The 144,179-nt window shown below is 31.6% G+C and overlaps 13 protein-coding genes, 1 long non-coding RNA gene and 3 other non-coding genes across 25 annotated transcripts; 10 read left to right on the top strand and 7 right to left on the bottom strand.

The window, feature by feature from the left end:
* Positions 1–24,170: 24,170 nt before the first annotated feature.
* Positions 24,171–27,409, top strand: LOC131615650 (scarecrow-like transcription factor PAT1). Of its 3 annotated transcripts, XM_058886793.1 has the most exons (3): positions 24,290–24,308; positions 24,651–24,709; positions 25,296–27,409. In XM_058886793.1, the coding sequence occupies exon 3, from the start codon at positions 25,379–25,381 to the stop codon at positions 27,008–27,010; it is 1,632 nt and encodes a 543-aa protein (XP_058742776.1). In that variant the 5' UTR covers positions 24,290–24,308; positions 24,651–24,709; positions 25,296–25,378; the 3' UTR covers positions 27,011–27,409. The 3 variants fall into 3 exon arrangements, with proteins under 3 accessions (XP_058742775.1, XP_058742776.1, XP_058742777.1); XM_058886792.1 differs by lacking the exon at positions 24,651–24,709 and having other exon boundaries at positions 24,171–24,308; XM_058886794.1 differs by lacking the exons at positions 24,290–24,308; positions 24,651–24,709 and adding an exon at positions 24,355–24,535.
* Positions 27,410–32,769: 5,360 nt separating this feature from the next.
* LOC131615649 (WRKY transcription factor 1-like) lies at positions 32,770–37,341 on the bottom strand. The gene is made up of 5 exons (XM_058886791.1): positions 37,085–37,341; positions 34,411–35,000; positions 34,227–34,326; positions 33,974–34,132; positions 32,770–33,878 (listed from the first exon to the last, which is right to left on the bottom strand). Exons 2-5 carry the CDS (start codon positions 34,958–34,960, stop codon positions 33,395–33,397), a joined length of 1,293 nt encoding a protein of 430 aa, XP_058742774.1. The 5' UTR covers positions 34,961–35,000; positions 37,085–37,341; the 3' UTR covers positions 32,770–33,394.
* A 5,942-nt stretch (positions 37,342–43,283) lies between these two features.
* LOC131615648 (uncharacterized) lies at positions 43,284–45,154 on the top strand. The gene has a single exon (XM_058886790.1). The coding sequence runs from the start codon at positions 43,444–43,446 to the stop codon at positions 44,944–44,946; it is 1,503 nt and encodes a 500-aa protein (XP_058742773.1). The 5' UTR covers positions 43,284–43,443; the 3' UTR covers positions 44,947–45,154.
* A 3,358-nt stretch (positions 45,155–48,512) lies between these two features.
* Positions 48,513–51,467, top strand: LOC131615647 (probable serine/threonine-protein kinase WNK11). The gene is made up of 3 exons (XM_058886789.1): positions 48,513–48,708; positions 48,816–49,340; positions 50,627–51,467. The coding sequence occupies exons 2-3, from the start codon at positions 48,846–48,848 to the stop codon at positions 51,017–51,019; spliced, it is 888 nt and encodes a 295-aa protein (XP_058742772.1). The 5' UTR covers positions 48,513–48,708; positions 48,816–48,845; the 3' UTR covers positions 51,020–51,467.
* A 5,793-nt stretch (positions 51,468–57,260) lies between these two features.
* Positions 57,261–57,341, bottom strand: TRNAL-AAG (transfer RNA leucine (anticodon AAG)). The gene has a single exon. It is a non-coding gene; the product is annotated as a tRNA-Leu (tRNA).
* An 8,013-nt stretch (positions 57,342–65,354) lies between these two features.
* LOC131619617 (uncharacterized) lies at positions 65,355–65,669 on the bottom strand. The gene has a single exon (XM_058890695.1). It carries the CDS (start codon positions 65,667–65,669, stop codon positions 65,355–65,357), a length of 315 nt encoding a protein of 104 aa, XP_058746678.1.
* An 8,447-nt stretch (positions 65,670–74,116) lies between these two features.
* Positions 74,117–78,484, top strand: LOC131615646 (heterogeneous nuclear ribonucleoprotein 1). Its single transcript, XM_058886788.1, has 5 exons — positions 74,117–74,392; positions 74,488–74,615; positions 74,857–75,083; positions 76,439–77,639; positions 77,944–78,484. Exons 3-5 carry the CDS (start codon positions 74,862–74,864, stop codon positions 77,955–77,957), a joined length of 1,437 nt encoding a protein of 478 aa, XP_058742771.1. The 5' UTR covers positions 74,117–74,392; positions 74,488–74,615; positions 74,857–74,861; the 3' UTR covers positions 77,958–78,484.
* A 7,439-nt stretch (positions 78,485–85,923) lies between these two features.
* Positions 85,924–87,291, top strand: LOC131617739 (F-box/kelch-repeat protein At3g06240-like). Its single transcript, XM_058888994.1, has one exon. The coding sequence runs from the start codon at positions 85,924–85,926 to the stop codon at positions 87,211–87,213; it is 1,290 nt and encodes a 429-aa protein (XP_058744977.1). The 3' UTR covers positions 87,214–87,291.
* A 1,421-nt stretch (positions 87,292–88,712) lies between these two features.
* On the bottom strand, positions 88,713–92,982 carry LOC131615645 (uncharacterized WD repeat-containing protein C17D11.16). 3 transcript variants are annotated; one of them, XR_009287899.1, is made up of 17 exons: positions 92,768–92,982; positions 92,514–92,686; positions 92,360–92,430; positions 92,178–92,276; positions 91,623–91,746; positions 91,411–91,469; positions 91,241–91,312; positions 90,657–90,727; positions 90,430–90,526; positions 90,224–90,298; positions 89,928–90,026; positions 89,586–89,729; positions 89,471–89,500; positions 89,319–89,381; positions 89,148–89,225; positions 88,872–89,059; positions 88,713–88,792 (listed from the first exon to the last, which is right to left on the bottom strand). XR_009287899.1 is itself a non-coding variant. In XM_058886786.1 (16 exons), the coding sequence occupies exons 1-16, from the start codon at positions 92,875–92,877 to the stop codon at positions 88,979–88,981; spliced, it is 1,446 nt and encodes a 481-aa protein (XP_058742769.1). In that variant the 5' UTR covers positions 92,878–92,982; the 3' UTR covers positions 88,713–88,978. The 3 variants fall into 3 exon arrangements, 2 of the variants coding, with proteins under 2 accessions (XP_058742769.1, XP_058742770.1); XM_058886786.1 differs by having other exon boundaries at positions 88,713–89,059; XM_058886787.1 differs by having other exon boundaries at positions 88,713–89,059; positions 92,774–92,982.
* Positions 92,983–94,950: 1,968 nt separating this feature from the next.
* Positions 94,951–100,394, top strand: LOC131615643 (nuclear pore complex protein NUP96). 2 transcript variants are annotated; one of them, XM_058886782.1, is made up of 6 exons: positions 94,951–95,103; positions 95,373–97,962; positions 98,861–98,984; positions 99,415–99,563; positions 99,720–99,817; positions 99,898–100,394. In XM_058886782.1, the coding sequence occupies exons 2-6, from the start codon at positions 95,455–95,457 to the stop codon at positions 100,091–100,093; spliced, it is 3,075 nt and encodes a 1,024-aa protein (XP_058742765.1). In that variant the 5' UTR covers positions 94,951–95,103; positions 95,373–95,454; the 3' UTR covers positions 100,094–100,394. The 2 variants fall into 2 exon arrangements, with proteins under 2 accessions (XP_058742765.1, XP_058742766.1); XM_058886783.1 differs by having other exon boundaries at positions 95,065–95,184.
* A 474-nt stretch (positions 100,395–100,868) lies between these two features.
* LOC131615644 (NAD(P)H-dependent 6'-deoxychalcone synthase) lies at positions 100,869–102,367 on the bottom strand. The gene is made up of 3 exons (XM_058886784.1): positions 101,961–102,367; positions 101,626–101,869; positions 100,869–101,539 (listed from the first exon to the last, which is right to left on the bottom strand). The coding sequence occupies exons 1-3, from the start codon at positions 102,278–102,280 to the stop codon at positions 101,159–101,161; spliced, it is 945 nt and encodes a 314-aa protein (XP_058742767.1). The 5' UTR covers positions 102,281–102,367; the 3' UTR covers positions 100,869–101,158.
* Positions 102,368–104,143: 1,776 nt separating this feature from the next.
* On the top strand, positions 104,144–106,858 carry LOC131615641 (uncharacterized). 4 transcript variants are annotated; one of them, XR_009287897.1, is made up of 5 exons: positions 104,144–104,350; positions 104,459–104,557; positions 105,319–105,393; positions 106,051–106,123; positions 106,582–106,858. It is a non-coding gene; the product is annotated as an uncharacterized LOC131615641 (long non-coding RNA). The 4 variants fall into 4 exon arrangements; XR_009287895.1 differs by having other exon boundaries at positions 106,015–106,123; XR_009287896.1 differs by having other exon boundaries at positions 106,015–106,123; positions 106,577–106,858.
* A 9,405-nt stretch (positions 106,859–116,263) lies between these two features.
* On the top strand, positions 116,264–116,347 carry TRNAM-CAU (transfer RNA methionine (anticodon CAU)). Its single transcript is given in 2 exon segments — positions 116,264–116,301; positions 116,312–116,347. It is a non-coding gene; the product is annotated as a tRNA-Met (tRNA).
* Positions 116,348–122,277: 5,930 nt separating this feature from the next.
* Positions 122,278–122,361, top strand: TRNAM-CAU (transfer RNA methionine (anticodon CAU)). The gene is given in 2 exon segments: positions 122,278–122,315; positions 122,326–122,361. It is a non-coding gene; the product is annotated as a tRNA-Met (tRNA).
* Positions 122,362–122,782: 421 nt separating this feature from the next.
* Positions 122,783–124,385, top strand: LOC131619616 (NADPH-dependent alpha-keto amide reductase-like). Its single transcript, XM_058890694.1, has 4 exons — positions 122,783–123,043; positions 123,410–123,543; positions 123,637–123,880; positions 124,247–124,385. The coding sequence occupies exons 1-4, from the start codon at positions 122,783–122,785 to the stop codon at positions 124,367–124,369; spliced, it is 762 nt and encodes a 253-aa protein (XP_058746677.1). The 3' UTR covers positions 124,370–124,385.
* LOC131615640 (uncharacterized) lies at positions 124,065–125,270 on the bottom strand. The gene is made up of 4 exons (XM_058886781.1): positions 124,989–125,270; positions 124,834–124,915; positions 124,591–124,749; positions 124,065–124,497 (listed from the first exon to the last, which is right to left on the bottom strand). Exons 1-4 carry the CDS (start codon positions 125,166–125,168, stop codon positions 124,433–124,435), a joined length of 486 nt encoding a protein of 161 aa, XP_058742764.1. The 5' UTR covers positions 125,169–125,270; the 3' UTR covers positions 124,065–124,432.
* A 1,617-nt stretch (positions 125,271–126,887) lies between these two features.
* LOC131615639 (uncharacterized) lies at positions 126,888–128,152 on the bottom strand. The gene is made up of 2 exons (XM_058886780.1): positions 128,019–128,152; positions 126,888–127,672 (listed from the first exon to the last, which is right to left on the bottom strand). Exons 1-2 carry the CDS (start codon positions 128,031–128,033, stop codon positions 127,157–127,159), a joined length of 531 nt encoding a protein of 176 aa, XP_058742763.1. The 5' UTR covers positions 128,034–128,152; the 3' UTR covers positions 126,888–127,156.
* Positions 128,153–144,179: the final 16,027 nt, after the last annotated feature.

Here is a 144,179-nt window from a genome sequence, read left to right as displayed (position 1 = left end):
TCAAAACTGCTTTAAGCGAGACGGTTTATCAACTTTGGAATTATAGGAATAATGTTAGTTTTGGAGGTATATACAATAACACACACATAGAAAGGAAAATTTTGGACAGTATAGTATATAGAAGTTGGACTCATAAAAAGATTAGAGAGTATATTGCTAGACTTTTGATATCTTAGTGGGGTGGGTTGTTTGGTTGTATCCTCGTGATCGACTTGTATTCATTGTTTTTTGTTTTAATCAAATATGATTATTAAAAAAGATATTTATATATTTTAATGCACTCTCATCGTCGAAATTAGAGATTATCGGAAATTATCAAAGAATTCTCGTGCAAGATCCTTATTGAAGATGCCAACTACTTGGTATCGTGAAAGGATATGTAACACGCACTCTCATCGTCGAAATTAGAGATTATCGGAAATTATCAAAGAATTCTCGTGCAAGATCCTTATTGAAGATGCCAACTACTTGGTATCGTGAAAGGATATGTAACACATGAACTTGACTATGAGTAACTTTCTAATGTACAAAATGAATATATATCTAAAAATAAAAAAATGTTTATATATTTTAATGCACTCTCATCCTCGAAATTAGAGATTATAAAAAATTATCAAAAATTTCTCGTACAAGACTCTTATTGAAGATGTCAGGTATTTAGTTCGTGAAAGGACATGTAACACACGAACTTGACCATATAGATAATTTTCTAATGCACAAACTGAATATACATCTCATTTAGTGTATTGATTTTCAACAGAATTTTTGAAAAAAATACATAATGTTTAAATTATTATAAAATAGATTAGTATGTCTTATAGTTCAAAAAAATATTTTTAAATCTATATATGTTACTCATATACAACATTAGAGCAGCTCCAACGGTTGATTTTTTATATGGTTCCCCAGTTGGAAAATTAAAATGTGAGTTTTTTTTCACCGGAGTTTTTCAACATGGCGATGTCATTGCATCTTTAATCCATCTGAAGCAACATACATAACCCAATTATTTATTTATGTACAATGCTTCGTAAAGAGGAGGATCCCTCCCACACCACACAATTGAAAAGAAAAGAATAATGCAAAATATTGGCCAACGGAATCTGTTTAATTCATTAAATATTTTCTAAATGCATACATCTACTATCTACTATCTATCTACTATCTACTATCTATCTACTATTATCTATTCATTAATAATAGATTGACCAAATTGTCTAAATTACCCTTTCACCAAAATTTATTTGCACTAATAAAAGGTCATTTTTGTAACTAACAAATTAAGTATTCACTCTTTCAACTTTATTGAATGGATGCCCCAAGTGTTGGCTTTTCATTGGCCCGAATTAAATAACATTCTCCCTACAACTTTATTGCATGAATGATGACATCACATGTAAGCCATGGATGATGGAAGTTATATTTAAATTTCTTTTACATTTCATTTTCCCACACTTTCTTACTTTCATTTTAATTTTTCTTAATTTATTTATTATCACAAAAAATATTAATAATCTATTTTTAAATTTTAATCTTACTAAAAATTTCAAATTTCTTTCGCATTTCATTTTTCCATACTTTCATTTTAATTTTTCAACATTGATCTACTATCGCAAAAAATATTAATAATCGATCATTTAATTATTATTCCCAAAAATATTTAATTATTTCACGGGCCACTATAAACTCAATATTTAATTTTTTTTAATCGATCATTACACATTTTCTCTATCTTAATTAAAATTTCAAATTTCTCTCACATTTTTTCACAATTTATTTATTTATTATCTCACGGGTCACTATCAACATAATGTCTATTTTATTTTAATCAATCATTGTCTTTATTTGAGAGATAATATCTTTATTTTTATTTTTTTTCCATCTCAAGATTTTTTATCATTATTTAATACAATTAAATTTCCATGATTATTGTTTATTTTACATTTGTTTTTAAATATATTTTATATCGCATCAAATTATTTTTTTATTTCACGGATCATTATCAACATAGTAGCTATTTTATTTTAATCAACAATTATTATTAATTGAGAGATAATTTTTATTTTTAAATGTTAATATTTCATTTTTATTATCTCCATCTTATAGTATTTTTTATATGATTATTTAATATAATTGAATTTATATGATCATTTTTCATTTATAATTAAACCATAGTGATCTATATCATTTTCTTTTAATTGTTGTTGGACCGTCAATTATTAAATTACCTGACCCAATTTTGCTATTGTATTCCTAACCTATCTTAAACATTTTTTTGTGGATCATTGTTTTCTATATAATTATTGTTAAATTTACAATTAAGTAAATTATTTCATATTTTTCATTTATATTTAAAATTTTACATTTGCATTTGTTAAAATTTTATTTTTTCTCCAACTCACATGTCCTTTTTTATATGATTCTTTATTACACACAAAATTAGCACATGAATAAGATAATAATGTTTAATCTTAAGGGCCAATTTCAATACAATGCCTATTTTATTTTAAACAATAATGACTTTTATTTGAAAACTAAAGTATTTATTTTCAAATTTCAAAACGATTCCTATGGATATTAGGTTTTCAAAGAATTGGGAGTATAACAGAGCAATCAATAAAACTCTAACTCTATTCAAATAAAACAATTCCTTTTAATTATGCATATTGCTTATAATTTCTTTTATTTATATTATTCATATCATTACAAAAATACTACACCAGAAAAAAAATCACCCGTGCGGAAGCACGGGTCTCTGACTAGTTTAAATTTTAGTAATATTGAGTACACGGCTACTCGTGTTCAATTAACAATTGCGCTAATAAAGTACGGAGGAGTTCCGGATGTTCCAAGAATTCATAAAGTGATATGTTGAATTGAATTAAATTGAAGTAAAAATAATTAAATCGTTATATCTGTAAATCAAATTATATTACACAAGTTATTTTAAAATAGAAGAGAATTAAAATTGAAAATCAAAAATATTAAAAATAAATTTTAATATTTTTAAAAAAGTAAAAAATATAATTTAATGGTCCTGTTCTTTATAAATGGTTTTGTTTGGGAAATTTTTCAGTTTGTTACAATTCAAAATTTTAAAACAATATATCAAATTAATAATTGGATCCGGTTCAGTTATGGATAAATTAAAGGGAAATGCTAACAAGTGCTCCAGGGGCACTCTTTAATAACTTTAAAAAGTAAGTTTTTCTTGGAAATATGCGTAATTAATGCATCGAAAATTGAAATTGTGAACTTTTGAAAGAATATTTTCTTTATTTAGAATGCTTAAAGAGTGCCCCTGGGGCACTCGTTAGCATGACCCTAAATTAAAATATTTCGGTTCAATTCAAATGAATTTTTACTATGGTTCGATTTGGTTCAGTTTTCTTCTTAAAACGACGCATAGATTATTGTAACCATTTATCTGAATAAACTAGTACTTTTTGTGTGGGGATATTTTGGAACAAATTAATTCTAAACTATATTTATTCGGGGTGCTATTAGTGCACCAATTTACCAAGTCCTAACTATGTTTTTAAATAATGGAGTTGTTATTAAGATCTTTTTAAGCTTTAAGTCATTATTGTTAGTTCGTGAGACACTATTAGTGAATGGAGAAATAAAGATTAAGGAAATAAAGATTATATTATTAATTTAAATTATTTTAAACTAATTTACAAACTAGTCTATTTATATACCACTAAATTGTACACTAAGTAGACTAACAGACCCTAATCGAGCTTGAGCTTAGGTTACACAATTTGGATTAAGTCTAATATCTCAACATACATTCCATAATCCAAATTGTCGAACATACTCTAAAATAGTCAATCTGGACTATTCCTAATTTCTTTCTCAAATTCAGGAATCAATCGATCTTCAATCGTTTGGTGAAAATGTCGGCCAACTGTACTTCACTTAAGCTATGTCTTACTTCAAGTTCCCCGCGATTTACCTTATCTCTTAGAAAGTGAAATCTAGCTTCAATATGCTAATTTCTTCCATGCATAACTGGATTTTTGCCAGATTTAAGGCCGACTAGTTGTCGATTTACAACAGAAGAGCTTTCTTCACTTCGACCTTTAATTCTTCAAGTACCGATCTAATCCAAATTGCTTGACATACAACATATGATCCTACTATATATTCAATTTCACAAAATGATAATGCCACCACATGTTGCTTTTTAGAGCACCATAAGATTGGGGCACCAAATATTTGAAAGAAATATCTAGTCGTGCTTCTTTAGTCTTCCTTATCTCCACACCAATAGCATCAGAAAAACAAGTAATTGTTGCTTCTTTGCTTTCAAAGTCTCTTCGAAATAGAATTTCATAGTTCATAAATCCTTTTAAGTATCTCGAAAATTTTCTTGCAGCCTTCATGTGCGACACCCTTGGTTCACTCATGTATCTGCTCATTAATTCGATTGTAAAACCTATATCAGGTCGACTGTTGTACATATACCTTAGAGATCCCACAGTTTGCTTGACAAAGTTACATCAACTTTGTTTTCCTCTCCATGCTTCTTGAACTTCACATTTTGTTAGACAGTTGAGGATGCATGATCCGAATCATCCATTTTGAATCTCTTGAGTATCTCTTTGATATACTTTCTTTGATGTAGCACCATACCTTGCTTCGATATTTAAATTTCATTCCTAGGAAATAAGACAATTTTCCCAGATCGGACATTTCAAATTCCCTCTTCATCAGCTCTTTGAATTTTGACAAGTTCTCTAATTTATTTCCAGTTACCATCAAGTCATCAACATACAAGCAGATGATTGTTATATATTGTGCTCCAACTGAACATAGACACCATACTCAGACTTGCATTTAAAAATCCTAACTCGACTATGTATGAGTCGGTGTTCTTGTTCCAAGCCTAAGGTGCTTGCTTGAGGCCATAGAGCGCTTTGTGCAACTTATATACTTTAATCACTTCCTTCATAATCACAAACCTTGGAGGTTGTGTGACATAGACCTCTTCATCCAAATGACCATTCAGAAATGTTGACTTCACATCTAGGTGAAATGTCTAAAAACCCTGGTTGCATGTCAATGCTACCACTAGTCAGACAATCTCAAATCATGCTACTCTTTGAATAAAATCTCGAGCTGCTAATCTTGTTTTCTGTCTTGATGTTGACCCATCAACATTGTGTTTCAACTTGAACACACACTTTACTTCGATAACTTTTGTATATGGTGGAAATGTGACTAACTCCCATGTGTTATTTATTTCAATTGTCTACAACTCTTCGGCCATAGCAGATTTCCATTGTTTAATCTTCAAAGCCTCATTATAGTTGATTGGTTCAACACCTGCAAGTAAAGAAAAAGGAATTAATTATCCATCTGGTGTGTCTTCATCATCACCAACCACTTTATAGTCATGAAGTCTTGCTGAAAGAACTCTATTTCTTCCTCGAAATCATAACTCATCAATGGCTTGTTAACTGCATCACCAGAATTAAAATCCAGGACATAATTTTCATTAATCACAATGTCTTGACTTATCACAATTTTTCATTGATTAGATTGAATAACCTGTGTGCATCAATTTTATGATATCATACTAGAATCATAAGTTCACTCTTATCATCAAGTTTCCTTCTTTTTGCATCAGGAACATGCTTGTAGTACCTAAAACCAAACGACTTCAGATGACTCAATGATGGTTGTTTTCCACTCCACACTTCTTCAGGAACCCTGTTCTTCAATTTCTTGGTAGGGCACCTGTTCAGGATATAAATTGCAATCGAAACAACTTCACCCCATTAAGATTTTGGAAAATTCTTCTATTTTAGCATATATTTCGCTGCATCCAATATGATTATGTTTCTTTTTTCTGTATTTCTATTATGTTGAGGCGTATAGGGAGTACTTACCTCATGATCGACACCATTTTCTGCATAGAAATTTTCAAACATATTGAATGTGTATTCGACACCTCCATCTTTTCACAAAACTTTGATCTTCTTCTCACTCTGGTTTTTGACAAGTATCTTGAATCTCTTAAAGATTTCAAATACTTCGTCTTTTCTTTTGATGACATAGATCCACAACTTTTGACTAAACTTATTGACAAACGAAACAAAATATTTATTTCCATTAATGGTATGCTCTTCGAATGGACCACATACATCTGAATTGACCACTTCGAGTATATAGGATGATCTTATTGGCATAATCAAAATGAAGGAATTTTTGGATTTCTTTTCGAATAAACAACCTTCACATATTTTGTCCTGAATCTCAAGACTTGGGATACCAATGACCATATGTTGAGTAATCAGTTGATTGAGTGATCAAAATTTTAAATGTATAAACCTCAAATTCCATAACAAACTATCCTTGTGGTCAACAATAATTTTTAGACATTGTACTTCAGTCGAACTGATCATAGTCTTAAACATTTTATTCTTCGACATGGAAGATTTTAAGACCAAATTGTTCTGGATGTCCAATAATTTTAAAGCTCCATATTTCATGACAAATTAGAAGCCTTATTCGACCAGTTATCCAACATTTAACAAGATGCACTTCATTCCAGGTACATAAAGTACACCTTTGATCATGGCAGTCCCTTCATTATTCATTTGAAAAACTATGTTGTCAGTACCTTATTCTTGCAACGAACTATTATCTCTAACTTTTACCTTGCCTTTCTTCGACTCGTCGAAATCTGCCAACCACACCTTTTAACCATTCATATGATTCGAGCATCCAAATTTGAGGAACCAGATCTTGAATTCGACATGTTTATCTGCAATTGTAGCCATAATGACCATACCTTTATAATAATCTAAATCTTTGTGTGCAAGGTTTTCTCAATCGTCCTTGTCTGTCGATCCCTTGTATTTCCTATACTAACAATACTTGCCCAAGTGACCCCAATTTTCATAATTGTAGTGCTGCACACCTTTTTTTATCTTCGTTGTCCTTTTGATAGTTCCGTCCTTCTCTTTTCGAGGATTCAAAAGCCTTGTCATCGACCTGATACTTATGAAGGTTCAACCAAGACTTCTTGCCCCAAGTCTTGTCGACTTTGCCTTTAAATTTGTTGGAACCACGAGTTTTTTCAATGATTGATCCTATAAAGCTTGTATCGAATCTTGGAATCATTTCCTTTTGATAATCCTAATATCACGCGCTTCCACCAAACCAACCAAATCTTCCAGTGTCAGGGTTTCAAGTTAATTGGATTCTTAAATATTTATAATAACATGATCAAAGTGAAAGTCCAATGTATGCATTACCTTCTCAACTATTATGTAATCAGTTAGGGTTTCACTACAAACCTTCATGAGATGGACGCACTTCTGCATCTTTGACACATACTCTGTAATCGTTTCGTCTTCACCCATTGACAATAATTCATAATGTTTGCGCAAGGTCTACAACTAGACAAACTTGACTTTCACACCTCCTTCATAATACTTTACAAGAATATCTCATGCCTCCTTCACTAATTCAACAAGAGAGATCATGTGGAAGTTTGATGCATCGACTTTTGTTTGAATGTAATATGCAGCCTTGCAATATTTCTTTATGGATTTGTTGTGAGTGGTCTTCTGTGTGTCGGTTGCATCTGCAGCCGGTGAATAAACGCCATTAGTAGCCACTTCTAGGGTTTCATGAAATCCAAACAAAGATTGCATATGTTTTTTCCATCGAATTTAATTCTTACCGTCAAGAGTTATAAGAGAATTCAAAATTTTGTTTGTACGTTTCATCTTCACAGATATTGATTGACAACAACCCAAGATCCCAGAAATACAATATATGAAGTGCGATTCTTGAAAAACACAATAAAAAATCTAATCGGAATAGTTTCATATAGCTCTCTTTTGTGTAAAATTCAAAATTAACATGTTATTTCTAACTATCAACTTTGATCCACTACCTAAATAGCCAATATAAAATTTAGGGTTTGTGAGGCTATTTGTTATTAGGGCCTTCTTAAAAGCGTGTAAAACGACCTACCAAGTAGGGTTCAAAATTTATTAAGACTAAATTATGGTTAAAAAAGTTTTATAAAATTAAGGTCTCTATTTATTTTTTTCATAGTTAGATTGTGACTAATTTACGCATGATCTTTATAAACTTGAGACAACTTTGTTTGTTATCATAGAAGGACCTTTAAATAGACTAGTTGGTTTTATCGTCTCCACGTAAATTAGTGCAAGGGAAAGAATATCGTTTCAATAGTCCATGTATTTCAGGGTTTGGTTTAGAATGATTTATAAGTGTAAAGTGCAGAAATTAACAATATGAACAAGTAAATAATGCATTCTTTAGAAAGGAGATAACTCATTAGAATTGGATTTCATCTACATGTCAAATACATAAACATATTGATCAGATGTACTCAACTTAAATCACACTTCAATATCATCCTGTATCCCCCATAACACAGATTATGTCTAGCTCGGCATTGAGAGAACAACCGTATTATCTAATCGGCGATGTCTCACGCAACTAAACAACGCGGAGCATTAAAAATAGACACCCAATGTGAATATTATATCTAAATATATTCCTAGAGTTTAGAACCTAATATATGTTCATCTTAATTCTGGTTTTGAACTATATAGGTCTATAACAACTCAAATCCTAACATAAAGCAATCAAACAAGGATAACATCGATAAAAATTTGTAAAAGAGGTTTTATACAATACCATGATAAATACAATCAAAGTAAACTAGCATAAAATCCACAAAAAAGAAGAATACAAATAGAAGAGATAATAATAACAAGCACCCATGTTGATGTCACAAGCATTGATGCAAATCCGACTCCAGATCATTAAGATGTATCATCCAATATTGTTTCCTAAGCCTCTAATCTCTAAGAATTGGTATGATGGAGTTGGGAGTATAATTCCTAAGCCTATAATCTCTAAGAATTGGTATGATGGAGTTGGGAGTTAAAATCCACTAAATCATAACATAAAAAATTATGTAAAAATTAATTTATAGTATTTCAAATTCGTATACCACACTTAACCCGCTCACAGGGCGATTTGCCTGCGACCTGCGACCTGCTTGTGTCAAAAAAATCAGTTCTTGTTTTCACCATAAAATGTATTCAATCTTTTACGTACTAAAGTCTAGAATTTAAACCTTTGTACATACCGATACAATTAAGGTAGCTAAATCTATTCAATTGTCCACCTCTCTACCCTTGTTTGTGTCACATGCCTTAGCAACTTGCAAACTTAGTAAACTATAGACATTCTATAAAGTTGGATGATTCAAAAACATAAAAAGGCTAAGGTTATCATCCCAATATTAGGTTGTAACTTTAACACATGCAAACTCTTTCATAACATATACATATACACACTCCCCAATTTGCATTTGCCGCGTGAGGAGCAAGTAAAATGTTCCAAACTAAGATGAGGCACATGTGGTAAAAGGGACCCATATGTTGGGGAAAATGCAAAACATAACATGTAGTTGAACAATTGCAATGTATAAAAGTAGCAACTTTGGTAATTGATTATAGGAATAGGACAAATTTTGAGATAGAAAGGACAGAACATTGCATGTAATCTTTCTCCCAAAAGCACTTACATGGGCGGTGCTATCATGGAGGAAACTACACAAAAGTCAAGCTCTCATAATATATGTCTTTTGCATTTTTAATTTTTTTTATATACATTGCCGTCAATAAAGATATTCTTATTCAATGCGCATGGAACATTAATTATTGAATATATTTTTTATTTTATTTTTTTAAGTATTGGTTAATTATTTTTTTAATTAATCTAAAGTTTATATAAAATAAAAGATAAACGGTATATAAGAAATATATTGTAAAAGAGGAATAATTGTTGTATTATAATGTTGTATTTTTATTTCATGTGACTTGCATTATATATATACATGATTTCATGAGGTATACACAAATAGTATAAACTAAAAATAAATACATCGAAAGTCTAACCTATATTTTGTCTATAATAAAAATGTATTAATATAATTGATAATAATTTTCATATAAAAAATAGGAGTGGAAATAGGTTGAGTTAGACTTTGTCACGTCTGAGTTTGACCTGCAAATTTTTTTCAAAGCTTAAGTCTAGTATGTGGCCTATCATAGACTTATTTTTAGGCTTGAGTCTGACCTTTTTGAATACTTGTTTGGTCTACATAAAAATCTATTTTATTTAAATATTTATAAACAAGCAATTTAGCTAATATTTAAATAGAGTAACAAATTAAAAGATCAACAAGACTAAATTGCTTATTTGCATTGACTTATTTAAATTTATCTATTAACATGAGTTTTGTGATACTATTTGTTTGAAAAAACTTATAAAAACAACTGATGATATTGTTCATAATTTTTTTTACTTAATTTTCATAATTTCTTCAAAACGACTAATTTTGATTTTTGTATTTTAATCTATTGTCTAACATCAATTACATGTTTTGTCTAAATTACCCTTTCTATTCAAAATTATTACATTACTAAAAGGAATTATAAGTAAATAACAAATGTCTCAATTAAAACTATTCTTCATATCACATTATCTTACAAGTGTTATTTACTTATTGATCTCATTGATCAACTTTTTCCCCCAACAAACACATTCTCTCTCTTAATTAAAATTTTAAATTTCTCTCACATTTATTTTCCTGTTATTTTCATTTTAATTGTTTTCTCTATATATTTTATATGGATCCTTTTTTTTTATATGGTTATTTATACAATTAAATTTATATGATTATTGTTCATTTATAATTAAGTCAACTCATTTCAAATTTACATGTGTTTAAATACATTTTATACAATACCAAATAAATGTACGCGTGCGGAAGCACGGGTATCTTCCTAGTTTAAAGTATAAATATAATATAATAATAATATCAAAATATTCATATTTATTTAAATAGTTCAGTCTAATAGACTTAAAAAGTTTTATTTATGGCTTATGGTATAACCTTTTTAGTTAAACAGACTTATAAAAAAATATGTCTTTTCTATTCAAAAAATTCTAACCTAACATAAGTCTGTGCAGGTTAGACCATAGATCTTTGTTAATTGGTCTAACCTATTTCCACCTCTAATAAAGTGACACAATTATTAATATACTACTTATTATTATTATTATTATTATTATTATTATTATTATTATTATTATTATTATTATTATTATTATTAAAATTTAATATTCAATTAAACCAACTAATATAAAGGACTAATTCATTGTTCATTAGATGTATTGAAAACATTTATATTTAATTTTCTATGTGTTAGAAACATTAAAATGAAAAGTTATTATATTTTTTATATTTATTTTTTTACAATAAATTATTTATTTCTAATAATTTAATATTTTTAGTGGACAAAGTTTAAATTCTAGACACGTGTGACATTGGACCAAGTTTAAGACTAGTCTCACATAGCAGCTGCATGAAAGTGTCTTATATGTTGTGTGTGAATTGTGAAACATTGAGTACTTCAATGGGTTCATATTTATTTTTGGAGTTAGGGATAGGGGACACATATCTATTAAGAAGGCCTACATTATTCTCTCTTTAAGGTGTGCAATTTACAAGACCTTTCGTTTATGCTACAAAAAGAATGCTTGGGGACAACCTTTTGCTCTTTGATAAAGATTTTTCCAAATGTCTACCATTTCTCCTCGTTTTGATAAGATTGTGGAGTGGAGTTCGATTAATAATTAAAGTTGGGAATATAGGGAGGTGAGATATATGATTTGTTTTGGGCCGCTAAGAGGTCCGATAAAGAAAAAAAGTCAAAAGAGAATTTCTTTCCTCACCCTATATTTTCTTAGGGGTCTCAGGTGTAATTTTTTATGTGTCTTTGTAATTCGGAGATACATCTGAACGCACACATTTTATTTTTTTAGAGGTTTTTTTGAATATGCATCTTCAATTTTTTTTTTTAAATCAGAAGTGTTTCGAATATGAATTTCCGGATAAATCTACATTTTTAATTTTGGACTTTTCAGATATATATCTCCGAATTAGATTATATAAAATAATTCACGGCAGAATCACCCTCATTCTGCTATTTTCAAAACATACAACCTTAAACCTCAAACACCCAAAAATTCCTAAATATACAACTTCAAACTTCATTTCCATAAATTTCCACAAATATTACTCCATTCATTGCAACTCCTTACAACTCATTGCAACATCTTTCAACAAATTTTAGCAAATTTTTACACATTGAGTAAGATTTAAAAAAAAATCTTTTTTATTTGCATGTATAAATTTTTATAACAAGGTGTTTAGGATCATTTATAGTTTGCAGGTATTGTATAATGTTGGTTGTTTGAGGTTTAAATTGTGTAAAAATAACTTTTTTGGGTGAATGTGGTTGAAGTTCCAAAAATGAAGGTCGCGTGTATTTTCGGAAGTGCATATCCTAAAACACCTGAGGAAATTCAGAAATGCATCTCCGAAATAATGACTGAGTAGTTTTTTTTTTCAAACCTCACTTGTTCTTTTCATTATTCTTTTTTCAAGAAAAATGTCTGACAACCCAAACAAAATTAGACTTGACATGTGTTTACCGTAATAATTGGTAAATAATCTCTGATCTCCAACAAAATGGTTTACTCACAAGATCAACCAGTGAATCCTAGGACATGTGCTTTTGTGTTTAGAATATGTTCTTTGGAGTTAAGAACACTTTGACAATGTTCATTGTCTTGGATATTGTTTGTTTAATATAAGTTAACTTAAAGTAACTTTGCATAATTTGTAAAGAAATGCAGTGATTGTAAAGAAATGCATTGAAAGCAATTGAAAGTAAATGGCAAGATGAGGTACATGTTCTGGCACCCGTGCATGTTACCCCAACTTACTCTGTAGGGCCATATGACACCTCTTTCTTGATATACTACTTCGATCATGTCGTCCGACATGTTTCCCGTGGAGAAGTATATTTTTATTACACTTTTTAATTACAGTTTTACTTTTATTATTACACTTTTTGTACCTCCATCTTGATATTAATTTTTATTTTACAGGAGCGGTTGGTACTAAAATCCGTGAACCACGCTCGTAAAATATTCACTCTCCATCGTCCTACTGCGAATTGGTTTAGGGATGCCATTATTATATTCGGACTTTCAGGACTTTGTTATTCCGGTTATAACACCATTAGACACAGAATGCAGGGGGCATTCATAGAGAGATGACACAAGGAGACGTCGTCTTTCCACTTTAGTTTGTTTACTAAAATGGAAAGGATCATTCAACATTACAATTTAAAGGAATGAAAGAAAACCTTTTGTTTACACTTTTTAAGCCTATATTAGAAATGTGACCTAGTCTTAGGTGTCAAAGGTTAGAAGAATTTTGTACAAAAGAATGATAAGCATGATTGTGAGATGTGAATCGAGTATATAGAGGCCTCTGTGAAGCTTAGTTGTACCAATCATCACCTAGGAATGATTTTGCAGAATTTTGCATGAGTCATCAGTGAAGTGAACAATACAATCATTGTGTTGAAAAAGTTTAGCAGTAGAGAGTAAATTGACATGAAAACTAGGAATATGTAGAACATTATGAAGGGTCAAGGCTGAAGATATGGCTACACAACCAGAAATCAAAACAGTGACATGTGAACTATTTGGCAAGCTAACATGAATAGGGACAATGGTTTTATATGATAAAAAAAACTAGTTAAATCAAAGGCTATATGGTTAGCGGCACCTGTGTCAAGAATCCATAAATGAGAGTTATTACCAGGTTCATTATGAGAATGAGAATTCAAGACAAAAGGAGAGGTAGATATGGAATTGGCTTTAGGGTTGGTCTTGGACTGTTGAAGTAGTTCCATAATGTTTTGATATTGCACTTGAGTAAATCCAAGCAAGGATTGTGATGAATTTTACTAAAAAGATTCTTGACCTGTTTCAACAGAAGCAACAGATTGTGAATGTGAAGCTGAAGTTGTGGATTTACTTTTACCTCTAAAACCCGGTGGATATCCATGTTTGAGGAAATATGTTTCAATAGTGTGATTTGTTCTGCCGTAATGTGTACACACACAATTTTTTCCCATTGCTCCACCATATCCATTAGTTTTTCCTTTGAAGTAATTGTTGCCAAGTTTGCCATGATTGTTGCTTGAAGATGAATTGAGATGAAAAGTTGTTGAATCTTCAATATTGGTGCTATTAGGAATAACAGAATGTGAGCTATTCAACTCTCTTTCTTGTTGAACAACAAGATAAAATGCCTTGTTAATATCTCATAAAGGGCTCATCATCATAATTTGGGACTTGGATTGAGCAAATTTCTCATTCAACCCTTTGAGAAACTGTATAACATAGTCTTGCTCTCGATATTTTTGAATGGATGCAAGAGTGCCACTTGAACAAGGTATGGCACAAGAACAAGAAGTTATAGGTCGATAAGCTTCTAATTCATCCTACATAACCTTCATCTATGTAAAGTAGTTTGATACATCAAGATTACCTTGGCGAAATTTGTACAAATCTTTCTAAGTATCAGAGATACAAAATATGTCACCATGTGAAAATCGAATTTGCAGGTTTCTCCATACATCAATTGCGCTATCAATCCATAGAACTGATCTTGCAATGGATTCATAAATCGAACGATGAAGCCAAGCTAATACCATAATGTTGCAGCAAATTCATGGGGCATAAAGAACATCGGAAACATAAGGTTTCGGGAGAGTGCCATCTATAAACCTTTCTTTGTTATTTGAAATCAATGTAATATGCATATGCATAAATCTCGGCCAGGTGTGATAATTTTTATCAAGAAGAAGCGTGACAAGAACAAAGGATGAATTTTCATTCAGATGTAGATAATAAGGATTCAATGAATTTGTGGAGAAATTTGCGAAGCTCTAGAAAGCCATCAATGGAGGAATAGAAAGAAAGGATGATTGCGAAAATAAGAAATAAGAAAGTGAACAAACCGTAGAAAAAGAAGGAATGAAAAACGCAATCAAGAGAATTGGAGCAAATGATGGCTACAAGAACTATTGAAGCTCTGATACCATGTTAATAGTGACCAATTCACCATGAAAATCCATGAAAAAGATGAAGATTGAAGAAAAATCTAGTTGAGAGTTTGTTAGAAAATAGTTAAGAGTAACTAATTATCATTATATATATATATATATATATATATATATATATATATATATATATATATATATATATATATATATATATATATATATATGAGGAGGGATCAAATTACACCCGAAGAGTTACACCATAAGTTACACTCGTTCAATAACCACATCTCGAATTAATATTTTTTAAATTCGACCGTTCGATTGAAACATAATATCATGTAGATCATATCTATAAAATTTGAGTTTAATCTATAATGATTTACTATATCATCAAGATATCCAAAGATTAACGTCAAAATGAGCTTTCATATAACGTTAATTTTGATGTAATTCAATGACATAGCAAATCATTATAGATTAAGCTCAAACTTTATAGGTATGATCTATATGATATTATGTTTCAATCCAACGGTTAAATTTAAAAAATATTAATTCGAGATGTAGTTTTTGAACGAGTGTAACTCGTGGTGTAACTCTTCGGGTGTAATTTGATCCCTCCTATATATATATATATATATATATATATATATATATATATATATATATATATATATATATATATATATATATATATATATATATATATATATATATATATATATATATATATATATATATATATATATATATATATATATATATATATATATATATATATATATATATATATATATATATATATATATATATATATATATATATATATATATATATATATGAACTAGATAAGATAAGCTAGTGTGTGGTAAGCTAAGTTGTGGCACTATACAAAAGATAAAGCTAATATACATCGAATATACTCAATTAAGTATAAAGCTAAAATGTCTATCTATGCTAACAGTTCTGTTTTTTTTTTTTTTTTTTGGCTTTTGCACTCTAGTTCTCAGGGGTAAGGGGCCCTAATAATTCAGAGTTTGTGCCGAAATGTATAGGCACTCTGGTCAAGTATTGTACCAACTTAGGAATTAAATCTGATATTCCTCAAATTACGTCCTTAGCAGAAATTCCTTAACCATTGAAACCCAAAAGTGCTTGGTTTACTATCACTTCCACTTTGTCAATTCAATATATTACCGACAAGAGACTTGCTAAACAAAATTAATGACATAACATTAATATTTAATATTCAATGAATGAAGAGTCCAAGCAATCAAAGATGGTGAAAATGGATTATGTCACTTTCATCTTAATTACATGTCGTTCTCCTGTCCAACAAGAACCCATATACATCCATGGATGCAAATTATAAAATATAGTAGCTTATCTTCATTTGATGTAGAAGCTTAAAATAAAAGCACAACATGGCATATAATACATCTTTTCTTTATTCCAAAATCTTAGGCAAAATCGCTTATGCACACAAGAATAACCACAAAACTCCAAAAATAGTAAATATGTAGGCCATGATGTATCCTCACTTTGGAGAGACAAAGTATTATTAATATTCTTTTTTTCTTTTCCTTTTTATAGTTTAATTATTTGGCACATTTGATTCCACCAATATTTTGAAGGGTAAACCTAGTTGAAAAATCACATCAAATGACAATAACATGCTTTACAAAGAAACTTCATCATTTATAAGAATGCACGTATAACGATTTAACACTTGGCTTCTCATAATTACAATATTTCATGATTTTCTAGAGAAAATAATTTGTATTTTTTTGTGCCGTTGGTGTTTTCAATATTTCATTCTTAAAAGAACTTGATCTATCAATCTTATGAGCATGCGCATAAAGTGAGTGGACAAAAATAAATAATAGTGGTAAAATGTTAAGGGGACAAAAAATCAGTGGTGAGTAGCTTTTTTTTGTCTTTTATATATTTTTCTTATAAAATCAATAATTTATTTTAAATGTGTTATGAAATAATTTGAATTCAAGGTTTATGAAGAACAAAGTACATTATTTAATTTATTGAGTCATGGCTTTCAAAAAGTTGATACATTTTTCCTACATCCTTATCTTAAAGTCAAGTTATTCATATTATTCTAGTGTGTATTATTAGATCCATCCATGAATACAATACATCGTATAAAAAAAATTACCTTCACGTTGCATTAAAAGTATTATATTGTAAAGGTGCATGGTTTCTCTTCATATAAAATGCCCAACTAGTTACATTTGTATTACCAATGTTCCAAATTCAGATCCACCATCCTACTTTTCTTTTAGCCATATATGTAAGTGCTCACGATTTTGATTTGCTAAAAGAATTTAATATAATTGTTAAATTTTCATATTTGTTTAATTTTTTTTAGTCATATTTAACATAATGTTTAATTTTTTTAATTATATCTAAAACATCATTTATGAATGGTTGTGATACACCGATGATGTAAAATATTTTATATTAATAGTGCATACCAATTAATCTCTTAGTAAAAATATTTATCTTTAAATTAAATTTTGTGAGTGTTATTGATAAATTATCATTTGTCTGATGACGAAGAGTATATCTAAATATATTTTGACGATTAAGTTAATGATGTCATTAATTATGAGGTTTATGATTTTAAAATATTGTGTATTTGAATTTGATTCACATACCTTTTTTTGTGGGGTTTAAGAATTTTGATGTCTTATATATACTTAAGTTATTTTGGAGTACTATTCTATGTATCATGTTTTCTTTTCTATTTAATAGTTGATATTTTAATGAGGTGTATGTATCAGGTATCCTTTTTTTACTATTGTATTGACATTCACCTTAGTTTCATTTCTTGAGTTCTGAAGCATTTGTGATAGTTTTTTAGAGTCGTGCATATTGTTTTGATAACTCTTTGGGAGGAGGTTTCCTAGCCAATGAGAGTCTTTAATCTTCCATTTTTCCAACATATGGCTCGAGGGAGAGATGAGTCTCTTCTAGCCAACCATTTATCTTGTCGGAGGATAATCAAGAAGAGATGTTCCCTTACCAAAGATGGTCTACTCGTGGGCTCTATACATCTTTATCCCTCATTATTTTGTGATTCGTAAAGTACCGCTTTGTTGATTTTTTTGGGCAAACTATACCTCAGAGAGTTATGACAAATGAAGTAGAATCTTATTGTATTTCCATAAATATGAGATATAGACTTGTGTCAAACTATGTTCCCTTTTTGGGTCGTATCTTAGAGATTTCCCTATAAGTGTTATATGATTTGGCTATCTTAAGTCCATTTTTTCTATAGAAGTAAATGGGAAAACTTTATCGAAATAATCAAGGAAAGCCCATTAATAATTGTATTCAAAATGCTTCAAAACATTTTAACTAAATGGGATATCAATAAATAGTTATTGGATTTTTTATGTGGATGGATGTCTTCAAAATTCTCTTCTTTTTTTTTTTTATTTTCAAATCTTGTGTCTTTATCTTCACTTTATGGAGTATTTTCCCCTTGGATTCTTGCCTTTCCACCTAAATATTCTTTTTTTATTCAATGCTTTTTCGCGACTTCTTGATTTGTCTAACTCCTTTTTATTCTCTCACAGACACCTGTCAAATTCATGTCCAAGTTCTTGGGGAAGGGGATGCTTTATGCTCATGGGTCGGCCTTGATATTTTGCGGCCTTACCTTTATAGAACTTCAATGAAGAAATGAAACATGATTTGTGTGTTTCAAAATTGAACTTGGTGATGGTCACCTCGTCTTTACATGTATGATACTTCTTCTTCAAATGGATTGTTGAGGACACTGCCCCTAGAGCGGTTAATGCGTGGCATCCTATAATTCAGTTGTAAATAAACTTTAATTTAATTAGCAAGAATCGAGTCTTTATTATATTTATAGCCTTACTTTTTCCAAACATTTTTAATTGTTTAACATAACCTGAAGATCTGGTTGTTTATAGATTAAAATCTTGAAGGTCGCACTTGTTGTAAGATGTCAAGTCAATTGTTAGGCGTCGAACAAATTTGAATATATGATATCATAAGAGTTCCCCTATTTGACTAAGACTGGAAAGTTGTGGTTCAACTTTCCATTAATTATCTTTTTATCAAAGAATGACAACGAGGGCAGTCTCTTAGGACTTGGACCATACTTTCATGTTGGATTCATCATCTCTCTCAACTTCCTCTTTATTAAAAGGCAGGAGGCTTGTTCATAATTGGGGATCCCCGACACCACTTTTGTGGCCCTCCATTGTATCCAATTTCTCTAGTCTTCCCTTAAAGGGGCATTACTAAGAAAAATTCTCCCATGATTGGAAAGTCCCCCCCCCCCCACACACACACACACACATGTTTATGATGATAGGGAAATCCTTCCATTGAGAGAACACCCCCCATAATGTCATATGTCACATGCATATATTTATCCTCTGTGTTTTTTTTTATGATTTCTCCTCCTAGCATGTGCACATTCATATCTTCTTTTGGGAGGATGAAACTTGGCTCTAAGCTTGTGCTTCTTTGTTTTGATCTTGTCATGCTATGCGAACCTTGACAACTTATCCTTTTGAATTATATCATCGATCAAATCTTTCAACTAGATACAATCTTTAGTCTTGTGGAAACAACAATATTTTAATTTGTTTAGGCTTCTCTGCTCCCAAACCTTATTTGGAAACTCAACCTCTTATTCATTGAAATTGGTAATGGCACACTCTTGAAGGATACATTTCTTGGAAGTGTTCAAGGGAGTATATTATTTGTACTTAGATGGAGGCACCCTGTACCTTCCCTGATTGATCAGACCTCTTACTATTTTATTTGTGTCAGCCATGTCTGTGTCACCATAAATAGCCTTACTTTCCTTCATCATCTCTTCATATTGGATATATGTCTTTTCTTGACCGATCCTTCCTATTTACAATAATTTTGGATGCTTCTTGGATGTAGTGACGGGTTGTGAAACATTTACACTGTTCACTCTATGAATTGATAGATCCAAATTTTCACCTTTATACCATGTCATCAGCTATTTCTTTAGCATGAAGACAAATAACTTGCACTAGTCAGTTCCTTCGTTTCTCAAAATCTATGGACGACACTCACAATTTTAACACTTTAAAGGACTTATTATCTATCGTGCATGGTTTATACTTAAATTTTCATAATATTACCAATGGTTCAAACCTCCAAATCTTTTACAACATTTAAAAAAAATATATTAGTTTGATTTGGATCCAAAACTCCCACCTTTTTTCCTTTAAAATTGGAACACATGTCTCATTTGATTGAAGGTGTAAATATTTAAAAAATATCATGACATAATCTTCAAGGAGTTAGAGGCTATTTTAGTACATTGTTTGGCACCATCAAAACCCAATTAACAAAATGCATGGTTGAAACATAATTATCACGGATTATTAAACTTCACTTAACTAATTACCTTTTTGATGTAAGTAGAAAAGGGAATGATGAAAGATAGCCTCTAAGAATGCGCACTCTTCAATGATGTGTAGTAGTAATAATTATCTTAACACTTTAAAGATTCTAAGATGATAGTTTAGAGATAAGTTCAATGGATTATTAAATAGAAGAATCAGAACACTTTGATGCATATTTTTGAAATAATATTATAATTAATAAGCCAAATTGAAAGGTATTAAAGTGCATGTTAGGTGAAGTGTAAGGCACTACTTGTTGGTCCCTTGCCTTTATTGCAAGGTTCTCTCTTCTATTTCTTCTATGCTATGACTCAACCGTGTGGGTCATTATCTTATAATATAATATAAGATATGATAGTGATTAAATAAATTAAGAAAAATTGGAAATTAAAACATGCTTATTGAATTACCAAACAGACCTTAGCTTTTGCTTCCTCATTATAATTAAACATTATCAATTTAATAAGGGCTGTATAATAATTTTAAAATTGTAGTTGTTGAATTTAATTGAAAGATAAATATTTAAGAATTTTGAAATATTTAAATTAAATGAAAAAAAGAGTAATTCTTGAAATTTTAAACACAAATAAAGTTTGTACTTTTTTGTGTTGATGATGTCTTTAGCCACTAAATTGATATGAAAGTTGTTAAGTCATCAATGTAGGAGTAGTGCTTAATTAACACTAATCAACAATTTCGGTAGTAGTTATCATGTACATTGTTAGTTATGAATCAATGATATCTAAGTAGATTTTTCATTGGCTGATGAGCATAGAGAAAATACGAAAGAAAGAAAAAAATTATTTATAAAATTTTGTGGATAAAATCGGTCACACGTATAAGAAAAATGTAGTTTATCGGATATCTCTAAATAATAAATAAATATTTTATTTTGTTAATATTTTTTAAAGAAAATATTAAATAAAAAAGAAAAAATTATTATATAAATAGTAAAAATGATAGTTAGATATGTTTAATTTATCATTTAAAAATTTTAAGATACAAATAAGAAGTAAATTTTATTCAGTGTCATATATAATAAATAAAATGCATTGACTAATTTATTTGCATATATATTTTTCTCTTAGAAAATATGATATATGTTTAATTTAAAGAAATATAATGTATAAAATATTCTTTCATTCAAATAAAAGAAGTTAAGAGATAATATTAACATTGGAAAATGCACGAATGAACAGTATTGAGTTACTTCCTAACTAAAATTTTCTTCAATTCCTTTTGTTAGCACTCTTAATAACAAACATGATTCCATGAAATTTAATTCGAAAGAAAGTGCAAATCTCAATCTTAAATAAGAAAGCTCCAAAAAAAAGATTTAAATCTTGATTAAATATACCACCACAAGTTAATATTTTAGTTTTTTTTTTTTAAGTTCCATTGGTTTCCATTTGGTCGAATTAGGACTAAAAAACATCAATTAATTTATATGATTATAAATATGGAAGATGATTGATATTTAATATCAAAATATTTAATAATTATAAATTGTAAATTGAAAAATACATCTATCCCTTAACATAACAGAACTTCTTAAGAAATAGATAGAATATGGACCAATAATTTTTTTTAAATGTATATTTATCAAGATAGAAGAATTTTTTTTTGTATAATTATTAAATAATAATAATGTTATCTTTTAAGTAAATTTAATATTCAAAAATATTTGCATATATATCAAACACCATTAAACATCTATTTAACAGATATGTGATGTGATATTAAAAAGATAAATATTATTTTTATCACATAGTGAATAATTATTTATTGTAAATATTCATTGTCATTTTTAATATCAAATAAGCTTTATAATAAAAAAAATTAAAAAATTAAAAAATTAATTTTTTTTATAAATAATATAACTAATAATTAGTATTTGCCTCTTATAAAAAAAAGTGAATGACATAATAAATAAATAAATAAATAGTATAAAATTTCTCAAAAATTTCTCATCCAATCCCATGGATCTCTTACACACTACAGGAATTTCTATTTTTTCCCTCGGCTTCCGTAGATGCATCTACAGAATCGTAATAAACTAGTGTATATGGGGAGAAAATACATATAAAATCAGTTCAGCGATTTTTCTGTAGATGCATCTACGGAAAGGTTTTAGCGCCACATTCTTCCATAGATGCATCTACGGAAGTGTCTGATATAGTTTGAACCAGCATGATCACTCCCTCCATTCTTTTATTTCTTCAAACACCACATACTCCACACCCTAAAAACCCTACTTCATCAATACTTTATATCACTCCAAGACTCAAACTTTTTGATACAACAATTCAAAGGGAATCGAAAAGTCAAGATTAAAGCCTCCAATAGATTTAGCCGGCGATAGCTCTTTTAATGTATTTATGTAGTTTCAAAGTGTAATATATGCACTCTATAACATTACAATATAATCGTTTTTTGTCAAGTCTTACTTTATGTCTTTATGTGTTTATACATTTTGTTCATTTACAATCTACTGCTAGCTACTGTATTGCCTCTGCTGAAGAAAAAAAAACAGCGAAACTTCCGTAGATGCATATATGGAAGGTGCTAATTTGAAAAATTATGGGTGTTTACCGTATATGCATCCACGGAAGGTGTTAATTTGAAAAATTATGGCTATTTACCGTAGATGCATCTACGAAAAGGGGGATTTTAAAACTCTTCCGTGGATATATCTACAAAACGTTCTGTAACAGAGATTGTGTGGTCCATACTCCAAAGACTTATATAAATTTGGGGTTTCTAGATTTGCATTACACACAAACACAAAAAAGTCTCGCATTAGGCCGAATGGATGTCACCGAACATCAATGAAACGTTCTGATCCTGAACTGGAACCACATAAGGGGAGGGCATGACATTTTCTCTCCCGTCAATCCCCCCGTGCCGGTGAAGTTTTGGAATATCCATTCCTTCGACCAACTCAAGAGGATTATCATTCTTGTTTAGAGATGGAGTACGAACCCGGAGAAGAAATCAAAAGGATCCAGAGGCTTAGAACAAGTACCTCGTTTGCGATCGGAAAAACGGAACGTTGGTGGATTGAAGTTAAATGGGACATTGATTGCATTCAAATGATGCATGGATTAGATGACATTGTTTTAACCGCTGTAATTTCTTAGATCTATTAGTTTTCTAAATTTTCTGTTTGAAATTTCGTTGTAATATCGATTAATCAATGAATCAATGCAATGAGTAATTTATGGTTCAAAATACTTCTGTTCTTATCTGCTGCTTTTGTTGTTGTCTTCTTCCGTAGATGGATCCGCGTAATGCTTCCGTAGGTGCATCTACGGAACAAAATAAATGTAAACAAAAAAAAGAATACTTTCGAAAATCCATCTACGAAAACACGAGGGCAAAATTGTCATTTTAATGGTGCGCCTAATTGTTATGGGATGGGGGAAGAATTTTTTTTTCTAACAAAAGTATTTTGGTGGTAAAAATAGACTAATCAAGACTGTAAGAAAAAAGATTTCTAAAGTAAAAGTCAAATTTCTAATAAATAGAAGAAAGGCCACGTGTGATTATTTCTAATACACATTATATTAGATAGTGATGCATCCTATTTTATGGTTGAATAATGTATTGAATTATAGATATATCAATATCATAAAGGGATATATTTGACCAGACAAACTTCAGACAAGGCTATTTCCGTCATTACAAAAATAAACCAAAATTGTCAGTTAGCATAAACATGAATTTAACACAACACTTTCCAATGGTTGTTGTGTAGTTTCTATATCAATATAAGGGTCATTTCTCGTTCATTTTTCTATATTCAACTTCATCATAAGACCCTTCTCTTGCATTCTTCTACTTCACTCCTCTGGTTTTCATTCCTCAATAACAAGTAAGAAATTGGTTTCATTTCTCAAAAACTTTAAAGCCATATACATATTTTTCTTGTAAAGTTTGGTTTTTTATTTGTTCTTCTTTGGATTTAAATTGTTTTTCCAAATGGGCTTGTGATGTTATGTTTGTTAAGCTCATAGTTTTTTTGCATTTTTTGTGTATGCCTATGATCTGTTTGTTGAAAGTTTGCTATGAAGTTATGAATATCTTTGGGCTATATAAGAGGTGATTTAATTAACCATGTTGTTGGTTAAGAATTTCTTCTGATCTGTATTTTATATACATCTTATTTATCATCATAATTGGTGAAATAATTGATTGAGGAATTTTCTATATGCAGGTGTGAATTCCCAAGTTGATTGAAACACTTAATTTCATTAAATGAAATCTAGATAAAGGGTCATTTTTACATTTTTGTCTGTCTTATCTTTTGAATTTTGTCTATTCTTCTTCCTTTCTAAATTTTCATATCCCTCTCTTTGTTTAATTAATGTAATTTCTATATAATTTTCTCTGTAGCACAAAATGTGCCTGTGACTCTATGAATCTGACCCTTCTGATTATGTTTAATTTATTGATTTCTTAAAATTATTAACGACTTTTCAGTGTTGGTGTTGTGTTTGTGTCTGTGCTTGATAGAAAATTTTCATTTTTTATTTGGTCAAGAAAAATCAGTGATATGTTGAAGGAGTCTTTCCTTTTGTGCAGGTTCTTGGAAATTTTCATTAATTGATTCAACTTGTTTCTTTATTCTTTTTTTCATAAAAAAAGTAAACATGGAGAATTCAATGTTTGACTTGACATTTGATTTCAATTTAAAGGAAAAAGTTGATTAATTGTCAACTGCACAGTGAATCTACAAGTGTGCTTAATTTCTTCAAGACTTAAAAAAAATATATTCTTTTTTATATGCATCTTATGATGATGTATGATGCATGAAATTGTTGGTTAATGTTACCAATGATTCTGTGATTCTTTTATGCAGAAAATATCAAATCTGTGCCGAAGAATGAAGTTGTAGAGATTATAGTTGAGACGCTGGTAAGATTCTTAGTTATTGATTCTACGATGCAGGCATCGGAGCGGCATAGAAGTATGAGTATGTACTATCAGCCATTGCAGCAAATTGAGTCCTATTGCTTGCCGCAGTATCGAAATCTAAATCATCAGCTATACAACAATGATGGAGGCAATGGAACTCACTTCTCAGCTCCAAATTCTTCTGACTTTTACTGCACGTTGGAGTCGTCTTCTGCAGCTGGAAGTTTTGCGGTTTACAACTCTCCTTCGACTGTTAGTTTCTCGACTAATGATAGTCCTATGTCGCAGCAAGATTGTCAGACGTGTCCACAAGATCGTTATCACTCCCCCGATGATACCTATGACTCGCCGATGAGTGGATCCTGCGTAACCGAAGATTTAAGTAGCTTCAAGCACAAGCTAAGAGAATTGGAAAATGTGATGTTTGGTCCTGACTCTGATAATCTTGATAGTTACGACAGCGCCATCAGCAACGGAACTGGTTTTGTTTCACTTGAAATGGACAGTTGGAGACAAACAATGGTAGCGATTTCGAGTAAAAATCTAAAGCACATCCTTACTGCATGCGCAAAAGCTATTGCAGAAAATGATTTGCTAATGGCACAATGGTTGATGGACGAATTACGGCAGATGGTTTCCGTTTCTGGCGAACCGATTCAAAGATTGGGAGCATACATGTTGGAAGGACTCATTGCACGATTGTCTGCGTCCGGGAGTTCAATCTACAAATCTCTAAGATGTAAAGAACCGGAAAGTACCGAACTTCTCTCTTACATGAACATACTTTATGAGGTTTGCCCTTACTTCAAATTTGGATACATGTCTGCAAATGGAGCCATAGCAGAAGCCATGAAAAATGAAGTAAGGGTTCATATAATCGATTTCCAAATTGCTCAAGGAAGCCAATGGATTTCGTTGATTCAAGCTTTTGCAGCTAGGCCCGGTGGGCCGCCGCACATCCGCATTACAGGTATCGATGATTCGACATCAGCTTATGCACGTGGAGGTGGACTACATATAGTTGAAAAGAGATTATCAAAGCTTGCTCAGCATTTCAAGGTGCCATTTCAATTTCATGCTGCAGCTATCTCAGGTTGCGATGTCCAACTACATAACCTCGGAGTTCGGCCGGGGGAAGCTCTGGCAGTAAATTTTGCATTCATGCTACATCACATGCCAGACGAGAGTGTCAGCACTCAGAATCATCGAGACAGGCTCTTAAGATTGGTTAAGAGCCTATCACCGAAAGTCGTGACGCTTGTTGAGCAAGAATCTAACACAAACACTGCTGCATTCTTTCCGCGTTTTCTCGAAACTATGGACTATTACACAGCAATGTTCGAGTCAATAGACGTGACTCTTCCGAGAGAACATAAAGAGAGGATCAATGTTGAGCAGCATTGTTTGGCAAGAGACTTAGTTAACATCATAGCTTGTGAAGGGGTCGAGAGAGTGGAACGACACGAGTTGCTTGGGAAGTGGAGGTCGAGATTCGCAATGGCTGGTTTCACTCCTTACCCTTTGAGTTCTTTGGTGAATGGTACCATAAAGAAATTGCTTGAGAACTATAGTGATAGATATAGACTTGAAGAGAGAGACGGAGCTTTATATCTTGGTTGGATGAATAGAGATTTGGTTGCTTCTTGTGCTTGGAAATGAGAGCCGGGAATAATATAACTCCTGAAAATTCGACGGATTTGGATTTGCTGCAGTCAACAATTCAGCTTATCGGTGGCAGTTGAATCAAGATCAAATTATCCAAATTTCAAAATCTATATTTTGGTTTTCTAAAATCATAATATACATTGGAATTTGGACTGTTAGATCTCATTCAACGGCCACCTACATGCCAACTGTGAAGATTGCTAAATGCAGCAAATCCAAATCCAAGTTTCAGAGGGAGAATGAAGCAGAACATGTGCTTGTTCTTGTTCTGTTCCATTACTATGTATGAGTTAATACCACATTTAATCCAATCTAATTGTCTGTGTTTCAAAGGTTTTTATGGAAAATGTAGCTAGCATTTTTCTTTATCTGCAATATTAAGCTCTTATATCATGATCTTTTCTCAGAGAATAATAGTTTCATTTTGCATTGTATCAAGTTATTTTGCATGCATACAAATTGGATTTAAATAGGGTACAACTTGACTAGAGTCTGAGAAAAGTCTCTGTATAATTGTTTCTTGCAAAGCACTCACCAGTTTTCTCTCTACATATCTTGCACCATCAATTTTCATACATACAAATTTTCAGAGTTCTCCCAAGTTATTGGATACCTGAATAAGTTAGCCGCAATTTAATCATGCAAAACAACTATCCTATTTTTAAACATAATAAATATTTTATAAGGTCTTATTTAATTATGTTTAACCGCGATAAATTTTAGACATTAAGATAGTCTATCTTACATGCCGTCAATCTAAATTTATAAAAGAGCACTTACTCTTTATTATGACTATTATAAACAAAAAGAATTGACTTTAAATAACAAAAGTAAATCATTTTTAAAAAAATTTCAGTTACTATTTAATGCTGATATTTTTAATATATATTTATTTATTTAAAAGTTTTAATCTGGATAGTTGATTTATTAAATATCACTAAAAATATTTCAATAAAGTTAACTTATATTTTTCCATAAAATTAAAAAACTTAACTAACTTTGTTAATCAGTATAAAATTAAATTTTTTGTTTATTATAGTGACAGAGAAGAGTGTAATACTAATGTGTATAAAATATGATATTTTGGAGGCATAAAATATGGACATTACTTTAGTTTCTTAATGTAAAAAGTCAAATATTTCTAGATTTTAGAGATGCATCTTCGATTCAAATGCATTTATATTATACGCTTTCAACGCTTTTCTGAGTGAGTCATTTCTTCTTATCCTAAAAATATCTAAAGATATTAAGGTTAATCGGGAGGTGCATCTCCGTAATAATATTTTTATTTTAAAATTCAATGAGTTTTGCAGAGATGTATTTCTAAAATACACTATTTTAGCTTAAACCACAAACCAATAATCATTAGAATATCTTTCGTCGATCTTGTAATTGTCGCATCAACTTCAATTGGACCATTTGTTTCGTAATGGTGAAATGTATTTCTCATAACCCTTAAATCTTCATTTATCTTCGGCTCAAACTTGTTGAATTAAATCTTCCCTTCATTGTCAATCGCAGGTGAATGGTACTTGAGCTTACAACTCTTTGATTGTCTGATTATTGTAGGTGATTCTATAGTATGGATTTCATATCTACAAAAGAGGTGTACTCTGTGACCCTATTTCAAGTGAGAGTTTCACGTCGTTAAAATAGACAAATGCGACATGTCAATATATGTTGATTATGGTGTAGTGTGTTTTTGTAAACAATAGAGATGGGAGACCTCATATTTATACAAGTTTTTTATCGTTATAGACCTTAGAATCAGTATCTTGTCTATGAGGATATTTCGCGTATGCATACAGTGGTACATTTTCGAAATACCCCATATTTGGTAGTTTTTGCAGTTAAAATGAAGCTACACCATAAGTGAATCTTCATACTCATCCCACTAACCCCATTGTTCATACAGAACCTGTTTTAAGCAGGGACAAACTTGTTAATAGGCTGAAACATAATTTTTTTCTCAAAATTAACCCTAATTGTTATATAATTAATGTTGAATATAACTTACACATGTATCAAATGGTGTCAACAATACATACAAAAACCGAGTTACGATCTAAATAGTAAATACATAGTTCGGTAAAAACTAAAAAGCATCAAAATAGTTATCATCACCTAAATCTATTTCTATGGGTGGTGTCACCTTTGACTTTTCCTTATTTGATTCTCTTTAAATTTCGCTCAACTTGGCGAACTCTTCCATCCTTTCCACAAAGTGATTCGGCCAAGTTTCAGTCTCTTTTGATTTGTGGAATGTGTCATCCACTCTAGTGATGTATTTGGTATATAACACCCCAGTTTCAAACAAACTTGAACAAAATATTATGATTTCAAAATCCACTCAATACACATGATTCATCTGAATGGACATTAAGGTGGTTTACTCTGAAGTGGAAAAAAATATTTTTGAGAAACTCTACCTTGTCAGATAATACACACCATATTTTAAGCACTTGCTTTAAGATGAACTATTTCAGATAAGCGAGTCCATTTTTTCATTGGTGCCAGACCACTCACACAAGGAACAAGAGCATCGCGAATTGCTTCAACATTTTCTTTTTTTCTATATAGTGATGTGTATGATTTCCTATGCGCCTTCAGAACTTGAAAAAGTTGTTGGAGGACTTTTGTGTGGTTCTCCTTTCCTTTACCGAGCAAACCCGAAACAACTCAAAAATTGCAGTTGTCGTTACTTTTAACATCTACAATTCGCTCAATGTATTTTTGCATACAAAGCAACATCTCTTCAATATGAATGATTTTTGGTAACGATGGTGACGGAGATGGTTTACTAATGCAGCTACCTTTAAACAATTTTTTAAGATTTAGGAGTTGGAGAATCCGGAAAATGTGAGTCAACATGTTCAAAGTAAGAAGGAGTCGGCTTTGTAGAATTGTCACTCTTGGTCAATTTGAACTTTTTAAGGGAACCCTTCGTTTTACCTAGTTTCGAGGGTGGTTTCAAATATATTGTTTCTTGATAGGCGATCTTCTTTAACTGCTCTTTAGTATACAATTTCATGTTGTCATCAGCTTTCATAAATCTCTCGAAGATCACTTTCCATTTGGTCATAATAGATGTATTTGATTTATCATCCTTCATCATACCATCATCATCAAACCACAACCTTTTTCTAGTGAGTGTAAATTTCATTAATATGTATCGATGTAGCAACCATCATTTTCTTTGCAATTAAACAAGCACATGGAAGACAAAACGTCTTACTAACTGTACAACCACACTTTGAACCATTTAATCGTGTTTTTTCTGCTCCCATGGCTTCGTGATAAATAAAATTCAATCCCTCTCGAGAGATGTTACCAACCAAATATGAATAAAAGATGTTGTATTTGAACAGTGTTCTAATGAAGTAATACTCTGACCAAAAGATGTTTGTATCTCATTATGTTGATTTCAGATAATTTGGTTCATGGAATTCTAACCTCTACAAAAATCACCTTTACTACCACATCAGATTTGACCATTTTTTCATCTTCGTTCTTAATTTGTTTGGTCCCTATTGGAGTTTTAAGTTTGTTTCTCAAATTTTTGATTATACAATACATACAAAGTAACGCATAGGATGGTGGGGTAATCAGAAATGTTGCGGCCTTCTCGATAGAGAGCAATATTTTAAAGGATTGAGAACACTTCCAAATCATCTTTCTGGACAAGTATTTTCTTAATATTCTAAATATTCTAAAGATTTAGGAACTCCAACTCATTCTAATATTCTAATTGATTTTAGTTGGAGAGCAATATTTCTATTAATTTTGTCCTCCAACTCATTTAAGTTGTTCTCTATCTTTATCTTTTATTAGTATTGTACAACTAAATCAATGTTCAAGGATTCCGGTTGCTCTTTATTTTATTTATTATCTTAACAAAATATTCTTAAATTTTTCAAATTACAAAATCAAAATATCTTAATAAAAATAAATGAATAATATATTATTTTTGCAAAAAAAATTATTATAAAGTGTAGTTTCAAATACACTTAAAATCCATTTATAAAATTCAAACAACAGAAATTGGTATGCAATAATTAAATAAAACATATTCAAACTTATATTACCTTTTAAATTAAATTTATTTTTAATTAAAATTAATTATATCATTGAATCAATACATGCGAACAAAACTTGACATGATGGACATGATAACATCAATAGTTGTAGCATAAGTAAAGAATTGAATTCATTAGGAAAACCACAACACTTTCCTAAAAAGTTTATGCACATTTATTCTTAGAATGATTGGGATGAGACACTATTAACACTCTTTCTTACCTCCAGGGTAAAGGTCTAGAGTGTGAATCTAAATAGTGGGTGACATAATAGCAGAGTAGTCCAACGGTTCTTAAATCAAATTTTAGTATCATCTTAAAATGTGTGAATCTGGCATAATTCGACCCTACAAAATCACTTGTATGGTGAGAATATTTTCTCCTTTTAAAAGCACGTGGAACTCTTCATAGTTATTGATCAACAATATATATAATATTTAGAAGGATCTTCTCTAGTTTGCAAGTCTCATTTTCTTCTTTTCCATTTTTTATTACTTTTACTTTTGTAGTAGAAGACAAGGCACCAAAATAAAACAAAAACAATAGTGAATAAATGTATGCCTAGCACCTTCAAAACTGGATTAATTGACTTAATCTCTGACCTAAAAACTAATTAAAATTGTCGATTTATTCAACCTCATTTAGTTTGTAGTTTGTCAAAACCATATTAAACTAGAATTGTTCGCTTTTTCCTTACCATTTTTTATAAAAAAAATATATTTATTTATTAGTCATCCAATTTAACTATGATTCAACCAATTGAACCATGATCCTAAATTTCCACTGATCCGGTCTCTCTGATCCTAAGTCCTAAATCTAAAGATCAAACTAGATTTGTTATATATATTTTTAAATATGTATCTATTAGTCATCCAATTTAACTATGATTCAACTAATTGAACTATGGTCCTAAAATTTCACCAGTCTTATTTCTCTAAGCCTAAAATCCTAAATCTAAAAGCCTATTCAAAAGGTGTGTGATCATCACCGTCAAATCATAATTATTAAACCTCTCTGATTTCTCTAAAATGCCTATTCTATATATCTTAAATCTAATACTCCATGATTATCGTTTCAAAATACTCGACGACATTACCACCTCTATGATCGCTCTAGAATGTCTATTCACTAAATTTTAAATCTAAAACTCCATTATTATCATTTCAAAAGATGTGACGTCATTACCACCTCTATGATCTCTCTAAAATGTCTATTCAATAAACCTTAAATCTAAGACTTCATCATTATCATTTCAAATGGCGTGACGTCAATACCACCTTTATGATCTCTTTAGAGTGTCTATTCACTAAATCTTAAATCTAAAATTACTTTATTATTATTTCGAAAGATGCGTTGTCATCACCGTTATTCATAATTGTTGCAACTCTGCATCATGTTATCTTCATTATTTATTTCTTCTTATTTGTTTCTTCTTGGTTTATGATGGAGGTGGCCAAAAAGCAATCGATTGTGGCCGAAACCGTCTAAGATCAAACAAATCAAAAAGAAATAAATAAGTAATCTTGCATAATCATTCTACAATACACGATTCGTCATACGATTCAGACCATTATAAGAGAGTTAAATAGCAGAATCGTAAGATCAAGATTTAAATCTTGACGGCATAACTATTGTTCAATAATTTTTTAAAACCATAGGCATAGGTTGACACCAAAGAGACCTAACAATCATTTTTATTAATGAAAAGGATAAAAGAACAAATAATCTGGGGGGACATAAACCTGCCCAGAAAACCCTAAAAAGAAAAACAAATAAGCTGAGCGACATAAACCTAAACTTAAAAAGAAGACATAAATCTAACCTAGAAAAGAACAATAATTTGGGAAAACAAAACCCGATTTGGGGAAAAAACAAAACCCGACTTATTGAAGAACAAAAGACCTTAAAAAACTTAAACTTGACCTAAAAAAGCACAAATATCCTAAGGGACATAAACCCGGTCCAAAAAAGATCAATAATCTAGGGACATAAACCCGACCCAGAAAAGAGCTATTGCTCTATTCAAACACTACAACTCCGCATAACATTTTTTAAACTCAATCAAAGTAAGAAAGACAACTCAAGGCATCACCATGCCCCAAACATGAATTAGAGGCTAATCACAATATATTGGAATTTTACATAGATATGTACCAAAATGTACATCCAATGTAATAAATCACTGTGATTTGAATATGCAGTCAACCAGGCCAGACAAGTAAAGATGAGCTAGAAAAAGTGAAAATAGAAGGTTAGAATAGGAATCTCTATAACCTATGTCAATTCCAACTATTTATAATCTTCAATCACTAGCTCCATCTTCAGGAACCTTATTGAGTTCACATGTAGTACTAGGAGTATCATGGCCAGAAACCTTAACAGTATCATGTTCATTTGATGTGCATGGAACTTCGGCACTTGGCTCGGATATCACGGCATTGTTGCTGACAGGATCGTCTTTGGTACCAGCGTCTTCATTTTGTTGCTCTTCTTCGGGATCGTCTTTGGTAGTAGGGTTTTCATTTTGTTGCTCTTCCTCGGATAAATTATTTTCAAGAACATCGTTAGGAAACACGACCGCTTGAAACGGAACTATAGCGACACAAACACTATCGCCTCCAGATTTGTTTTTCGGCTTGCTTGTATTACAAGGAACGCGTCTTGCAGTAGGGGGTTCGTGATCATGTTCTCCCTCATATGTAGTTATGATATTTATTGGATTCTCAGAGGATTTTTCAACATGCTTTTTGACATGGCATCCAGGAGACGTGCATCGATAATAGTTTCTGGAAGGTTAGAGAGAAATCGCAATCAGTTAGATTAAACCATTCACGAACTCATGTGTCTATGAACCAATTCAAGAGCAAAAGCTACCATGTACCTTGGATTTTCATTCCCTTTAACGTTTTTTTGCCCGTATTTGCGCCAGCGATACCCATCTTCTACGATTCCGGATGCACTTGGAGTATGAACAACGAAGCGAGATTCACCAGTTGACATGTCAACTCCAACGGTATGAGTGTTATTGTCGTCTGTCTTCCTGTTAGATATCAATTCGACAGTAAATTAAAGGTTAGATATTGCATATAGATATATCAATTCCAACAATTCTAGAAAACAGTCGAATAACGTACTGCCGCTTTGAGTCAGGAGTTTCGGAAGCATTTGAAGGTGGACAGCAACGTAAAGGACTGATCCGTTGAGGCGTAGATTCACACTCAACCGATGATTTGTCTGCATTTGTGATTCAGTAAAATATATTAAGAGCTTTTTCATGTAAAGACGAAAACTAAAATACTAATAAAGATTAGTTCTCACCTTGACCTTCCATGTCGGCCAAAGAGGATTGCTGCGGTCCTTGTTCAACAGCAGGAAGAACACGTTCAACCGATGGTATGGTGTTCGATTGAGGTATAGGATGACTATGCTGACCGGCGTAAGTGTAATTTTCGAAGTTTCCATCGGGTGACATCACAAATTTCTTTTTCGCCGGGCAGTTTGGATACGAACATTTGTAATAGCACCTTTTAAATCCTTCCGCCTTGAGGCTTTTCTGGCCATACTTTCGCCAGTTATAGCCATCTGACGTTACCTTTTCGCGTATTACAGCGGAAGCGCGCTGACTAGACTGCGACGGAGGCAATTCATTCGAAGGAGTACCTGGGCTCTGGGAATGTGTCTCGAGCGGCGAAGAGTCTGGCGACGGAGGCAACTCATTCGCCATGGCATTGCCATCAGAATCCGATGATTCATTTTTAGCTGCATCATCAACCTCTTGTGACAACGCGATCTCCTTCTGAGGACTCACTTGCTGCTGTTCTTTATCAGTCGAACCGTTTTGATCAGCATTTCCTTGCGAAGAAACCATGTTAACAGGTATCTTATTCAAAAGACGAACTTGAACAAACCTGACAATATTTAAAAAGTTCTTATAAGTTCATAGATGTCTATGAAAAGATAAATGAAAGGGAAAAAAAATTTAATACAAAAACTAATTTCAACTGTTTAAAAACTATTGAAAATATTCTTTTAATAATCTTTTTTTCCATAAGTGCTTACTGAGAGTGGACTAGAGCTTTTAAGGGAAGAAATTAATTAAGTTATAGAAGCATAACATTTTGGAAGCACTGAATCTTTATTAAGTGAATTACCATTTTTGCAAGTAAATAAACATTTAAATCAATGAAATTGGGAGAACGACAGAATCAAACTCGCGATATAGTGTCGGCACGAAAAATTAAAAGATCGGTCAATTTGATCCCGCAAATATAGAGAAACGAAATGACTAAATTGATTGATATTTTTCAAGCAAAAAAGTACATGTATCCGGTCTTACTTTTGACTAGATACATGTAATTATTTACTTATATTTTGTTACAAATCGAGTATTTCGAAAATTTGACGGACAAAATCGAGCAAGCTATCTTGTTACATAAAGAGTATTTTGCAAATTTGACGGACAAAATCGAGCGAGCTACTCTGTTACATAAAGAGTATTTTGCAAATTTGACGGACTAGATCGATCGAACAACCTTGTTACATTAAGAGTATTTCGCAATTTGAGGGACTAATTCGATCGAGGTACATTGTTACATAAAGAGTATCTCGCAAATTTGACGGGCAAAATCGGCGAGCTACCATGTGACATAAAGAGTATTTTGCAAACTTGACGGACAAAATCGAGCGACCTACCTTGTTACATAAAGAGTATCTCGCAAATTTGACAGACAAAATCGAGCTACCTACCTTGTTACATAAAGGGTATCTCGCAGATTTGACGGACAAAATCATGCGAGCTACCTTGTTACATAAAGGGTATCTTGCAAATTTGACAGACAAAATCGAGCGAGCGACCTTGTTACATAAAGAGTATTTCACAAATTTGACGAACAAGATCGATCGATCGAGCGACCTTGTTACATAAAGAGTATTTCACAATTTTGACGGACTAGATCCATTGAGCAACCTTGTTACAAAAAGAGTATTTCACAAATTTGACGGACAAGATCGATCGAGTGACCTTGTTACAAAAAGAGTATTTCACAAATTTGACAAACAAGATCGATCGATTGAGCGACCTTGTTACATAAAGAGTATTTCACAAATTTGACGAACAAGATCGATCGACCGAGCGACCTTGTTACATAAAGAGTATTTCACAAATTTGACGGACTAGACCCATCGAGCAACCTTGTTACATCAAGAGTATTTCACAAATTTGACGGACTAGATCGATCGATCGAGCAACCTTGTTACGTAAAGAGTATTTCACAAATTTGACGGACAAGATCGATCGAGCTACCTTGTTACGTCAAGAGTATTTAGCAAATTTGACGGACAAAATCGAGCAACCTACCATACATAAAGAGTATTTCGCAAATTTGACGGACAAGATCGAGCGAGCTACCTTGTCACATAAAGAGTATTTTGCGAATTCGACAGACAAGATCGATCGAGCAATCTTGTTACATTAAGAGTATTTGCAAACTTGATCAACTAAATCGAGCAAGCGACCTATCTACACAATTTCAACTACTTAAATGACTATTTAGTCCCATTTTAGTCATTGAAATTGCAAGAGTAAAACAGTTTAATAACTAAACTAACAAAAATGCAGAAATGATCAACAAAATTGTAAATTTAGTCTCAAAACTGTCATGAAAAATTTGCAATTTCATCAATCACTTTGAAATGTCAAATTCCACTTAGCTTCACAAACAAAATTACATAATCACAGCAAACTCAAAAACTAAATTAGGGTTTCAATTCTTAATCATCATGTGTGCCAAAACTAATCAAGTGGAAAGAAAAAGTGATAAAAATTCTGAATTTGCTGCATATCAGAAACAGAAAATCAAAACCCACGTCTCATAATTCCACAATTTCCAAAAACAAAAACAAAAACACAACATCAATTTTACCATAATAAGAACAAAATTATGTAAAAAAAACAGACACAAATTGAATAGTTCATAAAGAGAAAGAGCATTACCATGAAGAAATTGAGGATGAAACTGAAAAGGAACATAATTGAGCTAACAATTGAAATGAAAAATGAAGTGAAGTGAAAGGTGTTTGTTTGTTTTGTTTATGAGTTTATGTTATGTTTAGATGGAAGCAATAAGAAAGAGAGAAAGTGTTTTATTATTTGACCAAAACAAAAGAATAAAACACAAAATAAGGAACAAAAGTCCACTCTTTCTCTCTCTCTCTCTCTAAACAGACACATAGAATATGCTATGCTATGATATTTTATGTGTGTTGTGTTGTGATGATGTGTTGCACACTATGTGCTTTTATAGTGTATTTTGGTCATTTTTTTAATTATTTTTTCATAGGTTATTTATATTTTGGAATAGAAAAAGTAATATAATTTTACTTTTTTGAGGATTAAAAATATTTTTTTTATCTTTTTGTAATGAATTGGAGTTATATTGTTTTTAACTTATACTACAATCTATGGTATAGTCAATGTTGGACTAAAAATATATAAAAATGGTTGTGTTTAATATTTAAAAAATGAGTTTATCTAGAATTATAGTATTATAAAAAATTGTTTTTATTTTGATAATTTAGATTTTTTTTAAATATTAAAAATCAATTTGATACAACCCGATTGTCAGTCATAGACACATAAAACTTGTAAAGCTATTTTAAATTAACTTTTATAAATTAAAAGAATAATTTTAATTTTCAATAACTTAAATATTTCTTGTTAAAAAATTTTGATAAAAAGGGCTTAGATTTATTTATAAGTTTAAAATTTTTTATAAATTTATTTAGTAAAAAAGATTAGGTCGTGTGTCATAAAAAAACTTTTAAAATATATCTGATTAATTTATTTAAATAAATATTAATAAATTTATTATTATATTATATTTCATATTTTATATTAAAATATAAAAATAAATCTTAATTATCTTTAAGAACTTATAAAAATAAGTTAAAAAAATTTATGAAAAAATGTATAAATTAATTTTATAAATTCTATCAAATAAATAATATCATAAATCTCATACTATAAAGTAAGTTCGCGTAAGTCAATGCAAGCAAAACTCTAATTTTATTGGTCTTTTTTAGTTTATTTAAACATTAATTAAATTGTTTATATATATATATATATATATATATATATATATATATATATATATATATATATATATATATATATATATATTCAAATAAAATGGACTTTAAATTAGTTAATAAATCAATTAGATTTTAAAAAAGTGTAATTTAGTTCAACCTATTTTCATGATTAATAAATATATAATTTAAAATAATTTATATCTTAACATTTAACCTTTCTAAAATAATACAATATTATTAAGTAATTTTGACTTTCGAATAATGAAATATGCTAATGAATTTTGTTAAAAGAACTATATTTAGTAAGTGCTTTTCTTGTGAAGTCTTCACTACATCTAACTATTTATCTAGTAATTTACGCACACTCAAATAATTATTCATCGAATAAACAAAATATAGTAGTTCTCTTATTCAAATACAAATTTTATTTAAAATATTTGTGCAATAAAATCACTTTAAAACACCAAAGACTAAGATTAGTTGATATGTACTTATCATTATGATTTTCAAAATTACACATGCATTCAATAAAACTTAGATCGTAGTGTCATTAGTTCATAACATATCTCTAAATATTTTATAAGACTAATTTTACTAGATACATATTCAATCCAATTTGATATGCTTGATGTAAAGAAATTAAATTCGATACCAATTTTACTCTAACCAAAATCTTTGTAATTTTTGTGTGAGGTCTTACTAATGACTTATTTAAGTTTTTAATAATACTCATCCAGTGTTAAACATAAATAAAAATTTGTTCAAAAATTTGACTAATTTAATTCAAAATTTAGCCAATATACATCATTTTTTTATCTTTATTTTTTGGTTATGTTTAAGATCGGAATAGTAAGTATTTAAAATAATCTAGTAATTCTTTACAAAAAATACTCTAGCATTTCATATAACATATAAAAATATTTCTAATTTATTAAATCACAATTGTAATAACAAATTAGTTTTATTTCAAATTGGTCAAATAAATACTTTTATTCAATTTCTTTTTTGACTCAAAATACTTTACTACAATTTTCTTTTGACTCAAAATACTTTACTTCAATTTTCTTTTGACTCAAAAATATTTATTTCATAAAAAAATTATACTTTTATTCTCAAGCTATTATTAGTCAAAAAAATTGGTTCACTAGAGATAATACTTGTGCATTGTATAGATATGATGAGAAGTCAATTTTAAAAATTATATAAAATTATAACTAATTTTTCAATTTTTTTATACGAAATTGTAATCATATTAAAAATATAGCAAAACTAAATTGTTTATCGTCATTTTATAAAAATCAATCTAGATGGCATTGATAGTTGATACATGCATTTGGAAGGATCTTTTCGGTAGTGTAAAAAAAACAGTGAATAGACATAACAATCTTTTAACACATATCTAAATATTCTAAAACTAATAATAATATAAATGACAAATAAATTTTAAAAGTGAACATATATGTGGTTTATTGTTAGACAATTAGAAATAAAAAATCATAGTCCTTTTCACTTGATTTTATCATGGGTTTTTGGAAGTTTTAGAAATAATTTATTTATTTAAATAGAAATGAAAAATGGTTCAGACGTGCACGTACATATATGTGTCGGAATGAGACAAATGAAAGGTGGAGCAAGAGTTTTCCAAAAAAAGAAAACATACCTCACCCTATATAAGCTCACTTCCATTTATATTTTACACAATTAAATGAGAAATATGCTCTTATTTCTTTAAGCTCGGCTCAAAAGATATCTTAATCTCTAAAATATTCCTTTTTTCTCATTGTTATGGTAGAAATAGGTCAGACCGATAACATGAGTCTACAAACTAGTTTACACAGGTTCTGGTCAGACTATATTTTTATAAAAAGGTCTAGGCCTCACGCCCCAAAGAAAATTTTTTAAGCCAATCAGACCAACATATTTAAATAAATATAAATAATTTTTTTTATTATCATCATGTTTTGTTTTGTATTTTGAATTAAAATACAAAAATAAAACTTGGTTATCTTAAAGAACTTGTGAAAATAAGACGAAAATACCTTATGAACATTGTTTTTGTAAGTTCTCTTAACAAATAGTCTGCAGAACTTATACTAATAGGTAAGTTAAAATAAGTCAATGCAGACAAATATTTAGTCTCTTGATCTTTTAGTGAGTTAGTTTATTTAAATATTAATTTAATTGCTTATTTACATAAGTCTAAAACATATAAGCTAACCAGGCTTTCGAAAAGACCAAACTCGGACCTAAAAATAAGCCTACGATAGGCTAAAGGCCGAGCTTAGGCCTCGGTTTTTTTGACAGGTCAGACTTAGGCTTGGCAAAGCCTAGCTCGGCAGCCTATTTTCACCCCTACTCACTGTCCACTGTAAAACATATAATTGTGAAACATATCCTCCACTTTCCCTTTATCGATATAACTATGAGATGTTTTTTAATAGAAGAAGTAAAAATGCACGCGTCTAAATAAGAATTATTACTTCGGTTGGTTTAATAGTTGATGTAATAACATGTTACAAGGGTGCTTTTTGTAGTAGTGACACCTCAATTATTTATTGGCTATGCTTTATCATTTAATTTATTATTTGTAGTAGTGATATATATATATATATATATATATATATATATATATATATATATATATATATATATATATATATATTTCATACCACTTGATCCAACGTAAAAAATTAATTCACACACAAAAGAAAGATATGTTCTCTGATTTCCACTTTTTACCACAGTCATTTTGAATCTTAAACTAACTTGGACGTTGGAGTGCTAATCACGCAGGTCCACCCTGCAACGTTATGATGTAGATCATAATCGATATTTCAAGATTATCTATTCTCTAACTGCATTCATTTATGGTTTTTGAATGGAACAGTGACGCCATTATGGAAACGACGTCTAATTTCTACGATTTCCACGAATTCACGTTTGCTTTCTAACTTCATCTTTCAACCTCCTCAGATCTCACAATTAAGAGCATTCAGAAGCAGATATGAAGATTTGTCGCAGTCGATCCAGTTATTCACTATTTCTAATTTGATTCTTAGAAATTCCAAATCTCTGATTCCATCGATAACTCCATAAATAAACAGAAGGAAGGATCCTAAATCCAAATCTAGATATACATCGGAAAGACAACTTTCGTGAAGATCATGTCGAAGATTCATGGTTCACCATTCGACTTAACATCATTTGTACTTCGCATAGCTAACATAAAACTTCAAGTGGCACCATCAAATATATGATGGGTTTATAGTTATTGAAATCATGATACGACGAGTTCGTAGTTAACATCGGGCGCATATCAAGCACCAGGGAGCCTCCTATAGTGCTAAAGGATATTTGTGTGATAAGCGGAGGTCTCCCTAGGTTGGATCCAACAGGTCGGGGTAATCTCGGTTACCCTCTTTCTTTATCGCTTGGGCGAACCAAGGAATAAAGGTTTTCCAAACAAGCACTGGAGAAAGGCACCTCGTACTTTGGTTGTAAGAAGACCGATTGGCAGTAATCTAAAATTCCCTCCCAACATCGTCGTTCCAAAGGAAAAACTAGACATGAGGAACAATCTAAGTTCCAATGATAGAGGACGGAGAGACGAGTCTCCTTAGGAACGTCGTTCACATTTGACCATCCTCTTTGGTATAAGGGAAGCCTGCAACTATGTTAGATCATTAACCATATATCGACCGATTGAGGTAGATATTCGATCCATCGTAAAAAAAAATAGGAGGGTTTGTCCCGATGATCAAAAAGCGCCTCGCTGGAGCATTCGACAAAGGCATCCCCGAGGTCCTAATATTTCAATGGTCATCCTCAAGCTACGTCTTTGATGTAGCCGACCTCCCGATGATCAACGAGTAAATAGAAGGCGAGATGCTTTAATATCTCGTCCAACTGAAGGAGACACCTTAAATAAGAGACGTGCAACTCCTAGAGCCCCAAGATATGACAGGTACAAAAGACTTAAGACATCGTTTGTCCATAATAGTGTTATTGTTGAAGGTCTATCTATCTAATAATTTCATTATTGCTTTTTAAAAAATACAATTCATTATTAATATAAATATCCATACATCATCTATTTCTTCATGTCTTGTATGCTTCTTTGTCTCTCTTTCATTTAGAATGCGTAAGATAGAGGTAATAAAGATGACATGTATGATTGCGTATCTGATATAGGCTAATATCCCTTCAACGGACTTAGCATCAAATTTATCAAGATTGTCCTTTCTGTTATTTAAAATGAAATATTTGCAACTGAAAACGTGAAATTAAGAAATATTTAATTTTCTCTCTTTATGAAGAAAAAAACATTGCATAAATACTTAAATGAAAGCGTCTGAATCTTAAAATATGTAAATATAATTCAAGATTTAAAATCTAAACATTTCTTTTATTTTGATTTTGTGGAGGTTCTAACTTTTAAGTAAAGCTGTCAAAATGAGCCCGACCTATCGGGTCAGTCCATAAGCCTAATAATTTAGTGTGGGTCAGGCTGTAAGATACCTTAAAAAACACGACCCTGTCTTTTTGGCCCACCCCATCGGGCCTATGTTTTTCATGGGCCGGGTCTGATCGAACCAAACGGGCTTTTTGCGATGGCCCATTAAAAAAAGATTTTGGTAAATTTTGAGAAAAAAGATTGAGATAAAGATTTGAGTGCATAAATGTGTTTTTAAGTGATAAATAAAAGTTAAATATGATGAAAATATATTTTCAAAATGACGTGATAAAGAAAATTTTTGGGAGATGAAGAGAAAAGTTGAAAATTTTTATCCATTACCTCCCTTTTTATAAAATTAAAACTGTAATATTGAAATACGGGTCGGACTGACCAATCGAATTGCACGGGCCTTTGAAAAACAGACCGGATAAATCCATTTAAATATTTTGATCACCGAATCAAAACGGACTGGACCGGACCAACCCATTTGACAACTCTAGTATTAAAGATGAGTTTGAGTTTGTTGTACTTCCTCTTACCTTGTTTTTTTAGCAATAATAAATTTAAAAATTTAAAAATCTTACATAAGAGTTGTGTTATGGCGAAAACGGTGAATAATTAAATATTATTTATTTATTAAAGATAAACGTGAGAATCAATCAAGTGTTTGTGAATCTACAAGTTCCAAACCAATCTCATTCTCTGCGTTTCCATTCCATCGCAAAAATCTCAATCAAACCCTAACCCTAACCCTAAACAAAATCCCCAAATTCCCAACCTTCTCAATTCAATTCAATCTCATCACCATGCTTCAATCCCCAGGCCACTCTCCGCTCCATCTCTCTTCACCATCTCCTTCAATTTCCGAATTTTCGATCCAAAACCCTAAAGATTCTGGTTCCAGTATTCAACCCCAGAAGACACAGAGAAACCCTACCGTTCTCGACGAAGATACGTATGCCGAAGCTTTGGAGAAGATAATCGAGCGTGATTACTTTCCTGACATCTCGAAGCTTCGTGATCGGCTCGATTGGCTTGAAGCTATCAAAACCGGCGATCCTGTTCAAATTCGAGATGCCCAATTGAAGATCATCGAGCGTCGTCGCGGTGGAAAGGTAACACCTTTAAACCCTCTCGATTCGAGAAATTCGCATACACCGGGTTCTACTTTTGTTAGAAATTTCACTCCTTTAGATGAATTTGATGGTAAAACGCCTGTAACACCGGGTTTTGCGGCTTCCGTGGGAGAGAAAGAGGAGGTTGGTGCGATTGATACTTCACTTGGGCTTGATCAGTTTATGGGTAGGTATACTAGTGAGGATAATCATAGCTTTTCGAAGATTTTGGAGAGAGTGAATAGGAAGAGGAAAGAGAGGTTTGGTTATTTGAATGATAGTGTGAATGCTATTGAGGATGAAAAGAGGGATAGGATAACTGATGGTTATGGTACCTCTTATCAACCTCCTAGTACATTGGAAGGATGGAACTATACTGCTAAGAATTTGTTGATGTACCATCCTGCTGATCGGGGTGAGGTTCCTTTGACGGAGGAGGAAAGGGCTGTTAGAATTAAAGCCTCCACGAAGGAGATTGATCGGCCGAATACTAGGTTTCATGGTAAAATGATGGATTCTAGGCCGAAAGATGATGGAACTGTTGAGGTGCTTTATACTCCTGTTGCGGGTGCTACACCCGTTCCTATGTCTTTTAGAGATGGGGATAAGTTGAAGAAGTATGATTTGGAGGATTTGAGGAAGAGTCCGAATCCGTTTTATTTGGAGTCCGGGAAGAAGGCGGAGAATGGTTATAGTTATGTTAAGACGCCGTCTCCTGCGCCGGGAGCTGATGAGTCTCCTTTCATTACTTGGGGAGAAATTGAAGGGACGCCACTGAGGTTGGACATGGAGGATACACCAATTGATATTGGTGGTAGTGCTGATGGACCTCATTATAGGATTCCTTCTGCTCCGGCAAGAGATGCAAAAGCGCACTCACTTTCTAGGGAGGCTGCTCGTAATCTGAGGGAGAGGTCGAAGATGTTTCGTAAACCCCCTTTGGCATCACCAGCTAGAGGTGGAAGTGCTACTCCGAGCATGCGGACGCTTTCTCCTGCTGCTCAGAAGTTCGTTCGGAATGCAATTGCCAAGTCATCATCAACTGTTGATGAGACACTCCGTGCAAGTTATCGTGGTTCTTCTCCTGCTTTGGCTACTCCTACAAGAGTTAGAAGTGTATCAAGACTTGGTAGAGACGAGAGCTTGGTTTCCAGGTCTCCATCTGTTAGAGAGGGCTCCAATCCTCCCTGGTGAATTGTTTTAACATATTTTGAATCATTTATAAATGAATGCACTGTAAGTTTTTTTATCCTGGATGTTAAACTAAGCTCAGAATGTTAAACTTAAAGGTTTTTGTTACTAGCTGCCAGTATTCAAAACTCTGGATAAAGCTCTCCAATCAATCCCCTGTATATTGAAAGCATTGCTGAACACAGGATTTAACTAGCTTTGATCTTTTGCTTGTTTGCTGTTGTTATTTAGGCCTTGTTCATATTGCCAAGTTTCTTCATGTTTATTTTTTGCTTAAAAGAGGTTGTTTTTTATTGCTTCATAATCTTTATATACATGATATACATATATTCAACATAGATGATAGATGGCAGCTCAATGCCTATTTTTTGGTATGGCCTATTAAGCGATTTATGAGACAGCGAAGGTAGGATACAAGACTTAGGAAGGCTGTATGCAATTGTACTCTTTCCGCCTTTCAATTCTTCCATCGGATCTGCTTGCCCCTTGATAAAACAAATGATTTATAGCATAAGGCATGGATTCTCCCCATGGAGGTGCCATATGTTTCTAGGGGAATATGTGCTTTCTGAAGAGTATGATATTTTTACATTGTCTGGCCTATCATTGATTGTGAGAAGTCTGAAGTGCAGTCTATCTGATCACATCAGTTAGGTTGATTAGGTTGCTTAAAATATGAGCTCTATTATTAGTAGTCTTGGAAAAGCATTCATCACTCACAAGACTCAACAGTTTTGTTATATAAAAAGGAGGGAAGGATTTCTTTTCCATTTTTAAATTGTAAAATGGTCTTAAAATCGATTAAGAAGGTTATTGAAATATTATATTGCGATCAATCATATATTTTCATTCTGTTTTTCTTAAACATGCCTTGGAAACCCTTAAAAATCCCTTAAAAACATACCTTGAAAAACTTTCCTTCCAAAACTCTAAAAATTTCAACTTAGTTTTAGAGTTTATTATAGTTTTTTTTTCTTTTCAAGTAGCACCTAGAAAGAAAAGCTAATTATACCCATATTAAGCAAATTAGTAATGATAATAATATCGAAATTTCTTTTGTTTATATAAATTTAAATTTCTTCTCTCATTCTTCGATTCTTAATTGTTTTTCTCTCATTCTAAATCTTAGATTTTTTTACTTACTAACCTCCTCTATGTACGGGAATGTTCACATTTCCAACTTTTTTTTTCTTTATCATTTTCGTTTTAAACTCATAAGAAGGGGTGAGAATAGAAGTAGAGGTGGGACTGGAACTAGGGGTGGGAATAGGCTAGGCTTTATAAGGCCTGGGTCTGGTCTACGATAAATTTACAAGGCCTGAGCCTGGCCTATGGCCTACTATAGGCTCGTTTTTTCAGCCTGGCCTGGCCTTTTTAAAAGTCTGGCCTGGCCTGAAAGCCTATTTAAAAGCCTATTTCTTATTAATATTTTCAATTAATTCATATTACTTAAGAAGTCTTATAGGTCGTATATATATGAACATTTAGACCAACCTATTTAGCTTTTTTTTTCTAATATATATACATATATAGACCAATCTATTTAACACTTTTTCTAATATATATGCATATATAGGCCAACCTATTTAGACTAATTTTAATATATATGAAAATATAGGCCGGCCAACAAGGCTTTATAGGTTTTTTTAATGGCCTGGGCCTGACCTATTTTATTAAATAGGCTTTTAAAAAAGTCCAACTCTAGCCTTTTTATCAAATAGGTCTGGCCTGGCCTTAAGTAGGCTAGGCTATAGGCCCCTGTAGGCCGGCCTGGCCTATTCCTACCCCTAACTGGAATAAGTTAGGTTTTATCAAGTTTAGGGTTAGTTTGTCAAAAAAACTAAAACACAAGTCTAATTTGTAGTCTATCATAGACTTGTTTTAGGTTTGAGTTTGATCTTTTTGAAGGTTTGGTTAATCTCTTAACCTACTTAAAAATTTAAAGTAAATACCTTATACTAGTTTTCATAATAACGATGATATATCCTAATGAATTAATATGGTTGGTTCGGATAGACAGACTTGCATGTAGAATTTGAGAAATTTATTACCCACGGATGTTTACAGATACAAAATTTAAGGTACCCGCAGATACGAAATTACAGATACAAAATTTAAGGTACCCGCAGATACGAAATTTAAGGTATCCGCCAATTTTTTGTGACTAATTTTTCTGCAGATATGCAGATATTCACAAGTACGAATTTTTTTGTCATTCTAAATATTAGAGTATTTTTGTCATTCCTAAATATTACATAGTATCGGTTCGTATACACTGAACTTTTATATAGACGACTGCATGACATAATTCAATTACTTTATTTTAAAAAAAGGTTTTTATAATAGTTTTTATAATAGTAACTAATATAAACTTGTTGAGTTGTCTCATTAAAAAGAAAGATTTTTTTATAAAGTACATCTGTTACTTTTTACAAGTACATGAATGAATAAGACATGGCAACATTTAGAAGATTGACATAATGAGAGAGCACGGATTTTACATTTACTCGAAACTTTTTCTTTTATTTTAAACGAAAAATCTTTCCCCATTCTTCTCGTGACCGTAACAAATTCAAAGTCCCACTAGATTCATTGTTTCCTAGTACGTTACCATTCATTCTACTTCATCATACCTCAAAAATAGAAACTCTTCAAAATATCACAAAAAGCCATATAGTAACCTGAAAATTTTGCCACCTCATCCAATGGTACCGATTTAAGATAATAAGGGTTTGTTTCGGCTTAATTATAGATCTTTCTCAATTCAACTGTCATGTATATAGAGTAATAGTATTAAATATTTTACTGCAATTCTTAATAATTAATCTTTGTAAACAAAATTTGATGAAATGATAAGTATCTCTTATAACTTAATAAAGGTCTTGGATATGGACAGAAATAGGTTAGATCAACTATCTCGAATCTACATACTAATCTATATAAATTAAAATTAAATTTGAATTTTTTAGTTAAATAGATTAGACCACATATAATAAAAAAACTTTTTTAATTTTATCAAACCGACCTAAACATGAATAAATTTATTATTTTTATATATATTTATTTTATACTTTATATTAAAATACAAAAATAAATTTTGAAGAACTTCTAAAAAAATAAGTTAATTTTTTTTTTAAATAATATCATTAATTATTTTTATAAGATTTTTAAAATAAATAATTTGACAAAACTTATGCTCCAATGTCAATTTAAATAAATCAATGCAACACAACCATTGTACTTTTACTTCTCTAGCTTAGTTTATTTAAGTATTAGTTGAATTTCCCATTTACATACGTTTAAATTATATAGACTTTTTATGTAGGTTAATAAATTAATTAAATCTTTTAAAAGATTAGACTCAAAAATAAAAATAAGTTTTTGATAAATCATATGTTAGACTCAGACTTCAATTTCTAATAATGAATTAAATTTAAACTTGTCAAAAACCTAACTCTGCGTAGCTTTTTTTTCACTCCTAATTTTAAATTTGAACTCAACTCTAAATATATAAAGTAGTTAAACTCAGACTCTAAAACTTAGTTTATGCAGTTGGTTACTCAATTTATACCAAAAACATTTTGCCACGTCATCAACTCCACCTAACTATGCCGTTCAACAAATTTCCCTCCAAACGACGCCGTTGAGCAAATTTCCCTCCTATTTAATCCAAAGCTTAACCGCTCTTAACCAATTTCAGTTCCAAATTCCAATAATCGCTTTCTCTTTCTGTTTTCATTCAAGTTTCAGAATCCAAATTCATACGTAATCATTCACCATTTCCAGAATCCAAATTTTCAATTTCAATCTTCGTTTTTGTTCAATCAATTATGTATATGTATAACTGAATTATGCTGTGTTTGTTGAATTAGGGTTTTGTAGCTGAAATTAGGGTTTCAAAAATGCCTGCTGAGAATTGGGACGGTGAAGGCGAAGCATTCGTGGAAACCGATCCAACCGGAAGATTCGGCCGTTACAGTGATTTACTAGGCTACGGTGCTGTGAAGAAAGTTTACAGAGGTTTTGATCAAGAAGAAGGGATTGAAGTTGCATGGAACCAAGTTCGTCTTCGGAACTTCAGCAACGATCCTGTTTTGATCAATCGGCTTCATTCTGAAGTTGAATTGCTCAGGAATTTAAGCAACAAGTTCATCATTGTTTGTTATAGTGTTTGGAAAGACGATGATCGCGGTAATATCAATTTTATTACTGAGGTTTGCACGTCGGGGAATCTTAGGGATTATCGGAAGAAGCATCGGCATGTTTCGATTAAGGCATTTAAGAAATGGTCGAAGCAAGTTCTTGAGGGATTGGAGTATCTTCATACGCATGATCCTTGCATTATTCATAGGGATCTTAATTGCAGTAACATCTTTGTTAATGGAAACATTGGTCAGGTTAGTTGGCTGATTTTGTGTTTGTTGTTGATTGATAGATGAATAGAGTGCATGTTTGGTTTTGCGGTGACAAAAATTAGTAGTTTTGTAAAATTGATTTTTGATTGATTTATCTTTAGATAGGATTACCAAAAGAGTAGTTTTTCATTAATTTAGGTTTGGAGAGTTTGTATTATTAGAATTGTTTTTATGTTTGTATATGTTATAAATTTGAGATGTGATTCTATGCCAATGCAGAAGCTAGAAATAGTAGCTTTTAGGTAGAGTTTATTTTGGTACTAAATCAATTTTAAAGTGATAAAGAAGCCAAACATTTATGGTTAAAAACTCAATAGCACCGACACCTTTGAAAAAATGTGTGCATATGTCTGTGTCAGCGTCAGCGTTTGAATTCGACACCGACATTATGTTTAATTTTTTTATTTTTTCAAATTATTACTAATATTGACGTGTCAGTATCAGTGTCGTGTTTCTGGTGTCTGTGTTGTATAGGTTAAAAATCATTTTTTTCCTTAGGTAAAACGTTTAATGATCGAGTTTTATTGTAGGCCTTTAAAATTTTAGAAATTAGATCAAATAGGTCCATAGACACTAAAAATATTGAAATTGAACACTAGCTATGACCAAGATCACATTTATGAGGAATATTGATAGGAAATACAAGTGAATAATGACTTAATTTAAGGGGTTTATGCTTCCAAGGGTTTGACTTTAGTAGATATTTCTGAATATTTTCCCCATAAGTTATGGAAAGTTTTATTTGTAGATTTAGTTCCTCTAGTTTTATTTGTAGATTTCCTCTAAAGTGAGTTGAGACTACAGAGTAAGTGAAAGAATGAAGAGTTGGTATTTCACTATATTTGTGATTTGTCTTACATGTGCAAGTGCGTATGATATCAATTTTTTATTTAGTCATTAATAGTAGATATTACACACTTTACCCTTTAAAGTGAGTTGCTCCCTTGAAAGAAGTTCGGTCCTGACTTGGGCGCTTAGGTTGAAATTGAAAGAGATTTGACTCCTTAGTAAAGTGAGAAAACCAAGGATTGATATTATAACCATTCATGATTTGTTATGCATTTTCATATATATTTCAATCAACTATTTATTTACTTAACAACAGTTGATATTACTCAATTTAAAGTAAGTTGCTTATTTTAGAGAAACTTCTCTGGTTGAAAGACGATCTAGAAGCCAACTGTAATTCTTGTACTAAAACATAAATAATACTATTATGTGATTTCATAAGCTTTTAAAAGTTAGTTTTTCAATTTGAATTTTTATAGGTGAAAATTGGTGATCTGGGATTGGCTGCCATAGTGGGAAGAAGCCATGCAGCACATTCAATTTTAGGGACTCCTGAGTATATGGCACCGGAGCTGTATGAGGAAGATTACACTGAGATGGTGGACATATACTCTTTTGGAATGTGTTTGCTAGAAATGGTTACAATGGAGATACCATACAGTGAATGTGACAGTGTAGCCAAGATATACAAAAAGGTCACAATGGGAATCAAGCCTCAAGCCTTGAGCAATGTCAGAGATCCAGAAGTGAAAGCGTTCATCGAGAAATGCATAGCACAGCCAAGAGCAAGACCTTCAGCCACTGATCTTCTTCAGGATCCTTTCTTTTTTGAACTCAACAATGGTGAAGAATCAACAACATCTATCACTTGAGTTCCTTCATTCACACCTATTCATTTGTTGTCACCCTTATGTCAACTATATACCTTTTACTTCCAATTACTATCTTACTTTCAACTGGATCGAGTTCTGTGCAATCACAAACATCTCTCTTGTCTGATCAAGATCAGACAATTCACATTTCAGGTTTAGTATCTCAGATTTCAAACAAATCAAGATTTGTTTTAAAATCTGAACCGTCTCATCTTAATCAGACAACTGAGATGCGTGGTAATCCAAATTCCTTACAACTATACCATACCAGTATCCACAATTGACTGGTTAGTACATGCATTTCAACTACATTTTCATTTCACTATAGTAATGTACATAATCTCATAAATGGATTGAACAATATCTGTATTAAGTATAGACTTTTAGTTTCACTATAGCTGTAATGTGCATACTTCATAATGGTAGTGTTAAAACCTACTTAATGATACATAGTCAATGTTTAAACCGACTCAAAACTGTCCTATTTATGTCGAGTTGGCTCAACTGTTGTAGCAAACATGTGCTGGAAAGCACAACTGTCGAATCTATTGGCTGTCTTCTTAGTTTTACTTTTATTAATTAGTGGCCGTGGAAGTTGATATTAAAGCAAGGAAACGGAAAAGTAGTGTTACCTAATTCATTACACTGAAGTTGTATTGGATCTTATAATGTTAAGGATCCATTTTTCAAAAAATAATATTAGCAATATATTCTTTGACACATTTTTTAAGTTTTATTAAGATGTTCTGAAAATAGTTTTTGGCATGAGTCAAAATGATTTTCTTTATTATTTTATCAATAGTAATATATTTTATACGGGGATACCATTTTCTATTAACGCCTATTTAATATTTTATTTTATCTCTATTTTTTTCTCTTCCTATAACATTATTAACATGCCAGTTCTATCAAACTATTCTTAATATTTTAAAATGTAAACATTTATATGGGTTATAATTCTCTTTATTTAAAAAAATGAAGATATTCATTTTTTTTTACAAATGAAGATATTCATTTAAAAAGACAAATATACAATGAAAGTTGAAAAAATTTAAGTAATATAGACTCTAAATAGAAAGATTTACTATTTTTCTGTGTGTTTATATCTTTCATAATAGAGTTTTTTAGTTTATATTTTAAAATAAAGAAAAACTTAACACCACTCATATAAGGTGTCTACTAAACATTTTCCTTAATTTAATTTTATGCTGTTTATTTAAGATGTTTTGGAAATTGTTTTTGTCTTGACTCGAAAGGATGTTCTTTATTATTTTTATTGTATATTTTTATTCTTTTATGTTGTGAATTATCACTCACGAGTCATCATAAACCATAATTTTTTTTTAATCTTTGAATTTATTAAAGTTTAAATATACAACCAATCAAAATTCTTATATTTGTTTTGTTATATTATTATTTTAAAATTAAAAGTATATTTTAATGGAATACATATCTCTTATTGACGGGTTACAAATATTCACTTTCAAGGTCTGTTTGATAAAAATAGCGGTTGACTGATAAGCTAGCTGATAGTTTATAGTTTATGGTTGATGATTGATAGCTTATAGCTTATAACCGATGGTTGAGACTGATAGCTGATAAGTTAATTAAAGTGTTTGGTAAAATTAGCGGTTCAACTAATTTATAAATGTAAAATGACATAAAAGTTATTTAATACATAATTGTTTTATTTTAAATTAAAATAAATTATAAAGGATAAAAATGGATTTTTGTTAAAATAATAAGGATAAAAAAGGAAGAAAAAATAATAAGCTATAAGCTAAAGCGCTATTTGAAATAGCGTCTGAAAAATAAGTTATAAGCTAGTAAAATAAACTATAAGCTCTTGATGCCAAGACCGTTACCAAATAGGTCTAAATTGTCATTTGAACTTATAAACTATAAGTTATAAGCTATAAACTCAAAAATTTGTCTTACTAAATTGTTGATATTTGATATAAGTTTAAAAGATTTACACCAAATTTCAATTGTTAATAGAATTGAATCAAACAGATTATTAAATTTAATAAAGAAATACTTGTAAAATCTTTTTTCATAAAGGTATGTTAGACTTTTACTTATTGTGAACCGATCCGATAATCAATTGACACCAAAGTGTTATGATACTAAATTTTACCTGTTTATTATTATTAATCTTAATGTTAAAATATATCTACTTAAAATTTAAAACATGAAATTTTTAAGAAATTTATCTTAGCTATTGATTGAATAATAATAAAAGAATATGATTTGGTGTTAAAGTTAATGTTTGACAACAATACGCACGCATATATATATATATATATATATATATATATATATATATATATATATATATATATATATATATATATATATATATATATATATATAAAAGACAAGACAAGATTCGCTGACACTATGTGTAAGATTAAAAGACTCGCATTAAATTTCAATCGTTAAAAAATTTGATTAAACGCTCATATTAAATAGAATAAATAAAAAATATATATTTAGGCTATTTATAAGACCATTTGATAGAAAGCTATTAATATATATATATATATATATATATATATATATATATATATATATATATATATATATATATATATATATATATATATATATATATATATATATATATATATATATATATATGGAGCATATCAAGTGAGAACATTTTTAAATGAGAGATGAGAGGAAGAAATATCAATCATTAGATTCATCAAGAGAGAGAAATTAATAGCTTCATTAATGTATTAAAATTCTCTCTCTTGATGAATCCAATGGTTGTTATTTCTTCCTCTCATCTCATTGATATTTAGTGTAAGTCTTTAAGACTTATACCTAGTGTTAATGGATCATATCTCTCTCTCTCTCTCCCTCTCTCTATTTATCTATCTATCTATATGGTCAGGATCAAATGACACAAATGTGATAAATTTCGTAACATGACACTTTTGATAATTCTTTATCCCATGTTCGTATAACAAAATTCATTGTTGAATTGAAAGATATTATCATATAGATCATGTCTTTAAAATTAAACATAAATCGAAAACCATTTGACATGTCAACAAGATGTATAAAAACTAACATCTTACAAAATTTCATAAAAACCGTTAATTTTTACTCTTTTCTTTAACATATCAAATGAGTTTTAATTAATGCGAAATTTTATAGGTGCAATCTATATGATCATAACTTTCAATCCAACAGTGAATTTTATTATACGGAAATAGAGTGAAGAGTCATCAGAGGTGTCATGTTACTAAGTTTGATATCTTAGTGTCATTTGATCCTGACTCATATATATGAGTTATGATCCATTGACATACATCAAATCTCAACTATTAAAAGGATTGATCACAAGGTCATATTAACTCAAATAAAAATATATAAAAAAAATAGGCGGTCCATTCTTTCCCCAAAAAAACAGACTATTTAAGACTGTTTGATCGAGTGCTATTAACCGTTGAAATTTGTCATAAGTCAAAAGGCTTACACCTATATATCATACTATTTTTAAACTACCCTCGTGCTAATTCATTTGGTTTTCCTTTTTCTCTTTGATAACCTTTTAATTTAACTCTTTCAAACAATTAATTGTGATCGCAAATTAATTTCAATTTACTTAAATCATAAAGCTTTTATAATATTATTTTTTTTAGAGTTAGGGTTGAGGCATTGAATTAAAAAAAAACACGCGCACACACACATATATATACATATATATATATATATATATATGTATATGTATATGTATATATATATATATATATATATATATATATATATATATATATATATATATATATATATATATATATATATATATATATATATATATATATATATATATGGCATATCATATGAGAATGTCATATTTATATGAAAATGTGAGAATGAATCTGAACCATTGGATTTTAAAATAAATTGTGGAGATTATGGGTGAATCTTTTTTTCTCTCTCCTACATCATTTATTTTAAAATCCAATGGTTCAGATTCATTCTCATATTCTCATATAAATATGACATTCTCATATGATATGTCCTCTCTCTCTCTCTCTCTCTCTATATATATATATATATATATATATATATATATATATATATATATATATATATATATATATATATATATATATATATATATATATATATATATATATATATATATATATATATATATATAGTTGAGAGAAAAAGATGATATATGTGTAAGAGCAATATTATTATGACACGAAAACTTACATCAGGATCTTACACCGTATCACTTTATGTGAGGGTCGTATATTATTATGTACAAGCACAAATTTTGAGGTTCCAATAAAATATTTAAAAAACTAAAACATCATAGTGTCACAATTTTGTGTCAACTTAGCATAGTTGTATGTGTAATTCATTGTTTTAGTTCCTATTAAATTATCATGAGAAAATCTACTGACACTAGTTTTTAACACTTACACCGTAAACATATACATAAAACATACTAGTTTTAATTTTTAATGATTTATTTTATTCGTTTCAAGAGACCTGACCTGACCATTCGAGCTGAAATTTGGATAACCTTCCTTTTTCACAATGTTACTCATGTTTTCCGTTCCTCCTCTGCAATCTTGATAATTGCATAGCTGATCTGGTACATCTAGAAAGGCAAGCAAGTAGACATGTCAAGGGTAATCTCCATCCAAATTTGGGAGATTGTGGATTCAAAAAAAGTACATGCCTTTGGCTTCCTTAGATTGATCATGTGATTGTGTAAACACTTTGGTATAGACATCCGTGATAACCATCATATCCGACAAATGTCAAAACTTGATTATACCTTACTAAGCATCAATATGGAGTGACAAAATTCGATAGCATCGATCTTGCAATGAGAGCCTATTTTTTACATGGTTGAAATGTTAGTTTGGCATACTATAGAGGTATGTTATCTATTAATGGTTCATTGAATATATTACAACCGAGGATGCAAGAACCACATGCTCTATTTGAGCTAGTACCTACTCAAGACAACTTTATTAGCTACATGCAATGACCTACTAATAGGCCATTATATTATTAGTATGGAAGTGATAATACAAGTGGAAGTGGAGAATCAAGTGAATATGCACAAGCTGAAGATAATGAAGAAGAAGAGGAAGGTTATTAAGAATAGGATAATGAAAAGACGATTAATAAGAGTGATGACTAGATCGGTGTTGCATTTTCTACATAAATGTGAAGCTTTCTATGTTCTATCATTTTAATTTCATTGCTTGCTGAAAATTTATGTTAATTTATGTTGTTTATGTAATAGTCATACTATCAATGTCCATGCATAATGGACTCGGGTGTGTTGTTCATTTTGTACTAAGTACATGAACACAACCAAGTTTCCAACCTATTCTGAATATTTTGATAATGATTACCTTTTTTCATTAGTATTTGTTGTACACATGATAAAGAAATTGAACAAGAAAAAACAAGTACATGTGTTGTAGTAGAGAGCTAACTGGACATACCATACAGTGCCTATGGCATTTTTCTACACATAGCTGGCTAGGTGAGGAGCCTGAAGCTAGGTGAAGACCCATACATTTCACTCATAATTTTGTTGTTCGAGGACATGTAAAAATTGGTCGCTTAATTTGTTACTTTGTACACATAAAAGACTAACACAATACATTTTGAAGAGTTAATGAATCAATATGGACCTTTTACAAGTTAAGATACCAAAATGAATCTCGAGTAAACACGCATAATCAATAAGGATATTAAATATAAAAATAATGATTTGTATATGAACAACAACATAAGTTGTATTTTTGTATTTATTGTTAAGGAATTGATTATCTATTTTCTCGGAGTGATTTAAGTTGTAAATATGTCATCACTTTTATTAAGATAATAAAAATTATTTTCATTTTGATAGGAATTAAATTAGGTCACATAATTTTGTTGTTGTGATGAATAAATATGTATAGTAGTAGAGAATATAATTGAAGGATAATAATATGTATTTTGATGCATGGTGAATGTGTGGTGGATGTATAGGTTGTTGATAATATTATGCTCAAATGAATAGTAACAATAAAAAAACTAAAAATAAATTGTTGAGAGTGGGATTTGAAAAAATATGTATAGTAGTAGAGAATATAATTGAAGGATAATAATATGTATTTTGATGCATGGTGAATGTGTGGTGGATGTATAGGTTGTTGATAATATTATGCTCAAATGGATAGTAACAATAAAAAAACTAAAAATAAATTGTTGAGAGTGGGATTTGAACCCACGCCCTTTCGGACCAGAACCTTAATCTGACGCCTTAGACCAACTCGGCCATCTCAACTTTATGTTAATATATTTAATATTTTAATATTAGAATATGAACGTAATATTTTATTTTAAATTAATAAAAAAATAGTTGCGCTAACATAAATTACTTCAAAGAAATAAATTATTTCTCATGAATCGAATTACTCTCTCAAACATATCTTTTTAATCAAAAAACAAGTTTTATGAGAAAATTGTCTAACTTGAAAAACGCTGGTCGGGAAATATTTTTCAAGAAAAAATGTTGTTGTTTTTGTTTTGCAGTATCATTTTTTGTGTCCTTTTTATCTTGACATGTCGTTGGCTCTATTTTGACACATCTTTTTCTTGAGTTTTTTAAATATAATATTATCTTAACTTTTTCAAAGAAAAAAAATAGTATGCTCGCGTACTTATTATTTTATACAAGGGAAAAAGAATAATAGGAAAAGAAAAAAGAATAGTTATTCTCGCAAATATTCATTCTTCAAGGCGTCTAATTTCATAATTCTACCAAGCCTTGGAAGCGAAACTTGCCCAAGGTGAAATTTTTAATAGTGAGACAATTCCAATTTAGATAATAAGACGACACTCTAATTACCATATATTATGGTGTGGGTCAACAGAACACTCTAATTAATCTTTAAATAGTTTTTAAAATATATAATTTGATTGCATAATATTGAAAAATAAATATTATTTCTGGAAATAAGGTTTAAAGCAAGAATGGAATAAGAATAACAAACAAGTGAACAACATTCTTGAAGTCATGATTCATATATCTTTAATATTTGGGGAATTACATCCAAATGAGCATTATTATTATTATTAGTATCATCAAGAAAACATCTAAAAACATTGATCCAAAGGCCATCCTCTATACTAAACAACCCATCAAAACTTGTTTTACCAACATCATTGAGATAACTTCTACCAACAATAAGAACAATGCATTGGGTACTAGAATGGTGGTAAGCAATCGAATGAACTCAATAAAGAGACTCCTTAACGCCATGAAAATAATGATAAAGAAAAGAGGAATGTTGAATGCAGTATAGGGCAAGCAACAAAAAAGATTTGGAAATATTGATCCGGGAATTATCGTCCTCAGAGATGGAGAGATGCCATTCAACAGTTTCTACGGTTCCGAGCTTTGGTTTGAATGAGCAAAAAGTAAACAAAGATATAGACAAGAAAAGAATAAACACATTCTTAGAAGAGAAATAACTTATCAGGAAGGTAAATATACTCACTCTTCACAAACATACACTTACCAACCCGTTATACTCAACCTACGATACTCATCTATGTCATCACGTATCTCTCACATAAGCGTCCATCTCTGGAGCACAAACGAAATCATCTCACAACTAAGGTTATCTCTAACGCAAAGTCACGAGAACATCCATATTCTCGCGTCGGCGATCTCTCGCGCGCCGCTCAAACACGAAAGCATTAAGAACAGATACAAACAGTGAATGCTAGCTCTAAATCTATCTCTAGAGTTCAGAACCAACAGATAATCATCCTAGATAAGGATTCAAGAAGTTTATCTCTAAAGCACCCCAAATCCCCAGCATAGAGCAAAAATCCAGGATAACATCAACACAGATTCGTAAAGCAAGTTAAATATAACATTATAATCGATAAATATACATAAGATTCGAGTAACTATACAAACAAACCCAACACAAAGAAATACACAAAGAATAGAAGATAAACCAAACATCTCGCGGTTGTCAGCTCCGGTTGATGAGAAATCCACCTCCGATCTTCCAAGTGCATGACCCGGTGTTGTTTTCTAAGCTAATCCTACTCTAAGAATGAAAATGATGGAGTTGGAACCAAAAACTCTCCAAAACCATAACCCTAAAATGGTTCAAATGAAGAAATATAAACACATTTTCTGCTACGGCCGCTTAGCGGCCAAATCTCACTTAGCGGACTACACGTATTACAAAAATATCAAGAACAGTAAACAGGCCTCCGCTTAGCGGCCAGAAAAATTTGGTTCGCCCCTGGAAAGCGCGCTTACACGCTGCTCAGCGGCGCTCTCTGCACAAAACTTGCTTATTTGATCCAAAATCGCGCAATCGGAGCCGTGCCTTCGACACTTTATTCCTCGAGGCTCCAATAAGCATGAATACCTATAAAAACAAAGGAAAAACTATTAAACGGTATATAAAACATATAAAAACTAAATAATGTGAATATATACACAAAAGTGGGGAATTTATTACAAAAACAGAATGAATAGAATCGATAAGTGCCACAATTATATACTAAAAATAACAACATTTTGGCACTTATCAAACTCTCCCCAACTTAAAACTTTGTTTGTCCTCAAACAATGTCAAATAAATCAAAGAATCAAAAGTAATAAACCAAAGAATTGTGAATCAACAAGTTTTGAAAACCAAAAACAAATGTATGGCTCAATACAAAAACGTATAAACAAAGTAAATACTTACCACTATCCTACAACGACAACATGTAAATGAAACGCATCTTAAGTACAAAAAGCATACAAAACATTCTAACACAATACATGCTCACTTCATGAATCACACCTAGCAAAAATTCATCAATGGATGAAGAACACACAAAGGTGAAGGACTTTTAACACTCATCCAACAATCTTGCAAACAAAAGATTAAATTATGCATTCATCCAAAAATCACATTGAAGATACAAAAGCAAGAATCACAAGGACTTTTCAAGGTTGTAATGTGGCTTGGTTAACAAACAAAGGATAAGTCCTAAGGCTAATCGAAACAAAAACTTGCCTAAACCTAAGGGAGTGATCAATCCACCAAAGATTCAAACAACAAAATCTCGATTAAACTTCTTCCTTAACCACAAGTTTCTCAAACCAATCACAATACTTATTAGCACAATTATTCACTTCTCTTTTCTTTTTCTTTTTCAAAACTTTTTCTCTTTTTTTTTTCTTTTCTTTTCTTTCTTTTCACTTTTTTTTTCTTTTCAACCTCATAGCAACAACCAAATAAGTGCACAATCATTTTTCTCCCCAACTTGAATTCAACTACACCATCATATGAATACTCCCTACTTCTAAGGCAAGGTAAAAATTCATACCAAAAATCATGGTTGAGGGTTCAAGAAAACAAAGAATCAATCATCCATGCAAAAATGAGAACTAAACACTCAAAGATAAGCATTTAGCAAAAACAACATGGATATTGACAAAAAGGCTCAAAAGGGTTAACAAATGATCACACACTCACAAGGTGAATTGACTATTTGGTTATGGTAGTTGTGCTCAAAATGAAACAAAATGCCTTGATCCTTTTCATGCTTCCATAAAATCAACATAAACAAAAGATTAAGCATAATAAAATCCAGTTAAAACAAAGATTGTGGCCTCCAGCATATGTAAACAATGGAAAGCTTCCTCACATTTATGGTTTGGGAACTAAAGTGATTCAATCAACAAGCAAGTAATGCAAAAGAATGAATGGTATGGTAATTGTACAAATGAAAAGTTTCCTAAACATGTTATGCTATAGAAAGCGATAAATGAGTACCTTGAATGATACACTTCAAAAATAATATCCTACCATACATCCGCAAGTTGAAACACTCAAGCTTTGGAAAATCACCTCAAAAATCTTCGAATTACCGAACAAAATTTGAGTACAAACAACCAATAAAAGAATTAGAAAAATAAAACTAGTATCTACTACTAAATAGCCTTGGTGAAAGTGGGAAAAAGGAGTGAACCAAGTGGAATAGGAATCCCACTGGTACAAAACAAGAAAACAAAATTTTACTGTCATCGCTTAGCAGAGTTAGGCTCGCTTAGCGGATGACAGAAAAACCAGAAAAATCAGAACATAAACAATTGTTCCCATCACTCACCACTTCACCTAAATACCTCATAAACAGAAATATAAACAACATTTACAACCGTTGGGGTGCCTCCTAACAAGCGCTTGTTTTACGTCATTAGCTCGACGCCTTTATTGTTTCGGTGTTTGGAAAGTAGCCTCCTCTCGTCATGCCATGGTGACGTCTCACCACACAAGCCTAAAGAAAGTGTCCTAACCAACCACTCAACAAACGTTACGGGTACAAATATATACAACAATTATACGAACATAAAAATGAAAGTATACAACTATATCCATAAACAAACACATATATACAAGTATGGAACAAATACAATTATTATCATACAAAAAGAGAAAATTGGTGAATGTTGGATTCACAAGTTGAAAAATGAAGATTTGTTATTAAAGAGCTCATCCGAGATCAACATGTTTCACCAACATTCACCAGTAAAAGTATACTTATATGTAACATATACAAGTAAACTTATATGGTGAACATAAACAAGTAAACATGTACAAGTAAATATATATACAAGTGAAACTATACAATATATACGATATATACAAAGCTCAAAACCACGGGAACTATTGCGATGCAATTCACATCCATCCCCGGCAACGGCGCCATTTTGTTGAATGCAGTATAGGGCAAGCAACAAAAAAGATTTGGAAATAATGATCCGGGAATTATCGTCCTCAGAGATGGAGAGATGCCATTCAACAGTTTCTACGGTTCCGAGCTTTGGTTTGAATGAGCAAAAAGTAAACAAAGATATAGACAAGAAAAGAATAAACACATTCTTAGAAAAGAGATAACTTATCAGGAAGGTAAATATACTCACTCTTCACAAACATACACTTACCAACCCGTTATACTCAACCTACGATACTCATCTATGTCATCACGTATCTCTCACATAAGCGTCCATCTCTGGAGCACAAACGAAATCATCTCACAACTAAGGTTATCTCTAACGCAAAGTCACGAGAACATCCATATTCTCGCGTCGGCGATCTCTCGCGCGCCGCTCAAACACGAAAGCATTAAGAACAGATACAAACAGTGAATGCTAGCTCTAAATCTATCTCTAGAGTTCAGAACCAACAGATAATCATCCTAGATAAGGATTCAAGAAGTTTATCTCTAAAGCACCCCAAATCCCCAGCATAGAGCAAAAATCCAGGATAACATCAACACAGATTCGTAAAGCAAGTTAAATATAACATTATAATCGATAAATATACATAAGATTCGAGTAACTATACAAACAAACCCAACACAAAGAAATACACAAAGAATAGAAGATAAACCAAACATCTCGCGGGTTGTCAGCTCCGGTTGATGAGAAATCCACCTCCGATCTTCCAAGTGCATGACCCGGTGTTGTTTTCTAAGCTAATCCTACTCTAAGAATGAAAATGATGGAGTTGGAACCAAAAACTCTCCAAAACCATAACCCTAAAATGGTTCAAATGAAGAAATATAAACACATTTTCTGCTACGGCCGCTTAGCGGCCAAATCTCGCTTAGCGGACTACACGTATTACAAAAATATCAAGAACAGTAAACAGGCCTCCGCTTAGCGGCCAGAGTCACCGCTTAGCGGCCAGAAAAAATTGGTTCGCCCCTGGAAAGCGCGCTGACACGCCGCTCAGCGGCGCTCTCTGCACAAAACTTGCTTATTTGATCCAAAATCGCGCAATCGGAGCCGTGCCTTCGACACTTTATTCCTCGAGGCTCCAATAAGCATGAATACCTATAAAAACAAAGGAAAAACTATTAAACGGTATATAAAACATATAAAAACTAAATAATGTGAATATATACACAAAAGTGGGGAATTTATTACAAAAACAGAATGAATAGAATCGATAAGTGCCACAATTATATACTAAAAATAACAACATTTTGGCACTTATCAAGGAACACCTAAAGGTTTCAAAAATTACCATGCTAGTTGCTAGAGGTTCATGTCTAATACACCTAGAATTTCCCGTCTTCCAATTTCACCAAAGACCAACTAGAAAGAGATAAATTTAACCAATACCATTGGATTTGGAATTAATCCACATAAAAACATATTCTTGGAAAAATAAACTAATTCTTCATGTCATAAACAACAACTGAAATGGTTTGAGGGCTCCATATTTTTATGTGGAAAATATGGATATTAACTTATGAAATACACCAAATGAAAAATTTATTAATCTTATATGACTTGAATTTTCAAATCCTTTGTCAATGCATGTTAAAGGTGACAAAAGTTTTGTAATTCAATACTCATTTGTATTTAGAAATGGTTTTATACATTTCATCAAGATTAACATTCCATGTGGCTAAATGAAGAACCTTTTCAAAAAACTCCAATTTTTTGATGCAATGGACGGTCTTAATGCAATATACATAGAAGTGGTAATCGTGTCCATCTACCTAAATATCCTATATCCTCGTATGAGTATAATGAATAGCTACATAATTAACATAGTTTCTTAAATATTCTTTATAAAGACAAAGAGAGTACATAAAATTAGAATTATCTTTCTCAATTTTAAACTAGAAACTATGTATAACGATTTTTTTTTATTTTTTATTTAGATATGGAATTTCATTGTAGAGTTGTAGTAGAATTTAATAAAGGATTACCATTCAAGCATTTATATATAAACATTATAACCTACAACTTATTGGATTCATAATGGATATCCCTGACCAACTTACCAAGCAGACATATATCGATCTCTCTAAATAAGTGTATATCAAGACCTAATATATCTGTTTATCTCTATTACTTTGGAATTTTACCTTAATTTTTTAGAGGGTTGGGATGGGCAGGCCGCAGGCTAACAAATATTACCAAGTTCAGAAATACCACCCCAACCAAAAACAAAGGGATTATTCGATTCATTGGACAGGTTCAAACACTTTTCCTTGTATAAATCCGTGTATAATTGAAATGTGTTTTGACAATGAAAATTATTTATATGTGTCGTGATTATGAGATTTGTGACAATAAGTTGTGATATGTAAAGTGTATCCTAGTAGATATGTTGATCCAAATTGAGGGATGTCTCTTATTAAGGAGTGAGTTAAGGCTTTGAGATGAGGAAATTAAGTGTTAGAGTTTAGGTCCTTTAGGACCCAATAAAAATAACATAACATGGTAGTGAACATGCGAGATTTAGCAACCCATTGTTTGTGGAACACAACAATGAAAGTTTAATGGTAGAGATTTACTCACTAGACTTTTGTACTTCTAAAGAGAGGATTTCTTAAGTGTATTTTGCGTAATTTTTAAATTTTAAATTATGTATTTAGAGTTTTTTTTAGTGAGCTAAACCAGTTTAAATAGAGGAGGTCTAGTAAAAACAAAAGACAAAAATCAAGGGACAAAAGAAAATATTTTGAAAGGATAGACAAGGGCAGATAATCTTTTTCAAAGATTAATAAGTAACCATGACAAGTTCACAGACATAGGAATGAGTAGGAATGACAAAAATATCCATTCCCGCGAATATTAACGGATAAAATCCGCCATGGATACAAGGCAAGTAGTTTAATATATATCCAGTGGCGGAGCCAGGAATTTAATGTAGCCTGGGCAAAAAAATTTACTATACGTTTCACGTGACAATATATAAATAGTCATAAAGTATGTTAAATAAAATTGAGAGGTAAATGCCTTCTCCGAGACTTCTTTGCGGTGAATGTTCGAATAATCTCAACATCTTTAAGTGACTTGAATATCTCCCGCTCGGTGTAACATATCATCAAGTCATTGAAATACACATTGTTGATCTTGTTGCGCAAATTAGACTTGATAATCTTCATTGCTGAAAAAGCTCTTTCAACAGATGCTGTCGACACCGGCAATATCAAAGTCAACTCAATGAGCTTGTGCTATGAGATATCTAATACAATCTAAAGAACAAATCAAACAGATCTTATACAATTCTTCTGATTCCCTAGTTGCTTTAGCAAAGATACTTGTCACATTTTGTCTTTGATTATTATAATCGTCATAGTGTTTCATACATGAGTTGTGCTTACTATCATGACTACCAATATGATCTTTAAATCCTTTAGATGCATGCTTCCGATCTTTAAATCCGTCTTTGTTGAAGACTTCATAACCAAAGTGTTCGGCCCTCCCGGGCGGCTTAAAAAGAAAGCAATGGAAACAATAAGCTGCATCCTTCTATTCACTGTATTCAATCCATGTATAATTCTTATACCATGCTTTACAAAATGCTCTTGAAGACTTCCCAAATTGAGTACGAGGAAATCTTGCTAAATCTGGTTGCGTTGGACCCTTCAATATATATGTCCTTCTCACTTGGTCTTGAATATCCGGAGCATACTCATGAATTTGTTTCCTACATCCTGGATCACACACAATCTCATTTAGATTAAAGTCATTGGCCACATTAGGGGGTGTTTCTTCTACTTCGGCTTCCGGTTGCTTAACATTCACTCTTTCAATACTTGTTCTAGGAACCAAAAACCTCCTCATCCTCGAAATTTAATGATTCAAAAAAATAAACTATGAAACTAAATTGAAAGTAAAAATCGTATCTCATTGCTTCATTAAAATTATATTAATTCATTGAACAAAATTGAACAAAATTGAAATTAATTCGTTGAACAAAATTGAAATTAATTCATTGAATAAAATTAAACCTAAATTAACCTAATAAATCTTTTTTTAATAGTTTGAATTTTGAACCTATATTACTATACCTATATGCATATGCAGTATTGCCAGTACACAGAATAATAATAAAAATGTATTGTTTCATCACTTCATGTTTCTTAACTAGCTTATATTTCCGGTCCAAAAAAAACATAGCTTCTGTAGCATTAAAAAAAAGAAGTTCTGTATAGTAGCAAAAGGAACCTAACTACCTAAGTGTATATAAAAAAACTAGCTTCTATATTTCCAGCTTCTATATTGTTTCATCACTGACACTGTGTACAGTATAACTCCATTGTAGAAGAAGAAAAATTAAGAGAAAAAATAATTACCTTTTTAAAATTTTATTATAATTCTATATAATTAATTGGGTTGGGCCTGTTTGGACCATTAGGTATTCATGTATTTTAGTTTTTACACCCTTATTTTAAATAATTTTGCCCCTTATTTCGTCTAAAATTCTACTATTAAATTGGGGAAAATATAAAGAAAATAGGGGTTGAGCCCGGGCGCGTGCCCGGGCTCGCTGGGCTATAGAACCGCCACAGTATATATCCACGGAAAATTAAATGGATATTTAAATACTCGTTTATTAATGGATATGGATACGAGTTTAATGTTACCTGTGCCCGCAAATATCCATATTCGTTAATAAATTATAAAAATTACTTAGATATTATTAGTTTATTATACTCTATCTTAACAAAACAAACTAGTTTCCTCATATATATTTTTTGTTGAAGTTTTCTTTGAAGAAAACCTTTATATTCTATATAAAATTTATTGGCCAATTCATATTTAAGCTTCTTCTATACTACATACCTCACTTGAATAATTCTACCGTCCAACCAACCAATATTGCTCTTTTCCCATCCAATCAGTGTCATTCTTTCTACTCCTCTGTCGTCTGCTCTTCCACCATAACTCACAATCACAAAATCATTCTTTTTTTTTTTGTTAAAAATGAAATTTATAAGATATTATGCTTTGGTGAAAATGAAGGAAATTAATTTGATGAATTTTTGTTGTTAAAATAAGAGATATTTGTATGAATGTTTTGTGATAATAACGTCTTGTATCATAATCACAATATCCGCGGAATACCCATTTAGTAGATATCCACATGGATATGGAACAAACATGAATATCATATTTATCCAACGGGATTGACACAAATATCATACTATCCGTACCCATGAATATTCCTTTACATCCCTAAATATCCTAAATATGAGAGCGGTTGCATAAGATTTAAGGAGATAACCATTATTACTCTTAAAGACTATGCATTTACAACGGTAGGGCATGCATGATAGATTTTAATATCCATGAGTTCTTAAGTGATATAATTATTTTAAACGGTTTTTCACTTAAATAATATATAAAAAAAACTTATTCCTTTTCCGAGTCATCAGATCCTACGGTTTTAAACAATCATATAATATTTTAGTTTTATAAAATTTGTTATATAATTTTGGTTGCAATATGATGTTCTTTAATACACAGAATTATCCTTAAAAAACAATACTATCTATTTTCTATATTGTTCACTCAATAGATATTTTTGGAACTAAGAGCATCATATTAGAATTCTTTCTCATGTAGTTGCATCTTATGGATACACTTTTTGAGCATCTCATTCCTCTCTTAAACCCTTACAATTTCTTTTAAAAAGAACACTCTCTTAATTTTAGCCACTTCCCCGAGATTCATCAATTCTTAAAACTATTTGAATTTTTGTTACTAAATTCATAGGATAAAACCCATGACATATGAACAAGTTGCTTTACCAAGATCACAATTTATGTATAATTTTCATTTTATATTCTTTAAATAAAACTTTGTTCTTTTTTAATTTTATTCATTTTTAATTATATATATATTTAGAAAATTCACATTAATTTCTCTAATTCCGTTATTCTAATTCTAATAAATATAACGGAAATTTAAAACCATATAGCGTTACTTAGATCAATACATTCATTACATTCAAGTAAGGTTCCAGAAGAAATATCCAACTCATTTTCTATATATATAAATATATAATATAATTAAAAAATATTACTTTCTTTAAATAACAATTTTTTATTTATATAAAATATAAAATATAATATTATACAAATAAATACATTGAACATAAGGTAAAAAAATCTAATGCTTGAAAAAAAATACATCACTTGCAAACAAAATATTTTTTATCTTAATAATATTATTTTTTGGTGGAAATCGATTATCCTTTGCACGCAGTAAAGAATAATTCTTCAAGTCGAATAAGACCACATCTAACACTATTGTGGTGTTCAGGGTTTGGATCATCTTAATAATAATTTTGATCAAAGAATATTTATAAACATTTATTCTTGTCTTAAAATAAAATATTTTTTCTTTCCAATTTTTGTGTTTTACTACAAAAAATTTGTAAGAAAAGAAAATGATATCATGTTCACTATAAAATCATTCACCTCTCTCTCTCTCTCTCTCTCTCTCTCTCTCTCTCTCTCTCTCTCTCTCTCTCTCTCTCTCTCTCTCTCTCTCTCTCTCTCTCTCTCTCTCTCTCTCTCTCTCTCTCTCTCTCTCTCTCTCTCTCTCTCTCTCTCTCTCTTCTTATAACACATTGGGATGAGTTTTCTCTTATCTCTCTCAACCTCCTCAATACAATAATCCTTAGACGTCCATTTTCCAGTCAACCAGTAAACTCTTGGCAAGAACATTATCAGAATCACCTTCTTGATTAGACCAAGAATTAGAAAACCTATAGAGTTGTTCTTGAGATAAGTAGAGAATTTTGCTCTACACAGATCCAAGGTCTTCACACCCATATACATGAATGTTCTGACATTGATTGATCTATACTCCAGTTCCAGTATTTTCTTAAGTATAACAAGCTTGTTGAAGTAAACACAGATGTCCTAGACATTTTGACCTATTTCTTCAACACCTGGTTAATTTTCCTTTCAAGGAACACATTAGAAATAAGAAACCCTTCATTAGAGACCAGGGCATAAGATCCCAAACGTTGGAAACAACCAAAATTGATCTTGTTGATCTTCAATAATTTGTCACTTTCATGTCAAACCTCTGGAGTAGAGACCAGAGTATTTTCTTCTTGATCATCTTTTCTTTTGAACTCTTTTCTCCCAAATACACTTTGATGTGCTTTTATGAGTGGACTTGAGAAACTCCCAAGTATCTTGGGCCACAACACAAGTGATGTAGAGTTCTCACCAATTCCATAGATACTGAAGTTGATGATATCAAAGTGATAAAGATCCAACTCAAATATTTACCTTTCATCTCTTCAACACCAGGATTCTCCTATCGTGATAATTCTTCAAGATCTATTGTCCATAGATGGCTGGGATGATAATACTTCATCCTTCCAACAAGAATAGTAGTATCTAAAAAATACTCCTGAAGCTCACCCAATGGATCAGGGTGCCTGCTCTGATACCAATTGAAATTTCTGGTACAGGAAAAACATGTTAATACCGATGTCTTTACTTCATAATAATTTCAAGACAGATGTTACGACATTTGTCTCCAAATTGAACAGATTCATCAAGCTATGTTTGATACTGAAATAAAAATTGAAAAATGATAAATAACACATAGAAATGTTAACCCATTTCAGTGCAACAACACCTAATCTAGGGGCTATTAAGCCAGGAAGGAAATCTACTATCAATATTATTAGTTCAAAGCCTAAATAGTTTCAGTTTTTAACTTCTCGTCGAATCATTACCTAATGTAACTTCTGCCTAGAAGTTGACATCCAGACCTGGGAAATCGCCATCCCACAACCTAAATCACCTCAGCGATATCTGGCTGCCCCAATTTCTATGACTGTATCAAGAAACAACTCAACAAGAAAATCACACTTCCAATACAAAAACTCAACTCTTTTTCTTAAAAGCTTCAAGAGTGAGAATCAAAACTCAACTCATTACCTAAAGGCTTCTGAGTGAGAGCAAAATTTCTACCAAAAGTATCAGAAGATACAAGGGTGACAAACACCTACACGAGAGACTCGTAAACCTGCAACTCTAAGCTTCCCCTAATTTACAAAATCGTGAAAATTTAGTTTTACATTAGGTCAGATCTTCTCTTTAAATACACCTTTGCAGTCCATGGACTTCGAATTCTGTATCAAGATGTTTCTTGATCCACAAGCTGATTGATGTACCAAGTGTGTAGATAAATCTCCTTAAATCTTGGAACGCAATATCAAGTTTCCTAAATTGTCTTAACATCCAATTTTGGTAACTTGTATACAGTTGGACATACAAAATTTGTTCCAGATTAAATCTTCTTGACCTGTGAAATATACCGATATATATCCAAAGTAAATATCACAGAGTCAAATTAAATCTGTCAAGCTTTAAAACTGTGCTAATGTTCTGGTATGACATGTCACAACATTTGTTAGGACATCTTTCCTGAGCAACGTGTTAGAACATCTTCCTTGACATCTTTGCAGTAAACCATGTTTTAGCAAAATTATGCCAATCCTAAAACCATGGTACTAACATGCTTAATCCAACTAGAAAGAGACTTTTTTGCTCAAACGTGTAGGCGAGATACTTCTTTGCTTAAATTACTTGTTCAGGAATTTATACTCAAGCTTTCAAGCAAAAGACTTCTTGCTCAATCCTTCAAATCGAGACTTCCTGCCTAATCAACATGTTCAAGACTTCTGCTCAATAAACCGGATCGAGACTTCCTTGCCTATACCAACTTCCCAGGACTTCTTCTTAATCTCCTGATCGAGACTTCCTTGTGTATACCAACTATCTAGGACTTCTGCTAAAGTCCTCAGACAATAAACTTCCTTTTCTAAACCTTAGTTTAGGACTTCATGCTCAAGGATGAAAGCTAGAGACTCTGTATTCTCTTATCAAGAGACTTTGTTATTAACATTTGTGTTAGATTGTGTGCTTCCTAGTTAAGCATAGTCACAACGATTTTACACTTGGAGCATGATATAAGTTGAGTATATCCCAAGTGTATAAGAATGAATTCATCATTCTTTTTATCTTCTTCTTATGCACATATGATCTCCATTTGTTGTGCCTTGCTGTTTTGTTAATCTGTAGATCGTATTCACATGTTCTTTTATTTGATTCTCGTAGTCAATGTGAATATATCTTGTTGTGCTCTCTTAACACACAATAAACTTTCTGATTAGATTTCTTCTTCTTTTGTGTGTTACTCTAAATTATGTTCTCTGTCTGACACAATTTGTCTCTTAACTCTGATGGTGTGTTCTGGTATCACATTCTTGTGTACACAGTATTACACATGCATAACTTCTTCTTCAAATTTTTTCTCCATTTATAGAATCTGGAAATAGACCTGTTGAAGCTTGAAATCACTTATAATACAAGTAGTTGTTGAAGGTTGAATCTACTCATAGTTTAAGTAGCCGTTGAAGGTTTACACTATCAAAGTACAAGTAGCAGTTGGAAGTCTTTTGCTAGAACACATAAAGTGAAGTATAAGCATAAGTAGAATAAAGACGTTGAGAAGAGCAGAGTAGAGTCAACAAAATAGTCAAAGAGATGGGATCCTGACAATCTTACTTTCTTGAATAGACATAAAGTACACGTACGTTGCCACAAGATCCTTTTAAGATAACTTCTGACTAGAGACTTCTTGTAGACGTTTGTTGAAGCTTGAGTATAGTTATAATTATCTCCCATACCCAACTTTCTGATTCAGAGGCTTCTTATAGAGTTAGTTAAAGCTTAATCATAAGTTAAAGCATGTCTTAAGAACCTAGTTAGAGTGATACTACATAATCTTTGAGCTCACAGGTTCTGAGCTTGTCTTTATCAGAGTCTTGATCAGAACTAGTCTGGATGAATGCATTTTAGAGTTGTTGACTTGATATAGACAATAATTCTTTGAAGCAGAGACTTCAGAACCTTTGATGAAGCTTATTCAGAGGTTGTAGAATCATTTCCTATGACAACGCGAGATTGCTTCAAATGACCTCACTATTCAGATATTGCTGGTCTTTAGATTTTTAAATAAGTTTTAGCACAACATCTGAGAGACATGAGTCTGAGTTCTCCAGAGCATGAAAGCTTGGTTATGATCCTTCTGATTCATAACAACCTTGCATCTTTCTTGATGATCCTTTCAGGTGTTTAACTTGATTTATATCAAGGATAATGTCTTTTGATTTTGTACACTTGAAGAACCATTAGTAAAACCCTATTGTTTTTTAAATACTTTGTTATCATCAAAACCTTTTAAGAGTTTGAACAAATCATGTTCCAACAGTCCTAACATGTATCCTAGTATCTCAAAATGTTCTAATGAAAACTAGGGTATTATATTATTCAGTACTATTGTTATGACATTAAAAGTGATGTAACCATCGTGTGAGAGCATTCCCTCTAATGACAATGCATCAACTATCATTTTCTCATCTACTGGCGTGCACCATTTTTTGAAGTATTTTTCTATGCTAAGCATCCACTGATATTCATTGATTTCGTGATTAAACTCGAGAATTACCATATTTAAAATTGATTAAGCAGGTATGAGATCAAAGTTGAAAACACCAATGTAATGATTCAACAATCTATTACAGGTAACTAAGCAACATATTTTATAGTATTTAATTTCTCACTAAATTGATTGTATCAAATAATTAAAAATAAAAATAAGGAAATTCCATAAGAACAAGGTAAGATAGAAGAGAAATTGAAGGATAAAAAAATGATAAAAGGAAATGTGAAGAAGAACTATTAGAGGGAGGGAATCAAACTTTCAATTACATATTCAATACCTTCTTTCTATGCATTTCTTTTCTTATGTATGCGTTCTTCACTCTTTGATGTACACATTTCCTCCGATCATTACCCATACGCCTTTATAGTTATAACATGATGCCCTTATTTGCTAATATAATTTTCTCTACTAGGATCATTACATGTTCTTTGCATTTGGTGTTCATGTATAAATGATTATCATTAAAGAGTTAAGGTTTGACTTTGTGTCCTTCAATTCACGAGAACATTGTAGATGCTTATGTTACTAACTAGTATTATTGATTTTCTTAGTTAGTTTGTTGAACTTTATTAAACTACTATGAAATTATAATAATTTGACATAGTTTTAAACATATCATACTATTATTTATATGAATTTAGTTTTTGAAGATTATGAATTATGGTGTTTTGTTTGATTTTTTAAACAATCATACAATGTTTTAGTTTTATAAAGTTTGTTATATAATTTTGGTTGCAATATGATGTTCTTTAATACACAATATTATCCTTAAAAAAACAATACTATCTATTTTCTATATTGTTCACTCAATAGATATTTTTGGAACTAAGAGCATCACATTAGAATTCTTTCTCATGTAGTTGCATCTTATATATGGACCACCTTTTTGAGCATCTCATTCCTCTCTTAAACCCTTACAATTTCTTTTAAAAAGAACACTCTCTCAAGTTTAGTCACTTCCCTCAAGTTTCATCAATTCTTAAAACTATTTGAAGAAGTCTTTTGTCACCAAATTCATAGGATAAAACCCATGACATATGAACAAGTTGCTTTACCAAGACCACAATTTATGTGTGTAATTTTCATTTTATATTCTTTAAACAAAACATTTTTTTAAAAATTTTATTCACTTTTAATTATTTATATTTAGAAAATTCACATTAATTTCTCTAATTCCGTTATTCCAATTCTAATAAATATAACGGAAATTTAAAACCTGAACGTAACTTAGTTCAGTTCATTCGTTACATTCAAGTAAGGTTCCGGAAGAACTATCCAACTCATTTTCTATATATAAAAATATATAATATAATAAAAAATATTACTTTCTTAAAATAACAACTTTTTATTTATATAAAATAAAAAATATTATATTTTACAAACAAATACATTGCACATAAGCTAAAAAAAAACCTAATTTTTGAAAAAATACATCACTTGCGAACAAAATATTTTCTTATCTTGATAATATAATTTTTGATGAAAGTCGATCATCCTCTACACGCAACGATAAAAACTAATTCTTCAAATCGAATAAAACTACATCTAACACTATTGCGTGTTCCGAGTTTGGATCGTCTTAATAATATTTTTGATCAAAGAATAAATATTTCTTGTAAACATTTTTTCTTGTCTTAAAGATAAAAATATATTTTCTTTCCAATTTTGTATTTTACTACAAAAAAATTGTAAGAAAAGAAAATGATATGATGTTGTTGAGTATAAAATCATTCACCTCTCATCTCGCAGTCTCTTTCTCTCTCTCTTCCTATAAAACATTGGGATGAGTTTTCTCCTATCTCTCTCTACCTCCTCATAGTTTTGTTTTTGTACATAACACCAATCGATTTCATAACTCAATTTGCATTTTGATTTGATTCATAATCTAAATTAACAACAATTGGAAAAAAGAAGAAGAAAAGGGTGGGGAGGCATACCCAGATAATGAACCTGCCCTCTGTTCTTAATCTCATTGTGCCTCCCCTCAGATCTTAAGATTTTATCATCTGGGTCGTCTTCAATCGGTGGGTTTCTGCCAAATCTAGATTCAAGTTTTCATCTTTCTTCAATTGCCTGGATCTATCTATCTATCTCTGATTATTCTACTTTTTTTTTTCAGGATTGTTTTGTTCTTGCTTGGATTCATTGCTTGTTGTTTATCAAGGATCTGATTGTGCGTAATTGAATCCAGCAATATCTATAATTGCATCTATCTTATTACAGTTTTCGAGTTTGTCATCATCAAAGGTATTCTATTGTATTTATTTAAACCATTTGATGAATAATAATTCTGGAAGTTTTGATTTTTTGAAATTTGATATTGGCTATAGATGTGTGTAAGGAATTTGATTGGATTGGATCGGATAGAATTCTGTTTTGTTGATTGATGGTTTATAGGTTTGGATGTGATGCTGTTGATGCTACTTGCATTTGTGTTTTTTCTTAGCTTGTTGGATGATTGAAGTGTTTTCTTTTGCTTTGTGTGTAGATAAAATGCAATCAGATAGTGGCAAGTTATTTATCGGTGGAATATCGTGGGACACCAACGAAGAGCGACTCAGGGAGTATTTTAGTACTTATGGGGAGGTTAAGGAAGCTGTGATCATGAAGGATCGGACAACTGGGAGAGCACGTGGATTTGGTTTTGTTGTTTTCATTGATCCGGCTGTTGCAGATATTGTTATTCAGGAGAAGCACAACATCGATGGAAGGATGGTAATTTCTTGTCATGTCTACTCTTTTAAGTCTATGGATCGCATTTGGCATGATATTTATGTTGTCCTTTTGAATTATATGTCATTATGATTAGAATTATCACTTCCCATATAGCTGTTTATGAATAAGGTTTTAAATAACGGTCGTGAAAGCTTTCGCGGTTTGGGTTGGTACAAGTGTTGCAACACTGATTGCGTTTGCCGCGGTGTGAATTAACCGCCTTTTGATACCGTATTCTCCCGAACGATTCGTCTTTAACTGAAACTTATTAACCACTTGGGCCCGATCATATATCTGTTTATGATATTGAATTGTACATTGATTTGGCCGATCTGTTTTTGTTTTATGACTTTATTAGCTACATTTTAAAATTGACCAAGAGGGAGTAATTTTTTCCCATATACGTTGTGCTTTAATGTTATCTCCATTTGTCGCAGCCGTTTTTCGCGGTAACGAACTGTTTTTTAAAATCTTGTTCATGACATTGAATTGAATTGTTCCAGCTAGGATTCGAACTTGGGTTCTCCCAATCGATTCTTCTTTAAGAGAAACTCATTAACAACTTGGGCCCAATCATATAGTTGTTTATGATATTGAATCATACTTTGATTTGGCCGATTTGTTTTTGTTTTATGACTTTATTAGCTACATTTTAAAATTGTCCAAGAGGGAGTAATTTTTTCCCATATACGCTGTTCTCTTATGTTATCGCCTTTTGTCGCAGCTGTTTTTCGCGGTAACGGACTTTTCGCGGTAACTGACTATTTTTTAAAACCTTGTTTATGATACTGAATTGAATTGTTCCAGCTAGGATTCGAACTTGGGTTCTCCCAAACGATCATATAGTTGTTTATGATATTGAGTCGATTTGTTTTTTATGACTTTATAAGCTACATTTTAAAATTGTCCAAGAGGGAGTAATTTTTTTTCCATATACGTTGTTCTCTAATGTTATGTCCTTTTGTCGCAACTGTTTTCGCTGTAATGAGCCGTTTTTAATACCTTGTTAATGATAATGAATTTAATTGTACTTGCTAGGATTCGAACTTGGGTTCTCCCAAACGATCATCTTTAATAGAAACTCATTAACCACTTGGGCCGAATCATATAGTTGTTTATGATATCGAATTGTACTTTGATTTGGCGGATATGTTTTTGTTTTATGATTTCTTAGCTACATATTAAGATGGACCACGAGAAATTAATTTTTTACCATATACTTTATTCTCTAATGTTACCTCCTTTTATTTTTCATTATTATTTTCTCTTCTAAACATCCGATGTAAATGTTTGTATTTCTTTGATCTTTTTTTCCCTTTGTGACTAATAGTCGATACTCTTGCATCTTTTGTTAGGTTGAGGCGAAGAAAGCTGTTCCTAGAGATGATCAAAACGTACTGAGTAGAACCAGTGGCAGCATCCAAGGTTCTCCCGGTCAAGGTCGCACGAGAAAGATATTTGTTGGAGGCTTAGCTTCTACAGTGACAGAGAGTGACTTCAAGAAGTACTTTGATCAGTTTGGGACTATAACAGATGTTGTAGTAATGTACGATCACAACACTCAGAGGCCAAGAGGATTTGGGTTTATCACATACGATTCTGAAGAAGCTGTTGACCAGGTCCTACTTAAGACATTTCATGAATTGAACGGTAAAATGGTTGAGGTCAAGCGAGCAGTTCCTAAGGAGTTATCGCCTGGACCTACCCGCTCACCTCTCAGCGGATACAACTATGGTCTGAGTAGGGTTAATAGTTTCTTGAATGGCTTCAGTCAGGGGTATAGTCCGAGTGCTGTCGGAGGCTATGGACTTCAGATGGACGGTAGGTTCAGTCCGGTTGCTAGTGCTAGGAATGCATTTGCACCATTTGGCTCTGGTTATGGAATGGGTATGAATTTTGAGCCTGGTTTGAGTCCTGGATTTCGAGGGAATGCAAATTTCAATGGCAATCTTAGCTATGGGCGGGGCTTGAATCCGTACTTTATCGGAAACTCCAATAGGTTTGGCAATCCTGTTGGATATGAAAGTGGTAACGGAGGAAATAATTCTTTCTTCAGTTCCGTGACTCGGAATTTGTGGGGAAATGGAAGCCTTAACTACGGGACAAATTCTGCGAATTCCAATGCATACATTGGATCGGGAAGTGGAAATGTTGGAGGAAATGCATTTGGCAATACTGGAGTCAACTGGGGTTCTTCGCCGATATCTGGACACGGGGGAGGGAACAATGTGTCACCGGGTAGTGGCAACCTCGGATACGGAGGTGGCAACAACGGTTACGGATTGGGGACTGAAGGGTATGGAAGAAGCAGCGGTTCCTCTCTTGCACCAACATCTTCATACTCTACATCAAATGGTGGTGTTGATGGTTCTTTTGGTGATTTTTACAGCAATAGTTCGGTCTACGGGGACTCCACATGGCGATCTGCAAATTCTGAGCGAGATGGACCTGGCCCCTTCGGTTATGGACTCGGTGGTGCAGCTTCAGATGTTTCTGTCAAGACTTCTCCTGGTTATGTTGGTGGTTATACTGTTAATAAAAGGCAGCCAAATAGGGGTAAGACCGACATTCATTACTCATACTTATCTCAACTTCTTAGTCAATCAATTTAACTATTTCTACAAACCTAAAATAACTCGAGAAAACGTATAATTGTTACAATTTTGTTTGGATCTTTTTTGCAATAAAATATCAGACTCATTTAGTTTCGGTTGTTTTTTTCTCTTTGGTATTGTGGAAAACTTGTTATTGGGATTATAGTGTTAGGATTGATGCAATTGACTTGTAATATATGTTTTTATCTATTCATAATTAGTTGCCTTGTTTTGTCAATGCTGATAAACGTTTGTTTTTGTATCAGGAATTACTACATAGGATGACACGAACTTGTAGGCGAAGATAATCCAGTGAAGCAGGTGAATTGCGAAATTTTCACACCACTGTTGTTACTATATTTCGGTTTTTAAGACATAAGATGTTTGGTTTATCTAGAGCTAACTGAAGTGCCTGTTTTGAGGATTCAGATATAGAGATAGAGGTTACAAGGGAATGTTACGGCTTGAGTTTTTTGAGTTATTATTATTATTTAGGTTTTGGGTTTTTGGGATTTGAGTGAGATGTAAAATCTTATTGCGGGATGATATAGAGGAAGTGTATCATGCATGAGGAAGCAATATAAAAAACATGAAAAACTTTTCTTTTCTTTTCGGGTAGTTTTTTGCATGTAATGTCCTGCAAAGTTGTTCGTTCTACTCAGAAATTGTTTGTTCCTTCAACCTTTTGGTTTGATTTTAGCATATTGTATCAGAGGATTTTGTTGATTTACTAGTGTGATACATTGATGGGATACCCTTATCGGTCCGTGAATAAGTTACCAATATATTTTGATTAATTTTTTTGAATGCGAATATTTTAGGCTACATATTCAAACTTAACAGTTTATGATGATTTGCACTATGCTCAATGTTTGCAAAGTCATAGGTGAAATCTAGAACTAAGTTCATTCTTATTTAACTAAATTGTTTACATAGATTAGAATAGCACCAACACCGCTGGAAAAAGGTGTGTCTGTGTCTGAAACTTGACACGGACACTTGTGATTATGTTTAATTTATTTATTTTTTCAAATTATTACCAGTGTCAATGTCTGTGTTGTGTTTTTGGTGTATGTGCTTTATAGGATCTTAGTAGTCAACATGTTTGGTGGCTTATTGTGTTTTGGTTTAAGAATAGTTTGGTGTTGGTTTTCATTCAAAATGCTTGGAAAAGCAGAAAGTAGATATTCTCTGAAATCTGATAGATATCCTTAATATTTCTAGTACTTTATAATATTTTACTAAATTGAGATTAACATGTATGCTGAATAGTTAGATTATATTCTAATTGCTCAAGTATTTGTCAAACATTTTCTCTCTCAAAGCATCATTCAACTCAAAACAGAATCTGATACTTGTTCTGTTTTTGGAAAAAAAGAAAAGATTCTTGCTGCCATTTGTTTTTGCTGGTTTTGGAATGTACTTACATAGACCAGAAGGCAAAGGGAAACAAACTTTTTAACTTTTATCCTCCATTTCCTTCATTTGAGTAGTTTCTTACCTCAGATTGTTTTTATCCAGTTTGCAAGTATTTAGACTTTTCAGAGTAGTTTGCTTAATATTGTTCTATAAAAGGTATTACATTGGCTATTTGTGAGTGGTTTTTGGTCTAGGTTGTTGATAGCGAGCTATAGCACCGCTACTTAGCGTAGCAGCACGGTTACACTATTGGCCTACGAAACACTATTGATGATAGTGGTCATAGCGTCGGCTAATAGCGCTTTTGTAGCGGTGCTATGGAAGCGCAATAGCCGTGCCTTTGCATATTGATGGCTGCTATTCTTTTATAGTTCTCCTTTGCTTCTTCATTGTTTGCCTCTGCTGCGTCGTTTTCTTTTGATTCTTAATTTTTTTTGCCTCTTCTTTTTATTCTGTTTCAGTCATACAACCATTATCATGTTTGCCTTTTTATGTTTCTCTCTTGATAACCATTAAAAATCGAACTTTTTGTGAGCACCCTTCAACATGAGGAATAACACGACTTAAAAAGCATTAGTGTTAGAAAAACAACCAATATAGAAGATTAAAAATAAACAAAAATAAAAAAACAATGAACTCGATTGATCTTTGTTAATGTAATTCGACCAATGATGCCTATCTTCGCAACTAAATCGTAACTATAGTTTCCTTTGATTTATGTCATATTAATTAATTAGGATTCTAGTGTTACAAGTCATATATATAGTATTAGGGTTCAATTTACCTAAATCATAATCCCTAATTACCCTCAAACAGTTATCTCTACCCATAATCATCTAAACCATATGATCTATACTCAAAATCTCATAATAATCTCAACAATATGAGTTATACTCAACAATCTTCACCTCGGTGAATATCATAGCCATATGAAGACTTGTTGCATGACTATTCATCCTGGGAACTGGGGAAGTACATCTCCTACTTAACATTAAGAAACATGTATTAAATTTAAGTAATGTTTGAACTTGTCATCGGTGATTGTCTTGGTCAACATATCAGCGGCATTCTCTAAAGTATGAATTTTTTCAAGTAATATCTATCATGATGCAAGTAAATATTTGATCTTGCGAAACCAGTCATCTATATGCTTGGTATTGGCTTGATACATCTTATTGTTTCCTAAATAAATGAAACTCTAATTATCATAACGCAATCGAACTCCACCTTGCTTAACACCCAATTCTTTCACCAGTCCTGTAAGCCATAAGGCTTCTTTGACAACTTCACTTGATGCCCTGTATTCTACTTCAGTTGTCAACATGACCACTATGAATTGAACTGAGAATTTCCATCAAGTAGGTCCTTTTGCTAAAGTAAAGATATACCATGTGGTAGACCACCTATCATCCATATCTCCAACATAACATTAATCAACATATCCTACAACTCCGGTATCACCCTATTCACTGCTAAAAATGATACCATAACTCATAATACCCTTTAAGTACTTGAAAATCCACTTGACTTCTTTCCAATGACGTTTTTCTAGTTTGGACATAAACTTACAAACTAGACTTACAACTTGTATCAAATCTAGTCTAGTAGAGATCATAACATGCATTAAAAAACCAACATCATTGTAAAAGCCCTTTGACATATACTCAAAGTTTGTATCTGTCTTTAGACACTGATCCAATGAAAGCTTCAAGTGATTTGCCAATGGAGTACTCATAGTCTTCAAATTACTCATATCAAACTTGTCTAACACCTTTTCAACATATCTTTTCTGAGATATTCATAATTTTCTAGGACTTATATCCTTGTAAATTTTCACATTGTAGTGTTTTATTTTTGGATGCCCTAAGTCAGGGCGCCCTTGCCCAGGAGGCGCGTCGCTCGGGCGAAACCCGGAGACCCGCCAAGAGAAAATTCTTATGTGCGAGCCAAGAAATAAGGAGTCTCCGCTTACTTTTGAAATACATGTGGTCAACAAATTCCCCAGAGAAGAAGGGAACGACTGATGCCAATAAGGGTGACTCAAACTCTAGGTCATAAAGATCTCTATAAATACCCCTCATCTCAAGGAGACCGGGCAAACCTCAAGTTATACACATTCTTAACACCCTAAAGGGCACAAAAATCACTATCGTCTTAACATACAACCACTAGTGATTGTACATTTTCTACCAAGCCTTACTCGTCATCAATAGGGCCTCTCACCGGGGGCCCCCACTGTGGGACCCCAAATAAAACTAACCTGGGCACACATTCTTCTATCACCATCACCCTTCTTAATGTTACCCTTCGCTCCTACATTCATCCACTATCAACTATGGTCAATAGGAGAACTTCATCCCTTATGCCAGAACCCAGAAGGTACCAGCGGTAAAAGTGATGTCGATGCCTCGGTGAAGATGCGTGTTGCCATGACAAATTACGCCGCCATAACCAGACGTTAGAAGAAGATGTCCACAACATCATACAACACCAACAAGATCCCAACCTCCTAAAGGAAATAAAATTGTTGGACCCCTAACCACTCTCATGCGAGACATGGGGGACACCTGTCTCTGAAGGTTTCAAACCTCATTCCTCAGCCAAGTTTGATGGGTGCACCGATCCCTACGAACACGTTGCCTCCATCAATACATAAATGACCATCATATGAGCTCCTGACTCTTTGAAGTGAAAACTGCTATTTGACACCTTTAGAGAGGCCGCCCTCAAATGGTTTATGGGTTTGACCCGTACATCTATCAACAGTTACCAGGAACTGGTAAAGAAGTCGGTGCATAATTTGGCCACCAGCCACCACAGAAAGATATCCACTACCAATTTATTTAATATACGCCAGGGTTCGTCAGAATCGCTGAGGGACTATCTCGCCCTCTTCAACGAGGCCATCATCAGGGTCGTCCCACCAAACCAAAAAAATGTTTGTGGGGGCGTTCCAAAACTGACTTATGGTGGGACACTGACAGGACTGCAAGTGCATGAGTTTGTCGATTTTAGTATACAAGATATCGAATCCCGCAGAGACCAATTGACAAGTATCATTCTCTACTACTACGCTGTTTATCTACGGTGTTGCGAATTGATTTTGTTCGCGGAAAAAATGTTTATAATATAACATGAGACCAGAACGAGATTCTCGTTGACGGTTGGTACTCACAAAATCATATTTTATAATTATAATGAGAAAATATTTTTTTAAAAAAATGATTCAATTAAAGGTACCGTCCGCTTTCGCCGTTACAATAACAAATTTTAAACTTGTAATCCAATCGTCCGATTTTGCGTGTACGAGTCACAGTTACAACTTCGAAATCCCGTTTGGAAAATAATAAGTTTTTACTTGAATAGTTATTTTTAATAAAAAATTAAGGTATTGTCCGCTTTCGCGTGCCCGGTACTAAATTTTAAACATATAACATCCGCTTCTGCGTGTCCGCTTATAGTTTAAAATACTGTTTCGAAAATCAAAATTTTTTAAATTAATTAAAAAATGCTTTCACTGTATTTTAAAATCAATTTATGAATTTTCTACAGTTAGATATTGTTTTCATTCTTTCGAATTAAAATTGGTATTCCAGTGTTTTAAATGGCAAACACATAAATTTCATACTTGAAAATAATTCTTGTTACAATTGCTAATTATACAATTTATTAGAGTACCGTCAGTATGACGATTCTCGTATTTCGAGCTCGGGTGATTTAAGCTGACATGTTAAAAACGGTAAAAATAAAGCATGTAAAACATCAAATAAAGCATACAAAACAATAGTAGTAAAAGAAAAACAATAAAATATAGAACATGTATAACAATAACTTTGAATTTAAGAAACTGTTCCAAATAGATACTTTAATTATGGTACACATATGAAATATGAGTTAATACTCAACAACTCGTAATAATCTTAACAATATGAGCTATACTCAACAATCTATAATCATCTCAAGAATATGAACCATACTCAACAATCTCCAACTTGATGAATATCAAACTCATATGAAGACTTCCCGCAATTAGAGAAGTACATCTCCTGCTTAACATTGAGAAACATGTAACAAGTTCAAACAATGCCTAAACTTGTCACTGATGATTGGCTTGGTCAATATATTAGTTGCATTCTCCAAAGTATGAAGTGGCGAGGAATGGACAACGGCGATCTTATATCTATATCGAGACATTGAGTTCAGAAGCATTTGTGTGATAAGTCAAGAGGCTAGACAATGCAAATTTACATTGGAGCAATTTTATTAGTGTATACCGCGAGCTAATGTATTTTCCGTTTGTATCTAAGGATCTATTTATAACTTACTTTAGTAAAGGGTGTAGCTAATTTCCTCTGCGTAGGCGGGAGGCACTCTCACTTTTCTAAAAAATATTTAAAATTATACTAGGTGGTTATCGAAGAAGCTAAATCCTACCAAAGAACTCGGATTTTCAGCAAAAGGGCATTAGATATTATGATCAAAAGATACTGGGATATCACTCCAATTAACAAAGAAGAATAGCTCCAACTTATAACTCAAAGAGGGAAAAGTTGATTGATCTCGTTCAGGTACAAAAACCTGATAAGAGACTTACTCTCCAACAAAAGCAATGGCCGAGAACAACAAGACCTCCACGAGGGGTGCTTTAACCCAAGGCCTCCACTGAGGGGCATTTTAACCTAAGACCTCCACCGAGGGCGCTTTAATCCAAAACCTCCACCAGAGACGCTTTAATCCAATATCTCCACCGGGGACGCTTTAACCCAGTACCTCCACTAAGGGCGTTTAACCCAAGACCTCCACTAGGGGTGATTTGACCCAACACCTCCATCGGCCCAAGAACTCCACCGGGGGCTCTGTAACCCAAGAGATATGAGGGGTGGTTATCAATATATGCAGGGTATGCATCAAGCATGAGGATTTTTAAAATAAGAGATATGAGGATTAAATATTAAACATTAGATTTGATTAATGGTGTTGATAAGTCACATGTAAGCACAGACAATAAATGTTCATCAAAACCATTTATCAAATTGAATAGTTAGCATTTAATCATCTTATCTTTTATTTTAAAAATCTTCCTACTTGATGTATGTGTGTGTAGTACAGACCTACGTTAATAAACGATGAAATTTATAGATTTTTCAAGTTAATTGATTTTAAAATATAATATAGACTTTATAAATAAAGAGAAAATATAAATGAAAAACATATTTAAGAAAACAATGCACACGTCTTTTTATAAATAAAGAAAAGGATACTTCCTTTAATCTTATATATAAAAACGTTGATTTTTTAGACTTATCGAATAATCAATTTATTTTAAATATATTGATTACTCAATAAATATAAAAAAATAATTTTTTTAATATAAATAAGACAAGAGAGAGTATAAGATAAGTAAAAATTTTAAAAATATATATAAAAATTAATATAAAATATCTTATATATATATATATATATATATATATATATATATATATATATATATATATATATATATATATATATATATATATATATATATAAACAGAAAGATTAAAAGAATTTTGTATAACCTTAAATTATCTTATAAAAAATTATATTATAATTACTTTTCAATCAATTTAGTCTATAATATTACAAAATCAATATAAAATATAGAAATAAATATAAAATATTTCTATGCTCTATATATAAATAAAAAGATTTAAAACATTGTATAAGCATAATTTATCTTATGGAAATAATATATTATAATTATTTCCCAATTAAGTTATAGTCTATAATATTATTTTATAAAGTTAATTAATTGAATTTAAAAATACTACATTAAATATTTTTTTCTGTCACATTTGTTAATCTGAAAATATAATCCTCAATATGTAAAAATTATTATTAATTAAGATAAAATGTAACCTTTTCTTCAAAGGAAAATATGAAAGATAAAATGTAACTTAAGAAAACAAAATATATAAAATAATATTAAATCCTAAAATTTGAAGTTTCTTCTAGGTTAAGTTTCCTAGCTTTATCTTAAAAAATATTATCCCATTTTTCATATATGATAAACTATTTACAATAACTTCTTAATTAAGTTATACATAATCTTCTTTTACAAAATCAATAGTACGAATTTAGTGTATTTCAACAAATACTACTTTCTTTATATTTTTCATAATTTTTAAAATCTGGCCTCCTTATTTCTGAGTCAAAAGAAATAAATTTTTCACTTCAAAATTCTAAACAAATAAGATAAATAATATTAAAAAAAAATCCAATTGATATAAAATTCAAATATTTTAAATTACTTTTAAATTAAGCTTCTTAGCTTTATATTAAAAATAAAAATAAAATATTTTATACAATTAATTTAATTATGTAGAAAAATTATTTAATAGTAACTTTCATGTGTTGAATTTTAAAAATTCCAATAAATGTTTGTTTTTAGTTTTTTATTTGCAATTTTTTTATTCTACTTTTTCTAAATTGAAAAATGAGATCCTTGTTTAAAAACTATAAACATTTAAATTAAATAATATTAAAAAATTATTTAAATTTATAAAAAATTCAAATGTTTTAAGTTTTCAGAAAAATTATTTAAATTTATAAAAAAGGAAAAAAATAATTTTAAAAATACTTTATGATGATGTCTTACTTTTTATAGAAAGTATTTTAAAATAACTTTCAATTTAGTTTTCAGAAAAACAGTATTCACTAAAGTTAAGGAAAAAAATTCTTATAAATTCAATGCTTTGCAACAATGATTTTTTGATTCAATCTCATATATCAATTTGATTGCTACTTAAAACTGTAGTTTGAAATCAAAACTCGCCGGCAGAATTTAAATGGAGAAACGTGTGGATCTAATTTCGCCAGATGAGAAGGTAAATATAAGAAGCCAATTACATATACCTGACGATCTTTTCTTCTCTATTTTATCCAAACTGCCTATTAAATCTTTAAAGCGATTTGGTTGTATATGCAAATCATGGTCCCTCTTGTTTGATAATTCTTGTTTCATGAGTATGTATCACAACAACTTTTTAACAAAAGATCATTCTTATTACGACGATACATCTCTCTTGCTACATCAAACTAATACTCCATGGGATGGTTATCTTTACGACGATACATTTGAGTTGTATTATATATTTGGAAAAACACGTGAGAATATGGTTCAAGTTGATTGGCCAAATGTCAAATTAAATAGTGTATTTATGAATAGAGAGTATGATTCAGCTGGTTTTAATATTTTAGGTTCTGGCAGTGTTAATGGAATTTTTTGTCTAATTTGTGTACGTGAACACAATATTATTTTGTGGAACCCATCCACTAAAGAATTTAAGATCATCCCTGAAAATCTTTTTCGATTTGGACCCAGTTGGTTTGTTTGGAATTTCCATCGTGGATTTGGTTATGATTGTGTTCGAAATGATTATAAAGTAATGTGCTATGGACAAGTTATAGAAGATACCGATGGTGATGGTGATGGTGATGGTGATGGTGATGGTGATGGTGATGGTGATGTTGATGTTGATGTGCAGCCAAGAGAAGATATATCTTATAAGTCATATATATGGGAGATATATAGTTTAAAAAGCAACTCTTGGAAAATATTTGATGTTAATATGAAGTATAGAAATATGAATTCTGAACAAGTCTATGTATGTGGACTCAGTCACTGGTTATGTGAATCTCAAACATATAATGAAACATATTTGTTGTCATTTGATTGGAGCAATGAAGTTTTTCTTACAACAAATGTACCGTCAGATATAGATGGTAATTTTGAAGAATATCAAGTGCGGAGACATTTAGTGCTATTAAATGGATCTATTGCTTTCATATCAAATCATAAAGACTCGGCTACTTTTCACATTACGGTATTGGGTGAGCTCGGTATAGAGAAATCATGGACTAAACTCTTCGTTCTAGGACCTTTGCCTTGCCTTGACCATCCAATAGGTGCTGGAAAAAATAGTTATATGTTGTTTAGAAAATTTGATGGTGGACTAGTTTGGTTGGATTTAAACACTCAGATAATTGAGGACCTTGGTATTATAGCAAATAGACTTTCTTGTAAGATAATAATTCATAAAGAAAACCTTCTACCTTTAGAAAGAATAGACATTTAATTTTTCTTCCATAATATTTGAGATTTTATCTTGTATTCAAAGTGGTATTTTAGTAGTAGATTTCTGTTGTAGAGAAGAATGACAATAAAATTATATGATTTCACTTTTGTTTAATGAAAAACCTTTCTTATTTTACTGTTCCACCCGCCCTAACATTACTCTCTCTTTGAAATTATTTATTTCTCTAATGTGTGATGGAAGAGGGATCAAATTACACCTGAAGAGTTACACCACAAGTTACATTCGTTCGATAATTTTATTTTAAATATATATATTTTTAAAATCAACAGTTTGATTGAAATATACTATCATATAGATCATATCTATAAAGTTTGAGATTAATATATAATAATTTACTATGTAATTGAATTATATCAAAATTTATATTATATGAAAATTCATTTTAACGTTAATATTCAGATATCTTAGTGGTATAGTAATAACTATTTGTAAAATGCTTGACCAGAGAATAATAGACTAAAATAAATCATTTTCATTAATAATTTGATTTTGTTAGAAAATGTAGTGAAAATGAAATTTCAAGATTCTTAAAAAATAGATTTAAGCTTTTACCGAATTGGCTTTTTATTTTGCTTTATGCTAATTGATTAAAGAAGCATGATAATTGACATGTTGCCGCTATAAATGAAAAAGTAGGAAAATATGATACATGTGTTTTATAGTTGAAATTATTATAGGCAACCTTATTATTCAATTGCAAGAGGCTGATCACACAGTTGAAACGTGGGCTCCGAATCATATGGCAGTAGCAACTCTAACTTAGCACTAAGACTTAACTCCATGGAAATAGTTTTTCTACAAGCTCAAACACCGACAGAATCCACATTGAAAGATCAACTGATGTGAAAGTTCTCAACACAAATATGAATTGTGACCCTAGACATGGAATAAGTGTTGGAAGTTTAGAAAAGTATTCGAATGAAGAAGACAAATAACAGTTCAAAATGTGAATTGTGGAAGTGTTGGAAGTTTAGGAAAGTATACATATGATGAAGAAGTTGTTGAACATGTTCTAATCAAGAATTGCACTGTGACAAATATTGATAATGATGTGAGGATCAAGACTTGCCTAGTGCTCAAGGAACTTGTCCTATTACTAGCATGCATTTTGAAGATATTTCTATGATTAATGTACTAAACCCAGTGGTAGTTGCCCTTGGAATCAACGTTCAAAAGAGGTATATTTCATCAAATGCAAAGCCTATTCTTTACATGAATGGTACCTAATTGCAAATCTTTAGCAGCAGTAGCAGCTTAGAGCATTCGGTGGACAGTGTTCTGCATTCTAAATTTCTATTTTCCTAAGTCCATAGATACACAAGCCATGCTTGCAAAAAGTGATTATGAGGACTATTTCAAGTCCCTAGTTAAATAAATAGAATGTTTTCAAGTACAAACATACTCCTTTTATCTAATTACTCTCAAAATATTGAAATGCTAAAATCGAATGAAAATCTTAATTGCAACTGTCACACAGCTTTCAAAACCTGTTATAAATATAATGAAGGACAGAACAGCACTACCAAAATGTATAACAATCCATCCTTAATAATACAACCTTCCAAATTTTAAATACTCCTAAACTACAAAAAGCATTCAAGATAAACTGTATATCAATCCATCCTTGCTAATACAACCTTCCAAAATTTAAATACTCCTAAACTACAAAGAGCATTGAAGCTCATTATATAGTAAAAAGAAACAAAATATCCATCTTAAGGGTCCGAGTCGACATTGCATTATATCAGGCCCCGGATTGAGGTTGGTTCCTGCTGTATTTCTCGTATCTTCGAGAGACACCTTCGTGAGCTAAGGTGTCCCATAACTACAAAATAGTTAGATATTAGTATCAATTTCAAAGAGGGAACTATTTAGAATACCAAAGTTAAAGGTCATCTTTTCTTTTCACTTACTTCTATTTTTCCCTTTGAGCCTCCTATTGCCAACAAGAATGGATTGTCCTCTGCAAAAGAGATAGAAAAGACAGACCCCTAACAAACACCAGAAAAAAGGAGAGCGAGAAAACTCGTCAGTGCCAATTCAACAAGACACAGGATGAATCATCAAATATTTTACGGGCTTACAGCTTTTGGTTCTTTGGTTGCGACACAAGATGGTTGGTTGTTGGACAAATCCCATAGTTTTACCTGTGACAAACAATGGAAGTAAACTTAGATGAATACCAATCTGCAGCGCACGGTATGCAGGAAAACAACAAATTTGACATCACTATTACCGTTTTATCCGTGGATCCGGTAGCAAGAAGCTGCATATGGTCATGTCAACAAGGAAGGGTCAAATTAAAGTAAATAATAAGACGGTAATATCACCAAAGTTTTGAAGATACATACATTAGGTGCTGACATATTATAGGCTAGTGAGGTAACAGATTTGTCGTGTGCATGAAGTGTAAAAGTAGCACTCTGCTCAGATGTGGCATTGGACATGGCATTCCGGACATCATAACACTTGATTGTACCATCTTCAAGACTCACCTAACAGGACAATTAAACCATGATTAGTGAACATTCATCTAACAGAAAAAGAATTGGTTAATAAATTTTAAAAAAATAACATAAGTGGAAGTTAGTATAATATCTTTATCAGAAAAGGGAAAAGAAGCTAGTTTGTTTAATTTATCAGATATGTAAAGTAAAATTAGTTCACAAGGGACAGAAATAATCATAACGCACCGCAAAAAGGTTCTCAGCGTGTGGATCCCATGCCAAGCTCTCTACATCAGCACCGACTGACCACGTACAGCCTGAATGCGACGGATTCCTTACATCCTTCTGCAAGTTTAATATAACTAAAACCATTCAATAGCTGAAATTTTAAACTAAAAATAACACTTTTGAAGTTTCATCTTATTCACTTGAAAACAGAAATGTATTTTTTAGCATTTGGATATGCAAACAAAGAGTAAAGTATAATAGGTAATCAGTACTAAATATAAAAGTCAATTAACAAGGAAACATAGGATCATTACCAAGGTAACTGTATGATCAAATGAGCCACTAAGAAGAACATGTTGTCTATGATGATTCCAAGCAACTGCTTGAACCTGTGAGGATAGTTGAAAGGCATCAAGGAAAACATTGACTCAAACCATTTGAATTATTCAACGACCGGAATTTATAGAATATGTCCCATCTTTAGCCTTATCAACGATATGCATTGTAAATTGATTCTTACCTTGTCAGTGTGATGCTCCATTGTAAGAGTACACTTTCCAGCGACGACGTCCCAAATTTTTACGCTCTTGTCAGCACTAGCACTTGCAAGTAGATTTCTGTAATTTTTAAGAATATTTGTCAAACTCTAGGTTTCAGGAAAGAGAGATAAAAAATTGTAAATAAAATCATTATGTTCCCAAAAAGCAGAGAGCAGAGAAAATAAAGCAGAATCCAAATCTAACAAACCTGAACTCCTTGTTCCAAGCAAGACCAAGTACTGAGCTAGTGTGACTGTCCTCTCTGTATTTTATTGATTTCTTTTACGAAACAACTTGCAGAATCAGTTCAAGAGATTCATATGATAGCTTGAAATCAAATTTTAATAAAAAGAAATGGCTAATATATTTGTTTTAAATCTAAAAGGATTAAATGCAATATTAATGAGAGGAGGTTTCCATTAGTTGTGAGTAAATCAAGCTTAGAAGGCTTCTGTTGGCACATGCATGGTATAAGAAACTATAATCAAACTACATTAAAAAATGTGGGAAGTTGGCAAATAGAAGCTTTGATCCTCATATGCATATGACATCTCTATCTTAAGTTCCATATAATGCTATTCACAATCTAAAAGTTGTTATAAAATCCATAAATCACTAAAATATAGATAGATAGACGGGCAACAGAATTTAAATTTTCACACAGCAGACCATACAAACAGAATATCATATGTGACTTAATAATTTTGTCACAATTTAGTAACCAGCAAATCCAAAACAAAAGAGGTAACCAAATAATTTTATGCTGATTGATTAACACAATGTTTAACAAACCTTTTTCCCATTTTTCCCCGTTTTGCTTGACTCTATGCCACCCAACGCCACACATGGTTCTACCTCATCAATCTGAGAACAAAAAAAAATTACAACATATTTTGCACCCAAAAAAAACTCCATTTAAGCTTAGGAGGTTTTGGATAGTGCAGCAACATTTATACACTTACAACATCAAGATCCCAAATTTCTATGGATGGTCCCATTGAACCAACAGCCAAGAAGTTTCCTGTTATCATAACGAAACAATTTTAAGATAGTAAGATAATGTAAAGGTTGAATCTTAAACATAAATTGCAATAACCTAGAAAGACCGAATAGCCAAAAACATTACAAACCATCTATCTACACATATGAAGCAAAAAACTCATAGGGTTTGAACCTTTTTCTCCTCCTTTAAGGGGACAATCCAGCCAAGCCGTGCAGAGTGGAAATTCCGGAATAATGATATCATGGTGAATATACAAGTTCATATCACGGGTATTGGCATCTTCAAGTATCCAAACCTGCCAGAGCCAACAAGCGTGTGATAAATCTAAAAAGTAAAAGTAAAAATAAGACCTAAAAGCGTGTGATAACAAATTAGTCCTACAAGTGTTTTTTAACAAGTTAATTCTCTTAGTATGTATGTTTACATTGTTAACCTTTTAAACACATTCCTCGCAAAAAAAAAAAACAAAAATGTTCAATATTTACACTACATGATGGGAGTTAAGTTGTTAGTTCATCATAATGTACAAACAAGATGTCCAGAAATTAAGTCCCGTAATCGGTCTAAATGTTCTAAAACTATGTCTACATTCATCAAGACACTTATATCCTTTGAAATTTTGGTAACAAATTAAGGCACCAATCGTAAAGGTTGAGAATGTACATGTAGGATGGACTAAACATATTGCTCTAGTCACATAATGTATATAATGTACAACTAACTTACTTCGAGGAAATTGACATCGTCTTCGGTACGTGCGCATACAACAACAGAATCAGTTGGATTAATAACCATGTCTTCAAGATCTTCAGAATCATACTCTTCCTAAACAACATATAAATGATACAAAATCAGTAAACAGATCAAATTAGCCTAAAAAAACATTAAAATATTTGAATTCATCTCACTTTCTTATCTTTGATATATGGATCCATTTCATTACTCTGATAATAAAGATCTGAACTGAACAACTCAAAACCTAACATCAAAAAAAAAAAAAAAACATAAATAATTAGGTTTGTGAATTAATGGAAAAACATAGATAGATAGATAAAAGGACACCTTTGTCATCTTCTTCATCATAGGTTTCCATGTTGAGCTCTTGCAAGGCGAGGGTAATTTCGTCAGTATTTTCCTTGGATGGTTTAGCAATTGCATCAGCTACTGTTAAAGCGTGTGCGACTTCATCGTTGTTTTTGTCAGTGTCTTCTTCCATATCATTCTCTTCATCCACACTGCAATAATATACATAACAGAATGTTGATGTCAATAATAATTAAGGGTTGATTATTGATGGTGGATGAAAAGGAACGAACTCATGCGTGTTGGAGATGATTTTTTCGATTTCCTCTTTGGAAGGAAGCTCGGCGAAAACAGGTTCGGCTTTGAAGACTCCTTTGGGAATCCATGAAATTGCGGCGATCATGGCTCTCTCGTTCTACGGCCAAACCGAAACAGAGGAGTGAAAGCTAGCGGTGGCTGGCGGCGGAAAACCAACAGTGTGACCAACAACAAATGAAGCTAAACCCTTTTTTTGATTAATATTTCATTATTTATGAAAAAAAATACAAATTTCATTTTTATAAATATATAAATATAAATTTGTATTTCTTTATGGAAATTTCTTAATACAACTTTGTAGGGATGAAATAAACCTCTTAATACATCTTCGAACACATCTAAAATTAATTTCTAATGAATTTCAGAAATATATCTCTGAAACCACCTTGTTTACACATTATTATTATTTAAACGTTGGATTAAAACATTAAGTGGTATTGTCTTATATGCATATCCGAAAATATTGTTGTTATATCAACCTGCTGCATGATCACCCCTACCGCTATTTCATTCTCTTCATTTTTTCCTATAATCAAAACATACCACAAAACTTCAACCATTTTCAATCATCTTTTCGTCTCTAAACCAAATTTCAAATGTTTTATCATATCAAATAGAGCATAGAAAGCTGCAATTTAAGGTAAAATTTTCTCGTTTCATCTCTCATTTCCTTGCATTGTTCCAGAGTTTTGGATGAAAAAATAGCGTCATTTCAAATATGCATGTGCGAAACGCGCCTACTATATTTTGGATGTGCATATCTAAAACTTGCCATGTTACAGAAACACAATTTAACAGATTTTTTGTTTTTGCCTGTTTTAAATATGGTGCATCCCGACATGTTTCCCAAAGCTGTTGTAAGAGTTTCAGACAAGGTGAATGACGATGTTAAGCCGGATGAGGTGAAGGACGGCGTTAAAACGATTGATGTCGAGATAGATGTTTGGCAACAATTTATAAATGATCAAATTTTTAGTGCTCGTCAACATATGCTTGAATGGGTCCGAATGATAGCTAGCAAACCCGAGTTTGGCATTGTGATTGGAAGGTTCGACAATGGTATTAATAGAAGGCAAGCATTTGTAACGATGAGATGTGAGAGAAGTGAAAAATATGTTCCAAAAAATCGGAAGTTAAAACATGATGACACCAGATCGAGAAAATGTGAGTGTCCGTTTAAATTGCGCAGATAATGTAGGGTGGATGATATCTGGTGGTTTAATATCATTTATGGTATACATAACCATGCGTTGGACACCAAACTACAAGGTCATCCAATTGTATGTCAGCTTAAGCTGGAGGAGAAGGAAATTATTTCGGAAATGTCAATAATCAAAGTTGCACCGAGAAACAAACTTGTCAATTTGAAACAGAAAAGACCTCCAAAACAATCTTCATTTAAAAAAAAAGGGTTACTTCAGATATGTCTATCCGAAACCCCCTATTTTTGTAAAAATGGTGAATTCGGAGGTAATAATTGAACATGCCCTGGTAGCAGGACAAGAATTCTTGGGTCTGAATTGCTCCAAATCTTCTATAAATTGGGTCTTTAAACCATTTTTTCAACATCACACACCACAAACAGAGATGAGCCAAACATATCATCACCTTGCTTTTGTCTACTTCAGTGGTGAGATGTCGCCACGTCAATTTAGGTTATCCGAGGACACGCATCTCGCCAAACTGATTACCATACTGAATTCACTCCTACAATATCCAGAAAATCAAAAGGTGGTCAAGCTCGAGTATCGTTCACCCTCACTTAACATTGAAGGAAAGATAAAGTTCACCCAATTTGCACTGAAAACGAATGACAATTTAAAGGTTATGTGGGGTACTTTTCTCCGATACTTTACTAAGGGTCCGATTGAAGTCGATGCGAAACTTCAAATATCATAAAAAAAATGTTATCAAAATGTTGCAACGTCTTCAACTACCCATTTATAATAAAATATAATAATTTTTTGTTTCGCTATCTATGTAATTTCGACTATCTATGTTAAATTTATGTTTCAAAATTTTTGCTTCTGTTAGATAGTCAATGTTATTTTTAATATGTGTCTATAAGCTACTATTTAATTCTTTTAGATATGCATTAAAAAATTAAAATGTTATAAATTTAAAAAATGCAGGAAGCCTAAGAACCCATAAAAGTGCATTAAGAAAATATCCCTTTTTATATCAGATATGAAAACGTTGGGCCTCTAAGCAGCCCAATTTCCCGATCCAATCCAAACCTCCTAAAACCTCTTCTTCATCCCGCGCAGTGTCTTTCCTCTCCAGTCTCCACTCCGTCACAATCACCGTCACCGTGAGTCCTCGTTCTCCCTCTCTCACACTCTCGTCGTTTTCTCTGCTTCATTTTGTTCTCTCATTACCTTTATCTATTCATGTATGCAACAAGTTCCTACACAAGTTCATTAGTTTAGTTAGTTAAACTTCGATTTAGATCACTGTTCAATCAATTTGTTCATAATTTTCATAATCTCAGCTAAATAATTAGTATTAATGGTTCTATAATGCTTCAATTAGTTCTTTCAAGTCTCTGTAGTTAATTTTTTCTTACTCGTTCTGTTTTAGGGATTGTTTTGCGAAATACAGTTGAAATTGAAATTTCAATGTTCAAGACGCAGTGTGTTGTCGTTGCGTTGAACTGTTTTTTATGATGGAATGTGGTGTGGGAGGTATATTTGATTCTCGCGTTGTGCATAGTTACAAGAAAAGAAGGGTTTCCGCTTGTTGCATTACTCCGTCGAACGAGGTCATGAAGGAAACTGAGAGTTTATTGCCGATTCTGAACTCTGTTGGTTACTATACTGAACCGTCTTTGAAGGAATTAGCGAAACAGGAAGTTGTTTGCCCGGGTTATTGCAGCGGTGTTCCTGATTTTACTGTTGGGAGGTTTGGTTATGGATATATTAGGTATTGTGATAAAACGGATGTAAGAGGGTTGTGTTTAGATGAAATTGTGAAGTTTTATAGGCATGAGGTTGTAGTTTATGAGGATGAAAATGATAAGCCTGTAGTTGGTAAGGGTCTTAACAAAGCAGCTGAAGTTGTTTTGGTGGTAGATAGTGGGAAGTTGAAGTCTAAAGAGTGTCGGAACGATGTTCTGGTGAAAAAATTGAAAGAGATTACAGAGAGACAAGGTGCGAAGTTTGTTTCCTTTGATCCTGTGAGTTGTGAGTGGAAATTTATAGTTGAACATTTCAGTAGATTTGGGTTTGATGAAGATGATGAAGAGGATGCTGTTATGGATGACGCGGAGACACGTAATGTTGAGAAAGAATTGCCGGTAAATGTCGATGAGATTGAGCTTTCTCATTCACTTCCTTCTCATCTTAGACTTGACCCTGATAAAATGAGAGAGATGAGGTTATTGATGTTTCCTGACGAAGAAGAGATGGAGGACGTGAGTCGGAAATTATCTTTTGGTAAGGAGCATGTGAGGCCTTTAAAAAGTTCTGCTCAGGCAGTGACCAATAGATCTACTCCGCAAGCTGTTCGAAATACTCCATTTCCATTACTTGAGTATAATAAGCAAGGGAATCTTGATTCAAATTCTCCAGGATCCATTTTGATGGTTCAGCAACATAAGGGCATGCCTCTGAGGACAGTAAAATCACAGGGGTTCAAGCTGGACCTCAAGCATGAAACTCCGGTATCTGGAAACTATGCTCACAATATAGTTGATGCTGGTCTATTTATGGGTAAATCATTTCGAGTTGGGTGGGGACCAAATGGCGTTCTGTTACACTCTGGTGCACCTGTAGGTAGTGGTGGTAATCAAAATCTATTGTCTTCTGTTGTCACTTTGGAGAAAGTTGCTTTTGACAATTTAGTCAGGGATGAAAATAAAAAAGTGAGTGAAGAACTTGTTGACCATGCCTTGGTTTCTCCACTAAATTTCCACAAAGGAATAAACCATGTGGCAAAAGAGGTTGACTTTGGTCCCTACAAGTTAACACTTCAAAAACTTGAAGCTGATCGTACGGACCTGTCAGAGATTTCTCATCAATACTGTGATATTATTGAGAGGCAATTGAGTGTTCCTGGCTTACCTTCCTTGAATCGATTATGTTTGACACACCAAGTAATGACCTGGGAGTTAATGCGTGTTCTTTTTTCTGAGAGAGAACAGAAGGGCCGAGTAGAATCTTTGGGCGCTGACAATGAGGAAGATATGATGCAGGATGTAAAGGAAGTTGATAAAGATGTTGACCAAGAAGCACTCCCTCTTATGAGAAGAGCAGAGTTCAGTTATTGGTTACGAGAGAGTGTCTCCTATCATGTCCAAAACCAAATAAGCTCTCTTGATGAGTCTAACTATTTGCAGCATATTTTTACACTTCTGACTGGGCGGCAATTGGATGAAGCAGTGCAGTTGGCTGTGTCCAAAGGAGATGTGAGGTTGGCCTGTTTGTTAAGTCAGGCTGGTGGTTCTACTCTGAACCGCTCTGATGTTGCAAAGCAACTTGATATTTGGAGGAATAAAGGGCTTGATTTTAATTTCATTGAAAAAGATAGATTGAGACTTTATGAACTGCTCGCAGGAAATATTCATGATGCATTGTACGATATTCAAATTGACTGGAGGAGATTCTTAGGATTATTAATGTGGTACCAATTATCTCCTGACACTTCATTACCAGCTGCTTTTGAGACTTATAAACAATTTCTTGATGGGGGAGCGGCTCCATATCCTGTTCCACTGTTTATTGATGAAGGAACATCAGAGGAGGTTGTCAGTTGGAAATCAGAGAAACACTTTGACATTTCATTTTATCTCATGCTTCTTCATGCTAATGAAGAGACAGAATTCAGCTTTCTGAGGGCCATGTTCAGTGCCTTTTCGTCAACCCCTGATCCGCTTGATTATCATATGATCTGGCACCAACGTGAAGTTTTGGAAGCAGTGGGTGTCATCAATTCTAATGATCTTCATATTCTAGACATGGGATTTGTGTCTCAGCTATTGTGCTTAGGGAAATGCCACTGGGCAATATATGTGGCCCTTCACCTGCCCCACCGGGAAGATTATCCATATCTTCATGTAAATCTCATTCGGGAAATATTGTTCCAGTACTGTGAAACTTGGAGTTCAGATGAATCTCAGTACCGTTTCATTGAGGATTTAGGCGTTCCCAAGGAATGGATGCATGAGGCTTTGGTATGTGACCTATTTACTTATCCCTTCATATTTTTACAATTATTAAAAAATATTATGACTCGCATAATTTTGTTGCTTTACGTTTACCCTTTTAACTGCCTGTTTGGATAGCTGAGTGGAAGGTTAGTAATTAAACCATGTTTAGGACTTAAGATAGGAGGGCAATATAACACAAGGGAGATCATTTCACCTCAAATACACAAACTTGTCTGCCCCAAATTAGCATAGAGTAGAAGGAAACTCAAAAAGCAACTGAGTTCTGTTCCCAAAGATGGGGAATGGTTGCTTTGCTCCATTCATTCATTCCCTTTCCTTTCGAGTGCATTCCCCTGTGTTCCACTGCATTATATTACAGTGTTGTGTTTAAATGAGGGGAGGAGGGAGATTATAATAGAGGAGATAATTCTCTTTTATTTGGTTCACAAGGGAAGGCGAGAGATTTTAATAAGAGGAAGACTAATTTACTTTTTATACTTCATAAGATTTTAATGAAGAGGAAGACTAATTTACTTTTTATACTTCATAACTTTTTATTTTACATTTTATACAAAAGTATTTTAGTAAATGCATTTAAAATTTTATGAACTCATATCTGTTCTCGTAACAAGCTCTAAATAATTGAACCAATCAAATATGTTTTAAAATAAATGATGTTTGTTACCTTGCTTGAGTGGATTTTTAGAACCAATGAAGTTTTTATTTATTGATGGAAAATAAAAAGCTTATAATTCATGGGTGACTGAATGATCAATTTCTGACTAAAACTGCATTAATCTGTTGTCCTCCTGTGGGGTTCTTCATTGATTAATATGATGTGCAAATGCTTGCAGCTTATGTTTCCGATTTCTTTCAATGAGAAACTTTTAATTATTTGAATGATTTTCTTGTTGTGGTGCAGGCAATATATTATAATTATTATGGAGATCTCACAAGAGCCCTTGAGGAATTTCTACAGTGTGCTAATTGGCAGAAAGCTCATACCATTTTTATTACCTCTGTTGCTCATAAGTTGTTCTTGCAAGGTAATGCGTTTGAATGTATATTGCTTGGTAAAAGAAACACCTAATGTTTGTAGGTTTTATTGCGTACATTTTGGTAATTTTTAAGGTGCTACGGTTGAGTCTTTTAACCTAACAATTTTCCAGATATTTCATTACCACTGGTCTTTATTTTTCTGGAAATTGCCATGAAACAAAATCATCTTATGCACCACAGAAAATTGCCATGAAACAAAATCATCTTACGCACCACAGAAAATTGCCAAAAGATAATATAGTTAAAACTAGTAAAATCTCCCTCGTCTTTTTCCCTGCATCGTCAGAATTTTACATATTTTTATTTGATCTTTCTTTTCAATGGTTGGAAAATAATTGCTAGAATTTTCCTTAAGTCCAGATAAGTGCAACAGTGCATCATAGTTATAAGTTATAACTTCTTTAATATACTGTGCAGCTAAACACACTGAGATCTGGAGGATAGCAACTTCCATGGAGGACTATAAATCTGAAATTGAAAACTGGGAGTTGGGAGCTGGGATTTATATTTCATTTTATCTAATGAGAAACTCACTTCAGGGAGATACAAATGCCATGACTGAATTGGTATGGACAATGCTTGTTTCTGTCTTTTATGGTTTCAATTGTTTGTAGTTGATTGTGAAGTGTAACTAAAATTTGAACAAGTTTGAACCTGAAACATGAAAGCGCTAGAATTTATTTTTCTGTTTAATTGATTGAAGTCACAATTTCTTGTTTCAGGATTCTCTTTCAAGTAAAAATGCTGCATGTCAGGAATTTGTCAGTCAGTTAAATGAATCTTTGGCTGTTTGGGGTAACAGATTACCTGCTGATGCAAGGTATATATACATCCTTTGCCGTGAAAACCTTTTGTCTAGTATATTTATTGCTATATTCACATTTACTACTTATTTTTCAGAGTGGCGTATTCAAAAATGGCTAGCGAAATATGTGATTTGCTGTTAGCTGCTGTTGGTGACGGTGCCACTTGTGACGAGCAGTTTAGTTGCTTTGACACCGCTTTCAGTGCTCCCATCCCCGAAGACCTACGTTCCGGTCACTTGCAGGATGCAGTGTATCTGTTTACCCGCTTTTTGTCGGAGATTGCAACTTAATTCTACAATCTGCCATTTACTGTTGGATTCTAAAGTAAAATCAGAATAGAAGCTCAATGTGTGTTAGCAAGGCAGGATCCGGATCTGCATATATGATCAATGAAATTTGTGTGTATTTTTTTATATTGGTTTTGCATGTTACGTATGATATGCCACTAAATGTATTTGTAGTAACATGTTCATTAATTCTGCTTGTGTACCAACTGATTAAAAACGCAAACGCATTTTGTCGAGAAACATTTTTGCTAGTGCTGGTGGCAATTCATTACTTATATTGCAAATACCAAATTTGGAATGAGAATTTGATATCTAATGGGTGAAATTCCTGCGCTGTTATCAATAGCATATCTTGTTCTAGACAAATTGAAAGCATATGTAATATTTTACATTAGAAAATAGATACCAAATTACATTGAAAGCATAGTGTTAGGATCACTCATTTTAACTCATGTTAAGGTTCTCTACTTTAGATGAAATTCATATCGGTTCCACTATTTTAAAAATGGGTTCAACATAAAATTAGTGTTTCTAACACTTCTCATTTATATATAGGACAATTTCAATGAATTCTCATTCACACTTCTTAAATATAACGCAAACTACCATTATGCTTATTGGGATATAATATTGTGATTATGCATTCTTTAATTTTGAGTGTGATGGTATACCACTCTTTCAACTTGGTATATTTATATTACTATTTGTTGGACACACATCACTTAATTGAATTGTGAAATAAAGTCAATAAAAAACAAATTTCAAGACTGTAAAATAAAATACTAATGTAATTTTTTTTTTGGAGAAAATGAAATTTAAAATTGATTATTGAAACCCAATACAAAAACACTGGTAATTCAGAGCTCAAAAGAAACAACCAGTATAAAATATTTAAATATTAAAGATTGATTCTCAGACAAATTGAAATAATTTTAATATCTTTTTGTCCCGTTAAACCAGCTTAGTTGACAGCTGTGCAGGTACATCAAAGGCGTGAGTTTGAGCCTATGACATCCCACTTATTCAAATAGGCTGTTTGACAAAAAAATAAAATTAACATCTTTTCTTCTATATTTCATCATCCCAGAGATCATTGAGGCTCGGCTTGGTTGGTCCAGGGATCAAACGATTCTGCTTAATTTGATCAATTTTCTCATGATCCTCCTTTGTCAATGACCAATCAAAGATACTCAAATTTTGGCTCATTCTCTCCTTATCATAGCTCTTTGGAACAAAAGTGATTCCTTGTTCATATAGCCATCTCAGAGAAATTTGTGCAACAGACTTTCCATGAGCATCTGCAATCTGTTTAAGCAAATCATTCTCCATAACCTCATTTGCTCCTCTGCTTGCACCTTTCCTCAATGGTGAAAATGCAGTCAACACTATTCCATTTTCATTGCAAAACTCTCTCAGCTTCTTTTGTTGCCATGCAAGGTTCATCTCCACCTATACATACACAAGCACATTATATAAATACATATTGATAATCAATCCGAGTTTTAATCTAAATTCATGTTTAGTTAATGACTTACTTGATTAACTGCAGGAAGAACAGTGGCAACAGATAGTAGCTTTTGAAGTTTCTTGACAGAGAAGTTACTAACACCAATAGCTTTAGTGAGTCCAAGTTTCAAAGCTTCTTCCAAGGATTCCCACACACCTTTCACATCAAATGGCAATAAATCTGCCACATCAATTGGAAATGAAAACTTTCCAGGCTGAGAACTAAGTGGCCAATGAATCAAATACAAATCCAAGTAATCCAATTGAAGCGTCCTGCACAAAATCAATCAACAAATCGAATAAGTCTAAGTTTCGGCTCTCTTTCGCTCGAGATAATAAAAGTGATTGATTCTAGTTTACTTACTTGAGAGATTTTTGTAGAGCAGGAATAACAAGATGAGGATGATTTTCAGTAACCCAAAGTTTGGAAGTAACAAAAAGCTCTTCTCTAGTAACAAGACCAAGTTGAATAGCTTCACTCAAAGCCTCACCAAGAGCTTGTTCAGAGCCATAAGCAGCAGCAGTATCAAAGTGTCTGTAACCTTGTTTGATGGCTTCAATGATTGCTTCTTTTGTGTCTTTCTTGCATGTGAAGTCAGGTGCTGATCCCATTCCAACAACAGGCATCTTAATCTGACCAGATGTGTTGGTAAGAACCTTTGTTGGAATTTCAACACTGCTCATGTTGTTGTTTTTCTTGTTGTTGGGTTGAGATGGTTTATGTTAAGATTGTTACAGTTTGAACTATGTTTGATGATGTATTAAGCTTTGCTAGTAACTATTATATATAGCTAAAAAATGTTACATTCTTTATAATAAAAGAATTGTCACTAGCATTATTTTATTTGTTTTTTGGAGGGTAGGTGGATTATGATCATTTCTACCACCATTTCATTCTCTGGTGGCATAGTTCAAACTATGCATGTATATTATATATTATACGTAGTAAGTAATACTAAAACATATAAATATTACATAAGAGTACTCATTCAACGAAGCATGTCTATATTATATATAGTAACTTCGACTATTATTTTTGAAAATATAACAGAGTGTTCTGTAAGTACATTTACGGAACACACGGAACACTCTATTTTCAATATCTTCGGTAGATGTAGCTACCAAAGATTTAATGAATTGAATAAATTTCAATTTTTCAAAAATTCACTATATTTTTAACTCTTCCGTAGATACACCTTTGAAAAAGCTAAATTTTAGTAGAAAAAAATGATACTTCTGAAAATACATCTACGAAAACAAGAGGACATTTTTTACAACACTATGGTATGTAAGACACTCATGAGTGAGATAAGAGATTTCCTTTTTTTTCTTTAATATGTATTTTCAATCACTGTCTTTTTAGTTATTAATTTATGAACATACTATATATTCTTAATTGGTAATAACGTGGTATCAAGTATATATATTTAAACTTTAAAAAAAAAAGTATTTTCAATCGCTATCTTTTTTTTCATTAATATGTGGATATATATTATATATTCTTAATTGATAATAAGGTGGACATCAAAGATATTTTTCTAGAGTGTTGAGTTCAAAATCTGACGACATAAGACGCTTTTTTACGAGAGTCCAGTGTTTAAAAAAAACTACACAATAGACAAAAATTATTAGAATAAACAATTGTATTTTAAGATAATATGTAAAATTATCATTAAAATTTAAGCCGAGATAACCAACCTTTTTTGTTGTGCATGATCTGTTCTAAAAAGAAATAATACGAGAGATATTCGTAGTTATAATAATTTATATTAATGTATGTGAAAGAAAAAAAAAATCAGAGCAACACATGTTAAAAAATTTTGGTTGAAATTTCAGCACGCCTAGTCCCTCGCATTTCATTAGTTGTCGGTAGGGGTGGAAATAGGCTAGGCCAGGCTAGGCTTTAGAAGGCCTGAGTCTGGCCTACGATAAACTTAAAAGGCCTAAGCCTGGCCTAAGGCCTATCATAGGCTCAGTTTTTAGGCCTGACTTGGCCTTTTTAAAAGTCTGGCCTGGCCTGAAAGCCTATTTAAAAAGCCTGTATTTCATTAAAGTTTTTAATTTATACATATTACTTAAGAAGCCTTATAGGTCGGCCTATATATGCATATATAAGTAGACCTATTTAGCCTTTGTATATATATATATATATATATATATATATATATATATATATATATATATATATATATATATATATATATATATATATATATATATATATATATATATATATATATATATATATATATATATATATATATATATATATATATATATATATATATATATATATATATATATATATATATATATATATATATATATATATATAGGGTAGCCTATTTAGCCTTTTTTTCCTAATATATATGTATACATTGACCAACTTATTTAGCATATCTACTATCTACCCATTATTAATCAATTGACCAAACATCCCAAAATGCCCTTTCCTTCAATTTCATTTGCACTGCTCAATGGACAAAATTGTAATTAACAAAATAAATATTCAAAAGAGCTACTTTTCTCATTCTAGGTGAGAAGTGTTCCAATGTGATTGGTCTCTTTTTCATTTCTCAGACTTTCCTCTTTTCCATTTCCGAGACTTCCTCTCTCTCTCTCTCTCTCTCTCCCTCATCCATCTTCACTCATCTCCATCCCCAGAATTATCTGCTCCGTCTTTCTCTTCACTCACCATTGTTCACCATCTGAATCATTTCCATTCTTTGCCTTTCTCGTGTTTTTTTATACAAGGTATGTTAATCCATTTGGCTTTTCTCTATATTTTTCGGATTTCATCTTCAACTAGCTATCAAAATAAACTGAAACCTATTTTTTCATTTATTCTATTTGAATTTGAAGTGAAGCCTCTGAAATAATCGGAAGTGAAAGCTCTCTGCATCGGCCATTGAAATCCATGTCAAAGAAAGCAATGTGCAAAGGGTCGACGCTCTTACCACTGTTAGTCACTTTTTCTCTTTCAATTTTTCTTATAATATCTTAGGTTAACAATAAGAATCAATTTATCCAGGGAACACTGTAATAATCAGTGGTTGATTTTAGGGTTAGTGTTTCAATTTTGAGTTTTTAGGGTTAGTGGGTTTTATTTCATCGAGATGCTTCTGATTTTGATAGAGGGTTTTATTTCGTCGTGATACTTCTGATTTTGCTCGCTCTGAAGGTGATATACTTTTGTTTTTCCCTTGCATAATTTTTTTATCTGATGGAATTTTCATTTGTAAGCTAGAAGTGTTTAGATTGGTTGTTTTAGAGAATACTGTAGTTTTTGTTTTTGTGATGTGGTGTATATTTTATATCTGTGTTTGGCTTCTGTACAATACTTTTAAGAATGCTTATGTCACTTGGCCTCAATGGTTAGTTTATCATAGAACATAAACGAGCTCTTACGATTTATGGTCATGAAGGTCACTCTTGCATTTCTGTAAGCATCAGTCATTTTTTAAAATTTCATTTCAAATAAAACTCAATTGTTAAAAAATTCTAGATTGCCAAATTTGTTTTTTTTACTTTTTTTAATATTGTAGCAATGTGAAAATCTGGGATAGAAATAAAAGGAGCGTGATGATGCTGTGATGGTCTAGCGGCATCAATGCCATAACAACACTGAATTTAGTCGTGTTTCCCATACATTAAATGTAATCCAAATCAATGAGTGTGTTATTTTCCAGTTTTCACTTACCTATTTAAGTACTATTTTTTAGATAAGAGAGGAACTAGAAAATCAACTTGATGACGATGATGACATGGAAGAACTACATTGTTTGTTTCTTATGCAGGTTTTATATCCAATCTTATACCAATTTGAATATGCAGCTACATTGTATTGAACATGTCTGTTATATAGTAAATATCAAAGCAATTAATATACAATTTAGTCACGTGCATGTAGAATTTTTTAAGAACATCTTCATGGTGGAATTTTTCAGTTGCACTATGAACACTATTGCCCTGAATGTTTTGTGGGAACTTTTGAGTCATTCTCAACAATGTACAAAGAATAACTTAGGGTGGCAATGACTCTGTAAAAGAGCCCTGTTATTTGTCCAATTTTTCTATTATGCTTTAATTGTCCAATTTGTCTGATATGGTTATGTTTATATGACCCGACATACTTAATAGCAGGCTGCATAAATTATTTTCTGCATTGGGTATTTCATAGCAAAACTCTTCAAATCTATTTCTACTATATGACTATGACTACAAACAATCCGGAGTGCTTGAATTAAAATATGAATGTGCTTACCATTTGGAACAGGCATTAATCAAATTCTGTTTATTTTTTTCCTTCTATATTTGTTTATCCTAATTATTAGATTCTTAACTTCTATTTATTTTTATATTCCATTAATTGATAGAGTAATATTATTAAATTATTCACAAGGACTGTTTTTGTATAGAATGTATAAAGCTGTTTACAAATGTATTCAAAGCAGATTCAACCGTCCATCCAGAAACGATTGTCATAGGACTCTGCTCACCTACTAATTCACACTGCTCTTTCCGCAGGTACAGCTGTTTATTAGTATTATTTTTCTCTGCTATTGTTATACCTTAATACAAAAATCTTTGCTTTGATCACCGTGTAATGTTACATCCCTGTCAAAATGCATAAAAATTGTACTTTCTTAGCCAAATACACTTTCCATGCTATCAATTTTCCCCTGTACCATCTATTTAGCAACCTTTTGAGTATATCTTCTTTTGCTAGCCATAGTATCTTCCAGCTATTATCTCAATCACAGTTATGCTCTATGCTTACACATAGTCCCATCACATTGTATAGAAACTACAAGCAAACTTAGTTCCCCTTAGCCCATTGTATAGTAAACATTTGATTACTCATTTAAATTTGGTGAACACATTTTAATATTTTTGGCTTACCTGTATATTTCCCATTTTTTATTTTTAAAATATTACATTTGACTGAACTGGTTTTTTGCTGAATTCGTTTTTGTGTAGTGCAGGGCAATTGTATTGGCATGTGTGGTATTTGGTTGCAAGGAAACCGTTTTGGTTGCAAGAAAACCGTTTTGTGTAGTGCAGGGCAATTGCTGATATACTCCATCTTAAGTTTTCATTTTATTAAATATTGTCATGAAGACTTAACTGGATTAAATAACAAAATTATGGTGTTATTACATGCTAGAAAGTTACATTATATGAATAACATTTACAGTACACACTGCAGGGTTGTATTATATTCAAAGATAAAATAAATAAAATATAAACTGGGTTGTATTATATTCGATAAAATATGCTTTCTAGATGTGCTCATAGCAGTGAAATGTTTTGATGAAGTTTTGCTCTCAAGGTTCTTCTCTCTCTTTCTTTGTGATTATTTTATGTTAATTGTTGCATATTTGATATATTTTGAGTTGTAAAATAGATTGAGGAATTTGTGAACATTGATAAATTTTTTTGATAACATAACATGATTTTTATATTATATCTACATTTTTATAGAAGATATATTAAACTTTATAATTTGACTCTAAAAAAAAGGACTTTATATGAAACTTGCAGGAACAATGTATATCCATTCATGGGAAGAAGGAAGGTAATTGGATGTTATATCTTTATTTTTCACTTTGTATTTGATTTGATTTAATAATTGAATTTTTTTTATTGTTCTTTTGTTTACAAATAAGTTGCTTTGCAAGTTGGCATTATACTCTCTTTCAAAGTTGAATGATGGCATTTGTAAGTTTTTTTTCATGAGTGATAGTCTCACATTATAAATATATATAATTGAGATGAATATGCTGAGCTTTTTTTCTTTTTCTTTTTATATCATGGCTTTGAGCGTTTTGCGGATTAATAGAGGTTGAATATTTCTTATGTTGTTAATGAATAGAATTTTAATAATGTGTCTCTTTTGATCTTTTGTTAATATGAACACTATCTCTTATTATAGTTGCTACATATATAGCTTATTTTTAGTTTCACCTTTTCTTATTTTTATTTATTAAATGTAAGTTTTTATTGTTAATTCATCTTTATCATATTAAGAGAGTCTATTGATGAAATTAAGCTAAATTAATCTTTTCATATCTTTGATTAGTTATGTTTTTAGATGTTATGATGAGTTTACTTTGTTGGAATTTGATTTCAAGATATTACGGGATGGATTTCGGTCATCCAGCTTTGAGAAGGTTTTTGTCATTCTTTGCTTTCTCTTATGGTTTGCAATTTAACATAAAAATCTATGAACTTTATAGACATGTAGTATCCATTAGTTTCATATTAATACAATGCAAAATCACTCAAAACAACCAAATAAAGTAGGGGAACTTCTTTGTCACTTCGATTTGTTTTAGTAAGAGCCGACTCTTAACAAATTTTATTTTCAACGGGTCTTTATTTTTAACAAATTTTTCTTTTGTATAATAATTAAATAATTTATTTTAAATTTATTTATATTTAAATAATTTTATACCATATCAATTGCATGATAGTATATTGTATTTTTTAATTTAATAACATTAAAAATGTATTTATCTCACGGGTCACTATTAAGATAATAGTTATTTTAGTTTAATCAATCATTATTTTAATTTAAGAGACAAAATTTTTATTTTTAAATATTAATTTTTCTCCATCTCATAATTATATTTTTTTATTTTTTGTGATTTATATGATTACTGTTCATTTTTAAAAAAGTAAATCATTTATATCTAAAATTTTACGTTTATATTTGATATTATCTAAGTGTTATGACATTAAGACTCATTTATGTGTTATCACATTAACAAATATTTTATTGTTAGTTTTTTTTATTTCATGATTATTATTTGAAGATTCTAAATTTCTATATATTTTTTTAATTATTTACACAATATCATAATTCAATTACCCGTGCGGGAGCACGGGTCTCTTACTAGTTTTTAATATATATGCAAATATAGGCCGGCCTATAAGGCTTCATAGGCTTTATTAATAGCCTAAGCCTGGCCTATTTAGTAAAATAGGCTTTTAAAAAAGCCTAAGCCTCGCATTTTTATTAAATAGGCCTGGTCTGGCCTAGGCCTATGTAGGCTGGGCCGTAGGCCCCTGTAGGCCGGCCTGCCCTATTCCCACCCCTAGTTGTCGGTTGTTGTCTAGGTAGGGTTTGTTTTGCTCCTCTAACTTGAATTTTCATTTATAGGATAAATTAATCATGACTTATACATACAACCTTGTTTGTGAGACGTACATATTTTTTGGTTTAAAAATATGTATTTTCAATCGCTATCTTTTTATTTATTAATTATTTGTGGACATATACTATATATTCTTAGTTGGTAATAATGTGGTATCTAGTTTATATATTTTCATCAGTTCAAAGATGTGTGTATTACTTAGTTACTATATATTATATTGAATGCATCGTTACCAACTTTAATGATAAGAAATTAAGAATTGTTCATTAAAATAAGAAAGTAAAAAATGGTGGTAGATATGAGCCCAACCCACCAACCCTCTAAAAGTAAACAAGTTTTAAAATTGGACTGCAAACAGAAAACAAGACAAATAATACAAGTGTCAATATTTTTATTTATAAAGAATGTAGTAATATATAAAGGTGGCAAGCAAAACAAAGGCCGGCCATGATCAAACATAGTACCGTAAGGTTAACGAAAAAATCAATATATATATATATATATATATATATATATATATATATATATATATATATATATATATATATATATATATATATATATATAGTCCCAACATCATATTCGTAGCATTTTGTGCATCTTGTATAACATGCACTCCATGAACGATTTGAATGGTTTATTTGGCACTTAAAGATTTGCCAATTTTTTTTCTTCTTTAATTTGAATGAAGACTTTATATTTTTCATTCTACCACATTCTTTCTTTTGACTCCTTTAGCCTAAGCAAGATAAGTTTTCATCTTGCAACGGTCGAATTATATATGATTTTTTGTTAGAGAATTTGTTACTTGTGTGATGTAAGTAAATAGTATAATATGATAGTTATGTTGCAAACTCACTTGATCAAAAAAGAGAATCAAATACATTCTTTCACTTTCTTCAAGCAAGTCAGTTATGAGTTTCACCAGTTTGTTAGCATGATATCAATCACAATCACTCTTTGATTTTTTTCTTCTTTGAATTGCTCTAGGAATTTTTCTTCGATTCAACGTACCATGCCACTGGGTGGGTGGGGTAGCTCAGTTGGCACTTACTAACTGAGTTAAGGAAGTTGTTGGTTCAGGGTTCAATCCCTAGCAACAACATTTATTTGTAAACAAGTTGTTGATAATTTATAAATCAACAACTTTTAAAAAAAAAAAAAAAAAACGTACCATGCCACTAAGAGCTTATCCTCCCGTAACTCACATATCTAATAGCGATGATGTTGATTCCGTCTAATATGTCCACCTAAGTCAAGGTGCAAACTATGTGAATATCACACCTCAATTGAATGGTTCCAAGTATCTTTTGTGGTCTCGATCAATGCAATGAGCTATTGGCGCGAAAAAAAGGTAACTTTCATTGATGGATCCATTCTTATTTCTGAGTTTTTTGATCTCAACAGAGTTGCGTGGGAACAAAGTAATTACCTTGCTCATTCATGGATCTTGAGTTATATGTAAATGCACCAATAAATCAAACGACTATGTTCTTGGAGAATGCTATTGACATATGAGTTGATATCAAAGAGCCCTTTGTCAAAGCTGGTCGAATATGTGTCTCAAACCTTCATGTTGAAATCAATAACCTCAAGCAAGGATCCAAGTTCTCCTTTACACAAAAATTCTCAGAAGTCTTTCTACCAAATTCTCTAGTCCATATAGGTAAGATGTCCAATGACACTACAACAAAAATGAATTTAAACAACCATGGAAATCAGTATCCTAAAGTAAAAAATATTGTTGGCTACAAGCTTAGGCAACAATTTTCGAATACATTTTTTTCATATACTTTAAAAACCGTACCCTAGTGGCAATTTTTTTTTTTAATTTTATGCCACATATTTTCATTGTTGCCTAAACTCATTTTCATTGTTACTCTATGAGTTATCCTAAATGCAATTTTTTTAATTTTTTTTTGGTTTTTTTCTAAACATAATATGGACAGAAGAACTTAATAGAAATACTTCCGGGAGTTTTAGTGTACTAAAAAATTGGTAGAAAATTTCCAAAAGTTTCAGTGTATCCAATGATTTAAAAATCGGACCGATTATCAAACGGGTGAGGGTATTGAGTTAGTGGTTCAGTAGTCGAACCACTGGGTCATTGGTCGAACCGCATGATTAAACCATATTAAACTGTATAACTCGGTTGAGTAAACCAATCTTTATAATAAAACTATATAATTATTAAATCGGTCGAATTAGCCTCTAAAAAAATCACGACACTTACGAAATTTCAAAATATCATAATTTCACAAGTTCATTCTTTAAATTCAAGTTCTAAATATACTCATCGCACACAACAAAATAGTAAAAATATAAATCCAAATAAATTTTGAACATAGTCTAATTGCAACATAAACTGAATAACAAAATAATTTGTCTTATAATTTAATTTTAAGGATGGAAAATTATTCCTTATAAGTTTTGAATAAAATATATTTATATTTTAATTTTATTTTAAAAAAATCAAAATGTCGTCGTTTTGTTTTAGACAAAACCGATAACACAGATTTAATAACTTATCAGATTTAACAATTAGACTAGATTGATGACACATTACGTATACAGTCGAATCAGTTAAATCTGATTTTTAAAACAATAAATATATTAGAAAATATGATGGTAAGACTTTCAATGCTCTCAATTTTCAAGAGATAATTATTGGGTAAGTGGGCCAATCCATATGAGCTATTGCATTTTAATGCCTCTAATAACTACCCATATTTTAACTGTAAAGTAATTTTAAAATGACACGTAAAAAAGCACTAAAATTAAAAACCAATGAGAAAATATAAAAATATCAATTACATAATTAATAGGACAGTCCAAATAATATATTTTATCAAAAGAAGTTGCTATCTAAAGTAAGAAAAGTAGATGTTGTTGAATAAAAGACAAGCAAAATTTTCACTTTCTCCCACACAGAACACTATATAACAGGCAGCAGCCCCTAATTTTTTATTGTGAATAATAGAGCTGTAGAAAATCAAACAGCAGCCCATGTTGGGTAGAAAAATCAGAAGTCCTTAAACTATTGAAAGAGTTGTTAATTCAGTCAAACTATATACTATTAATTACTGCCTACAAGCTTGACTGTTATAATAAAGAAATATTGATGTTATCAATTAAGGATATATAGTATTGTAAGAAGATAGTGATGCATGCAACATGCAAATTTCTAAACAAAACAAAAAAATAGGCATGCTTCGTTGAATAGAATAAAGAATGTAACAATTTTTAACTATTATATATAGGTTGCAAGATGCAAGAATAGAAATGCTTAAATATAAAAGAATAGATGTTAAAAGTCTGTTAAGTTGCACCCCATCAACTTTTCAAATGTATACTAATTATTACTATAATAATATGTGTTTTCAATCTTGACCTCCTCAATTTTAGACAATTGCATCATGTTGCACCAAGTCTCCTTCAATAATTAAATGCACAACACACTAACTATTACGCAAGTATAAATTATGATTGTTTAGTGTAAATAGTAGAGGCCGGACACAAAGTGCATTACATGATTTTAGACTATTATAGTTGATCTTTTTATAATAAAATAATATTGCTATGTAGTTAGGATTCCAAGCTCATATTTACTTACAAAATCAAAAACTTTGCGCTGAATCAAAGTAAGTCCTCAATATTTTTTGTCAATAGTAATATACGAATATAAAGAAATAGTATATTATCTAATTGATATAAAATTCATTAATAAATATTTAATAGAAGGAGTGCTAAGAACATACACCTTTTACAATTTTTTTATCCTTAAAATTTTAGGTGGATTTCATCAAATTAATATAAAATGAAATTTATATAGATTTAAAAATATAAAAGTGTGTATTTTTATATAAAAAATTCTTAACAAATTATAAGGTATGTACTTTTTTTTATTATATTAAAATTTATAATTTTACTATCTTTGTTATTGAGTTTAAGATTGTCTTCAAAACTTTGTCTTTTTTTTTTCTTTAAGTTTTTTTTGTTTTCAAAATTTCAATGAAAATAATAATATTTTTACTAATATATCTATAATTAATTTATATTTTTTCCATGTAATTAGTATTAAATATGATTAAAAAATCCTATTAAAGAATAAACTTATAAAACAATATAAATTGTCAATAGACTCAATAATATTAACAATTTATTTAATTATTCGGTTTTGCTTGATAAAACTTTATTTATTAATTAATTAATGTTTGTCGGCAAATGAAGCAGTAATAATTACTAGAAGCTCTCACATACTGTTTACCAGTGATTTCTGACAAACAGCCGCTAGTCTTCTAAACTCTATGTTTTGTTAACTTATAGGATCGACTAGATTGATCCTAGGGCATGTGTCTCACTGTTTTTACAGTTTGACTAGTTAAGCATCATTTTGATTTATGAATAATAACAAGATTTTTCTATGGCTATGATTATCTAAAGATACTAAAGTTCGACTATGAATTCTAAATAGAACTTAAAGGCTTGGATTTAAATATTTGCAGGAACATAAAGGACATTAATAAAACAGTTTGACTCGAAACGAAAAAAATATGAAAGTAATTAAAGTAACTTGTATTGACAAATGTAAAATAACTTCAAATGAAATTGATGGTGTTCTTACACATACATTATCAGCAAACTCTTTTCTCTCGCTCTGGTACTTCGAGTATTTAAGTGATTTTTGTATAAAATGTGAACACACTGAATCCTAACATCTAAGACTCCTATTTGTACTAATTCCACCCTAACGGCCTTTCTACAGAATTATGCCACGTTCGACGTTTTCAAAAATGTATAGATTCTGATGCTTCCACGCGTCCTTCTGGCGAAGATGAATTAATTTGAATTTCAAACTTTTCCCGCTCGAAGCTTTGAAATTATCCAACGTGATTGTCGAAGCGCTCTTCCACATATTCTGAAATATTTCTTATTCTTTTGACTCTGGACTCCACTTCGACGCATCAAACTATTTTATAAGAATAAACTCATAAATGGCCTTATGAAGCCATATTTCATACCAATTTGTTGAAACATGATTTTCTTAAATCAAATTTAACTAAATATCGAAATCTCCAGCTAACACATACAACTAAGTGTTAGGTTTGGATTTTAAAAAAAAATATTCACATTAGCAATATTGATTTTTATCTATTGTACCATGCCTTAAAATTTATTATTTAAAAATAATTTGCATCCCCTAAATCGGGGTCCTTGCTCCGCCACTAACCACAAGACCACTAAAAGATCCAGATTAGATCTCATGAACAAGAATTATCATCAACAAAATCACTTATTCCAAGCGTAGCATATGACTACAATCACAAGAAAATCAAATGACACAATCGAAACTCTATTGCTCAAATAGAGAATAGGATTCAAAAGGCAATTAGAAAAAGAAAATGAATCAGTAGGTGACTTACCAAGATACAATTTTTAGAAAAGAGAGACATTCATCTCTTCTAAATCCTCCTCGTTTATTTGCGTACTTAAAAAGGTATAATCATTCTAGAATAACCAATGAATCCCAAATCATGGTAAGACCTCCTCCAATATTAGCCAAAACCTCTAAAGAAGTAAGAACTTGAAAAGGGAGATAATATCTCATGGAAAGACATCAATCCTCCCAAGCCACCAAGAAATCTTATACCACAAACTAATCGCCACCCTACAACGACAAAAAGATGATGGACAAATGAGAAACCAACCTAAAGCTAGACAACATATCCCCTAGGACCAAAGAAACAACTTGGGTCACATATATAGAAATCAACATATCTCTCCATTTATACACGCGTGTTGAGGAGTTCGGGGTGCGCCAAAAGTGTCAATGGGCTAAATATTTATGACCCAAGAGGCCTTGACACCACATATCCACCAAAAACCTTAAGGCATTAGGGTTATGAGTCATTTCTCTTACAAATCCAACATTTTCTCATTTTCTAATCGATGTGGGACTTAGCCACTCACACTTGAAATCCAACAATCTCTCTCACAAGTTTAAGTCACCCACATCACTAGCCTTAATCTACACTAGGATCGACTTCCTTTGCCCCACCAAGTCTAATCAGGCCCTGAAACCACTTATCGAGGAGTCAGGGGAGAACCAAAAGTGTCAATAGGCTAAACGTTCAGAATCCAAGAGATCTTGACACAACATATCCAACCAAAACCTTATGACATTAGGGTATGAGCCACTTCTCTTATATATCTAACATTTTCTCCATTTCTAATTGAAGTGTTACTTTAAACCCTCACATTTGAAACCCAACAATCTCCCTCACAAGTGTGAGTCATCCATATCACTAGCATTTATCCACACTAGGATCCATTTCTGCTTCCCACCGAGTTTAAACAGGCTATGATACTACTTCTTAAGGATTTCGAGGAGTGCCAGAAGTGTCAACAGGCTAAACATTCTGGATCCAAGATACTTTGACACCACATATCCACCTAAAACCTTAAGATATTAGGAGTATGAGTCATTTATCTTATGATATGAATGACTCGCACTTGTGGGGGTAATTGCTAGATTTCTTGTTTAGGAGTCTGGTGAGTGCCAGAAGTCTCGATGGACTAAACATTCAGGATCCAAGAGACCCTGACACTACACATCCATCCAAAACCTGAAGGAAATTGAGGGTATGGATCACCTCTCTTATAAACCCAACATTTCTTTCATTTTTAGTCGACGTTGGGCTTTACCACTTTCACAATTGAAACCCAACAATCTCCCACCATATCACTAGCCTTGATCCATACTACGATCCACTTTCGTTCCTCTATAAAGCCTAACCAAATATCTGATACCACTTGTTTGGAGTCTGGGATGCGCTAGGAGTGTCAATGGGCTACACGTTCAGGATCCAAGAGACCTACATCACATATCTACCAATAACCTTAAGGCAATACATGTATGGGTCCTCTCTCTTATAAATCCAATATTTCCTCCATTTCCAGTCAATGTGGAACTTAGCCACTCACACTAAAAGTCGAACAACACACTTATCGATTCAGGTCACCCACCATTTACACTTAAGCGCCAAAGCCAAAGAATGTTAGTGCTAAGCATGAGGGGTGTATTTGAAAAAAAACTCAATTTCCACATCAGTTAAAGATAACCTAATTTTTTTTATAGAATGACTCCCTTCATCTTAAAAATTAATTTTGTAGAGATACATTAAGGTACAAAGATTGTGCATTGCATATATTGACAAAAGGGAGATGGAGACTATAATTGACACTAAAAATGCATATGCGAATGCTTTTCTATGTTTTTTTTAATATGTTAACATCTAAAAATATAAATGATATTGTTTTATTAATTGAAAGGGAAAGAAGAATTTCTTGAAATTTTAGTGGAGCCGTATCTTTGATTAACTTTTTCTTAACATTAATTACTTTTATATTTCTATTAGACGTGATTTCAAATACAAAACTTTTTTCCTTATAACGATTGGAATATTTATAAAATTATATACAATATAGCTATATTTCTAACATCATTGGGGTGGTGGCGCAGTTGGCTAGCGCGTAGGTCTCATAGCTAAGAGTTATCCTGAGGTTGAGAGTTCGAGCCTCTCTCACCCCAACAATCTTATTAGGTTTAATGATCGTTGATCATTTGACTAAGGGCATGTCATTACAAGAATTTAAGGATCATGTAGAGAAAATGAGACTTGTTTTCTCTTTCGATTTAGATTAAAACTTTGATAATCAATATATATTTATATAAAGTCTTTGTATATGTATATGTGGAGATCAAACCTAGATAAGATTAACAAACCAAATCAACTATTAATATCATTAGTGATAAAATAGTGGTTATTGAGAAAATTAACATTGATTTAATAATCATTGATGCTTTGACTAAGGGCATGTCACAACAAGAATTTAAGGATCATGTAGAGAAAACGAGACTTGGTTTCTCTTTAGATTTAGAGTAAAATTTTGATAATCAATACATATTTATATAATGTACTTGTATATGTATATGTGGAAATCAACCATACATGGCATCAAAATAAGCTCAGAGAATTTTTAAATTCAAATGGAATAGTGTTAACTACATGTACACTATTTAGGAAAGGTGTCGGCACAAGAGCAAGTGAGGTTATAAAGAATGATATGTTTAAGAGATTACATATGCTCAGGGAAAGCCTTTGGCAAAAATTTCTTTAATTATAAATAAATTGTTAAAGTAAAATGACTAAATCTCTAAAAACTTATATTTTCATGAGGATTTGGTGATGAGAATTTGATGCGACTAATGGTATATAAAGGGAAATGATTCTAGATGATTTAATGTTCACATTATGACATGTTATTATGATTTTGATTAAAGAAATACTGTGAGTCTCTAAATTCATTTTTCTTTGTGTATGAAGTGAAGTAATTTATTTTGACAATATCAATTTTCATTTTGCTATTATTTTTTCGCATATGTTCTAACGGAGAGTTGTCCATATGTTTTATTTGATAGTGTACCTCACAACACAAGTAAAAGAAAAGGAAACTAAACAAGTGATAATTTAGGCAAGTTTAAAATTGAATATTATTTTAAAAGTTATGGTCTACAAATAAGAGTTTTGTTATAAGATTACATATATTTATTATATGTTCTTATCTGAATGAATGAGTTTGTGTTTGGTGTTTTTGGTTTTTTCCGCATTTATCGATTGTATGTTGATTTAAAGTGATTTGAATGTAATATGATATATTCTTTGGTTATGTTCATGCTTTTATAGATTGTATGTTGATTCCTTCACTCTGTTATTTCCCTTATAAATGATGTTATTGATCTTATTGCACCTTGCGGCGTGTCAATGGTTATCTATTAACTAGGAATCACTTTCGTTTCCAAGAGCTATGATAACGAGAGTGAGTTAAAATTTGAGTATGTTTGATTGATCACTAACAAAGAAGGATCATGAGAAAACAGATCAAATTAAGCAGAATCGTTTGATCCCTTGACCAATCAAGCCCTGTTCCAATTATCTATCTATAAGATGATGAAGTATAAAAGAAAATATGCTAAAGTCATTTAAGTTTGCTACAGAATGCAAAGACTATCTTTTGTATTTAAATATTTTCAACTCTAAGTTATTAGTTAGTTTTTTACTAAAATGAACTTTTTATCTGTTAATATGAATTAACCATTATATGAGTGAATTTATTAATTTTTAGTTATAGTTTTTAATAATTTTATTTAGATTTGTATAACTAATTCTTAGCTATAGTTCTGCTTATGTTATCTAGATGAAACCGTAATATATAAATTTACACAATATTGTTGAAAGGGGAGGGTTATTCCCACTATCTAGTTGTTCCTGATGATGTCATCAGAATAAGATACCATATGCCTCATCAATCAAATATATCAAGTTCTAGTTAAAAGTGCCAAACATTGTTGACTCAAGTGAGGGATTTAAAGACTTCATGTTATGATCTTTAAGTTTGAATTCTTGAAGCTGAATGTGAAAGTGTGAAAGTTCTCTTTGTCTCGTGCTTAAGGTTTTTTTCTTTGTCTTGATCAATTTATTGTAAAAGAAACAAGAGTAAGTCTTGAGGTATTAAGACAATGCAAAACACAATTTATTGATTCAAGCAATTCTGTTTTTTTATTCGGGTTAAAATTAACAAATTAAATCAATTATTAATATTATTAGTAATAAATAGAGGTCATTCGGCACATTAACATTGATTTAATAATCATTTATGCTTTTGCTAAGTACATGTCATTGCAAGAATTTAAGGAGCATGTGTAGAAAATGAGACTTAGTCTCTCTTTAGATTAAGATTAAAAGTTTGATAATCAATATGTATTTATATAATGTACTTGTATGTATAGGTGGAAATTAACATTGCATGGCATCAAAAGAAGTTTAGAGAGTTTTGAAATTACAATGGAATCGTGTTAATTGCATTTACACTATTGAGTAAACGTGCTAGTAGAGGAGCAGATGAGGTTATGGAGAATGATATGCTTAAAGAGATTGCAGATGGTCATGGAAAGCCTATTCTACAAATTTATTTAAAGCAATTATATGAGCAATGATTCACTTTTGTTTTCAACAGCTATGATAATGTGAGAATGAGCTAAATTTTGAGTATATTTTATTGGACACTGACAAAGGAGGTGTGAATGCATTATCCCTCTTTTAGAAATGTTTTGTATGATGTCAAAATTAGGAACATGGTATTTATGTTCATTGGACCTTTTTCTAGATGTGCATTTTCATCTTAGGACACTTAAAATCAGGTTAGAAACTTCTTTACAAGTCAAAAGTATGTTTTATGTGAAAAAATAAGGTTATGGGTCGACTCTTTAACTTTTGGAGTCAATACATACTGAAGGTTTTATAACAATCAATTTCTGCCTTCTATGTGTCGACACATAACATATGGGAGTCAATACTTGATATCTAGGAGTCAATACATACTGAAGGTTTTACACAAATAAAATTTCTGCCTTCTGTGGGTTGACACTTAACATCTAGGAGTCAACACATACGAGCTGTAGGTCAACTCCTGTTGAATATTTTTTAAGGCAAGTGGTGTTGTCCTCTTAGAGACGACTCCCAGCTTCAATGGGCCAACTACCAATTTGTTGGAGTCAATACATTCTGACTTAATTCTTTCTAAACTTGTAATTTTGCAAAATTCTGTTATTTATTCTGTTATATATATGCATTGATGCATCATTTTTTGAAGCGTGAAACCTAGAATATACAAAGAAACTTCTATCATCTTCAAGTTCTCTCTATGCATACACATGTGTGATTGTACATATGTGATAAGCGATTGTATACGTTTTTTCAAATACTTTTTCTCGTTTAAAAAGATTTTCTAATATTGAAATGTATTTTTTAGAAAATATTTTTGTGTGTGTGTCTATTTTATCATTGAGAGCTTTTTACTGTTACTATATGATCCTAAAAAATATGGAATATAATTAGTAAGCGGGCTTTCAAGAATATGGTCACTTTGACTGCTTTTTGCAATTTTCTTTCTTTGTCGATCATCAAAATAATAATGTTATCTTGTCAAAGAATATATTAACAGTCAATTTCTAGTTCATCAAGAAATTTCGATAGTCGATAAGGGTTGGCTATAACTTGTTGAAACATAAGATTTTTTTTACATGGTAAACACATTTGATACGTATAAATCACTCATGTCTAGGTAAAGATTCGATCACTTTAATTGGGGCATCAGGTAAAGGAGGAAATTTAGGATAGAAAAATTTGAATTCACTTTTGATCTAGGTTTTTTTATAATTTTTTTTGCATAATTTTATGTTTTATTTTTGAATTTTAATCTTCTCAACTAAAGTGTCAACAATGAAAGTACTAGTTCTAAAACTATTATTACTTTAATATGTTGATTTAAAGATTTTATGTAATTTTAAAGTTCATCATAATGCAAGTAGAGGAGCAAATGAGATTATGGAGAATGATATGCTTAAAGAAATTGCAAATGCTCATGGAAAGTCTATTGCACAAAATTTCTCTTAGATAGTTATATAAACAGAGAATCAATTTTGTTCCCAAAAACTATGATAAGAAGAAAATGAGGAAAATTTTGGATATCTTTGATTGGACAGTGACAAAAGAGGATCATGAGAAATTTTATCAAATTAAGCATACTTGTTTGATCCCTGGACCAACCAAACCAATCTCAATGATCTTTAGTATGATAAAATATAAAAGAAAAGATGCCAATAGTCTTTTAAGTTTGCCTCATAATCTATGTTTTTTATTTGAATATTTTTTACTAGCTATAGGTTATTAAATAGCTTGTATATTAGTTTTATGTGAATGAGCCATATATCTGCTTTTTTTTATTAATTAGCTATTAGTTCTTGGTTACTATTATTTTTCAATCATCTATATTAAATAGTTAGACTATTTTTCTTCTTCATCCTAAAAGATGAATGTATTTGGGTTGAGTGACCATACTGAATCAACTTAATTTTATCCTATAAGATTTACTCATAATTAGACTATTATATAATCAAACATTTTCCTATCTATACTCCAATATATTAGGGTTTTGAGACAAATAAAAGAAGGACATATTCCACCATGGCACCGTCGCATGTGTTATGAAGAAACTATGATTGAGACCGATATGTTAGGACAAACTTTATTTTTAATATCTTATTTTGAAAAATAAATACTTATATATAAAGATAACAATAAAAGCTTCAAATAGTCAAAATACAAAGGAAGTTAACATGATGGCACAAAAAGTGTCCAAGAGCCCCGCTAAAACAAAATAAGAAAAATAAAAAAAATCAATAAAACCAAATAAAGAGGATAGAAAACACAAGACCAAACACTGCTGGAACACCAAAACAACTAATGCCAAATCATTATTAAACCCCCTCCAATCATAACAAAACCCCCATATAAAAGTACAAACTTGAAAAGCGAGATAATCTCTCATGTCAAGACAAAAACCTTCCCAATCCATTGAACAATCACATACCACAAGTTAACATCCACTCTACATGTAATAAATAGATTATTGAAACATTCAATTATCTTAGAACACACCCCATAAGAAAGACCGTTTGGGTCTAGAGGAACTCGTTTCTTTAGTAGGTTATCTTTAGCTGGAATCTTTTCTTGGAAAATTGCCGCGAAAAAGTAGTAATTTTTTCAGAGGCCCAACTACACCAAATAGAAAACAATATAGAGTCCACATGCTCTAGAAGGAATCACCCCTACCCATAAGTCATCCTAAAAATAAGTGAGCGTACTAGATACCATAATCCTCTTCAATCCCGCCACAATCTAGTCAGAAGATTATTATAATTAAACCTAGAATGGATATCCCTCTCCATCAAGGAAAAACCGACCTAAGGCTATACAACTTTCCCCTAGGACCAAAGAGACACCTTGAATTTCATATCTAGAAATCAACATATCTCTCCAATTAAATGCGCGCCTATAATCGGTCCATCGCCCATTTATATACACGACAAAGGCTAATAATGCTAGGCGTAACAAGGTGTATTGAAAAAACCAAGTCCACATAACGATAATTCAGGTCATCCACCGTTTTATGTTCAGTCACCGCACCAAGCTCAATAGAGTTGGACGTGAGAGGGTGTATTGGGAAAAATTCAAGTCACATATTGGTTAAAGATAAATCCGAAAGAGTTTATATTGAGTGACACCACTGATATTAAAAAAATGATTTTAGTAGGGATAAGTTAAGGGATAGAGACTACACATTTTGTAGATTGGCAAAAAAGAGAAAGACTATAATTAAATTTTGCAATATAAATGTACATGCTCGTCTGTCTTTTTTTTTATTGTGTTAACGTTTAAAAATATAAACGATACTTTTTATTAATTGAAAGGGAAAGAAAAAATTCTTGAAATTTTGGTGGATCAGTATCTTTGATTAACTTTTTTTTATGTAACACTAATTACTTTTCTATTCTTTTTCTTATAATAATTTGAACGTTTATAAAATTTTATACAATATAGTTAGTTTTCCAATATCATTGGGGTGGTGGCGCAGTTGGCTAGCGCGTAGGTCTCATAGCTAAGAGTTATCCTGAGGTCGAGAGTTCGAGCCTCTCTCACCCCATCAATCTTTTTTTTCTTTTTCACTAGGACTAATGGCATCCCACCACAAGAATTTAAGAATCATGTAGAGAAATAAGTCTTAATTTCTCTTTATGATTGTATACATATAATTTATTAATAAAAATTTTATATTATGATGATTTCTTATTTTAATGTACACTCCAATTATTAGAAAATATATTTCAGTTGAACTATTAAAAAAATATAAGTTTTATTCATTAAATTTGTGCTATCACAAAAAAACTAATCACGTCGTAGTACATAGATGATAATACTTAGCTTTTAATTTCAAGATTTAGTTTATTGGTCATAATTGGTACGTTGTTATAGAATGTAAAATCAATAAAACTAGTTTCGTGTTTGAAGGGTTGAAGCTGACTAGTGGGCTTGGTTTGATGAATGTGGTGATCAATGTTGATTCTATGGAAGTTGTTCAGGCCATAGAAAAAGGCCAAGCAAAGGCGGGAGAAGGTCGATCCCTCATTAGAAGAATTAGAAAGATTACGGATTTGCATAATACGGCTAAGCTGGAGCATACTTATCGGGAAGCTAATAGGTGTGCGGATGCGTTAGCAAAATTTGGGTGTACTCTTGATTCGGAGTCGATCGTTTTCGAAACAGTTCCTATTTTCCTCAATCTCCTCCTGGAGAATGACGCCAATGGCGTAACCGCCTCTAGAGTGGTCTCTGTTTAGTTTCTCTTTGGGCCTTGACCCTCCTTTGTACCAAAAAAAAAAAAGACAAATTGTTATATATTTCTACCTTTTGAAATTATTATTTTTTGTTGCAATTTAAAATTGGAAAAGTAGAAGCTGTTGTGTTTAAAACAAACATTATTTTACAGAGTCAGAATTTATCCATTTACATATTATTGTGATTGTAGATCATGTGTATTTGTTAATTTTTTGAGTCAAAAGATAAAAGTAACATTTACCTACTGATTGTATGTGCGCATCAACTTTCCACTTTCTTCTTCTTATCCAAAATGGAAAAAACATAACTCACAAAGATGCATGGTTTAATACCGGCACCTACTTTTGTGATTATAATTATTCAACAAAACAAGTAAAATCAAAACATGGTACAAACAAGTTTTAAACTTGGCTACTGCAAACAAAAACAAACACAAATCATGCAAAAATCATCCTCATCTTGTTATTCCTGCTCTACAAAAATCTCTCAAGTAAGTAAACTATAATAATTAATCACTTTTATTAACTCGACCGAAAGAGAGTCGAAACATAGACTTATTGAATTTGTTGATTGCTTTGTGCAGGACTCTTGAATTGGATTACTTGGATTTGTATTTTATTCATTGGCCACTTTGTTCTCAGCCTGGAAAATTTTCATTTCCAATTGATGTGGCTGATCTATTGCCATTTGATGTGAAAGGTGTGTGGGAATCCATGGAACAAGCTTTGAAACTTGGACTCACTAAAGCTATTGGTGTTAGTAACTTCTCTGTCAAGAAACTTCAAAAGCTTCTATCTGTTGCCACTGTTCTTCCTGCTGTTAATCAAGTAAGTCATTGACAAAACATAGATTTAGATTAAGACTTTGATTGATTAAAACTTTATGTGATAGAAACACTGTTAGACATAGATTTAGATTAAAACTTTTTTGTCATGACAAGTTTAGGTGTAATGTTGAATTGGTTAATTATCATGGTGATGAAATTTTGAACATGTTGAGAAACAATTCAGATTTAAAATTGAGTAATATGATCCATAAAAATCTTGTATGGCCATCAAGGATGCACTATGTGATTACAGCTTTAAGGCCAAGTAACTGTCATAACTACTTTACTTACTGACTGTAACAGAATTTGTAACTAACCAAGACATGCTAACTACTTTTTGATTGTTCATTCTCATACTTCAATACAGACCACCATCAACATACACATCATAATAGGAACATCGGTTTCTAATCCAATCCGCGGCTTGTGGCCTAATGTCATCCACGGCTCTATGGCGATAAACTGTCCGGGGCCTGCTTTTAACATATGATCTCTGGTACAGAAGATGCTCATCCCACCATTTGTGTCCCCATGAATTAGCACCATAGTACCGCTATCTACCAAGGTTTCTCAAACGTTTCAGCGCATCTTTTTCGCCAGTGAGTTCCTTGACCAAACCTTCATAATGCAATATTGAAGGAGTAATTGATACAATGATAAGGGCTAACACATAAACACACAAGGTAGTTCATTATTGAAATAACTTATTACCATTTGTATAATTGCGACAATCGTTAAGACCGATTCTCAAATCTGTTTCCCATTTTCTGTTGAACTCATTAGCTATTTCCACCGCATCTGTTTCTGCATATCCAACCAACCAGCATTTGCTTCGCGGCAGCTTATTTAACTTCCTCACAAGAACAGCTCCTGAAAATATCAACAGAAATGTTGATTTTCACAAAGAAAGTGAAAACATATATGGAACCATAAAAGAATTCCAAATTCACTCACCTGGCACAGCTCTTCCAAATAAAGCTGCTAGGGCCACATATATATCTTCAGGATCCTTTGGTTGAAAATCAAAAACCAGAATCTGAAAAAGCACAATTGTCACTAATTTGAATAATAAAAAATATACATAAGAGAAGAAGGAATAGGATAGAAACCTGTGAAGGTGAAGAAGGTTTGATGATGACCATGAAATGCTGAAAATCCCATAAATTAAGGGAGTAAGCAGCAGACATAAGCAATTGGGGTGGTCCCTTTGTAGCCCTTAGAGGAATTGCTGCCACATACACTTCATTTCTTCCACTTATTATTCTTGTGTTTGATAGTAGTGATGCCATTTTTCTGTCACTTGCAAAAACAATTTCTTTCTATAGTGAAAATTGCTCAAATTTATCCAATACTTGTTTTTTTGAAGAGAAACTAGTGGTTGAAATTGCATGGTGTGTATTCATATAAAGTATGTAGAATGGAACCTTAGTTTTTATCCCACTTGTTTTATACTTTATCATCACTTTACACTTTTTATTAATTTTTTTTCTAGTTGTTTTTTATTTTAAAAAAATTAATAAATTGACATTAGTAATCATTTTTATAAAAAATACAGAAAAGTTTAATAAGTCCAATTAAATTTTAGATTTGTACTATCATCATATCACATTTAAAGATATGAACTTAAATCACCATTTAGTTGTGTTCATGGGGATAAGTCCATTTTGATCCTTATAGGTCCATCTTGATCCTTTAATTGTCTCTTATACCACCTTCTAGATGAACTCAATTCGCCTTCTCCAAAGAACCTATCAAAAATAGTGTTGAAAATGTGTCTAGCTTGAAGGATGTCTTTTTAGTCGTGTTGGTCTTTATCTTCTTTTGAGCAGGGGGTCTCAACCTAAATGGTTGATGTTAAAGTGAAAAATTACATGTTTTAAAAGATAACTTGTTAACTTATATTACATGAAGTAATATAAAATAAAAAAAACCCAATTTTCATAAAAAAAAATATATAAAAATTTGTGTGAATATTTTAACTAATCCCTTCACAATTTACAAGTGAAAATATCAAAGAAAATCATAAAATAAAGATATTGAGTAGCATAGAATTTGTTGGGCGAAGCATGGGATAAACCAATGAAGACATGACAGTGAGCAAAATCATACTTACTTAGACATTCATGTTGGGTGAAAGTACAAGCTCGTTGGATGGGCATAGGAAATAAGGTATTTTTTTAGAGTGAAGTGTCAATTTCATTTGGCGAAATAAGAAGGTCCAAGATCACTTGCCTAAGTTACTTCATGGCGAAGTAAGGTTTTCCTCATTGTGCGAAAGGATAGGCTCGTTGGGCAAAAGAATGCGGTCAAATCCCACTTGGAGGAGCTGGACATAACTTGCTGATGAGGAGAGGCATGCTCATCGCACGAGCTAATGACCTCGTTGGGCGAAAATGCCTTATCATACCCCTATAAATAGAGGTCACAACCTTCACATAACCATTCATTCCATGTTTTAGAATATATAGAAGAGAGATAACAAAGAGATCAAAAAGGAAGTAGTCTCAAGGAAAGGAATTAAGATCGAAAGTGGAGGCTTTGTAGAAATCGCTACTGATGTTTTTTCACCCCTTTCTTAATCATCATTTTAAAGCTATTATAAGTAAGAGTAGTTAAATTCTCTTTTATTGGGGTTAGATGGAATTTTCCAAATACTCATATATTCATTTTTTATCATGACATTATATATGTTCTATTTATTTATTAATATTGTTGATTATCCTCTTTCTTAAAGCTTATCATAACTTGGTTGATTATAACATGTTATATGATTTTGAATTAATATTGAAAAATACTTTTTGTAATTATATAAAGGATTTTCATTTGTTAAGAGACAAATTTAGGTTTAACCTTCACATACGCTATTAACGTTAAATGTTATAGTATTGGTTAATCAGATGAGAGAGCCTCAATTAATCAATACAATTGACATCACGTCGTTGCTTAGACGAAAAAAAACACAAATATTGACTAGAATTTGTATAATTGATAATGAGACTACATGAAGATAGGATAATGAACGAATTAACATACAAAACAACTCTGCAGAATCACACACATAGCAACATATTACAGAAAAGGACCTACATGCATTAGGTAAACTCAAATGGGTCATCACATCACCCATGTCTTCTACCCATGCATTTAGATTTAGCTACTAGTAGTATTACTATAGCTATTTTATTACACCACTTACATAACAAACAAGTAACAAGAAAAAGACATTCAACAACAAGACATGAAACTTAAAACAGTTTCATAAACTTCACAACTTTCCTTATTCACTGTTGGTGATCACTTCCTCCTCTTTCTTTTCATCTAAGGCTTCTTCTTTCTCAACCTTCTCCTCAGCTTTCTCTTTTGGTGCTTCTTCAGTGTTAACATTGTCCTTAGTTTCAGCCTCATCTATCACATTCTCATCCTTAACAACATTTTCTGTCTCAGATTCTGCAGTTGGTGATTGCTGAACAACATCAACAACAGAATCAGCATTTTCTTTTGTTTCCTCAACAGGTTCCTCTTTCTCAGTTTCATCTTCCTTCTTGGCTTCCTCTTCAAGGTCTTTCACAGTCACAATTTCTTCAACCACTTCTTTAGTTTCAGATTCAATCAAGGGTACTTTTTCTTCTGCAGCTGAAGATTCTACTACAGCTTCTTCTTCTTTTACTTCTTTGCTTTCTGATGCTGCTGGTGTAATTGGACTCTCAACAGCAACTTCTTCAGTGGTTTTCTCATCAGATTTCAATGATAGCGCGCTGGTGTCGTCGGAGAGTGCAGTCTTTGCTGATACAACCTACAAAGAGTAAAAAATGAACACAAATTGCTTAAGCAGATGTTAAAAAACAAACTGAAAACTAGGGATGGAAAAACATGACTATGGTCCTGCATGCACTCTCTAATATGTCCGTTCTGTTTATCCCGTTTTTATACTGAGTTTTTTGAGGACGCAAATATTAATATAAATATTTATAACTTTTATGTTTTAAAAATATAGTATCCGCAGACTCACTCCGTCCCGCTCTTATTTTTTCAGAGACGGATCAATATTTTAAGTCCGCGCCCTCAGCAATGACCATTATTATCGGACTTTTACAGTGCATCCTACTGAAAACAACACATGTAAAAGAAAATATAGTTACCTCAACAGTGGCCATAATTGGAATAGAAAGAAAATGCTTAAAAGAGAAATTTAGTTAAAGAGTGATATAGGAAACTATGCTTTACTTTTGATGAAAAATGATGGGATTGAGAATGGTTTATATAGAGGTTTGAGTGCACAAGTTGATGAAAAAAATGAGGTGTGTACAGATGAAGAATCTTGGGATATGACAATCCATTCACTGAATGTTAGTAAGCATGTTTGGCAATAATGGTGGCAAAAACTTAGAGATGAGGTTATAATGTTATTTAATATTGGAAGGATAAAAAAATGGAACATGATTTCATGGATGCCATAATTTTCTTTTGGTTCTAAGTTATGTGCTTTGTGCAGTCGTGTGTAAGAGTTAACCACTAAATTAACTAGTATTTTTAATCATGATTGAAGTTTTAAATGAGGTAAAATAAAAATGGTAATTATATTTGGACAATCTTAACTTTCAAAGAGGATTGATCCAAGGTCTTGAGATTTGTAAATACTTGCTTAACCACTCAACATTAGATATAACATATTTGAAAGAATTAACAAATTTAGTTAAAATTTGTTAACTACTAATTATGTGGTAGGTTTATTTTTTCTCCGCTTGTGTCATACTTTTTTTTTTGGCTTTCGCATCGATTTTTCGATTTATATAGTAGATCGACTAATTCGGCTCGTGCTACGGAGGCACGTGCATTGCTCAAGCGGTGTTTCTGCCAAAAATCGATATTTCTCGAAAATCGTCCTTTGCAGATAATTGTTTGTCACTCGAGCTCATTCAGATACTCGTTTGCCACTCGAACTCAGACGCTTGTTTCGCTTGTGTCATATCTTAGTACTAGCATAGTAGCATAGCACTGATTAAATTTTTGACATTTTAATTAAGGGAGAAAAGTATAGCTGGCAAATAAATCTTACATCCTTGAGTTGAGTTTGGGCCAATGGATATGAACCTACTATAATGGCTCTCTCCGAAAATTTACATCATAAACCGTACCTACATCCAATGGAAGTATGACACGTGGAAAATACAAAATCACATCACCGACTATGTTGTCGTTTTGTAGATGGCTTTTATTTTTTATTTTTTTAATTTTGATATTGATGTGATGAGTATGTAATTGTAAAATCAAAATGGGTGAATCATGTCCAGAGTAAATATGTGTTAAACAGATGCAAAAGATTCCTTGACCTAAATAAAATGATGAATCCTAAGAATAAGAATGTATGCATCACATCACATTGTTAACAATATTGGAATTATTTACCAAACCAATTTTTCAAATTTTACTTTAAAATTTTGTTTTAAAAATCTATTTTTTAAAAAATAAATAAAAATAACAGCAACAACCCACTAAATCGAGTCGGTTATATGAATTTACTTTTGCCATGTTCTATTAAAAATTATTCCTTCTGATCCTATTTATAAAAAAATATTTACCCTTTATCCGCCCAAATCATCTAACTCTATTTTTCACTATCTTCTCTATTATAGATGTTACTCCAATATTCTCTTTAATAATTTCATTTTTAATCCTATCATTTCTAGTCTTACCACACATCCAACGCAACTTTATCAAATTTGCTACACTTACTTTATTCTCGTTTTGATTTGTAAGCGTCCAACATTATGTCTCATACAACATCTCAGGTCTTACCGCAGTCCGATAAAATGTTCCCTTCAGCTAGAACGGTACCTTTGGGTCACATAGAACCCCTGAAACCCCTATCTATTTCAGCCACCCTGCCTGAATTCGAGGGTTTACATCTTCTACTTCACCATCATTTTGTATAACAGACTCAAGATATTTAAATTGTGTGACTTGGGGGATGATATGGTCTCCAACTTTCACCTCTAAGTTAGAAACGCTTCTTCTTTTGTTAAACTTACATTCCATATACTAGGTTTTACTTCTACTTAATTGAAAACCATGTGTTTCTAAAGAACGTCTCCAAGTCTCCAACCTCTCATTTAAATCCTCCTTTGACTTTCAAGGTAGAACTATATCATCTGAGAAAAAAACATGCATCTTATTGTTAACTCTTAGATGTGTGTCGTGAGTACATCCAAAATTAAGATAAAAAAGTAGGGGCTTAGAGTTGAACCTTGATGCAAACCTATTGTAATGGGGAAAACGCATGTCTCTCCACCTTGTGTTTGAACGTTAGTCGATACTCCTTCATACATATCTTGGATAGCTCGAATATAAGCAATCTTAACCCCTTTCTTCTCTAGGGCTTTTCACAAAATATCTTTTGGCACTCTATCATACGACTCTTCTAAGTCAATAAAAATTAAGTGCAAGTCTTGTTGTTCCATCCAATAATGCTCCATCACACGTCGTAGTAGATAGATCACTTACATGGTTGACCTTCCAAGCATAAAATCAAATTGATTCTTAATGACTTGAGTCTCTTTTCTTAGTCTTTATTCAATTACTTTTTGCCATAACTTCATGGTATGACTCACAAGTTTATTCCCTCTATAGTTTGCAAAATTTTGTATTCCCTCTTGTTCTTACAGATAATAACTAAAGTGTTTCTTCTCCATTCATCCGGTATTTTCTTTGACCTCATAATTTCATTAAAGAGTTTGGTGAGCCACTCAATACATCTCTCTCCAAGAATTTTTCATACTTCAATCGGTATATTTCTTTGACCTCATAATTTCTTTACTCTTATATTCATAACTAATAGTCTATGTTGGGTAGTCAAACTCTCTCTTGAAATAACTTTACAATCCAAGCAAATTTTTATATGTGACTTCCTAATAAGAAAGAAATCTATTTGAGAACATGTCACCCCGTTTTTATATATGTGATTTTATATGTGATAAGATCCTCATATATTTTCCTAAATTAGGTATTTTCTATAGTAAGATTCAAACCCAACGAAAACACTAAGATGAATTTACCTTCCACATTCACCTCTCCTAAATCAAACCCCTATGTACGCTCTCCAAACCTCTTACTACGCTTCCTACATGACCATTTAAATCTCCTTCTAAAAAAATGTCTCTTCTTAGTATATCCTAAAGTAAGCCTTCTAAATCCTCTCAAAATTGTACCTTAAGGTGTTCAGCTAACCTAACTTGGAGTGCATAAGCACTAATAACATTAAAGGTATCTTATTCCACTACAAATTTCAAGTCTATAATTTAATCTCCTACTCTTTTCACATCCACAATATCCTTCTTCCACTCATTATCCACAGTAATCCTCACCCACATTTATCAATCTAACGTTGTTCTTGTTGTTGTTCTTATTGTTTTTTTTATTCTTCTTCTTGTTCTTGTTGCTTTTGTTGTTGTTCTTGTTGTTGTTATAGTGCTGAATTTTTTATTTTATTTTATTAAAGACATACAAATATGGTGTTTTAATACAACTATTGTTGTAGATAGCGCGTTACTTGACTTATAATCACGATCACGCAAATGTGGTGGAAATATCATACATACAACCACTCATTACCTCACAACGGTTTGTTAGGCATTATGTTATCTCTTTTCCAACCGTTGTGATATTGCTTTTTTGTAGTAGTGATTAATTCTTATGTAAGTGTTTATTTCTCTACAATTGTAGTTATATTTTTTCTAACCCATTATTTTTATGAAAATTTTATTTATCCTTTTTTTAGAGCGGTCATGAATATATCGTACCCGACGAGTTTAGAGCGATAAATAGAAAATACAACTTAGTCAATTAAACATGCGAGGAACTTTTGGATGCCGACTTGTTAGATGATAACCCGAGAGGCCTAGGTATTTTACTTATGCGCTTTAAAAATTATTTCAACGATACAAAATCAGATGAAAATTCTACCGAAGAACAAATAAAAATTAAAACTAGATGTTATATTATATTATTAATTGGTTCATTATTTTTCGATGGTACTGGTTGTATTGTACATATAATGTATTTACCCTTTTTAAAAAACATAGATAAAATAGGAACATATAGTTGGGGTTCGACTTGTATGTCCTATCTCTATAGCTCTTTGTGTAAAAACGTAAATAAAGACACATCTACATTTTATGTATGCGTCGTTTCGCTCCAAGCATGGGGTTGGTGTAGATTGTTGTCCCTAGCTCGCGTCAACCGCAACAGCTTCACATTCCCCTACACAAAAAATAATTTAATATTATTTCTATTTACTTACTTTGTCCATTATTATTTCTAAATAATTTATTTTAATTATTTTTGTTTAGGTAGTTGGCTTGTGGGATGAATTATAACAGATGTCCTAGATAACGCATCAGAGTATATCAAAATCTTTCGGATCACCTAACCCCAAACGATGTATTCCCATTAAAAAAATCACTTTAAAATAATTTATTTTTAATATTACCCATTTAATAATCTAATTTATTTTTCCTCTACAGATTATTTGGAGGTCATACTTGGGTCTGAAACATCATCCTAAAATCAATGAAGAATATGCAACTTTTGGACAATAACAACACTCATAATCAGGTTCACCACTATGGAGATGCACCATAGTGACCGTGTGAAACTGTAGCTCAACATGCATTAACAAATCTCATATCCCCCGATGTGCCTCGGACAATGACATCAATGTAAAATTAATGAACAATGGATCTTTGACAATTGAAAAAACTTCGCTAAAGCTGAGTGTCGTTAATGGAGGTTTTGCCATCAACGGGTCTTAATTGACGATGTCATGCCAACCGAATCTAAACCAGCTAATAATTATATGTACTTGTACAAATATGTTACAATTGGGGTTTTCTCCGAAGACATGTATTTATAAAACCAAGAGCAAGACCAAGAGCATTACATGTCACACACCTAACCACAAAACCAAGAGCATATCCCATACCACCACCAACAACATGCTTATTATAAAAACACCCAAAAAACATATATCCCCAACACGTCACCCTACCATAACCAAAACACCTAAGAAACATATGACACCAACACTTCCTACCATAGCCAAAACACCCTAACATCACAACACCAAAACATCCAACAAACATATGACTATCAAATACCACAAGAACCATTTCTTCCTTTCTCCAACAAAGCATTCACACCAATATAGTCATTCAAATGACCAGACCGTTCACCAATAACTGCATCAACTTAAAAAACAAAACCGAACTACACTAGCATGGGCCACGAACTCAGTTAAGGAAGTGTGTCAATGCAGACACTAGACTACGTGGAATTACAAGAGCTTATTAGAAAATCTGGTGATGGTGATGTTCTAGGGATCTCGTATCAAACACTTAGGGTGAATCAATAGAGACTAATACGAGAAAGAGTACCTAAGATTGTGGAACCGATGGCATGTATGATCAAGTGGATTATCGTCGATAATGTAAAAAATATTCTCATATATAATATGATTTAAATTAAATACTATTAGTTTCAATTTAATTGTTTTTATTAATTAATTTTTTATATTGTTTTTATTAATTAATTAAAATAAAAACATGCAACACATAAGAGTCAGATGAATTGGCGACCGCTCCTATGGATTGTACACTATCGTCAATTCAATTGAATAGACATAATGTAGTCGCCAATTCAATTATATGGTGATCTTAATTTTTCAATGGAGTCGTCAATTGAATTGACATGTGTTATGTGTTACAATTTTTGTTTGTTTGAATTATGAGTATTTCAAAAATTAATTGAAAAAGACGGTTACTTGGAATTTTTTATCAAAAAACATGGTTATTTTTATTTTAAAAAATCTAACATGCGAGTCCTTCCTTATTATGCGTATTTGTACTTTTTTTGGGTTAGAAACCTGTCATCCTCTCTGAGCAACTACACTGACTAATCTCTCCAGCCGAGTACGATTACAATGGACGTCAAAACTCCTCAAAAATATTTAACAATGTTGCGTATTCAAAACAGAGATCGAACTCAGAACCTCTCATTAAACTTAAAAAAAACTCTTACAATCTCATCCATATGCTCTTGAATTACATTTGCAATTTTTTTTTCCAACTTCAATTATGAGCTGGTGGCATTCTTCTTTTTATTTTTACTTTTCAACATCAATTATGAGCTGGTGGCATGATATTCATTTCACATATACATTTACATCACACATGCAATTCCCATATACGAAAGGACGCGTAAAAGATTACAAGACCCACTAAATCCAATGACTTATAGAATCACTTTGATAGATTTATTCAACCTACAAGTCACTTTTGATAGCAATCTCTCATCTATATTTCTACAATTACTCATCACTCCTCTTCAATACTTCCTCTTGCTTCTTCTTCATTTCATCTACTTCAATATAATATATTCATTTTCATCTTTAAATTTCAACACTTTTGCTTTAATTTCACGACCAAAATTTAGCTAAATGGGTGATGAGTTTGAATCCTTTAACTACTTCCTTTCTTTATTACATATTAATCTTGTCACGTGCTTTGGAATATTTAGATTAACCATGTTTAACGATTTTCATGTCTACTAAATTGTTGGATTAGGCCATTGACATTGCCTACTCACCTAGTCATATAATGAGACAAAAGCTATTACACAGTTTGTTAATGATAATTAAAGTTGTGATTAATGTAATGAGCTCATTTGATTTGATCACTGATCCATAATTGATTCTCTAACCATTTTTTTCTTGATTTGACCAATGGTCCCAATAAACTTCACATGTTTTGTTTATATAAGTTTGGTCTTTTATTTTAGAGTTAAATAAGTTTTTCGTCTCTATAAATATTGTAGTTTTTATTTTTAGTCCCTTCATATTTTTAGGCAATGATTTTTGTAAAAAAACCATTGCCAAAACCAGCTAAAACCGTTGCCTAAAGGCTGTGAGGGACTATATATAAAACTAAGCAATTCTAAATTTTTAATATACTAATAAAAATTGAGCAGTGTATTAAATTTCTCAATTTGATATATTAATATTTTAGTTGAACTATGACATCAAAAAATAAACAATTAATTAGAGGTGTTTTTTTTTTAATAATAATTAATGTATCTAGTTATTTTAAATGAGTTTAGATTGTACAAAAGAAGAAAAGAGAGATTAGATTTATTTTGCTACTTTCTAGTATATATAATCAAGCTAGGTGATTAGAGAAACTTGTCATTAATTTATCTTAGTATAAGCAAGCTAGGATAGTTAATTAGAAAAACTTAGTAGGTGTTGATAGGGCTATAAAGTGGAAAATAGAAAAAAGAGTTTAGATGTATTTACAAAAACATCTATCTTTAACATTATACTACTCCTACTTTCTAATATAATCCAAGCTAGGTGATGAGACAAACTTGTCTTCTATTTTGGAAGTCAATCTACGTGATTAGAGAAGCTTGGTAGGTGTTGATAGGGCCATAAAGTTTACTTCAATATATGAAGTTGAAGGAATAACTTATGCGGCATTAATTTGAGATGGATTTCAGTTTTAAAAATTTTAAAAATAAAAATTAGTTTTAGTTTTGAATTATGAAACTTTCAAATAATAAAATTATTTAAAAAAATAAAATAAAATTTATATTCATACTAAACATTTCTTAATTTAAATATTCATGCAATTAGGTTCATAAATTATAATAAATATATAATAAATATAACTTTAATAATAGTGGTGGTTAAAGTGGTGGTAGTCGGCAAATTGCATGAATGGTGATTGTTGATCGGTGGTGCATGAGTAGTTAGATTGGAGATTTGCGATGGTGGAAGTGGTAATCAACAATGATCAACGTGGTGTTTGCACTATTATAAATAATATATTTATTTTCACCTCAGCCAAAATAAAATCGAGATATAATGGCAAGGCGCACCGTATTTTATTTTATTTTTAAAATAACCACTTATTTCATTAGTTTTTAATATAACTGAGGAGAAAAACGATTCAGGACATGTTTTGAATCTCAGCTATTGCAGTTTATGTTTTTATTTGTTTATAAATGTATACTAAATAATCTATCTCTTCGATTTCTGTAATGACCAAGAGATAAATAATCATATTTTATTATAAATACACTCGTTAAGCATAATTTACCATAATTCTAACCTATATGTAGCTACCTCAAACTCGTACGCATTATTTTTTGAGAAGGATTGTAAGACAGAAAATATTCAATGTTCTTCTATCCTGGAACAAAATATTTTTTCTGCTTTTGCAATCTATCTCACATAATGATGTTAATGTTGTTGTTGTATTTTTGAAACAACGCTCTGTTAAAGAAGGTTAGAAAGATTCTCTATGATAAATTGCAAGTCCAGAAAGTCATTCTTGCTTCAAATTAAATAAAGAATGGAGTTCAATCGGGATGTGTTGATGTGCATAAGGATATTCCTTCTGCACGGTGCGCGTAAATACTCAAATATTATTTATATTACTCAAAGTATTATATTTATTATTCAAAATAATATACAGATTATTCAAAATAGTATAAATATTACCCAGAACAATGAATATATTACTCAAAATAGTTAAAATTCGATATTACTCAGAATTGTGTAAATATTAATCAGAATAGTGTACTCATTACTCATAATTAATAATTATTCATAATTAATAGATGTGTACAAATAATGCATATATTATTCATGGATTATGATATTATTACCCGTTTCTAACTAAAATGTTACTCGGAACAGTTTAAATATTACTCGTACGAAACTTATGCACTGTGCAGAAGGATATACCTTATGTAAATCAACCTAACCCGAGTTCAACCTTTAAAAAGATTAGAAGTTGGATGCATACAAGATATGCAACAAAACCTTGAATTACAACGACGATGATGAATCTGAATTTGTTTAATATTATGTGTAAATAATGTAATGTTTGAAAAAATAAGATATTTTACCAAGGGGGTATACATATTTTATCTCCGTAAATATATTGATCATCGTCCTTAAACAAATCATTGTCGTCTACTTTATGAATCACAACGCTCAAGATACTACCATTAGTGATCCACGTGAAACATAAAAAACTTCCATAATAAAAGCATTCTGAATATCAAAAAGTAAGTGAAGCATCGAGAAGCGCTTGAAACTTTCTTTATCCACCACTTTAAGGTTTGCAAGGGCATTTTCCATAAAAAGTTCTCTATGATGGATTGCAAGAGCAGAAAATTATTTTAGTTTAAAGTTTGTGTTCTAAAAAATTTATTTGAGCAGAAAACCGTTCATTAACCTAACTTTTTTTATATCAAAAACAAATGCATACAAAAGCTATAAAGAATATATGGAACCCAATATTTAATCTATCCTAATTTTTAATGATTCGAAAATCTAAATTCAGATCTTCAGATTTTTTTTAATATTTTGTATAAACAATATAATATTCATGGTAAACAATGTAGTTTTTAAATAAATTAATTTATTAATATTCTGTGTAAACAATGTAACGAGTTTAAAAATAAAAAAAATAATCCATCTTATCTCTCGTTTTATTGATAAATTGAGAGGTATGATGCGTTACTTTTGAAAATAATTAAAATGCAGAAGTTAGGGTTCAAACCCATATGCAAATAACTTAACTCCTTGGTTTTTATCAACCAATAGGTGAAGTGGCAGTTTTTAATGATGTCATTCGTTACCTCGCTTCTGTAGCCGCAGTTAAACGCAATTCGTGTACGAGATAAAATGTGTTATTCGTAGTAGAGTTGAGAGAGTAGTCAAGACGGTCGTTGAAGGTGTTCATAGTGGTGGTCAAATTAAAGATTTTATGTGGATAAAGCACTCATCAAAAGTGATCATAGGTGATAGTCAAATGTGGTTGGTGGTGATTCGTGGTGGTTAGAGTTAATCGTAATGGTGGTTAGAATAATGGTCTGATTAGTAATAAATGATGATCGTAATAATTGTTAAGGTAGTGGTCAATGATCATTGACAACGGTGTCTTAACTTAAAAAAAAAATTGAATTCTAATGAAAAACAATTTTGAAATTAATTAAAAATTAAATCAACTTTATTTTTTTCACATATTTTGATTTTAAAAATAACTTTCAAAAATTAAAAATCAAAAACTCACCATCACTCCAAGCGAATCCTTAATTTTTTTTTAATCTTCTTTGACAAGTACTTTTAATTTCTTTGTGAAACCAAACTGTTACAATTTAGATTTCTACACATTTAAATGGAAGGAAAGAAAATAATACAAAAATTGGTGGAAAAATGGACCTGTAGAATATAGGAAAATAGATCCTCTCTTGCTCCTCTCTTATGCCATCCCTCTCGTGCTTTATTTAGTGGCTGAAAATTGATAAAAAATATTTAAATAAAATGATGTTGCTTTGAAAAGTGAGAAAAAATATATAAATGCCTAAGATTGATGGCTGAATGGAAGCAATAGATAAAACACTATAGAGAATCCAAATCCAGAATATAATGATTTGGATAATATGACCAATGAAAGAAGTTATTTGAATATGATTTACAGGTGTAAAATAAAAGTGAAAAATAGATATGCCATATGTGGTTGATTGATTTGATTTTTTGTGGTGTGTACATTTGAATTTTTCATCAATTAATTTTTACCTCATATGTAAAATGTCTAACAGGTTGTTGGCATTCGTGTGAATGGTTAAGTTACACATCAATTAAAAATGAAGAAAGTGTTGGATATATAAGATAAATGACTCATACTCTCACTATCTTAAGGTTTTGACTGTATATGTGGTGTCAATGTTTCTTGAATCATAAATATCTGGCTAATTGATACTTCTAGCGTCCAGACTCCCCAACAAGTGGCATCATAGCCATGGTTAGACTCAGTGAGGGGGAGCGTAAATGGAATCCTAGTATAAATCAGGGCTAGTGGTGTGAGAAACTTACACTTGTGAGTGAGAGTGTTGAGATTCAAGTTTGAGTGGCTAAGTGTCACATTGACTAACAATGGAGGAAATGCTAGATATATATATAAGAGATAGGACCCAGATTCCCATCTATTTAAGTTTTTGGTGGATATGTGATGTCAAAGTCTCTTGAATCCCGATTGTTTAGCATTTTAACACTTTTGACATTCCCCGTGCTCTCTAACATAACCACTCTGAGGTGGGTGGACATTTATAATTTATATATTTTAGTTCTATCTCATTTATTTGGATTAGGAGAGACGTGAGGTAGATGGATATTAAAATTGACAAATATGCAGTTAGCACATAACTGAGACACATGTTTAAAAATTTATGTCATAATTAAGTTATTTTCATTATTTTTGTAAAAAGAAGATGCTTTTTAGAGATAAATTTATAGAGACAAACAAAAGACTTCTTAGGGTTCATCATAGCATAAGATTTGTGAGATGATTTATTTGAAAGAACATATGAAAAATATCTTATGACATTATTTTTAAGATTTTTTCAACTTATTTTGATAAGTTCTTTAAAATAACTCAATTTTACATTTTTTATTTTAATATAAAGTATAAAATACAGTATAAAAATAAATAAATTCATTCGTATATAATAAAATAGACCGGTCTGATATGGTTGTTTGCTTCTGTTCCTTGATGGCCTAGTTAGTGATCGGTGTTGTGTGAAATTTTAGTGTTGTTTTGGTGGTTTTGGCTTGTTTGAGCGGGTGTCGTCTGTGTGTTGGCAACTTATTTTGCCGCTGGCCTTTTGTTGATTTTGCTGGTTCTGTTTGCTTTGTTTTTTGTTTCCTCTTAGCACAACGTGTGCTTGTATTTATGGGTGCGGGTTGATCCACGAACCCGTTAACTAAAACCGAACCAATCCATAAATTACAGACACCGTTCATTTACGGGTATACCCAACGTAACCCGCAACAGCTCAGATAGTTTTGGTTCGGGTATCGGGTTTGACTTTTGCAACCCGCGGACCCGTTGATCCAAACCATTGATGTTACCTTAGTAATTTTTAATTTTTTTATTATTATTTTAAATAGAAATATAAAATTATCATCTCAGTACTAACCATAATATTTTTAAAAAAGCTTTATTCTCCACCAACAATACTATTAAATCAATGAGTTTACGTAATTCTAAGACTAAATATTGTTTCTTATTTTCTTTTCTATCATTTACAACTTACGTATTATATAAAAATAATGTGTCTTGTGGAATTTTATACGATTATCTAGTGTTATGTCATGTTGATGAATATTACTAGATATTATATGATGTGCTTCATCCATTTTGTGTGTTAGAAATAAGTATAAATATATTGAATTTTGTTACAATATTTATAAATTGAAAAAAATCATTATTTTTTAATTTGAAACACAACTCACGAACTCAATCCAACCTATAATGAACGGGTCGGTTCGGTTGACTTTAATAATGAAATTGCGGGTTGGACGCCGAATCCACTTCATTGAAGTTTGAACGAGTTGGATAACGGGTTAGACCGAATGCAGTCCAACTCAACCCATATACACCCCTACTTATATTTGTATTCGGATATTTGTTCCCTTGTCATCTTTATTAATATATCTTGCTATGAAAAAAAAATAAAGAAAAAACTTTTAAGAAAAAATAACTCTTCAAATGAATTTGTTGGATGAACTAACCGGTTGTTATATGTTCAATCTTAGTCATATTTATTTATTAAACCCACAAAAAGGTGTTACCATGAATGTAATGATTTTGATGATTCTTTTGGTGACAACGATAATTATATACAAGTTTGTTTGTATGTCATAATTTAATATAAATTTAATGTTGATGATACTATTAAATAAATATAATTGAATTAAACATTTGATACGTAGAAATCAATGAGAAAGGAAAATGGCAACAAAATAAGTGTTGGCGGTGGTTGGTATTGTTTCAATGATTTTGTTGAATTCATAATATGTTAAAAAAGTATTGTGGAAAAATAGTGTGAAGATGGCAAGAACACGAAACTAAGGTGAGTAAAGATGTAGTTGTTGTTTTGTGAGTATGTGTTGTAAAATATATGATTGAGCCACAGTTGGCATGGTGGGTTGTGGGGTAAAGCATTGAGCAACCAATGTATGTGGCGGTGGGCCTCTTTGGAGCGCCAGATATGTGTGTGTCTCTAGTGAAAGTGCTCATTTTTCTATCCTAGTTTGGCAGATACACCTCAGCTTCATTCCTTTTCTATTAGAGATCTCATGAAACATAGGCATACTATGGTCCACTCTATCAAAAGTGTTACACAAATGATTGGTGTATGTTCTTGAGGGATTATGTTAGCCTTGTAAATTAAGGTACAATAATTAAATACATCTCATTAGTTTAATGTAAGATTTACAAAAATACACACTTCATGTAATAATTTTGGTAACCGAGATAAGTAAACATATTAGAAATGCTATTGTGTTCATTAAGCATCATAATTTATTCCTTTAAATTATAAAACCATTCATTCTATTTATTCTAGTGTGAAATTGTACATGTTAATAAATTTATTAAATAAAAAAATATAATATATAGATAAATAGAATATAAGCGGGTAGCGGAAATCAAACTCACATCGTTAGCTTGGAAGATTATGGCATGTAAATGAGCTTATATAAGGTTGGCAGTTGATACCCCTCATGTTCGATTTGGGCTCTTTTCCGTTGTGCAGAAAGACCCAAATATGAATAGTTCATTTGTCTCACTTATTTAAGTGGAGAGAATCAATTTGGGTAGGAGAGATAGGGAGAAATTAAGGATTCAAAAGAGAGAAAAGATGAGACAAAACCTATTCCCATTTTTCTACAACCAGTTTCACTAAATTGACGATCCCAGATTCGTTAACTGTTAGATCAAGCTCAAATTTAGAGGACATATTTGCAACACCTATATCTAACTTTTAACCATTCAGAATCTCAAAACAATATTTAAGCTGAGACATGTCTGCTTCGCACTGAAGCTACAAATTTGGATAATTTTTCAGCTTTTTTATTCTTATTTGTAAATTAGTTTGTTTTGTGATTTGCGGTTGTTAACACTAGTTTGTGAATCACTTTAAGACTGTCTTGTACCCTTATTTGATTATAGTAGAGTTATTTCTTTGGTCTAGACGAATCGAGGTTTGTACTCTCATATTGAGGAATTTTTCACGTTAAAATATATGTGTTCTTTTGTGCTTTTATTTGTTCGTTTTGCTACTATATATTTGTTGTTGATCCTAATAGGTTCTTACAAATTTGAGAAATTTTATATTCATTGTGTATTGGTCTATTATTGTGTATTTCCCATTAAAGTGGCATCATAGCTCTTGGTTAATGGCTATTTTACTTGTTTGAATAATGAAGTCAAATACAAATATGAAGATGGTATTGTTGAATGGTTCGAATTACCATTTGTGGAAGGGCAAGATGAAAGACTTACTATTTTTGAAGAAATTGTAATTACCGATTCTTAGTTCCGCAAAGCCGGATTCTTGGCTAATGAAGAATGAGAGTTTAAACATCAGCAAATATGGGGTTTTATACGATAATATATAAAAGATAATATTTATAATCATATTGTTAATGAGTCACATGCAAAAATTTTGTGGGAGAAGATAGAGTCCTTATATGCCTATAAATCGGTGAATAATAAATTGTTCTCGTTGAATAACTTTATAAGTTTGAAGTATAAGGATGAGACTTCTATTTTAAATCACTTGAATGAATTTCAAAGCTCCTTGATCAGATCTCATGAATGAGTATCAAATTTGATGATGAACTTTTGGGACTATTTCTAGTGTTATATTTAACAGAGTCTTGGGAGACATTTCGTGTTTCAATCATAAGTTCTGCTTCTAGAGGCGTTGTTTCTTTGGAAACGACTAAGGGTGGTATTCTTAATGAGGAGATGAGAAGGAAGACACGTGGTTCTTTATCTTAATCTGAGATACTTATCAATGAAAATAGGGGGAGAATTCAGAAAAATGAACTGAATGGTGGTAGAGAGAATAACAGAAACAAGTCTAAGCCATAATACAAGAATATGGAGTGTCATTAATGTCACAAAATAGGACATATACAAAAGTATTATTATCAGTGAAAATGGATAACAAAGGCAAGAAAGGTAAGTCTAAACAAAGAGATCATGAAAATCACGATGGTGATTGTGTTACTACTTGTACTAGTGATGATCTTGTTATTCTCCATGATCATGAGTATAATAATCAATAATATCATGTTCATATTTGTATTTGACTTCATTACTCAAACAAGTAAAATAACCTCTAACCAAGAGCTCTGATGCCACTTTGATAGGAAACTAACACACAATAACAAAACAATACGCACCTTGTTAGGGAATCCAGGGGTGCCATATGTGTAAATGGCTTAAACGTTCAGGATCCAAGAGACCTTGACACAACATTTCCACCAAAAGTTTTAAGGCAATGGTGGTATTTGTCAATTCTCTTATATACCCACTATTTCTTCCATTTCTAGTTAATTTGAGAATTCACCTCTCACACTTGAATCCAAAAATCCTCCTCCTCACAAGTGCAAGTCACTCACATCACTAGTCTTGATCCACTTGTCTAACCGAGGCTCCGATTCCACTTGTTGGGGAGTCCCGAGGGTGCCAAAAGTGTCAACGACTTATGCATTCAGGATTCAAGAGATCTTAACACCACATATCCACTCAAAGCCTTAAGGTTTTCAATGGATATGTGTTGTCAAGGTTTTTTGAATCATGAACATTTATCCTATTGACACTTTCGACGCTTCCCAAACTCTCCCACAAGTAGTATTAGAGCCCTGGTTAGGCTTAGTGCAGGAGCAGAAGTGGTATTCTAAAATGGATCAAGGCTAGTAATGTGGATGACTCACTCTTATGAGGGAGACTGTTGGATTCAAGTGTGAGAAGTTAAGTCTGACATCGACTAAAAATGCAAAAAGTGTTGGGTATATAACAGAAAAGATTCATACCCCCATTGTCTTAAGTTTCTTGGATCTTTAACATTTTAGGTCATTGACACTTCGATGCTCCGATACTCCCCAACATGGAGCACCCATGAAATATGACACATAATAATTAACAAAACTAAAAACAAAACATGGGAAAACACGACACGGGACTACAGAACACAAGCAAGTGTGAATGCGACACGAGATAACAAAAATTGTGATACAATTAGAGATTATGAAAGTTGTGCAGTGCAAATGCGAGTGAAAGAGAAACGTTTGGCGTTCTTATCAAATTTTTAGATTTTTTCGATGATATTTTGGACCCGATATTTTGAATTTTTTTCTTTTAAAATAATATCAAACTCGAAAA

The sequence above is a fragment of the Vicia villosa genome, linkage group LG7, assembly GCF_029867415.1.
Source record: "Vicia villosa cultivar HV-30 ecotype Madison, WI linkage group LG7, Vvil1.0, whole genome shotgun sequence".
NCBI classification, from domain to species: Eukaryota; Viridiplantae; Streptophyta; class Magnoliopsida; order Fabales; family Fabaceae; genus Vicia; species Vicia villosa.
This window is presented reverse-complemented; position numbering and strand designations above follow the sequence as displayed.

Excerpts from the sequence above, each read along its gene's own strand:
- LOC131615645 (XM_058886786.1), bottom strand. The coding sequence starts at position 92,877 with ATGATCGCCGCAATTTCATGGATTCCCAAAGGAGTCTTCAAAGCCGAA. Across the intron at positions 91,747-92,177 it reads ACGATGTCAATTTCCTCGAA|GTTTGGATACTTGAAGATGC; the intron begins GTAAGTTAGTTG and ends TGGCTCTGGCAG. Across the intron at positions 91,470-91,622 it reads CCTTAAAGGAGGAGAAAAAG|GAAACTTCTTGGCTGTTGGT; the intron begins GTTCAAACCCTA and ends TTATGATAACAG.
- LOC131615643 (XM_058886782.1), top strand. The coding sequence starts at position 95,455 with ATGATGGAATGTGGTGTGGGAGGTATATTTGATTCTCGCGTTGTGCAT. Across the intron at positions 97,963-98,860 it reads AATGGATGCATGAGGCTTTG|GCAATATATTATAATTATTA; the intron begins GTATGTGACCTA and ends GTTGTGGTGCAG. Across the intron at positions 99,818-99,897 it reads AGATTACCTGCTGATGCAAG|AGTGGCGTATTCAAAAATGG; the intron begins GTATATATACAT and ends CTTATTTTTCAG.
- LOC131615649 (XM_058886791.1), bottom strand. The coding sequence starts at position 34,960 with ATGGTTTCTTCGCAAGGAAATGCTGATCAAAACGGTTCGACTGATAAA. Across the intron at positions 34,327-34,410 it reads GGCCGACATGGAAGGTCAAG|ACAAATCATCGGTTGAGTGT; the intron begins GTGAGAACTAAT and ends TCACAAATGCAG. Across the intron at positions 34,133-34,226 it reads ACTCCTGACTCAAAGCGGCA|GAAGACAGACGACAATAACA; the intron begins GTACGTTATTCG and ends GATATCTAACAG.
- LOC131619616 (XM_058890694.1), top strand. The coding sequence starts at position 122,783 with ATGGAAGTTGTTCAGGCCATAGAAAAAGGCCAAGCAAAGGCGGGAGAA. Across the intron at positions 123,044-123,409 it reads GCGTAACCGCCTCTAGAGTG|TTATTCAACAAAACAAGTAA; the intron begins GTCTCTGTTTAG and ends TTGTGATTATAA. Across the intron at positions 123,544-123,636 it reads GCTCTACAAAAATCTCTCAA|GACTCTTGAATTGGATTACT; the intron begins GTAAGTAAACTA and ends TGCTTTGTGCAG.
- LOC131615640 (XM_058886781.1), bottom strand. The coding sequence starts at position 125,168 with ATGGCATCACTACTATCAAACACAAGAATAATAAGTGGAAGAAATGAA. Across the intron at positions 124,916-124,988 it reads AACCTTCTTCACCTTCACAG|ATTCTGGTTTTTGATTTTCA; the intron begins GTTTCTATCCTA and ends GTGCTTTTTCAG. Across the intron at positions 124,750-124,833 it reads ATTTGGAAGAGCTGTGCCAG|GAGCTGTTCTTGTGAGGAAG; the intron begins GTGAGTGAATTT and ends TGATATTTTCAG.
- LOC131615644 (XM_058886784.1), bottom strand. The coding sequence starts at position 102,280 with ATGAGCAGTGTTGAAATTCCAACAAAGGTTCTTACCAACACATCTGGT. Across the intron at positions 101,870-101,960 it reads GCTCTACAAAAATCTCTCAA|GACGCTTCAATTGGATTACT; the intron begins GTAAGTAAACTA and ends GATTTTGTGCAG. Across the intron at positions 101,540-101,625 it reads TTCTTCCTGCAGTTAATCAA|GTGGAGATGAACCTTGCATG; the intron begins GTAAGTCATTAA and ends GTGTATGTATAG.
- LOC131615650 (XM_058886792.1), top strand. The coding sequence starts at position 25,379 with ATGCAGGCATCGGAGCGGCATAGAAGTATGAGTATGTACTATCAGCCA.
- LOC131615647 (XM_058886789.1), top strand. The coding sequence starts at position 48,846 with ATGCCTGCTGAGAATTGGGACGGTGAAGGCGAAGCATTCGTGGAAACC. Across the intron at positions 49,341-50,626 it reads TTAATGGAAACATTGGTCAG|GTGAAAATTGGTGATCTGGG; the intron begins GTTAGTTGGCTG and ends GAATTTTTATAG.
- LOC131615646 (XM_058886788.1), top strand. The coding sequence starts at position 74,862 with ATGCAATCAGATAGTGGCAAGTTATTTATCGGTGGAATATCGTGGGAC. Across the intron at positions 75,084-76,438 it reads ACAACATCGATGGAAGGATG|GTTGAGGCGAAGAAAGCTGT; the intron begins GTAATTTCTTGT and ends ATCTTTTGTTAG.
- LOC131615648 (XM_058886790.1), top strand. The coding sequence starts at position 43,444 with ATGCTTCAATCCCCAGGCCACTCTCCGCTCCATCTCTCTTCACCATCT.
- LOC131617739 (XM_058888994.1), top strand. The coding sequence starts at position 85,924 with ATGGAGAAACGTGTGGATCTAATTTCGCCAGATGAGAAGGTAAATATA.
- LOC131619617 (XM_058890695.1), bottom strand. The coding sequence starts at position 65,669 with ATGAGGAGGTTTTTGGTTCCTAGAACAAGTATTGAAAGAGTGAATGTT.